This window comes from Macaca mulatta, chromosome 20 (assembly GCF_049350105.2).
Source record: "Macaca mulatta isolate MMU2019108-1 chromosome 20, T2T-MMU8v2.0, whole genome shotgun sequence".
Classification (NCBI taxonomy): domain Eukaryota; kingdom Metazoa; phylum Chordata; class Mammalia; order Primates; family Cercopithecidae; genus Macaca; species Macaca mulatta.
In genome coordinates, this window is record NC_133425.1 from 30347851 (window position 1) to 30484461 (window position 136611).

The 136611-nt window shown below is 41.1% G+C and overlaps 3 protein-coding genes and 3 pseudogenes across 13 annotated transcripts; 5 read left to right on the forward strand and 1 right to left on the reverse strand.

Moving 5' to 3' along the window:
- Positions 1446-2326, forward strand: MACMULV1R-PS1050 (vomeronasal 1 receptor macMulV1R-ps1050 pseudogene; annotated as a pseudogene).
- On the reverse strand, positions 22613-23372 carry LOC714548 (phosphoglycerate mutase 1-like). Its single transcript, XM_015126036.3, has one exon. The coding sequence runs from the start codon at positions 23370-23372 to the stop codon at positions 22701-22703; it is 672 nt and encodes a 223-aa protein (XP_014981522.3). The 3' UTR covers positions 22613-22700.
- Positions 26263-27187, forward strand: MACMULV1R-PS1051 (vomeronasal 1 receptor macMulV1R-ps1051 pseudogene; annotated as a pseudogene).
- On the forward strand, positions 45046-59458 carry LOC715393 (pre-mRNA-splicing factor RBM22-like; annotated as a pseudogene).
- On the forward strand, positions 58077-73283 carry LOC144338016 (uncharacterized). The gene is made up of 5 exons (XM_077986031.1): positions 58077-59570; positions 61999-62210; positions 64825-64929; positions 65365-65472; positions 65637-73283. The coding sequence occupies exons 2-5, from the start codon at positions 62013-62015 to the stop codon at positions 65727-65729; spliced, it is 504 nt and encodes a 167-aa protein (XP_077842157.1). The 5' UTR covers positions 58077-59570; positions 61999-62012; the 3' UTR covers positions 65730-73283.
- LOC714758 (KRAB domain-containing protein 5) lies at positions 70992-121361 on the forward strand. 11 transcript variants are annotated; one of them, XM_077986030.1, is made up of 6 exons: positions 70992-71162; positions 76605-76745; positions 80469-80595; positions 81101-81196; positions 110719-110853; positions 117763-121361. In XM_077986030.1, exons 3-6 carry the CDS (start codon positions 80562-80564, stop codon positions 117780-117782), a joined length of 285 nt encoding a protein of 94 aa, XP_077842156.1. In that variant the 5' UTR covers positions 70992-71162; positions 76605-76745; positions 80469-80561; the 3' UTR covers positions 117783-121361. The 11 variants fall into 11 exon arrangements, with proteins under 11 accessions (XP_077842156.1, XP_077842150.1, XP_077842155.1 ...); XM_077986024.1 differs by lacking the exons at positions 76605-76745; positions 117763-121361 and adding exons at positions 72120-72246; positions 111407-113629; XM_077986029.1 differs by lacking the exon at positions 76605-76745 and having other exon boundaries at positions 117763-121333.
- The last annotated feature ends 15250 nt before the right edge of the window (positions 121362-136611 follow it).

Consider the following 136611-nt stretch of genomic DNA (forward strand, 5'->3'; position numbering starts at 1 on the left):
TTGTACTTTTAGTAGAAATGGGGTTTCACCATGTTGGCCAGGTTAGTCTCGAACTCCTGACCTCAGGTGATCCACCAGCCTCAGCCTCCCAAAGTACTGGGATTACAGGAGTGAGCCACCGCGCCTGGCCTCCAGTATAGTTTTAAATGACCTTGAGAACAATTGAACACTCTTCCGTCTCAGAAAAAGAATAGAGTTAGTGTGTGGAATTGTCATTTTTTAACATTTATGCAGCTGAATTGTTTTAATCTCAGAGTTGAATTAATTTGATAAAATAATGATGCCTGCATCCAGATTAAATAACATAACATAATTTCTAAATCATTCAGTGAAATTTTACAAAAGATTCTGATAGTAGAATCTCTTGATTATGACATGAAGGGAATCATATTTACTGTTGAACAATGATGTATTTTTAAAGCATTGTGAGGGCATTTCTGTATAGAGTGAAGTCTCAAGGAAAGGATTACCAAGTGAGCATTTTGATTAGATCCCATGGAAGTCATAAAGTCAAGAAATGTATTGTTTGTCCTCTTGAAAATTGAAAGCAGTACTTTTGCCATGTCCTCCTGAAATAAAGAGATCTTACATAAGGGGTTTCTAGTAGGAAAAGGAAGCTGGGAGAGAGCCAGGACCATTTTGAGGATATACAGTTACTATAACCATGTACAATCCTAATTCCCACACCCTGTGAGTATCTTAGGTAATACAATAAAGGGGAATTAAGGTGCAGACAGCATTAAGGCCTATGAGCAGCTGACTCTAATGAGAGATTATCCCCCATTATCAGGGTAGGTACCATGCCAGGGTACTTAAACGTGGAAGAGGGAGGAAGGAGAAAAAGTGTAAGAGCTATGTGAAATGAGATCAACTCAATAGAGCATTACTTTTTTTCAAAACTTTCTAGTGATTCTTTCTCCATTAGCATAAAATTTACTTCAGCTCACTTGTACAGACACCCATGATTTATTTCTATATGCAACTCACTAGTTCTGAGTGGTGAAACTTATGGAATGCAAAAGTAATGAAATGCTTTCTGAGGAGTAAGTCCCAGGTATTTAAAAAAAAATTTTTTTTTATTATACTTTATGTTCTAGAGTACATGTGCACAATGTGCAGGTTTGTTACACATGTATACATGTGCCATGTTGGTGTGCTGCACCCATTAACTCGTCATTTACATTAGGTATATCTCCTAATGCTCTCGCTCCCACCTTCCCCGACCCCGCAAGTCCCAGGTATTATAGGAGTATAGATCATGTGCACCCTAGACAGCTGTAATTGTGGATGTGTTGGTATAAATATATCAGTTATATTTAATCAAGATAAATGGATGAAATTAAAATGATGTTGGCGATAATTTTGACTCGAATAAATAACATTGATGATGGAAGTTGAATCACTTTTTTCAGACATGTAAAATGTGTTTCCTCTTTCCCACTCAGATGAGTATGTTCCATTTACGTTACCATTTAAAAAATGCCTTTTTGTTCCCAGCTGAAATAGTAGCCAACACCTTCCTCCTTTTTTTCTGCATCTTCACACTCCTGGATCGCGGACCTAAGCCCACTGACCTGACCACTTGTCACTTGGCCTTCATCCACATGGTGTTGCTTCTCACTGTGGTGTTTTTGGTGTCTCCAGACCTGTTTGAGTCACTGAATTTTCATAATGACTTCAAGAGTAAGGCATTTTTCTACCCGAACAGGGTGATGAGGGGCCTCTCCATCTGCACCACCTGCCTCCTGAGCGTGCTGCAGACCATCACTATCAGCCCCAGCACCTCCTGATTGGCTAGATTCAAATATAAATCCACAGATTACATCATCCATGTTTTTTCCTTCTTATGGTTTCTCAGTTTGTTCTGCAGTAGTACCCTGATCTTCTTCACTGTGGCTTCTTCTAACATGACCCAGACCAATGTGCTAAGTATTAGTAAATACTGCTCGGTTTCCTCTGAAAGGTACATCATCTGGAACCTGTTTATCATGCTGCCACGGCTTACAGATGTCTCCATTGTAGGAATCATGCTGCTGTCAAGTGCATACATGGTGACTCTCCTGTCCAGGCATCAGAGGTGATCCCAGTACCTTCACAGAATGAACCTCTCTCCAAGACCTCCCCAGAGAAAAGGGCCACCCAGACCATCCTGCTGATGGTGAGTTTGTTTGTGGTTATATACCGGGTGGACCTGAGTATCTCATCTTCCTTCTTATGGGCATATGATCCTGTTACCCTGGGTGTCCAGAGGCTTGTGGGCAATGTCTATGCCACTGTAAGCCCTTTGGTGCTAATCAGTTCTGAAAGGATAGCCAATATTCAGTGAAATATGCAACAGAAGTGTGATAGATTTTTAGCAAATTAATAACAAACATAATCCACAGAAAAGTATGTTCTTGTCATCAGTTAAATTATTCAAGCAGCAGATTTTTTGATATTTGATTTAATGAAATTGTACAGAATTCTACTTTTATTAAATCTAAGTTCTTTTGAAACCAATGCTACCGAGAACTTGGTGGTTTCTTCAGTTCAGTATCCACCACTTTAGCCCCATGTGTTCATAAATTTCATATCTTTAATTCTGATTCCCTAAACTCCATATAGGACAACTTTTCTATCTTCTTGAGATTTGTACTTAAGAAGCTTTTATTGGTAATAAAATCTCTTAATTTTAAATTTACTTTTGAAAATAACTTAGTTTATTCTTGTTTATTAATGATATTTTAGCTAAGTATCCAATTATAGGTTGGACAATAATTTCTCTCACCACTTTTTAATGTGTATTTCTCTGTTTTCTGGCTCTACAAAGGCTGCATAGATTGTGCTCTGACCTTTACAGTTTATCTCTCTTTTCTCTCTCATGGCTTGTAAGTTATTTCCTTTTCTTTGGTATTATAAAGTTTGAGCATTATTCCCACTGAATATTTTTCTTTAACTATTTTTTCACAGTGCACCTCTGAATTTAAGGATTTAGATCTCATTTTTAATTTTAGAAATTCATAAATCATTTATTTTACTATTGTGGTTCATTATTTTTATATGTTCTGTTGGATAATTGAAATGTATTTTTTCCTTCTCATATTCTTCATATACCTATAATTATATTTGTATTTTTATACTTTGCTTTACCTTATTTGGTGATATTCATTCTGCTCAATATTTCAGTTTACTAATCTGCTCATCATGTCAGTCTAACTTAATATTTAACCCAAGTGTTGTGTATTAAACATTTATTTTTTCAATTTCTCATTGGCTCGTTTCCAAATATGCTTGTTTAATTTGTAGTTTCTTGGTCTTTTGAAATCATTTTTAAATTTTCCATTATACCCATTGTCTTTACTTAAATATTTTAAGTATATTTAAAATAACTAAAGTTTATATGCTTAATTTTTCTCTCGTCCTTTATGCTGGTAGCTTATTTTCTTATGTGCTTCATAGTTTAAAATTTGCTTCTCACATTTGGGATAACTTCGGTCAGTACTTTTTCTTTGTTTATTTCAAGGGGGCATATTGGGCAATCCACACAGGTTTGAGGCCCTTGCAATCAACCATACCTGAAGGGAGCAGTGGCTTCTCAGTTTGATTATTCCTAGAAATCCTTCTTCTAGTTTATTCCTGACCCTGCAAAAATATTTTTCCTATCAGCTGCATTGGACATGTTAAAGATTTTTGTAACTTTTTAGAACTTTCAATTGTCTGCATTAATAATACCTGGAAATTTATATAATGTTTGTTCTATTTCATATACTCACATTGCACATAGATATTTTCTGGCAGAACAGTATCTCAAAAGAAATCTTAATGTTCTTTAGTTAGAATACCGTAACTTTCATATGCTTCATGGTAACATTACTTGTAGAGTATACATATTTTGTTAACACTTAAAAGTATGTTTGGCTGAGCGCGGTGGCTCACGCATGTAATCCCAGCACTTTGGGAGGCCGAGGCAGGCAGATCACGAGGTCAGGAGATTGAGACCATTCTGGCTAACACGGTGAGACCCCGTCTCTACTAAAAAAAAAAAAAAAAAAAAAAAAACCGGGAATGGTGGCGGGCTCCTGTAGTCCCAGCTACTCAGGAGGCTGAGGCAGGAGAATGGCGTGAACCCGGGAGGCGGAGCTTGCAGTGAGCAAGATCCCGCCGCTGCACTCCAGCCTGGGCAACAGAGCGAGACTTGGTCCCAAAAAAACCAAAACCAAAACCAAAAAAATGTATGTTTATATTTTGCACAAATTTCTTGAGCAATAAGCCTCCTCTTTAATTAAAAACGTCTGCATATAGCCAGAATCACTATCTTTCTGTGATCTTAAGACACTACTGGTAGAATTAATTGATTAATTGTAGGTCCTTTGCCTCCTGCCTTCAAAATGCTTTCTTAGCAATTCTCTGTCTCTATAAAAGTAATCTCAGTTTAGATTTTCTTTTTTTTTTTTTTTTTTTTTTTGAGACGGAGTCTCGCTCTGTCGCCCAGGCTGGAGTGCAGTGGCCTGATCTCAGCTCACTGCAAGCTCCGCCTCCCGGGTTTACGCCATTCTCCTGCCTCAGCCTCCCGAGTAGCTGGGACCACAGGCGCCGCCACCTCGCCCGGCTAATTTTTTGTGTTTTTAGTAGAGACGGGGTTTCGCCGTGTTAGCCAGGATGGTCTCGATCTCCTGACCTTGTGATCCGCCCGTCTCGGCCTCCCAAAGTGCTGAGATTACAGGCTTGAGCCACCGCGCCCGGCCTCAGTTTAGATTTTCTATTTACTACAATAGTTTATTAAAATAATCTTAGAGGAAATTTGCATGTGGCTAGATATTGCTTATTGATTAGACTTTAATTGATAGTTTCTGTCAGGCCTCTGAACCCAAGCCAAGCCATGGTATCCCCTGTGACTTTCATGTATACTCCCAGATGGCCTGAAGTAACTGAAGAATCACAAAAGAAGTGAAAATGCCCTGCGCCTGCCTTAACTGATGACATTCCACCACAAAAGAAGTGAAAATGACCGATCCTTGCCTTAAGTGATGACATCACCTTGTGAAATTCCTTTTCCTGGCTCATCCTGGCTCAAAAAGCTCCCCCACTGAGCACCTTGTGACCCCCACCCCTGCCCACCAGAGAACAATCCCCTTTGACTGTGATTTTCCTTTACCTACCCAAATCCTATAAAACGGCCCCACCCCTATCTCCCTTGCTGACTCTCTTTTCCGACTCAGCCCGCCTGCACCCAGGTGATTAAAAAGCTTTATTGCTCACACAAAGCCTGTTTGGTGGTCTCTTCACAGCGACGCGCATGACAGTTTCTGTTGTCATTTCATAGTACTTAGATAATATTACCTGTAGCATTTCAGGTTTCATCAAGTTAATAATAATTTTCCAAGCTTAAAACTTTGTGTCGTGCTCAAAAATGATGTCCATTGGTATATATGGCCAAACTTTCTCACAAATATAACAGAATAGAAAGGAATCAAAGGAGTCTTCTACAGAATTCCACCAAACCACAATAACAGTCAAAGAAAAATAAAAATACAAAGAATCTATAAAACAACTAGAAAACAAGTAACAACATGTCAGGAAATAAACCCTGCATATTAATATAAATCTTGACTATAAATGGATTAAATGCTTATTTAAAATATATAGACTGGCTGAATAGATTTTAAAATATTATCCAACCATGTGCTTCTTATAAGAAACTCACCTTTCCTGAGATTTTTCCAGGATTTGGAAAACCTGGATTTTCCAAACCCCCATGTTAGGAAGAGGCTGGGCTGGGACTCAGGATCAACCCTGCCTGACCCCAAAACCCATGCCTTACCTTACCTGGAAATACACATAAAGTAAAGGAGTGGAAAAAGGTCATTCATGCAAATGGAAACTAAAAGCAAAAAGGAGATGCTATACTTAGATAAACCAGACTTTGAGTCAAAACAGTTAAACAAAAGGCGAAAGGGTTATTGTATAATGATAAAGGGGCCAATTCAGCAAGAAGCTGTAACAATTATGAATCTATATTTACAAAACACTGGATCACCCAACTTTAGAAAACCAGTATTATTATTCATAAACAGAGAGATAGATAGCAATACAGTAATACCTGGGAAATTCAATACTCCACTCAGAGCATTAGACAGATTATCTATACAGAAAATAAATAAACGTTAGACTTAAACTCTATTTTAGACCAAATGACTTAACAGACATTTACAGAACATTCTACTCAACAACTGCAGAATATACATTCTTCTCAGTGGCATATGAATTATTGTCCAAGATAGGCTATATGGCAGGCAAAACAAGTCTCAGCAAATTTTAAAATATTGAAATCTTACTAAGTATCTTCTCAGACCACAGTGGAGTGAAACTAGAAATCAATACCAAGAGAAATTCTGGAAATTATACAAATACATGAAATTTAAACAACATGTTCCTGAATGACCATGAAGTCAATAAAGAAATTAAAATGGAAATTATTTTAAAAATAATATTAGAAAACCATTGTATGTGGAAAAATTTTTGTTCTAGAATAAGATGGCTGTTTATTTAAGAAAGAAGTGGCTGGGCGCGGTGGCTCACACCTGTAATCCCAGCACTTTGGGAGGCTGAGGTGGGTGGATCACGAGGTCAGCCTGGCCAAGATGGTGAAACCCGTCTCTACTAAAAATACAAAAATTAGCCGGCCGTGGTGGCACATGTCTGTAATTCCAGCTACTTGAAAGGCTGAGGCAGGGAATTGTTTGAACCCAGGAGGCAGAGGTTGAAGTGAGCTGAGATCGTGACACTGCACTCCAGTCTGGGTGACAGAGAGAGACTCCACCTCAAAAAAAGAAAAGAAAAAAGAAAGAAAGAAAGAGGAAGTATAAGACAAAGCAGAAAATTCAAGCATGTTATGTATGGATGGTCTGTATAAGTTGTGAAAAGGTTTGTGAAAGGGAATTTAGGAAAGAAATTTTGTGTATAAGTTGGCTATAATTAAAAGAAAATATTTATAATAGTCTTTCTAAAGATTGAGCATATTAAAACTGACTAATAAAAAACTAAAATTGGTGTTTGGGAATGTGGAAAAGGAATGAGACACTTAGGATTTTCGTGTAAGCACTAGAAGAGTTAGTCTGGGGGAACAGGTTTGTGGATTTGAGACTGCGCTTTCCATACATGCAGAAAATGCAGGGAAAACTAGGCTCTCAGTGTAGGGTGAAAATAACTAAGTAGGAGGCAATTAAATTGAATCAGCTGTAATACTCTAGATTTACACCTAAGAAAACTTAAATAGAACTGAAATGCATTTTTTTTGTAAATTACTAATTTAGAGGAAAAAAGACAGGCTTAACCAACTACAAACTGGCAGTTAACCCCTGATTATGTTCTGTAATCAGAAAATTTCCACCTGAATAGTATAAATAAGGTGACCACAAAACTGTAACCAAACAACAATTTAATGGGGCTTGCTTCCTCATTTACCTTATAAAAAGCCTTTCCTTAAAGCCCCTTCAGTGAGCCCCCAAACCACAAACCATGGCCAGTTGCTCCCTGATATGAATTGCTATCTGCTCAAATAAGGTCTTTAACACTTTAATGGTAACTCAGTCTAATCTTTAATGGTAACTCAGTCTAATCTTTAACATGAGAAAGGAGGGACTGGAAATCCCATGGACCACAGCTTCTTTCACGCAGGAATCCCATAATCTGAGTTGGTATTCTCCCTGATGGCCCCCCTGTCATCACCATGCACTCTGAGAGAGACACAGGGTGCAGGCACAGAGCTGCCCAGAGAGGGCTCCTGGCTGGGGCTGAAGCTGCCTCATAGGAAAAGAACAGAACACCCAGGTTCTCAGCTGCTGTCCAGCACCCCCGCCCTATGCTGGAGGGGCTGAGGCCTGAGCTGAGGCAGTGGAAGCTCTTTTCTGCAGACTGGGGACATCAGGGTCCTGCCGCAGCCAGTTCTAGCCAGGTTCAATCAGCCTCCTTCCCCATCTCAGTACACCTGCTCGGACACACTCACCATTTTCTGGATTCTGGGCTGTCCTGGCAGCCTTCCTATGTATCTCTCAGTATTTGCAGGTCATAGGACAACTATGGCTGCTGCAGAGCCACCGGGGGCACCCTGGAACGTAGGAGACAAAGCAGTGGAGACCAGCCCCCAGGTCAGGCAGATAAGAGAGAGACAAAGACCCACCAGATGGTGGAGGGCTGCCCTCTCCTAACTGGCTGTGTGCCTGTTTTAATAGTTCCCACCCCAGTGCCACTGAATGGATAGGGCTCTAGTGCCTGCCCGACTCAGCCCCTGACTGACAGGAGTTACAATGGGGCATACGGCTGAATGAGGCCAGGATCACAGGTTCTCGGCTGCAGTGCAGCCCTTTTCAGGCTGGGCTTTCTCCCTGCTCTGGGGCCTGGTCCCACCTGTGGGACATTCACATTTAACCTTGTATAGAAAGTTATTTTTATTTATAAATACAAATATAGTATTCAAAAATGGAAAAAATGATGATTATTTTAAAAATTTACATTTTATAAACTTCCTGGCCTCTAGTCATTTGAGGAGGTAGCCTGAGCTTTAAAAAGAGAGGCAATCCTCTAATGCAGCAATGTCCAATAGTTATAAACGGTGAGCCACATGCGTCGTGTTAAAATTTTCTAGTAGCCACATAAAAGAAAAGAAAAAGAAACAGGTGAAATTGACTATAATTTATTTAACCCAGTAGATTCAAAATATTATTGTAATATGTGATCAATATTAAATTATTAATACGGTATCTATTTTGGTACTAAAGCTTTAAAATTCTCTCTGTATTTAAGTGTTTAGTACCTCTCAGTTCAGACCATACACATTCCAGGTGCTCAGTAGGCTCATAGGGCCAGTGGCTGCCACATTGAAGTGAAGGTCCAGGGTCTCTTCTAACCTCAGGGAGGTGAAGGGCCTGAATCCCTTTTCTTTTCCAAACCCCCACGGCTACTAAGAGACTGGGCTAGGACTCAGGATCAACTGTGACTGACCCCAAAGCCTATGTACCTCGGTAGATCACACTACTCATGCAGCTTCCCTAGGCCTTTGAGGTTCTGGAGAGTGACACTTCTGCAATAGAAGCAGTAATTATTTTGACATTTTCATCCATCTAGTACTCTACCACTGGGAATAATCCCCTCCAGAGAATGCTTCTGAAACATCTGGGAAGAACTTGGAATAATTTTGAAGCCATTTCTTACACTGTAAAGTTTAAGCTTTATAAAATTAATCAGGAAAAAGGGTCAGGGTGGGGGTCGGGGGCGGGAAATGAAAATAAGCCAGGCTTGCAGCACACTCAGCATTGATTGTGAGCTCAGCGGCTCCCTGACCTGCTTCCTCAGTTTGCTGCTGATTGCCCAGAATCACATGCACGCCCTGTCACAGGATTATAGTTCCCCTCAATGGCTCCGTACATAACAACTTAAGAATTGTGAAGTGTCAAGTCTTCCATATGAGACATTCTTTCAGGTCCTGCATACAAGTAAAACTACTGATGTCAGCTGGTCTGAAAGATCCCATAAGAAACTGATTTAGAAAAGAATGCAGTTTCCACATCCTCAGGATTTCATGCCACCTATCCCAGCCAATCAATGACTCCAGTTTCTCAGCCCCTCACTCTTCATGATCCCCTTAAAAACTCCGGCCCAGAATTCCTCAGGGAGTTGGATTTGAGGGGTCTTCTCATCTTCTATTTCAGCTGCCTGTGATTATCAAACTCTCTCTGCTGCAAACCCTGCTGCCTCAGTGTATTGGTATGTTACTGTGACATGCTCATACAAATACGTTGGGCCTGTTACAATTTGGGGAAATGGCTGTGGACTGAGTTTAGAAAATCAAGGCCCAACATTTTTTTTTTTTAAATTTCTTATCATAGGAGAAATTTGAAATCGCATGTAATATACTCTACATGTCTGCAAATTCTTTTTGTCCTTTTTTGGTGTTCGTATGCTATCTATGATTTTCAACAAAGACTAAAAGATACTACTGTGAAACAACCTCTAATTCTGAAAGAAAGTGACATAAAGGTAGATCTTCTGAGAAAACATTTCCTCCTATGCAATTTAGCCAAACAGGCTGAGTATATCTTGTAGGTGTTCTTTTATTTTTATTAAGGCAAAGCTGTTTTACAAGACCTGAAACTCAGCAATGGCCATCAGGCAAATCCCCACAGCTCACATGGAAATCACACTCAGCTAATGCATCCCCATTGGTTGTTTTTGTCTGATTTGTTGAAGATCAGATGGGTGTAGATGTATGACATTATTTCTGAGTTCTTTGTTCTGTTCCATTGTTCTATATGTCTGTTTTGGTACCAGTACCATGCTTTTTTAAATTCCATATATTAGTGAACACATGCAGTATTATATTTTGATACCTGGCTTATCTCACTTAACACAATGCCCTTCAGGTTCATTCATGCTGCTGCAAAGGACGAAATATCATCCTTTTAATGACTGGACAGTGTTTCATTGCCTGTATGTGCCACATTTGTAAATTCATTTATCCATTGATAGACACTTAGGTTGATTCCATGTCTTAGCTATTGTAAATAGTGCTAGATATGGAAGTGGCTATGTCTCTTCAATATACTGATTACAGTTTTGGGGATATATAGCCAGCACTGGATTTAGTGAATCATTTGGTAGTTCTACTGATAATTTTTTGGGAAACTTTATACTGTTTTTCCTAATGGCTGTACTAATTTAAATTTCCACAAACAGTGTATAATATCAGTGTATTTGTATGCCATGGTGGTTTGCTGCACCTAGTGACCCATCCTCTAGGTTCTCTCCCATCACCTCCCATTCCCCAACAGGCCCCAAAGTGTGTTGTTCACCTCCCTGTGTCCATGTGTTCTCATTGTTCAACTCCCTTTTGTAAGTGAGAACATGAGGCGTTTGGTTTTCTGTTCCTGTGTTAGTTTGCAGAGGATAATGGCTTCCAGCTTCATCCATGTCCCTGAAAAGGACATGATCTCATTCCTTTATATGGCTACATAGTATACCATGGTGTATACATACCACATTTTCTTTATCCAGTCTATCACTGACGGGCATTTGGGTTGGTTTCATGTCTTTGCTATTGTAAATAGTGCTGCAATAAACATATGTGGACATGTGTCTTTATAGAAGAAAGATTTATAATATTTTGGGTATATACCCAGTAATGGAATTGCTGGGTCAAATGGCATTTCTGGTTCTAGACCCTTGAGGAATCGCCACACTGTCTTCCACAATGGTTGAGCTCATTTACATTTCTACCAACACTGTAAAAGGGTTCCTATTTCTCCACGGCCTCACCAGCATCTATTCTTTCTTCACTTTTTAATAATCACCATTCTGACTGGTGAGAGATGGTATGTCATGGTGGTTTTGATTTGCATTTTTCTAATGATCAACGATGTTGACCTTTTTTTTCTCATATGTTTGTTGGCCATATAAATGGCTTCCTTTGAGAAGTGTCTGGTTATTGTAGCCTTGTAGTATAGTTTGAAGTCAGATAGCATGATGCCTCCAGCTTCATTCTTTTTGCTTAGGATTGTCTTGGCTATGCAGGCTCTTTTTTGGTTCCACATGAAATTTAAAGTAGTTTTTTCTAATTCTGTGAAGAATGTCAATGGTATTTTGATGGGAATAGCATTGAATCTATAAATTACTTTGGACATATGGCAATTTTCACAATGTTGATTCTTCCAATCCATGAGGATGAAATGTTTTTCCGTTTGTTTCTGTCCTCTCTTATTTCCTTGAATAGTGGTTTGTAGATCTCCTTGAAGAGGTTCTTCACATCCCTTGTTAGCTGTATTCCTAGGTATTGTATTCTCTTTGTAGCAATTGTGAATGGGAGTTCATTCATGATTTGGCTACCTGCCAGCCTACCAACCAAAAAAATTCCAGGATCAGATGGATTCACAGCAAAATTCTACCAGAGGTGCAAAGGGGCTGGTACCACTCCTTCTGAAACTATTCCAAATAATTGAAAATGATGCAGGCGCAGTGGCTCATGCCTGTAATCCCAGCACTTTGGGAGGCCGAAGTGGGTGGATCACCTGAGGTCAGGAGTTCAAGACCAGCCTGGCCAAGATAGTGAAACCTTGTCTCTACTAAAAATACAAAAATTAGCTGGGCATAGTGGTATGTGCCTGCAATTCCAGCTACGTGGAGGTTGCAGTGAGATGAGATTGCACCATTGCACTCCAGCCTGGGAGACAGAGCAAGACTCCATATCCAAAAAAAAAAAAAAAAAAACAAAAAAAGGCCAAGGCCAGGCGCGGTGGCTCATGCGTGTAATCCCAGCACTGTGGGAGGCCAAGGCAGGTGGATCACCAGAGGTCAGGAGTTTGAGACCAGCCTGGCCAACATGGTGAAATCCCATCTCTACTAAAAATATTAAAAAATTAGCTGGGCGTGGTAGTGGGCGCCTGTAATCCCAGCTACTCAGGAGGCTGAGGCAGGAGAATTGCCTGAACCCAGGAGATGGAGGTTGCAGTAAGCCAACATGGTCCCACTGCACTCCAGCCTGGGTGACAGTGGGACTCCGTCTCAAAAAAAAAAAAAAAAAAAAAAAAGAAAAGAAAATGATGGACTTCTCCCTAACTCATTTTATGAGGCCAGCATCATCCTGATACCAAAACCTGGCAGAGACACAACAAAAAAGAAAACTTCAGGCCAGTATCCCTGATGAATATCGATGTAAAAATTCTCAATAAAATACTGGCAAACCAAATCCAGCAGCACATCAAAAAGCTTATCCGCCATGATCAAGTTGACTTCATCCCTGGGATGCAAAGCTGGTTCAACATATGCAAATCAATAAACGTAATCCATCACATAAACAGAACTAATGACAAAAGCCACATGATTATCTCAATAGATGCAGAAAAGGTCTTTGATAAAATTCAGCATCCCTTCATTTAAAAAAATCTCAATAAACTAGGTATTGATGGAAGATATCTCAAAATAATACAAGCTATTTATGACAAACCCATAGCCAATATACTGAATGGGCAAAAGCTGGAAGCATTGCCTTTGAAAACTGGCACAAGAGAAGGATGCCCTCTCTCATCACTCCTATTCAACATAGTTTTGGAAGTTCTGGTCAGGGCTATCAGGCAAGAGAAAGAAATAAAGGGTATTCAAATAGGAAGAGAGGGAGTCAAATTGTCTCTGTCTGCAGAAGACATGATTCTATACTTAGAAAACTGCATCATCTCAGTCCAAAAACTCCTTAAGCTGATAAGCGACTTCAGCAAAGTCTCAGGCTACAAAATCAATGGGCAAAAATTACAAGCATTCCTGTAAGGACTCACTTCTGCTATTCATTGTGCTCCTGATTTCAATGCATTTTTCAAGTGCCCTCCTACAAGGTGCCTAGCCTTGGTGAGCATTTTTGTGGAGGAGGCCTTTGCCAGAAAAATTTGTGTAAAAATCAAAACCATGACAATTTCTTACTTGAGACAAAAACTGAAAGACCTAGGGATCACCCAAGGGGTAGGACACGAATAAATATCTTAAAATATTAAAACTCATCTGACAATATGAGTGGACATGTCCCACTTTAAAACGAAAGAAAGTAAAATATTTCTGTCACTCTGAGATACTGAGTTCAGATTTTTGTGTAAATATGTAATTTTTTTTTTTTTTTTTTCTGAGACGGAGTCTCCCTCTGTTGCCCAGGCTGGAGTGCAATGGCATAATCTCGGCTCAGTGCAACCTCTACCTCTCAGGTTCAAGCGTTTCTTCTGCCTCAGCCTCCTAAGTAGCTGGGATTACAGGCACGCGCCACCATTCCTGGCTAATTTTTGTATTTTTAGTAGAGATGGGGTTTCACCATGTTGATCAGAGTGGTCTCGAACTCCTGACCTCATGCTCCACCCTCCTTGGCCTCCCAAAGTGCTGGGATTACAGACATGAGCCACCACACCCAGCCTGCAATATTTAATATTTATTGATGTTATAACATGCATACAGAATTGCGTGCATGCACAAAGCATTTGTGTAAAAGTCCATGTATGATTAGAAAGTAAATACCGGCCAGCCACGGTGGCTCATGCCTGTCATCCCAGCACTTTGGGAGGCCGAGGTGGGTGAATCACCTGACGTCAGGAGTTCGAGACCAACCTGGACAACATGGTGAAACCCTGTCTCTACTAAAAATACAAAATTAGCCAAGTGTGGTGGTGCACACCTGTAGTCCCAGCTACCTGGGAGGCTGAGACAGGAGAATCACGTGAACCCAGGAGGTGGAGGTTGCAGTGACCTGAGATCGCACCACTGCACTCCAGCCTGGGTGATAGAGTGAGACCCCATCTCAAAAAAATAAAAATACAAAATACAAAAAAGAAAAGAAATGAAATGAAAAGGAAGGAAGAATGGAAGGAAGAAAGAGGGAGGGAAGAGACAAATATTCCTGACAGAGAAATTTCAACAATAAAGTTGAAATATAGTTTAGCGTTTGTGTAGAGATTTTGATTCTTGCAATATCCAGTATGTTTCCCAAAGTTACTTGGGTGAGGACTTTTCATCCCCAACCCCAGTAAAATAGTTAGTATGTCATACATTTGGAATATAGTTTAATTCATCTGTCATTGTCTACATTCTATTTAAATTTCTTCAGCAACTTGAACTATTTAAAATTTTTTTTTTTTTTTTTTTTTTTGAGATGGGAGTTTTGCTCTGTAGCCCAGGCTGGAGTGCAATGGCACAATCTCGGCTCACTACAACCTCCACCTCCCGCGTTCAAGCAATTCTCCTGCTTCAGCCTCCCATGTAGCTTACAGGGATTACAGGTGCCTGCCACCGTGCCCAGCTAATTTTTGTATTTTAGAGATGGAGTTTCACCATGTCGTCCGGGCTGGTCTTGAACTCCTGACCTCTGGTGTTCCACCCACCTTGACGTCTCAAAGTGCTGGGATGAGCCACTGCACCCGGCCTGATTTTTTAAAAATTTTATACAGAAAAATTTGTTCTTTGTTGTGTACAGTTCAACAGATTTTAACAATGGTCTTGAGTCATCTTTCACCTCTGGAGTATCACACAGAACTTTTTTTTCACCTACCAAATTTCTCTTATGTTGTCCCTTTCAGTAAACAACTTTCCCCATCCCTTCCTTTGGCTACTACTGCTCATTTTCCATCTCTATAATTTTGCTCTTTCTTACAATGCTATAGAAATAGATTTATATAATTTACAGTTGTCTCTCAGTATGTATGGTGGATTTTTTTCCAAATTTCTGAAAATATGAAAATCTGTAGATGCTCAATCCCTTATATAAAATGGTACACTATTTTTATATAACCTATGCACGTGAACTTTAAGTCATATCTAGGTTACTTATAATACCTAATGCAATGTAAGTGCTATGTCAATAGTTGTTATCCTGATATTGTTTAGGAGATTCTAACAAGAAAAATAATGCCATAGGTTTAGTATGGATACCATCATCATAGGCCTAATTATATTTTTTATCCTTGGTTGGTTAAATCCAAGAATACAAACTTCATGGATACAGAGGGCTGAATATATAGCTTTTTGGATCTGAATTCCTTCACTTTGAAAATTGAAGTGTTCATCAGTGATATTGGCTTAATTTTTCTTTTTCAGTTGTGTCTTTGCCAGGTTTTGGTATCAGGATGTTGCTGGCTTCATAGAATGAGTTAGAGAGGAGTTCCTCCTTTAAAATTCTTTTTTTTAGAATAATTTCGGTAGTAATAGTACCAGCCCTTCTTTATATATCTGGAGAATTCAGCAGTGAATCTGTCTGGTCCTGAACTTTTTCTGGTTGGTAGGCTTTTTATTACTGATTCAATTTCAGAAGCCATTATTGGTCTGTTCAGGGTTTCAAGTTCTCCCTGGTTCAGTCTGAGGAGGTTGTATGCTTCCAGGCATCTATTTGTTTCTTCAAGATATTCTAGTTTGTGTGCACAGAGTTGTTTATGGTAGCCTCTGAGAGTTTTTGTATTTCTGTGGAGTCAGAGATAATGTCCCCTTTGTAATTTCTGATTGTGTTTATTCGGGTCTTCTCTTTTTTTCATTAGTCTAGCTAGTGGGCTATCAATCTTATTTATTCTTTCAAATAACCAACTTCTGGTTTCATTGCTCTTTTGTGCAGTTTTTCATGTCTCAATTTCATTTGGTTCAGCTCTGATTTTGGTTATTTCTTGTCTTGTTAGTTTTGTGTTTGATTTGCTCTTGTTTTTCTAGTTCTTCTAGTTGTGATGTGAAGTTGTTAATTTGAGATATTTCTTACTGTGGGCATTTAGTGCTTTAACCTTTCCTCTTAACCCTGCTTTAGCTGTGTCCCTGAGTTTCTGGTATGTCATATCTTTGTTATCACTGTTTCAAAGAAATTCTTGATTCCTGTCTTAATTTCATTGTTTACCCAGAAGTCTTTCAGGAGCATGCTGTTAATTTCCATGTAATTGTATAATTCTGAGCATCTTCTTAGTGCGGATTTCTATTTTTACTGTGCTGTGGTCCAGGAGTGTGGTTGGTATAATTACATTTTTTGAATTTGCTGAGGATTGTCTTATGGCTGATTGAAAGATTGATTCTAGATTATGTGCCATGTGAAGAATGTATATTCTGTTGTTTTTGGGTGGAGAGTTCTGTGGATGTCTGTTAGGTCCAATTGGTTAAGTGTTGAGTGCAGGTTCCAAACATCTTTGTTACTTTTTTGCCTCTGTGATTTCTCTAATACTGTCAGTGGGGGTGTTGAAGTCTCCCTCTCTCATTGTCTGCTTATCTAAGTCTCTTCATAGGTCTCTAAGAGCTTGTTTTATGAATCTGAGTGCTCCTGTGTTGGATGCAAGAAATTATTATTTTCTGTGAGAGTGTTTGTTCAAAAAGCAACTCCACCCTTATCTGAAGCCAGAAACTCTGTTTTGTCTGCTTTTCGAATTTTTAAATAAATGAAATGAGATAGCATGTATACTTTTGCATCTGGTTTCTTAGCGTAACATTATGTTTGTGATATTTATCCACTGTATTCACTTTTTTAAAGCTACAGGCATACCCCAAAGGATTGCATGTTCAGTTTCAGCCCAGCACAACAAAGTGAATATTGCAATAAAGCAAGTCACATGCATTTTTTGGTTTTCCAGTGCATATAAAGTATGTTTACATGATACTATAGTCTATTAAGTGTATAATAGCATTATGTCCAAAAAAGTACACACCTTAGTTTAAAATACTTTATTGCTAAAAAGTGCTAATGAACATCCGAGCCTTCAGCAAGTCATAATATTTTTCCTGGCTCAGGGTCTCTCCTTGATGTTGATGGCTGCGAATCAGGGTGGTTGTTGCTGAAGGTTGAGTTGACTGTGGCAGTTTCTTAAAATAAGACAGCAATAAAATTTGCCATACCAATTGACTGTTTCTTTTACCCAAGAGTTCTTTGTAACATGCAATGCTGTTTGATAGCCTTTACATAGAGTAGAACTTCTTTCAAAATTGGAGCTAGTCCAGGAGCAGTGGCTCACATCTATAATCCTGGCACTTTGGAAGGCTGAGGCAGGAAGATGGTTTGAGCCCAGGAGTTCAAGACCAGCCTGGGCAGCACTGGGAGACCCTGTCTCTACAAAAAATTTAAAATGACACATGTGTGGTGCCCACACTCACATTGGTTGTGGCAGTAGCAGTGGCAGGGCACCGGTGAGGGCAGGCTTGTTAGTGTTTGTGTGTGTGTTCATGCCTGCAATGGCAGTGGTGTAGTAGGGGTGGATTGCTGGTGTTTGTGAATGCGTTTGTGCCAGCAGCAGCAGAGGCACAGTTGTGGGCATTTGTGTGTGTTTTCATGCCAATGGCGGTGGCAGAGCAGGGTGCCCACCCATCAGCAGGGGAAGGGTGTTGGGGTGCCCTCACAATGGCGGTGGTCAAGTGCTGTGGGGTGTATGTGCTCATGTGCCCCAGTGGGGGAGGCAAGGTCCACCCACATGCAAGCACATCAGCAAAGCAGTCGCGGGGAGAGGATGTTCTTGGGTGAGTTCATACCAGCAAAGCAGTAGGCGGAGGCTGTAGTGGGGGTTATCTGTGAGTGGGCTCGTACATGTTGGCAGTGGTCAGTCTGCTGGAGCTGTCCAACAGTCAGGCGCAGTCTTCCAGTGAAGGAGCTATGATGAGGGCCCCAGGGAAGCACCCTGATTAGGCATCTGAGGCTGTGCTGCAAATGGGTGCAGCCACGCTGGGCCCTCAGGAGAGGACAGCAGACAGGAGGCTGCTCAAGTCAGACTGGTCCATTCCACTGCAAGACTGCCTTGCCCTGTCCAGGTATGACAGTTACTCCAAGACTAAAGTCTCCTAGAAGGGCATGACAAACCTTGGCGGATGGGCATCCTTGATCGTGGCCCACTGCAGCTATTTCCATGCCAACCCCTCTGGGTTCTGCACAGGCTAGAGTCCAGCCCTTGCCTCCTATCTAAGCAGCTCTCTCTGCCAGCTCACGTGTCTGTGGGGGTTGTAGGACCTCCTGCTTCTAGAATTTCAGAGGTTTGCCGTGAGAGTGGGTCACTCCTCACCTGCTCAATCCACCCCTTCTCCAAGAGTCACCGGGGGCCAGGAATGAGTTCCAATGCTCAGCAACCCTGTGCAGGGTTCCCAGCATCCTCCCGCTTCAGCCCAGCATCTGTGTTCTCCCTCCGTCTACTCTCAATGCCTTCCCTCCAAAGATCGGCTCAGAGTGTGCCTATCTTCCTGATGTCTTGGTCTCCCGGTGGAAGATATTCCTTCTTGCACCCACTCAGCATTTTGGCTCCCCAGCGGGTCATTTTCTCTTAAAGAAAATTTTAGTCAATTCGCATTCACTCCCCATTACTGTCCCAACCGTAGACAATCATCAATCTATTTTCTGTTTCTAAAGGTGAGTCTTTTATAAAAATTTCTTATAAGTGAAATAATTAATTAAGTAGTCTTTTGGGTCTGATTTCTTTCACTTGGCTTAACGTTTTAGAGGTTCATTCCTGTTGTAGTATGCATCACTGCTTCATTCCTTTTGATTAGTGAGTAATACTCTGCTGTATGGCTATGGCACATACTAATTTTTCTTCCACTAGTCGATGGATATTTGGATTCTATTCATTTTGGCTATACGAAGAGTGCTGATGTAAGCATTCACATATGAATCTTTGAGTGCTGCAGATTTCCATTCTTTTGGGTATTTACCTGAGGGTGGGATTTCTGAGTCATATGTAAAACCATGTATAACTTTATGAGGAATTGCCTTTTTCTCACGTGTTGGCTGCACTATTTTAATTCTCATCAACAATGTGTGAGGATTTCGTATTCTTCACACTTTAGTCAACACTTGTTACTATCTTTTAGATGTAGTAATCTATTGAGCAATAACTATTATCTCATTGTAGTTTTTGTTTGTTTGTTTAGACAGGGTCTTGCCCTGTCACCCAGGCTGAAGTGCAGCGGTGCCATCTTGGCTCACTGCAGCCTCCACCTCCAGGGCTCAGGTGATCCTCTCACCTCAGCATCCTGAGTAGCTGGGACTACAGGCGCGCGCCACTACACTTGGCTAATTTTTGTATTTTTGGTAGAGATGAGGTTTCTCCATGTTGCCCAGGCTGGTCTCAAACTGCTGACCTCAGATGATCCACCTGTCTTGGCCTCCCAAAGTGCTGGGATTAGAGGCGTGAGCCACCGTACTCGGCAGATTTATTTCTAAATGTTTCTTTCTTTGATGCTGTTATTAAAAGAATTGCTTACTTTCAGATTTTTCATTGGTCTCATATAAAAGTACAATTCAGTCTTACAGGTTGTTTTTGTATCTTGTGACCCTGGTGAGCTTGTTTATCAGTTCTAGTGGGTTTTTGGGGAATACCATGCTAATATAGATGATTATGTAAGTTTGTAATAGAATATGGTTCTACTTATTTTCTAAACTAGAAGATTGTTTGATTTTTAGATTTTTAAGCCAACATCACATTTGCAAAATAATCCCATTTGACAATGGTGTTTAATGAGTTTCACATTTTGCTAGATTCAGATTCAGTTTGCTAGTTTTTTTTGTTTTTGTTTTAGAATCTTAGTGTCTGTATGCATGAAGGATAAAGATAAGTCATTTTTTATCTAGTAAAGTTTCTGTTTGATTTTGGAATCATAGTAATACTGATCTGATAGAATGACTTGGGAAATGTTTTCACTGATTCAATTTTTTGGAAGTATTTGTGAAAAGTTAATAATTATTAATATATAATTTAATATATTAATTTAATAATTAATTTAATTTAATAATTAAATATTAATAGTAATTAATATTAATTTAATAATTTAATAATTTAATATATAATTAATTAATATAATATAATAATAATAATTATTATTATTTGAGACAGAATTTTACTCTTGTTGCCGAGGCTGGAGTGCAATGGTGTGATCTCGGCTCACTGCAACCTCCACCTCCCGGATTCAAGCGATTCTTCTGCCTCAGCTTCCCAAATAGCTGGGATTACAGGCATGCACTACCACACTTGGCTAATTTTATATTTTTAGTAGAGACGGGGTTTCTCCATGTTGTTCAGGCTGGTCTTGAACTCCAGACCTCAGGTGATCCATCCACCTCAGCCTCCCAAAGTGCTGGGATTACAGGTGTGAGCCACCACCCCCGGCCCAGTATTAATTCTTTATTGAATGCTTAATAGAATTTACCGGTTAAGCCATTTGTCCTGGGGCTTTTATTTGTGTAAAGGTTCTAATTAATTTGATCTCTTTCTTTGTTATAGATCTATTAATATGTTACATTTATTTCTATGTAGAGCTATTTCTATATTTTATTTTTTCTTAACTTTTTTGAGAATTTGTGTTTTTCAATGTATTTATTTTTAATTTTTAGTATCTCACATTTCTACTGTTTCTCTGCAGTTAACAAGAAATAATCAGAAAGAATATTGTGTGAGAATAAGCCTTCGGAACAATTAACAAATTACTCAAAATTTCTTGTGTTATAAAAGATTATGACTCTAATTGCTATAGTTAATGCTGATATTTTTAAAAAATTATTTTCAATTTGGAGGTACATGTGAAGGTTTGTTATATAGGTAAACTCATGTCATGAGGGTTTGTTGTACAGATTTTTTCATCACCCAGACATTAAGCCCAGTACTCAATAGTTACCTTTTCTGCTTCTCTCCCTCCTCCCACCTTCCACATTCAAGTATATATCCCAGTGTCTGGGAAACGTCTTTCTTCATGAGTTCATGAGTTCTCGTAATTCATCTCCCACTTTTTTTTTTTTTTTTTTTTTTCAGACGGAGTCTCACTCTGTTACCCAGGCTGGAGTGCAGTGGCGTGATCTCAGCTCACTGCAACCTCTGCCTCCTGGGTTCAAGCGATTCTCCTGCCTCAGCCTCCAGAGTAGCTGGGATTACAGGTGTCCACCACCACACCAGGCTAATTTTGTATTTTTAGTAGAGATGGGATTTCCCCATGTTGGCCAGGCTGGTCTCAAACTCCTGGCCTCAGGTGGTGATCCTCCTGCCTTGGCCTCTCAAAGTGCTGGTATTACAGGGGTGAGTCACAGTGCCCGGCCTACCTCCCACTTTTAAGTGAGACCATGCGGTATTGGGTTTTCTGTTCCTGTGTTAGTTTGCTAAAGATAATGTCCTCCAGCTTCATCCATGTCTTTGCAAATGATGTGATCTCATTCTATTATGCTTAAATAATATTCCATGGTGGGCATGTACCACATTTTTTTTTTTTTTTTTTACTGCACATCCCTCCTTTATTATAGTGATCTGGGAAAAGCATTTAGTACAGTTATGCTCAGATGAACACTGGACCCATGTGGCAGGGCCAAGCAACTAGAACGTGATTTAGAAATCAGTGAAAGACACACTTGGACAGGACCAAGGGGCGTTTCACTGCCACGAAACGGGGCAAGAAGGGATTCTCACACACACAGCAGGAAGCACTCCTGCCCCTCAGAGGTCAAGGAACTGATCCCACACTGGTATGAGGAATGGCTTATTTTCTGATGACCACATGTGGGACTATTTCAACCGCCACAAGAGATCCCCGAAGGGTTATTGTTTTGCATTAATTATATATACTTTTTTTTGTAATAAAAGTAAATGTAACACATAACTAAATTCAGGATTGATCCCAAACTTCTAGAGCCAGCTCCTCTGGTGTCAGTGAGGAAACAGTTGTCATATCACCATGCAGGTTACATTCATCTTCCACTGGAATGACTAGAGTCCCCAGGCAGTGGCCTGACTGCAGAAGAGCAGAGGACTGGCTCCTGGGGACAGACGGGCTCTGTTGCTTCTCCTCATTGGTCATGGCTTAGCATGGTTCCTCCCCACAAGTCCTTAGTAAACAAAGAACTCGCAAAAACCCAAGTCACTACCTTTAAACTCTGTTGGCTAAGGGGAGCTTTTCCAGAGCTTGGACTAAGAACCTATGCTCTAGAAGTGCCATTCTGACTAGATTGTATGAAGGGAGTGGGTGCAGGAGACAAAAAAGGCTAAAATGCAAATGGGAGCCACTTGTCCCCATCTGCAGCTACAACTCAAGATGTCTACAGATGTGGTCAGTGTGACATGTGCAGGTGGGAGGGGCAGAGGGACAAGACGGCAGGAAGGGTGCTCCTGGGGACAGTATCCTCCCCGCTGGCCTTCACTTCTTGGCCTTGCCCTGGGCAGCCACAGCTTCCATGGCTTTGCCCACCGTTTCTTCATCCCCCAGGAACTGCATGGGCTTGATAGGCTTCAAGTTCTTGTCCAATTCATAGACATTGGAATACCAGTCAGCAGGTTCAGCTCCATGATAGCCTCTTTAGAGAGACCCTCCAGATGCTTGACAATGCCCCGGAGGCTGTTGCCATGGGCTGGAATCAGTACACATTTCCTCTCCTTGATCTGGGGAACTATTTCTTTATTCCAGAAGGTCAGAGCTCTGGCAATAGTGTCCTTCAGACTCTCACAGGAGGGTAGCTGATCTTTTGTGAGGTCTGCATACCTGCGATCCTTACTGATGTTGCTGTAGAAAGGGTGGTCGGGCTCCATCGGAGGTGGTGGGACATCATAGGAGCGCCTCCAGATCTTCACCTGGGCCTCACCATGCTTTGCTGCAGTTTCTGCTTTATTGAGAGCTGTTAGACCCCCACATTGCCGCTCATTGAGGCGCCAGGTCCTCACCACTGGCAGCCACATCTGATCAGTGGCATCTAGCACTGTCCAGAGGGTCCGGATCGCTCTCTTCTGCACTGAGGTGAAGCAGATGTCTAACTCATAGCCAGCATCTTTCAGAGCCTGCCCTCCGTGCTTCGCCTCCTTGTGGCCCGCTGGGCTCAGGTCAGTGTGGTACCAGCCGCTGAAGCGGTTGTCCTGGTTCCATGCGCTCTCACCATGCTGGATGAGCACCAGTTTGTAGGCGGCCATGGCCGTGGGCTGGGGATGCGGCCTGTACCACATTTTTAGTATCCAATGTCATTGATGAACATTTAGGTTGATTCCACATCTTTACCATTGTGAGTAGTGCTGCAGTGAACATTCACATGCATGTGTCTTTATGGCAGAATAATGTATATTCCTCTGGGTATATACCCAGTAATGGGATCGCTGTGTCAAATGGTGGTTCTGCTTTTAACTCTTTAAGAAATTGCGATACAGCTTTCCACAATGATTGAACTAATTTACACTTTCACTAACAGTGTATAAGTGTTTCCCTTTTCTCCACTACTTCACCAGCATCAGTTATTTTTTTTTAACCTTTTAATAGTAACTAGCCATTCTGAATGGTGTGAGATGGCGTCTCATTGTGATTTTGATTTGCATTTCTCTAATGATCAGTGATATTGAGCTTTTTATCATATGCTTCTTGGCCGCATGTGTGTCTTTTTTTGTTGTTGTTTTTTGAGACAGAGTCTCGTTCTGTCACCCAGGCTGGAGTGCAGTGGTGCGATCTTGGCTAACTGCAACCTCCGCCTCCCAGGTTCAAGTGATTCTCCTGCTTCAGCTTCCAGAGTAGCTGGGACTACAGGCGCATGCCACCAAGCCCGGCTAATTTTTTGTACTTTTAGTAGAGACGGGGTTTCACTGTGTTAGCCAGGCAGGTCTTGATCTCCTGAACTCGTGATCTGCCTGCCTTGGCCTCCCAAAGTACTGGGATTACAGGCATGAGGTGGCACCCAGCCTGTATGTCTTCATTTCAAAAATGTCTGTTCATATCCTTTACCACTTTTTAATGGAGTTGTTTTTCTCTTGCAAATTCATTTGAGTTCCTTACAGATGCTTGTAGACCTTAGTCAGATGCATATTTTGTCTTTATTGTTGTTCTATAGCTTTCTTAGGCATATAATTTTTGATTGACAGTTTTTTTCTTTGGGGAGTGGGAAAAAAGTTTCAAATGGAGTTGAAAGACTTGCAAGAAGGCAAACAAATCAAGATCCAACAAAGGCAACTGGATTGAGAAATGAAGTCATATTGATTGCAACAAATGATATGTTGGACTGGGTTAGAGAGAGCAGGAAAAAGTAAATTTGTGGACAATAGAAGTCTGTGGGCTGGGTGGCCCTGACTGAGGTCAAATGGAGAAATTTCATCAGAATAGGAAAAGTAGCACATTATGCTGGACCTAAACAGGCTGAGCTGCTGCCCTATGCTAAGATTCATAGATTTATAAGAAGAAATGTCATGATGTTATCATCTAACAATTTAATAGGTATTATTTGTTAAGGAAGAGGATCATATATGTGTAGTCATAATTATGATTAAGTTAATGTTATGTTTAGTTATGATTAAAATTGTGTTTGATGGATATCACAAGGGCCAAAAATAAGTGGCTACTGCTAACGAGTGGGTGCTTGACTGATAAATGTGTGAAATCAAACACTGCTGTGAATAGAAGCAGCAGAGGAGACTGAAGAATGAGGGGTGGAACACAACAGCAGGATAGCTTGATACTTTACATCAAAGTAAGATCTCGGCGGGGCGCAGTGGCTCATGCCTGTAATCCCAACACTTTGGGAGGCCGAGGCGGGCAAATCACAAGGTCAGGAGTTTGAGACCAGCCTGACCAACATGGTGAAACCCCATCTCTACCCAAAATACAAATATTAGCTGTGTTTTTTTAGCCCGGCTAACTTTTTGTATTTTTAGTAGAGACGGGATTTCACCGTGTTAGCCAGGATGGTCTCGATCTCCTGACCTCATGATCCGCCTGCCTCAGCCTCCCAAAGTGCTGGGATTACAGATGTGAGCCACCATGCCTGGCCAAGCTGGGACCATTTTTAAGTGATACATTAAGAAAGGTTCAGAAAAGCAAGATAAAACCTTCCAAAGATGTTCACATACTAATTCCCCAGATACTGGGAATACGTTAAATTCTATGGCAAAGAAAAGATAAGATTGCAGATGTGATCAAGATTGCTAGTCTGCTGTTGAAACATAGTGAAATTTTCACAAATTATCACCATGGGTCCAGTATAATCACAAGGGTCCAGAAATGTGGAAGAGGGATGGAGAACAGAATGTATCAAAGTGATGAGATGTGAGAATGACTCAGCTGAATAGCTTTTCAATTGCTTGCTTTAGTGATTCTTTTCATATTAGAATAAATTTTCATTTAATTTAAATGCATAAATACCTTTGAGTAATTTTATTTGTTTTTGTATTTGTTATGAGATAGGGTCTCATTCCATTGCCCAGGTTGGAATGCAGTAGTGCAATCATGGCTCACTGCAGCCTTGACCTCCTGGGCTCAAGCAATCTTCCCACCTCAGCCTCCTGGGTAGCTTGTACTACAGGTGCATGCCACAATGTCTCACTAACTTTTTAATTTTTTTGTAGAGATGGCACCTCACTATGTTGCCAGGCTGGTCTTGAACTTCTGGCCTCAAGCAATCTTCCCACCTCAGTCTCCAAAAGTACTGGGATTACAAGCATGAGCCACTGTGCCTGGCCCTTTTTCTGAGTCATTTTGTTTGTCCATCACTGTTCTGGGTGCTAAATGTGATAGGAGAGAATGTAGAACAATAAGGATATGATTTCTAAAAAGTGAGGCTCAGGTATAGTGGGAGTACAGGCACTGTGCACTGCATGATTGTAGAAGTCTTATTGTTTTACAAGGATAAATGATTTGGTGTGGAAAAGAATGCAGAAACTGGATTCCCAAGAATTCATATGCAGGCTTGACAAAGAATAAGTGGGGAAAAAGATGATGATGGTAACAATTTTGAACACTGAACAACAAACATTGATAAAATGGGATCTATTGTTTCTTTTATTCCAGATATAGAAAGTATGTTTCCTCTATGCCATTAAGATGAAAATGCTTTCTACTTATGTTATCGTTAAAAACGCCTTTGTTTTTCAAGCTGGCGTTGGATTCTCAGCCAACACCTTTCTCCTTTTCTTCCACATCCCTTACGCTCTTCTGAATTGCAGGCCTAAACCCCATGACTTACTCATGTGTCACCTGGCCCTCATTCACATTCGGATGCCCCTCACTTGATTTTTTGCCTCTAGACATGTTTGAATCACTGCATTTTGGGAATGACTTTAAGTGTAAGGCACCTTTTTACACAAACAGGGCAATGAGGGGCCTCTCCATCTGCACCATCTGCCTTCTGAGCACGCTCCAGGCCGTCAGCCTCAGCCCCAGCACCTCCTGGATGGCAAGGTTTAAACATAAATCTACAAATTACAAATTACATTATGCATGTTTTCTTTTTTGGGGTGTTCTTCAATTTGTCCTTCAGTAGTTGGCTAATATTTTTCTCTGTGCATTCTTCCAACATGACCCGTATCAAGCTACTGAATGTCAGTAAATACTGCTCACTTTCCCCCATGAACTCCACAATCAGGGGAGTGTTTTTCACTGTGACATTGTCCAAGGATGTCCTGTGTAGTACTTATGCTGCTCTCGAGTGCATACATGGTGATTCTCCTGTCCAGGCATTGGAGGCAATCCCAGCACCTCCACAGCACCCACCTCTCCAAGACCCTCCCCAGAGAAAAGGGCCACCCAGACCATCCTGCTGCTGGTGAGTTTCTTTGTGGTCATGCACTGGGTAGACTTTATCTTCTCAATCTTTTTAACCTTGCTATGGACATATGACCCATACCTTGTCCTGAGCATGCAGGGAGCTGTGCTCAATGCCTATGCCACTATTAGTCCTTTGGTGCAAATCAGTTCCGATAAAACAATAATCAACATTATGCAAAATTGCAATAGAAATACCGTCAATTTTTAATAAGTCAGCGATGAAAAATGTTTTCTGAGAAAAGAGTCTTCGGCCATCAGTCAAACTGTTCAAGTACCACTGAAATGTTTAAATTTGATTTAAGTGAAATATAAAGAATTATACTTTTATTATCTCTAAATACTTTTGAAACCTATTCTACCAAGGACTTTTTAGTTTCTTTAGTTCAGTGTCTACCACAGTTGATATCCCCATATTAAGTCTCTTATACTTTTTCATTTTAATTTAATACCAGAAAATGTTTCTTTCTTCTTGAAGTGTACCCTAAAGAAGATTCTATTGGTAATAAAATCTCTCAAAAACTTCACTTTGGAAAATATTTTAATTTACTCTTATTTATCAAAAGTATTTTAGGCCAGGTACAGTGGCTCACACCTGTAATCCCAGCAATTTAGGGGCTGAGCTGGGAGGATTGCTTGAGGGCTAGAGTTTGAGATCAACCTGGGCAACATAGTAAGATAGTAAGATCTCACCTCTACAAAAATAGATTTTTAAAAATCAGCCAAGCATGATGGTGAGTGCCTGTAATGCCAGCTACTCAAGAGGCTGAGGTGGGAGGATTCCTTGAGCCCCAGAGGTTGAGGTTGCAGGGAGCTGTGATTGCACCACTGGCTTCAATCTGGGTGACAGAGCAAGACCTCATCTCTAAAAAGAATTTTAAAATGAACAATGAATAAAAATTAAACATTTTAGCTAAATATTCAATTCTAGCTTTAAATCATGCTTCTTTGAAAAAACCTTTTTTTCTCTGTAAAAATTATGCCAATTTACAAAGACTTCATGACTAAAACACCAAAAGCAATTGCAACAAAAGCCAAAATTGACAAATGCTGCACAGCAAAAGAAACTATCATCAGAGTGAATAGGCAACCTACAGTATGGGAGAAAATTTTTGTAATCTATCCATTTGACAAAAGTCTGATATCCAGAATCTGCAAGGAACTTAAGCAAATTTACAAGAAAAAAACCACAACCCCATCAAAAAGTGGGCAAAAGATATGAACAGACACTTCTCAAAAGAAGACATTTATGTGGCCAACAAACATATGAGAAAAAGCTCATCGTCACTGGTCATTAGAGAAATGCAAATCAAAACCACAATGAGATACCATCTCATGCCAGTTAGAATGGCAATCACTAAAAAGCCAGGAAACAACAGATGCTGGCAAGCATGTGGAGAAATAGGAACACTTTTACACTGTTGGTGGGAGTGTAAATTAGTTCAATCATTGTGGAAGACAGTGTGGTGATTCCTTAAGGATCTAGAACCAGAAACACCATTTGACCCATCAATCCCATTAGATTGTGGTAAGGCTGCAATACTAGGCAGTCATAAAAAGAATGAGTTCATGTCCTTTGCAGGGACACAGATGAAGCTGGAAACCATCATCCTCAGTAAACTAACACAGAAACAGAAAACCAAACACTGCATGATCTCACTCATAGGTAGCAGCTGAACAATGAGAACACAAGGACACAGGGAGGGGAACAGCACACACTGGGGCCTGTTGCGGGGTGGAGGGCAAGGGGAGGGAGAGCATTAGGACAAATACCTAATGCATGCAGGGCTTAAAACCTAGATGATGGGTTGATAGATGCAACAAACCACCATGGCACATGTAACAAACCTGCACGTTGTGCATATGTATCCAGAACTTAAAGTAAAATTTTAAAAAATTATACCATATTAGATTTTAAATTTAATCTAAAAGTTATTTTAAATGGTCTTAAATAAAATTTACATATGACTAGATATTAGTTTGGTTATACAATCTTTTCTCACCTTTTTTGGAGTATGATTGACAAATAGAAACTGTATTTAAAGTGTAAAAACTAAAATATATGTTTTGATATATTTATATATTATGAAATTATTACCACAACAAAGCTAATGAACATATCTGTCATGTCACATAGTTACTATATTTTAGTGTGGTAAGTTCATTTGAGATCCGTTTTTCTTAACAAAGTTCAAGTATACAAGATGTAATTATTAAGCATAGTCATGATGCTGCACATTGGGTCTCTAGTATTTATTTATCTTGTGACAACAGGGTTGTACCCTTTGACCAATATCTTTCATTTTTTCCCAATCCCTCAGCCCCAGGTCACCACCATTCTGCTCTCTGTAACTATGAGTTCTACTCTTTTTCAGATTCCTCATAAAATGAGTTCACACAAAATTTGTATTTTTATGTCTGCCTTATTTCACTTAGCATAATGTCTTCAAAGTTCATCTATGTTGTTGAAAATGGCAGGATTTTCTTTCTTAGGGCTGAATAGTATTTCATTTGATAGACAAATAGATACATTAATAGATATTTCTTATATTCTTTATCCATTTATCTGTTGATAGACATCTAGGTTGTTTTTATATCTTGTCTATTGTGTGTAATGCTGTGATGAGTATAGGAGTGCAGATATCTCTTCAAGATAGCAATTTTATTCCCTTTGGATATTGTTAATGGTTTGAATGTTTGTCCCCTCCAAAACTCATGTTGAAATTTGGTTGTGGCAAATGTGGTTGTGAGGTAATAGGGCCATGAAAGCTCTGTCCTCACAGTTGGGTTTAATGTCACTATCATAGGGTTAGTTTGGTACCTTGTGCCTTTGCTTTCCTGCCACATGATAGTGTAGCAAGAAGGCCCTCACCAGATGCCACCACCTTGATCTTGCACTTCCCAGCCTCCAGAAGTGTGAGAAAGTAAATATCTATTTATTATAAATTACCCAGCCTCAAATGTTCTGTCATAGAAGCACAAAATGAACCAAGGCAGATAAATACCCAGAAGTGGGATTGCTGGATCATGTGGCAGTTCTAGTTTTAATTTTTTGAGAAAACTCCATATTGTTTTCCATTTTGGCTTTATCCATTTACATTCCCACTAACAGTGTGCAAGAGTTCCCCCTTCTCCACATCATCATTAGCACTCATTATCTTTTGACTTCTTAATAAATACTATTCTGACAAGCCTGTGTGAGGTAATAGCTCATTGCAGTTCTGATGTGCATTTCCTGATTATTTGGGATGCTAAGCATCTTTTCAAATGCTTGCTGGCCATTGTACGACTTCTTTGGAAAAATATCTGTTCAGGTCCTGGGTTATTTACTTATTGAGGTTCAGTTTTAAGAATTCCTTACATATAATCTCATTCTCAGATATACTGTTACAGAATTTTTCTCCAATTATACAGACTGACTTTTAATTTTGTTGATTGTTTTCTTTTGCTATGAGAAACATTTTAGTGAACGTGGTCCCACTTGACTGTTTTTTCTTACATTGCATGAGTTTTTGATGTCAAATTCAAAAATTCATTGTTGAGACCAATGTCAAAGCCATCATTCTCAGCAAACTAACACAGGAACAGAAAATCAAACACTGCATGTTCTCACTCATAAGTGAGAGTTCAACAATGAGAACACATGGGCACAGGAAGGGGAACATCACACACCACAGCCTGTTAGGGGGTGGGGGGCAAAGGGAAGGAGAGCATTAGGACAAATACTCAGACTTAAAGCCTAGATGACAGGTTGATAGTTGCAGCAAACCACCATGGCACATGTATATCTATGTAACAAACCTGCACATTCTGCACACGTATCCCAGAACTTAAAGTAAAATTTAAAAAAAAGAAACTTTTCCCCAATGTTTTCTTCTAGAAGTTTTATGATTTCAGATGCTATGTTTAAGTTTTCACCCAATAGATACAATTGTATTTTGCCAATTACAAAAAAGGTGGAAAAAATATTTTCTCAAGAGATATAGAATTTAGAGACAAACTCCTGAAGTTGTTTACATCAATGCTAGGAAATGACAAGTGAAAAAGTTTATCATTTAACCAAATAGTATATTTCATAGCCAGATGTGAGGTTTTCCTTCGGGAACTCTGATTGTACCACCCTGCCAGTGGGACTACTAAAGAGAATGCTGGCTATTAGAAAACAAACTGCAGGCCGGGCACAGTGGCTCATACCTGTAATCCCAGCACTTTGGGAGGCTGAGGCGGGTGGAACCTGAGTTCAGGAGTTCGAGAGCAGCCTGGCCAATGTGGTGAAACTCCATCTCTAATAAAAATGCAAAAATTAGCCAGGCATGGTGGCGGGCACTTGTAATCCTAGCTACTCAGGAGGCTGAAGTAGGAGAATTGCTCGAACTTGGGAGGTTGGAGGCTGCAGTGAGCCGAGATCGTGCCACTGCACTCCAGCCTGGGCAACAGAGTGAGACCCCATTTCAAAAAAAAAAAAAAAAGAAAGAAAAGTAAAAAGAAAACAAGCTGCACAGAGGACAGAAAGTATGTAAGCGTCCACAAAACCCATCTAGGGTCAATCACCAAAATCTAGGATGAGTCTGGGCTTCCTCCTCCTATCACAAGGGATTTAATCTTTCTCTCGTGGCTTATATGATTTTTTGTTGCGTTATTAATTTCTTATTGGGTAACTGGAAAATGATTTCATCATGCATAAATGCCATTCATTTTGTACTACTCTACAAAACATATCATGCTTTAATTTTCAGTTGTCTTGGTTTGGGGTTGCAGACAGACTGTGTGTCATGGCTACATAAACAGTTACAACATACACTGTGTGCACCTCAGCCTGTCTACTCCAAAATGGACAGAAGAACAGGTGGTGATTTTCTTATACAAAACGTGATAGTCAATTCTTTCACTTATTCCTGCCAAAATGTCTATGATCACAGAACTCTTCTGATTCCCACTTCAATACCAATTCATATGTTGTAATATTTGTTTTGAAATTATATATACTGGGCCAAGCATGGAAGCTCATACCTATAATCCCAGCACTTTGGGAGGCCGAGGCAGGCAGATCACTTGAGGTCAGGAGTTCGAGACAAGCCTGGACAACATGGTGAAACTCCGTCTATACTAAAAATACAAAAATTAGCTGGGCATGGTGGTGTGCATCTGTAATCCCAGTTACTCGGGAGGCTGAGGCAGGAGAATTGCTTGAGCCCAGGAGGTGGAGGCTGCAGTAAACCAAGATTTGCGCCACTGCACTCCAGCCTGGGTGACAGAGCAAGACTCCATCTCAACATCTGTTAAATGCATAGTGTTGGCAGAAGAGCTGAGGCAGGGCTCACTTGTCTGACATAATGTAAAAAAGTCTTGGAACATGTCCTGGGTCCAGGGTCTAAAACCCCTTGTGGCCTATGGAACACCAAGCTCTGTGCCGAAGGGTGGAAGGCTGCCCTGCTGCACTACAATCTAAGCACAGGGCAAAACACCCTTTGTGGCTTGGAGAGAACCCAGGGCTCAGGGCATAAAACCCCTTGTAGCCTCTGGAATGTGTCCAGACTCGCTGGCCTCTTGCTCCTTGCTCTCCCAAGATCACAAATTGATTGTATCATGAATTGGAAGAACCTGTTCTCCCTTATCTCAAGTAGCAGAGTATATGCTAAAGCGTCATAGCTACGCTTGATGCACCGCTACCTTTCTACCCCCACATCCTCACGTCCTCACCTGTCTATCCCTACATCTGCACATCCTTACCACCTGCTTCTTTGTTTGATTACCAATGAATAGTGTGTGCTCCCAGAACTTGGGGCCTTCACAGCCTCCATATGCTAGCATTGGACCCCTGGACCCACCCTATGTACTCTTAATTTGTCTTGTTTCATTCCTTTGACTCCGCTGGACTTCATAGCCCCCATGACCTGGTGTTGGGTTTGATCACCCCAACACGTAGTTTGCAAATATTTTTTCCCATTCTGTCGATTGTGTGTTAATGCTGTTTCTTGTGCTGTGCGGAAGCTTGTTAGTTTAATTAGGTCCCACTTGTCAATTTTTGCTTTTGTTGCAATTGCTTTTGGGGTCTCTGCCATGAAAAGTCTATGTCCAGAATGGTATTTCCTAGGCTTTCTTTTAAGGTTTTTATAGTTTTTGGTTTTATGTTTAAGTCTTTAATCTATCCTGAATTGATTTTTGTATATGGTGAAATGAAGGGGTTCCATTTCAGTCTCATGCCTATAGCTAGCCAATTATCCCAGCACCACTTACTGAATAAGTACTTCTTTTCCCATTGCTTCTAATTGTCACCTCTGTTAAAGATCAGATGGTTGTAGGTGTGTGTTTTTATTTTTGGGTTCTCTAACCTGTTCTATTGATCTATGTGTTTGTTTTTGTACCAGTACCGTGCTGTTTTAGTTACTGTAGCCTTGTAGTATAGATTTAAGTCAGGTAATGTGGTGCCTCTGGCTCTGTTCTTTTTACTTAGGATTGCTTTGGGTATTTGGGCTCTTTCTTGTTCCATATGAATTTTAGAATGCTTTTTTCCAATTCTGTAAAAACTGACAACAGTAGTTTGACGGGAATAGCATTGAATCTGTAAATTTCTTTGGGCAGCATGGCCATTTTGACAATATTGTTTCTTCCTATCCATGAGCGTGGAATGTTTTTCCATTTGTTTGTGCCATCTCTGATTTTTTTCCAGCAGTTTTGTAATTCATGTTGTGGAGATATTTCACTTCCCTGTTTCACTGTATTCCTAGGTAATTTTTCTTTTTGTGGCTATTGTGAATAGCAATGCATTCTTGATTGGGCTCTCTGCTTGGATGTTGTTGGTGTATAGAAATTCTAGTAATTTTTGTACATTGATTTTTGTATCCTGAAATTTTTCTGAAGTTGTTTATCAATTCTATGAGCATTTGGGCAGAGAATATGAGGTTTTCTAGGTATAGAATCATGTCATCAGCAGAAAGAGATATTTTGATACTTTGACTTTCTTGTTCCATTTGAATGCCTTTTATTTCCTTCTCATGCCTAATTGCTCTGGCTGGGACTTCAAGTACTTTTGAATAACACTGGTGAATGGGAAGCCTGACTCTGGTTCTCAAGGGGAGTTGGTCAGGCTTTTGTCCCTTCAGTATGATGTTGGCTGTGGGTTTGTCATAGATGACTCATTGTTTTGAAATATGTTCCTTCAATGCCTAGTTTGTTGATGGTATTTAACATGAGGAGATGTTAAATTATATTAAAAGGGTTTTCTGTATCTATTGAGATGATCATGTGGTTTTGTTTTTAGTTCCATTTATGTGATGAATCATATTTATTGATATGCATATGTTGAATCAACCTTGCATCTGAGGAATGAAACTTGCTTGATCATGGATAATTTCCTTTTTGATCTGCTGCTGGATTTCATTTACTAGTATCTTATGAATATTTTACATCTACGTTCATCAGGGATATTGACTTGAAGCTTTTTTGGTAATTTTTGATTATGCCTCCACCAGGTTTTGGTGTCATGGTGTTGCTGGCCTCATAGAATGAGTCAAGGATGAGTCCTTCCTCCTCAAATTTTTGGAATTGTTTTAGTAGGATTGGTACCAGCTCTTCTTTATATGCCTGGTAGAATTTGGCTGTGAATTTGTCTGGTCCAGGACTTTTTCTGGTTGGTAGGTTTTCTATAACTGATTCCCTTTTGGAAGTTGTTATTGGTCTGTTCAGGTATTCAACATTTTCCTAGTTCAGTCTCAGGAGGCTGTATGTTTCCAGGAATTTATCCATTTCTTCTATGTTTTCTAGTTTGTGTGCATTCATATTAGTCTCTGAGGGTTTTTTAAAAATATTTTTGTGAAGTTAATGGTAATGTTACCATTGTTATTTCTGATTGTGTTTATTTGGATCTTTTCTTTTTGTTTATTAGTCTAGCTAGTGGTCCCTCAATATTATTTATTCTTTTAGTGAACCAATTTTTTGTTTCATTGATTTTTTTATATGGATTTTCCCATCTCAATTTCATTCAGTTTATCTCTGGTTTTGGTTATTTCTTTTCTTTTACTAGCTCTGGAGTTGGGTTACTCTTATTTTTTAGTTCTTCCAGAAGTGATGTTAGGTTGTGAATTTGAGAGCTTTCTGACTTTTGATGTAAGCATTTACTGTTATAAACTTTCCTCTTAACACCACTTCAGGTGTGTCCCAGTTTTCATTTGTTTCAAATAATTTCTTGATTTCGGCTTTAATTTCATTATTTACTGAAAAGTCATTCAGGAGCAGGTAATTTTCATGTAATTGTATGGTTTTGAGAGATCTTCTTGGTATTGATTTCTATTTTATTACTCTGTGGTTGGTATGATTTGGGGTTTTTTGAACTCATTGAGAATTGTTTTATGGGCAAGGGTGTGATCAGTCTTTGAGTATGTGCTACGTGCTGATGAGAATAATGTATATTCTGTTGTTGTTGCTGGATGGAGTGTTCTGTAGAGGTCTATTAGGTCCATTTGGTCAAGTTTCAAGTCTAGATCCTGAATATCTTTGTCAGTTTTCTGCCTTGATGATCTTTCTAACACTGTCTGTGGGGTATTGAAGTCTTATAATTATTGTGTGATTATTTAAGTCTCTTCATATATCTCTAAAACTTGTTTTATGAATCTGGGTTTTCCAGTGTTGGATGTGTGTATATTTAGGATAGTTAAGTCTTCTTGTTTAACTTAATGCTTTATCATTATGCAATGTCTCTGTCTTTTTGTTGTTGTTGTTGTTGATTTAAAGTCTGTTTTGTTTGAAATAAGACTAGCAGCCCCTGCTCTCTTTTGTTTTCTGTTTGCTTGACAGATCTCTCTCCATCCCTTTACTTTGAGCCCATGGGTATCACTGCATGTGAGATGGGTCTCTTGAAGACAGCATAGAGTTGAGTCTTGCTTTTTTATTCAACTTGCCACTCTGTGCCTTTTGAGTGAGGCATTTAGTCCATCTCTGTTCAGGCTTGATATTGATATGTGATAATTTGAACCTGTCATCATATTGTTAGATGGTTGTTTTATAGACTTGATTGTATAGTTGCTTTATAGTGTCAGCAGACTATGTACTTAAGTGTGCTTTTGTGCTGGCAGTAAGAGTCTCTAAATTTCATATTTAGCATTCCTTTAAGAATCTGTTTTTAGGCCGGGCGTGGTAGCTCATGCCTGTAATCCCAGCACTTTGGGAGGCCCAGGAGGGCAGATCATGAGGTCAGGAGATCGAGACCATCCTGGCTAACACAGTGAAACCCCATCTCTACTGAAAATACAAAAAAAATTAGCCTGGTGTGGTGGCAGGCACCTGTAGTCCCAGCTACTCGGGAGGCTGAGGCAGGAGAATGGCGTGAACCTGGGATGCAGAGCTTGCCGTGAGCCAAGATCGCACCTCTGCACTCCAGCCTGGGCGACAGAGAGAGACTCCATCTCAAAAAAGAAAAAAAAAAATCTGTTTTCAAAATATTTTTTTCTGTAGCTTTTGGAGTACAAGTGGTTTTTGTTTACATAAATGAACTATACAGTGTGATGAATTCTGAGATTTTAGTGCACCAATCACCCAAGTAGTATACATTATACCCAATGTGTAGGTTTTTATCCCACACTCCTTTGCCACCCTGCCCCTTGTAAGTCTCTAAAGTCTATTATATCACTCTGTATGCCTTTTTTTTTTTTTTTTTTTTTTTTGAGACGGAGTCTCGCTCTGTCGCCCAGGCTGGAGTGCTGTGGCCGGCTCTCAGCTCACTGCAAGCTCCGCCTCCCGGGTTCCCGCCATTCTCCTGCCTCAGCCTCCCGAGTATCTGTATGCCTTTGTGTACACATAGCTTAGCTCCCACTTATAAGTAAACATATTTGGTATTTGGTTTTCTACTCCTGAGTTCCTTCACTTAGAAGGATGGCCTCTAACTCCATCCAAGTTGCTGCAAAAGACATTATTTTGTTCCTTTTCAGTGATGAGTAGTATCCTATGGTGTATATACACAACATTTTCTTGATCCAGTCATGGTCAATGGACACTTACGTTAGTTCCATATCTTTGTTATTGTGAATTATGCAATAAACATGCATGTGCAAGTGTCTTTTTGATATGACTTCACTTCCTATGGGTAGATACCCATCATGGGATTGCTGGATCAAATAGTAGATCTGTATTTAGTTCTTTAAGGAATTCCCATACTGTTTTCCATAGAGGTTGTACTAATTTACATTCTTAGCGGCGTATAAGTGTATAAACATTTCCTTTTCACCACATCCATGCCAACATCTACTTCTTTTTGTTTGTTTTACTTTTTAATAATGGCTATTCTTGTAGGAGTAAAGTGCTATCTTTTTGTGGTTTTAATTTGCATTTCTATGGTGATTAGTGATGTTGAGCATTTTTTCATATGATTTTTGGCCATTTATGTATCTTCTTTTGAGAAATATCTATTCATGTCATTTGCCTACTTTTTGGTGGGATTATTTGGTTTGTTTCCTTGCTGATTTGTTTGAATTCCTTGTAAGTCCTGGATACTAGTCCTTTGTTGGATGCATGGTTTCCAAATATTTTCTGTAATTTTGTGGGTTGTCTGTTTACTCTGGTGATTATATCTTTTGCTGTGCAGAAGCTTTTTAATTTAATCAGGTTCCATTTGTTTATTTTAATTTCTGTTGCATTTGTTTTTGGAGCTGCAGTGGACTGGCAACAACATTGTGATCATGCTGCTGGTGAAAGCACTTTGGCAAGATGGCAGTGAGCATCTGGGTCCCCATGTACATGTGCACCAGTTGCAGTGGGTAGTGGCAGGTCCTACATGCACATGCATGGCAGCAAAACAGCAGGGAGAGGCTGTGGGTGAGTGTGTGTCAGCTAAGCAGTTGGAAGACAAGTGTGTGCCTATCAGGGAGGACTGTGGGTGAGTGTATGCTGTTGGAGACCTGCCTGCAGAAGTTCTGTGACTATTAGGCAGGGTCTGCTGGTGGAAGATTTATGGTGGTGGCTGCTGGCAAGCACCTTGGCTAGGCCACCAAGGCTGCACTACAAGCAGGTGCAGCCAGGCTGGGACCCTGGGATAGGCAGACAAGCTCATGCTCAGATCAGACTGGCCTCATCCTGTGGGCCAGATAGGCTGCCACCAGAGGCTAAAGCCACGTAGAAGAGCATGGTGAGCCTTGGGTGAAGGGCACCCCTGGCGTTGCTCCACTGCAGCCATTCCTGCACCAAATCCTCTGGGTTCCATGCAGGCTGGAGTTCTGTATCTGCCAACTTACTGGGAAGTTCTCTCTACCAATTCAAATGTCCATGGGTTCATGGGATTTCCTGCAGCTAGGATTCTTGAGGTTCATGGTGAGAGTGGGCCACTCCGTGTTTATTTAACTCACTCCTTTTCCAGGAGCTGCTCAGGGCCAGGAATGAGTCCTGGTGCTCGACAACCCCGTGCAGGGTTCCCAGCTTTCTCGCTTTTCAGCCCATGGTCTGCATCCTCCCTTCATCCACATTCAATGCCTTATTTCTAAAGATCTGTTCAGAGTGTGCCAATCTACTTGATGGTCTCATTTCTCTCAGTGGAGAAGCTCTTCCTGGCTGTGTCTAGCTGGCCATCTTGGCTCTCCCTGCAACCTTTTAATCCATTTTAAGTTGAATTTTGTGTATAGTGTAAGAGATGGTTCCAATTTTATGTTTTTTTTTTTTTCTGGTGGATTTTCCATTTTCCCACCATATATTGATGAGTTTATTTCTTTCCCACTGTGAAAATTAGTTGGCTGTATATGCACGCATATATTTCTGGACTCTCTCATGGTTCTCTCATCGAACTATGTGTTTATATGCCATTATCATGCTGTTTTGATGATTATGCTTTGTAATATAGTTTAAAACCAAAAAGTTTGATGCCTCTAGCTTTTTCCTTCTTGCTCAAGACTGTGTTGTCTATTTGGGGTCTTTTGTGGTTCCATACTAAATTTAGATTTTCTTCTATTTCTATGAAACATGCTATTGGTATCTTGATAGATATTGCTTTGAATCTGCAGATCACATTCGGCAGTATGAACATTTTAACAATATTGATTCTTCTGATCCATAAACCTGGGGCATTTTTTCATTTAAAAAATTTCTTCTATAACTGCTTTCATCAATATTTTATAGTTTTCAGTGTACAAATAGTTCACCTCCTTGGTTTGATTAATGTTTTCGTTTTTGATACTATGGTAAATAAAATTGTTTTCTTGATTTCTTTTTCAGAGTTCATTATTAGCATATAGAAGCACAACTGATATTTCAGGTTGATTGTCTATCCTCCAACTTCACTGCATTAGTTTATTAGTTCTAACAATTTGGGGGCATAATAATGAGCACACTTGACTCTGGTTACACATTCATTCATCATTTCTGTTACCATGTCATAGTGCCTAAAAATGTAACCTGTTTTATTTCTGACCTCATAAAGTCAATGAAATTTTATAGGCCTGATATTTTTCCATGTAAAATATTTTTGTCTGTTATTTGATAAAGTGTGTTTTTTGCTCACTGTTCAAAAATGCTACTCATTTATCTCTATGCCTAGTCAAACTTTCTGATAAAGTTATTCAGTATTTTTTATGTTCATTTAGTTGTCTTAAACCAAAACAGTGAATTTTTATGATGGGTTTTATTTCACCTCATACGATAGAAAATGCCAATTTGTCATTGCCAATGAATCTTTGGGTTTCTCATTTTTAACTCTTAAGTAATGTCTATAAATGCATAATTAGTCAGAATCTTGCCTAATGTATTGTATGTGCTAAGTAAGTACTAACCAATCTGATTCATCAAATTATCTTTTCACGTGCTTCTTCAAATACAAGATATTTTATATTTGTTCTTATTAAAAGTAAGAAAATTAATATTTTGGTAGGTACAAATTATAAAAGCAAACATAAGAAATATATAAGAATATAGTAATATATGAATATATATAATATGTGAGTGGTCATATAACAAGTAAAAAATTGGTTAAAATACTTTTACAAAGAAAATTCCAGGGTAAAAAAATGAAAAATTCTATCAGTGTTTAATGAATAATTAATAGCAGTCCTTCACAAAACCTTTCAACAATTGAAGAGGAAGGAACTTTTTTGTGTTTATTTCATGAAGCCAGTATTACCATGATACCAGAGCCAGACAAAAGCCTGACAGGGAAAGAAAACTATGGACCAACATGCCATATAAATATGGGCTCATAAACCCTCAGAAAACACTAGAAAACTAAATCCAACAACATAATAAATGAATATACACCAAGACCAAGGATAATTGTTTGTTTGCAAATGCAATTGTGACTTAATATCCAAAAGTCAAACAGGCTAATGCCCAATATTAGTAAAATAAAGGACAATAAGTGATAGTTTAAATACACAAAATGTCAAAAATCAAACACCCATTTATGACAAAACCTCCAGCAAGCTACTAATAGAAGGGAACTTGTGAGACTTGCTAAAAGACATCTATGAAAAACCTACAGCTAATATCACACTTAATAGTGAAAGGCTGGATGCTTTACCTTTAAGATTGGGAACGAGACAAGAATTCCACTTTTACCACTCTATTCAGCATTATACTAGAGGTATTAGCCAGAGAAATAATACAATAGAAATAAATAACATCTTCCAGATTGGAAAACGAAAAGTATTTATTACAGATGACAGAATCTTCTATATAAAAATGTGTAAGGTATTCACTAAAATACCACTAGAATTAATAAACAAATTGATCCGTGTCACAAGATACAAGAGCCACATACAAAATTCAATTGTACTTTGAATGAATGCAACCAACAATGAAAATATAATAAAATGAAGAATATAATTTCTTTTTAAATAGCATCAAAATAAATAAATATTCAGAAAAAGTTAACAATAGAAGTGCAAAGATTTTACACTCACTTTTTAAAATGCTGAAATAAGTCACAGAAGATCTGAAATAATTAAAAGATATCCAATTTTCAAGGATAAAAATACTTAATACTAAGATAACAATACTTTACAGATTAATCTACAGGTTCAATGTAAGACCTTCCAATTCCCAGCTATGTTTCTTTTTTGTAAAAATTGACAAGTCCCCTCTCCAAAACCAAAATAAAACAAAACAATGTGGATATTCACAGGACACCAAATACACAAAACAGTCTTAAAAAAGAAAAGTGAAATTGAATGACTCACACTTCTCAAGATTAATTCTTACTACCAAGGATGACATTGATTCCCCCATTTTCCCTCATTTTTCCTCTGTTCCAATTGAGAACTACAGAGTAACTTGACCGCTCTGTGAGGTAGCCAGCTGCCTCTTTCCCCCTGATGGTTTAAACCCAAGCCGGGGCCTTGAACATTCTCAGGCACTGATAAAGGTGTTTAGGTTGTTGCTGAAAACTCTCAAAGATACCAGCCCTGGTCCTAAGCCAACTTTCTTAAGCCCTCATACAGACTCCATAACCAGACTCCTCATTGTGGACATACCCAGGAAGAACATCTCCAGCTCATTATCCCTCAGGAGGATACGCCATAGCTCCCCTGTGTGTATGTTCTAATACATACTTTGAACTTATCACCCTGAGATTTAGTGCTTCTTTCTTTGGAACACCAACTGGCCCCATTTCAGGGTGGTTTGGGGCAGTCCCTGTGGGAACTCTGCTACCACTTTGGAGGAAATATGAGCCTTGATGTGGTCAATAGGATTCCAAGAAATCAGCTGGGGAAAACAGAATCCTACCAGAAAGATCTCAGAGTGCCTACAAAGGACTATGTGGGGCTCTGTCACCCACCTTCCTGATGCCTGCGGGCTGCCCTGGGAGGGCCAAGATGCTGCAAAGCTCTACAGGCTTGAGGGAGCCTCATAGAGGGTTTGCGATGGGTCAGCAGTAAGGAAGCCCAGTGGTTGGTGGGGAGGAAAGGAATAGGCTGTACTGTGCCGTGGGCAGTTTAGCTGGTGGCTGAGAGCAAGGTACTGAGTTACAGAAGGAATTGCAACTACAGAGAGACCTGTACTCTTCCACTGTGGGCCACTCTGTTAACTGCCCATGTAGAGGGCAAGGTGCAAAAAGAGGGGCTCTGTGGAGAGGCATGTGGGGAGCCCATGGCGTCCAGTCCTGGCACTGGAAACTTTGGGCAGCAGGGGCTCTGGGTTCCAACATGTGGAAGCAAAGAGACAGAGAGTTAAAAGAGCACTGCAGCCTCAGATGTGACATAAAGTCCAAGGTTCTCCTCAATGTAAGGCCACTGAGGGAGATTAGAGGCCCATGTGAGAAGGACGATTCATTTGTCTGCTTTGGAACTGCTTGGAATTTGGCTCTGGTGAGCCCCAATCCCACAGCACATGTTGGATACTGAAACTCTCCTGGGAGTTGCCCTTGAAGCAGCCTTAGGCAAGTTCTGTCTCCAGGTGAGGATGCTCTGAGGGGAAGCCAAATGGAAGCTGGTGATGCTATCCCACCCAAGAAGGTTGGTGTGTATCAAACAATATTGCCTCCCAGGAGGGCACACGAGATAAGAGCTACTATTCAGAAACGGGAGAGGGTGGGATTTGTGTGTCTGCACAGAGCCCAAAAAATAGCCTGGTGTGGTTGGTGCTGAAACATGAAGGGAACTGGAGAATGAAAGTTGATTATCAGGAACTGAATAGGGTGACTCTGGCCATAGGTGCTGTCATCCCAAATAAGGCTCAAATATTTGAAAAACTGACTACTTGTTCAGGGCCATGTCATACTGTCCTGAATTTAGTAAATGTTCTGCAGCATACCCTTAGACCCAAAGTCGTAGGACCTCTTTTTCTTCACCTGGAAGGGCCAGTACTGTACCTTTTAGAGCTTTCTCCATTTTGTTTTACTGACAACGTCCAGGGATTTTAGTTGTACTTATAGGGAAGAATAGAGACTTGTATGCCTAGTCTTGTCTTCTCCAGAGCAGAAATGCTTGGTTGTGAATGGATTAAATTGAGCTATCTCTAGTTTGTCCATTATTCAAGCAGAAATATCAAATTACTGATATTAGTCCCCATCTGAGACCCTACTCCAGGTGGTGGCATCCTGTCATGGGCACTGGGACCTTGGCTGCGGCAGCAGGGAGAGATGCTGTCACTCAGGTCTTGAGCTCCCCTCTAGCACAGTGATGTCACTGTCTGTGGTGGGGAATATGATTAACAACAAAGTCTCCTGCAAACCCAGGAAATCTCTCTAGAGAGACAGAAGAGAAAGAAAACAGTTTCATGGAAGAATCATTAAACCGCATTGTGATGCACAAAACAGACAATAACTTAGCACATTGCAAGAAAGAAGGAAATCTCACTCTCGTGCTTAGCCAGGCAGTTACAACCAGTGCATGCGTGTTCCTGAGATAAACAGTAACCAGTCCTCAAGGAAGGGACTTGACAGCTCTGTTTTTACATGTCCCTCAAGGGTAGCCACTATGTTCACTAATCGCATTTATGACAAGAAAAGATCAGTGTCTCATAGTTTCTGGCAGGAGTAGGTTAGTAAGTTAGAGCCAGGCACTGGCAGAAGTTGGGCTCCTACCCTCTCATGGGAACTCTGTCCCTTAATGATTCCATTTCAGAGAGATGGCTCCCAGGCCCTTGAGAAAGATAGTCCTGGTTGGAAGCTGGCAAGAGGCTACTTAGCTTTTGAAGAGACTTCCATATATCACAAAGGGACAGAGAAGAAACTCATAAGGACAAGTTTTCTTTTAAAAATCCTCTCAAAGAAAAAGGTAGGGTTCCTTTTCCCTTTTACACTGAGATAAGTTTGTTTAGTTGGTGATTACCCTTGTATCTGCCAATGGTTCAATGACCCCCCCATCTTCTACTTTCCAGTCTCACCTCCAGTTCAACCACTCACTCCTACACTCAGCCCTGTGTCTTGCAGCCACCTTTCTCCTTATATCCTCAATCCTGTTACCTTAACTCAGGGATTTCCATGCTCTGCCTGGATCCTGCCTGCCTGCACTGCCTCCTGGATGCTCTCTGCAGGCTCTGAACTGGGCCAGCCAGGGGGTCCCCTCCCTTGGATTCGGCCTCTAGGCCACTGTGCTGTGCTCCTGTCAGATACTTTCCAGGGTCTGGACACATTTGGGTCACATAGTGGATCTGGCTCTCTATTTGTTTGATGCTGGAGGGAGTCTGGACCTTGTTCCTTCACATACACAAAGCAAAGCTCTAAGTTGATTTTGAAATTATTTGTTATTAATTTTGAACTGAGATAAATTCTCTATTACTTTACCATGACACAAATATTGTAGCTTAGTTTCTGGTGGTTAGAATTTTAGATAATTATTTTCAGTACTGTGATTTCCCATATTTACTCAACTCATAGGCAAGGCATGAGTAGAGATGTCTTATGTTAGAATACCTTTGCTCTCTTCCCCCACCAACCCACAATCTTTCTGTTCTAGCCTCAGTCACTCTTCGTAGCCCTGAGTTTTTATTCTGGGCAACAAAGGCAGCTCCATAGATGATGAGTCTATGGCTCATTATATGTGGGGCTCTTGCCAAGCAACCCCTGGTGACCAGAAGGTGATCCAAGGTCTCTTCTCAGGGCAGATCACTATGCCTGAAACAAAAGAAGAACACTTTCAGGGCGGAAATACGTAGCCTGAAAATCCTTTCATTCATTCACTTTTCAGTTGTCTTTATCCATTATTGAGAATGATAAATATCCAGACAGGTGCTTCCTGACATGTCCATGAGTTTAAGGATTAGATGTTACTTCTCCCAGCGATCCTGGTTCTTGCTCTTCTCATTTAAGGTTTTATCATCTCCCACCAACAGATATGAGAGCATGCTTAGGGCTTGGCAGCATAGAGGGGGTCTTTGAAAACCATTCAACTATACACTGTGAATAGTTTCAAGGGGCATTCACATTTCTCTGTCCCTTCCAGGCCAGTCCTTGGAGAGATCAGGAAATCCAGAGCTTCCTACAAGAATGGGGATTCCTTGGAAGAGAGTTTCACCTTGGGACAAAAAAGAGGAACCATAGTGTCAAAGGCAATTGCCCAGGGTCTCAAGAACAGGGGCATGAAGAAGAACTGGGCTGACGGGAGTGTGGTGGTCCTGGCTACCACCTCGAATGCTACAACTGCCTCTAGACCCTCTAAAATGGTGACATTTCTTGGTTCCAATACCTAAAGTAACCAAAACTAGGAAGATGTAAACTTCTCAATTCTGTGCCAGACATGTCTTGGAGAAAACCCATATATCTGAATGACCAAAGAAAAGTATGAGACAAAATGGAAAATCTATTCCAGGCCATACTGGTACCCTGGAATTTTTTGCTGGTACCCTGGGATCCACATGCATTTCAAGAAGACTGAAGTGTGCCAAGCCTGCAGGACATTGAGCAACATCTGCCAGGCCTGCCTGTTAGTCCTGGACTATGGCCTGTCCATTCAGGTTCATGATACAGAATTGTCTTTAAAAGATGACTTGGCAAAGTCAGACAACAGTGAAGAGTACTACATGCAGAATATAACAGACAGAACACAGCCAGTTGGTCGGCTGGGGAGAGTCACATACACCAGTGATGTGCTGTGCAAACTGGCACAGACCACACCCTACTACCAAAGGAATAAGCACATTTGCTCCTTCTGGGTGAAAGAAGAGTGTGAGGGAGAAGAGGATGGCCCATACAGACATGAGAAGCCTGCAGATCCAGATGACCCCCTTGCTGATAAGAATATTAAAGACTGATATGCAATCAATGACCCTGGAGCAGATAAGCTTCTAAAGCAGGCTTCGCCATGCCTTGTCTGGATCCACCAAAGGACAAGGTTATCACCACACTCTTTGTTGGTGATCTGGGTGATGCCATTACTGAGACAGATCTAAATAATCATTTCTAGTTATTTGAAGATCTGAATGATCACTACTGTGCAGACCAGACAGTAGAGGGCTTTCATCCAGGTTTCCACAGGGCAGGCTGCAGAAGTGGCTGCAGAGAAATCCTTTAGTAAGTTGATTGTCAAGGGCTGCAAACTCAGTGTAAAATGGAGAGGATCCCAAGCAGCCAGAGGAAAAGAAAAAGGACAGAACCACAGGCTGGGATCCAGCTAAGGCCTATTCCAGCACTTTCAGGAACAGAAACTCTTCCTCCTCCTCCTGCAGTAGCAGATATATCTGCCAACCACAGCAACCTACCCCCATGTGCTCCTCCAGCTGTGGTGAGCATTGCCTGGCCACCAGCCCCTGGTGTCTCCTGCTGCTACCCCCAGGATTTCAGCCACCCATGTTCCATCCAATGGGACTATTGTCTTTCAAGAGGACTCCAGGACCAATACACTTTGTTGGATCCTGTGTTGGACTCCAGGATCAATCCATCTCAGGACCCCCAGAGGATAGGAGCTCGTTCTGGAAACCACAGCAGCCCCTGTCACATTTTCACCACCCTGAGGCTCTATGGAAGACACATCAATTTAAAATCCCAATTAATGAACACTGGAGTAAATAATTTTTTTTTCTTTCTTTGTGGTTCCCAGTGCAGCTGAATGTGGTCAGCTATGGGCAGGCAGGAAATGACAGCCATGCTTTTTCATATGGATTCAAAGGATCAATGGAAATCAAATAAGCTGTCATTAAAACATCTGTTTACTACTATAACGTGACTAAAAAACCTACTGCCTGTTCCTGTCACCTCTATGGGGGACGAGTGGCTGAGTGAGTAATAGAATGTCCGATGGAGTTAGCATCCAATCATAATAATCATTTGTCTCTTTTTATGAGTGTGGAAATTGGCTTGAGAGGAAAAAATAAAACCTTTTGAACATGTTTATGTCCATTGGGTATTTTCCATTTTATTATCTTAAAAGAAAGGGATCGCTAATGCTAATTGTTGTAGTGGTGTGTGTGATTTAACTCTTTTGAAGCCACACCCTCAGAAAAACAGGTAGAGACCAGTCCCCATCACAGCCCAGATATTTTCTTTCCTCTCTTTTTCTCATTTATCACCAAGGAAATTTGTACCCACCAAAAAGAAGGCAAAAATAAAATGTTTTTGTATTTCTATCAGTCAGATGAAAGTACAGACTTCATGAAGCTTCGTATCATGGGATCAGAAATCCCAGCACTTTGGGAGGACGAGGCGGGCGGATCACGAGGTCAGGAGATTGAGACCATCCTGGCTAACACGGTGAAACCCTGTCTCTACTAAAAACGCAAAAAAAAAAAAAAAACAAAAAAACACTAGCCGGGCGAGGTGGCGGGCGCCTGTAGTCCCAGCTACTTGGGAGGCTGAGGTAAGAGAATGGCGTGAACCCGGGAGGCGGAGCTTGCAGTGAGCTGAGATCCTGCCGCTGCACTCCAGCCTGGGCGACTGAGCGAGACTCCACCTCAACAAAAACAAAAACAAAAACAAAAAAAGAAATTATTTTCATTTACCCAAAAATCATGGAAACAATTTTCCTTAGGTTTGACGAGTTTCCCTAAGCTCCAAAGCTGAGCACAAGCATTTCCTGACATATCCTCAAGAAGAGAAACAGCCTTAAACAGATTTGAAAAACACATTAGTATAGAACCCACACACCCCTCCAGAGTCTATCTCAAGAAGAGCTCCTTGGTCACACCCTAGTCCTCTGTCCCAGGCCCCAAGATGTCCATAAAGCTCTTCTCATTATCTCAGGGGAAAAAGTTCCCTGGGCATTGGGGCCCTCGGGGGGTCAGCTTCCCAGCCCTGGCAGTGCACGGGGACCCCCTGGGAGCTTCAGGCCTGCGGATGCCGGGGCCCTAAGCTAGATCATCCTATCAGAATCTCTGGGATGAGACCTCACAGGATGGTAAAACCATCTGCAGAGAATTTTAATCTTCACCTGGGTGTGACTCCCAGTTACTTAAGTTTTCACCTCCCTGTGGCACATTAAGATGAGGAAGGACAGGCCGGGTGTGGTGGCTCATGCCTGGAATCCGAGCACTTTGGGAGGCTGAAGCGGGAGGATCACGAGGTCAGGAGTTGGAGACCCGCCTGGCCAACATGATGAAACCCCGTCTCTACCAAAACTACAAAACTTAGCCGGCTGTGGTGGTGTGCGCCTGTAATCCCAGTGACTCGGGAGGCTGAGGCAGGAGAATCACTTGAACCAAGGAGGCAGAGGTTGCAGTGAGCCGAGGTCATGCCACTGCACCCCAGTTTGGGCGACAAAGCGAGACTCTGTCTCAAAAAAAACAAGATGAGGAAGTACAAAGGTCACCCCTCTCCTCAGAACAGCACATGACAAAGAGAACCCTGTTCTTCTAGGGCTGCAGATTTCAACCCAGGCTGCATGTGAGAACTGCCCAGGGAGATTTTCACAAACACGATGGTCTGCTCCAATAGAATGTGTTTCTTAGACCTGTTTCTCCACATTTCTTGGGATAGGTTTATCAAAACCATTCTACTTCTCCTTTGTAGATGCCAGTTTGACACATCTTTCTCTTGAACAACTTTTGTCGTTAATATATACACACCCCCACCTTATTTTTCACTTTTCTAACTCAGAGAGATATAGAAAAAATAAATCAACCAAAGCGTATTTCCTTTTCCTCACTCGACAGTCAATACAGAATACTTCTGTGACCTCTGGTCACCAAAATATATGGAGATTTCTCTGCATCAACAGCCTGGGAGTTGTATAAATCAGTTCTTTTTTCTTTTCTTTCTTTTTTTTTTTAAGATGGAGTCTCCCTCTGTTGCCCAGGCTGGAGTGCAATGGTGCTGTCTTGGCTCACTGCAACCTCTGCCTCACGGGTTCAAGTCATTCTCCTGCCTCAGTCTCCTGAGTAGCTGGGATTATAGGCACCCACCACCACGCTCTGCTAATTTTTGTATTTTTAGTAGAGACGGGGTTTCATCATGTTGGCCAGGCTGGTCTCGAACTGCTAACCTCGTGATCCTCCCACCTCAGCTTCCCACAGTGCTGGGATTACAGGCGTGAGCTACCATGCCTGGCCTGTATAATTCAATTCTATTCTGATACCATCTACCAGGAGCTTTAGGGCCCTCTGTTGGTGTGGGCACCCCGACTTCCAGGAAATGCCATGTATCCAGCTATCCAGAAGTTCTAGGAACACCTTTGTTTTGGGCTTCCCTGCAAGCTTCACTATATAAGCATGATTGACTAAATCATTGGTTATTGGTGATTGACTTAACTTTCAGCCTCTCTCCCTCTTCAGAGGTTGGGGTGGGGCTAAGAAATGGTCTGTTAGAGTGAAATTGTATCTATAGGCAAGAGACTGTATCATCCAGGTGAAGAAGTGGCATTGCTTCTACATGTGGAGAGAGGACGCCTGGTCCCAGGCTGCAACACTGATTCTGTGGTGCAAGAATTCTGCTGGCTTCATTTTCCATTTCTCTTCAGTTCCTCTCTGTCTGTTAAGTTTGTGAAAGGTAAATAAATATTGGGACCCCCAAAATCACTCATCTAAAGGGAAAAGTCAAGGTGGGAACTGCTTAAGACAAACCTGCCTTCCATTCTATTCAAAGTCATCCCTCTGCTCACTGAGAAAAATGCGTATCTGGTTGCCTCTTTTGGAAAAGTTAATTAGAAACAAAAGAATGCAACCTTGGTCGGGCGCAGTGGCTCACGCCTGTAATCTCAGCACTTTGGGAGGCCGAGGTGGGCGGATCACCTGAGGTCAGGCATTCGAGGCCAACATGGTGAAGCCCCATCTCTATTAAAACTACGAAAATTAGCTGGGTGTGGTGGCAAGCATCTGTAATCCCAACTACTTGGGAGGCTGAGGCAGAATGGCTGGAACCCGGGAGGTGGAGGTTGCAATGAGCTGAGATGGTGCCACTGCACTCCAGTCTGGGGGACAAGAGCAAGACTTCGTCTCAAAAAAAAAAAAAAAAAAAAAAGAATGCAATCGTTTGTCATGCCTTTGCTTTGAGTTGTCCTGCCTTTCGGGACTGAACCAATGTTCATCTTACATAGATTGATTGATATCTCATTTCTCCCTGAAAATGTATAAAACCAAGCTCTGCCCTGACCACCTTGAGCACATGTCATCAGGACCTCCTGAAGCTGGAGCACAGACACGCATCTTTAACCTTGGCAAAATTAACTTTCTAAATTGACTGAGACCCATCTCAGGTACTTGGGGTTCACAAGTTTCACCACCAGCTCTACAGGCATCCCAGTCCTTCTCCTTTGTCTGTTCTGGCTAAAGCTTTCTCCCTGCCCTCCCCACTCCAGGTCATCTCACATGGGACTTTATCATTCTGATGAGTAGTCTGAAATTATGCTAATGCCATGAGAAATCATTTTCAGTGGGAGTTTGAGGCCTTTTTTTTTTTTTTTTTTTTGAGACAGAGTCTTGCCCTGTCGCCCAGGTTGGAAGTGCAATGGTGTGATCTTGGCTTACTGCAACCTCCATCTCCCAGGTTCAAGTGATTCTCCTGCCTCAGTCTCCCGAGTAGCTAGGATTACAGGTGAGTGTCACCACGCCCAACTAATTTTGTATTTTTAGTAGAGACTGGGTTTCACCATGTTGGTGAGGCTGGTCTCGAACTCTTGACCTCAGGTGATCTGCCTGCCTCAGTCTCCCAAAGTGCTGGGATTATAGGCGTGAGACCATTTAAAGACATTAAATACAAAATTCTGACCACTTAGTTGAGCAAAAAGGAAAGCAATTTTAATTATATCACCTCAGGCCTGTTAGAATGGCTCTTATAAAAAAGACTAATGATTTCAAGTGTTGGCAAGGATGTACCCTATTGGTGGGAATGTGAAGTAGTACAGCCATTCTGAAAACGTTATGGACGTTCTTCAAAAAACTAGAAATAAAAGTATCCTATGATTTAGCAATTCCACTTTCGGGTATATATCAAAAAGAATTTAAATGAGTATATTGAAGAGATATTTACCCTCATGGTTATTTTCACACTACTGACAATAATCAAGATATGGAAGGAATCCAAGCGTCCATTAATGGATGAAAGGATAAAGAAAATATGGGCTGAGCAACGTGGCTCACACCTGTAATCCCACACTTTGGGAGGCCAAGGCAGGCGGATGGCTTGAAGTCCCGAGTTCAGGACCAGCCTGGCCAACATACCTGTCTCTACTAAAAATACAAAAATTGGCTGGGCATGGTGATGCGGACCTGTAATCCCAGCTACCCAGGAGGCTGAGGCAGAAGAATTGCTTGAACTCAGGAGGAGGAGGTTGCAGTGAGCTGAGATCATGCCATTGCACTCCAGCCTGGGCAACAGAGCAAGACTCTGTCTCAAAAAAAAAAAAAAAAAAAAAAAAAAAAAAAAAAAAAAAAGAAAGAAAGAATAGAAAAGAAAATGTGGTGTATATACATAATGGAGAACTATTTTTCCATAAAAAAGAGGGAAATTATGTCATTTGTGACATCTTGGATTTAACCAGAGGATATTCTGCTATGTGAAGTAAACCAGGCATAGAAAGACAAATACTGTATAATCTCACCTATATGTGGAATCAAAAATGTTGATCTCACAGAAACAGAGAACAGAGACAAGAGAGGTGGCGACCAGAGGCTGGGTCAGGGGGACGGGAGGAATATGCAAAAAGAAGATGTTTATGGAAGGGTACAAACTTTTATTTAGACTGGAGGAATAAGTGTGTTCTATTGCATTGCATGGTGAACACAGTTAATAATGAATTGTACATTTCAAAATCGCAATATTAAATTTTAATATTCTCACAACAACAAAAAAATGCCAAATTGGTGACTGGATGGTTATGTTAATTGACTTGATTGAATCTTTCCGTAATGTATACATACATCAAACATCACATTGTATCTCATAAATATATAATAATTTTTTTCAATTGAAAAGAAAAGACAGCCTGTTCTGTCTAGAGATATTTATCTTTGATCTTCAGCCGCCACCTGGTGATCACCTTCAGAGTGAGGAAGAAAGCAGAGGGGTGAGAAGCTATCACTTTGCCTTTGGAGCCCAAATGAGGACTCAGCTCCTGGCTGTGGGTGGGAATGCGTTCTTTCACAGAATTCTCCCTAAATTAGGGCCTGGCCCTCTAGGAAAACCTTGGCGTCCCCCACCAAGTTCCCCACCAACTGCACTTGGTCTGCTGCATGGCTGCTCTCGAGGGAACTGAGACTGAAAACCTGAGGTTGAAGAGCCACCTACTAGGTGGGAGGATTCTGGGTTCCATAGGGTGGTACTTTTTTAAGAAACTCAGAGCGTTTTCTTTAGTTCAAGCAGGCAGCGTTTCTGGTACTCAGTGGCAAACACACCACAGGACACACACACACACACACATTACGCATACACGAACACCATACACACACGTTACACATACACAAACACCATACACACACATTACACATATACAAACACCATACACACACCCCACACACACGCATGCACACCCCCACACACCCTCCACACAAACCACACACCACACACACTACACACATATGCACACAAACACACCACACATACATGCCCACATACACACACACCACATACACACCACACACACACACCACACATGCATGCACAAACACACGCACACCACACACACCACACACACACACTACACACACATCACACACTCAAAAACACCATGTACCTCACGCCTGTAATCCCAGCACTTTGGGAGGCCAAGGACGGTGGATCATGAGGTCAGGAGTTCAAGACCAGCCTGGCCAACATGGTGAAACCACGTCTCTATTAAAAATACAAAAATTAGCTGGGCATGGTAGTGGATGCCTGTAATCCCAGCGACTCGGGAGGCTGAGGCAGGAGAATCATTTGAACCCGGGAGCCAGAGGTTGCAGTGAGCCAAGATTGTGCCATTGCACTCCAACCTGGGCGACAGGGCAAGACTCTGACTTAAAACACACACAAGCACACACACACCCCCCACATACATACACACCACACACACGTATACCACACACTACATACACATGTTACACATATACTACACACTTACGCTACGCACACATGCACACACACCACACACACGCATGCACAAAACACAAACCACATACACCACAGTACACATGCACACCACACACATTACACACATACACAACAAACACACTACACACACCACACATGCATGCATGCACACCACACTCACACCACGCATGCACACACAGCACACAACCCTACACTACACACACACCACACATGCAGACACACCACAAACATCACACACACCAGAGTACACACATCACATGCACCACACAAACAACACACACTACATACACACTATACACACATGCATGCACACACACACGCACACAGCACACATGCACACCACACACACAGACATGCACACATGCACACACACACACACACACACACACACTGCAAGCAACATTTTAATCTATTTGAGTGTATTTCATCCCAGGAGTGATCAGTCCCATTCCCTGATTCAATCTAGTTAATTTGTTTTTTTCTCATGGTAATTCTTGGAAACTGAGTTTCATATGTCTGGCAAGAGTACACACTATGTATTTTTTAAATTTTATTCATCCATTTCCGCACTGCTACAAAGATACTACCTGAGACTGGGAAATTTATAAATAAAAGAGGTTTAATTGACTCACAGTTCAATTAACTGTTTCCTGGGAAGTCCTCAGGAAACTTACTATCATGGCGGAAGGTGAAGGAGAAGCAAGCACCTTTTTCACAAGGCAGCAGGAGAGAGAGAGACAGGAAGCAATACACTTTAAAACTATCAACTCTGGGGAGAACTCACTCACTATCGTGAGAACAGTATGCGGGAAAATGCCGCCATGATCTAATCACCTCCCACCAGGTCCTTCCCTTGACAAGTGGGGATTATAATTCAAGATGAGATTTGGGTAGAGACACAGAGCCAAACCATATCACTTGTTTTTTCTAGAACCCTGTAGTGCAGAGGTATCTAATCTTTGGTTTCCCTGGGTCACATTGGAAGAAGAAGAATTGTCTTGAGCCACACATAAAATATACTAACACCGATAATAGCTAATGAGCTAAAAATAAAAATTGCAAAAAAAAAATCTCATAATGTTTTAAGGAAGTTTACGGATTTGTATTGGGCTACATTGAAAGCCATCCTGGGTCCCATGTGGTCCATGGGCTGTGGGTTGGACAAGCTTGCTGTAGCCAATTGGGACGATGTACTTATAGCAGGTTTCATCCAATCATTGCATGAAAGCAGAGATATACCATCCACAGCATAATTAGGGTTTGGTTGGAGATTTTTTTCTTCTTAAAACCAGTTTTCAGGTTTCTTTTTTCTTTCTGTTTTCTTCACCGTGAGGAAAGAATGTTCCATGTTTCCACGAGTGGAACTTCCATTTTACTTTACACATTTTGTTTATAGTCTTCCCCTGTCCCACCTCTCCAGCTTGTCATGTGGCACAGTCCTTTTCTGAGCTCATGCACTTCTCAGTTCTCCCAGACAATGGCAGTCATGAACATATGTGCCAACCACTTCTAGCCTGTTCTTGTTTCCTTCGAAGAATAAAGAGGACGTTCCATTTCCTGGCTCTCAGATTTTGTCAGCGGATAGAGCTTTACTGTAGTTTGGGCCGGGCACAGTAGCTCATGCCTGTAATCCCAGCACTTTGGGAGGCCAAGGTTGGTGGATCACCTGAGGTCAGGAGTTCAAGACCAGCCTGGCCAACATGGTGAAATCCTGTCTCTACTAAAAACACAAAAATTAGCTGGACATCATGGTGGGCACCTGTAATCCCAGCTATTTGGGAGGTTGAGGCAGGAAAATCGCTTAAACCTGGGAGGTGGAGGTTGGAGTGAGCTGAGATCACACCACTGCACTCCAGTCTGGGCAGCAGAGGGAGACTCTGACACACACACACACACACACACACACACACACACACACACACACACAGCTTTACTGTAGTTTGCAGTTGCATTAGATGTGTTGCCCTCTACCCAGTGTGCAGTGTGGCTTGGTATCACCCATGGAATGAGTCCCAAGAGCAATTCACCTGTATAACTTTTCTGGAAGGGTGTCAGCCTGGCAGCTTATGGGGACTCTGGGAATACCTTCCAGAGAGTCCTGCGCTAGGGATGTCTGCCTGGGTGTGAGACAGACAACCTCCCACCCTCCATATACCTCCTGGGCCAGGACATGGGAATCTCACAGGCACCCAGCCCCAGGCAGAAGAGGAGGGGGTAGCCTCAGAGGGTGTGGACAGTTCCCTGGTTCCTGGGAGGACTTCAAATGTATTGCAGATGGAAACTCCTTCTACCTCATTTTGAGTCCAACCAACCTACTTGGTGGCTAGAGAAACTTCATGTTTCTATTTATATACATTTTTAAATATAAATATTTTACACAAGATGTATGTTTAAACAACCAGATGCCAGATTTCAAGAGGAACATATCTGGGATTCATTCTGTTCTTGTAAGTGTCACTTAGTCCTGTGTAAGGATAGATTTGCCCTATGTGTAACAGCTACATTTAAAAGTTATGAAATTGTCCTTAGTTTCACAATGGAATATTTCAAAAACAAAATTATCCAATCGAACAATGTATGCAAAGATTATCATGTTTTTTTCTTATCCCTGCAATAAGCGTTAAGGATCATCATGTTTGTTCTGTTGTTGTTAAAGTCCTGGAACATAGAGATAAGAGGTAAGTGAGCATCCCCTGGTGGAGAAAGGGAGTCTTTTTCCAGAATCAGTGTTTTCCCTCGCCTTGTTTCCATTGGAAATCACTCAACACAAACTGCTGGTGATTCAGTACAATCAAACAAGCAAGCAAACAAAATCATCCATATGCTTGTGCAGCTGCACTTGGTAATTTATGTACAGTAAAGGAATGAGGAAGGAGAAAGTGAAGAATAGAGAAACGGATACTGGACCAGTCAGACGTGGTGGAACCATATTGCAGTTTTCCACATGAGAATGTCTGCTTGGTGTGTAGGAACAGAGTTCTGGGGTAAAACAGTGAGTGTGTTCTCAGTAGACACTCCCGTCTGCTTCTGGAACACATCGACTGAATCTTTGTCCTCCATTTCCAGTTCTGCAGATGTGTCTGTTTCACTGATTGGCCCCAAAGTACAATCTGATCTGTGTCATGGACAAACTCTGCCTTTCACCAAAGGCTTCCACTCATTCACTAACCTCTTCACCATCAACTGCACTCTGGGACCATCCTACCTGCCACCTTCAAATTCATAGGATTCTGCTCTCAGCCTTAACTGGGGCTCTTTCTCTGCCATAGCAGAGCCTGAAGGCTCTTCAGCTGTAGCTTCACGAAAGAGGTCCACAGTGTGCACCAAACTAGTGACCCAGCAAAGCCCGATGCCACAGGTGGAGGAGGCAGCAGAGCCTTACTTGGTGTTTTTATCACAATCCCTACAGCAACAGCAGCAGCAGCAACAACAATCACAACCACTATTTCTACTTGTGATAATAATGATCACACTTAGAATAATGATGAATAACAATAATAGTAATTGCTGACATGTTCAGTTTATATGTAGATTTTTTATTTGTAATGTTCTATGCTTTACATTTAGTAATATAGAAGTTAATTGTGTCATAAATGTCAGGACCCCAAAACACCCCACTTAATGGATGACTCTCACCTATGGACCTATGGCTGCCTACCTGCTAGTGCAGGTCCTCTCACCACTCCACCCCTAGAGCTTCGATCTGTCTGGTCCTAGGATGATGAAGTAGCTGAAGCACTCATATGATCTGATTGAAGTCTTGGCAAACAGCTTGACTTGTTAGAAATCGAAGGCTGACTTTAATACGTATTCAGCTGTTTGGCTAAATTAAGGCAGGAGAAAATGTCTTCTTGGCAGATCTACCTTTGTGTCTCTTGCTTTCAGAGTAAAAGGTTGTTTCAGGAACAGTAGTTTGATTTAGTCTGTGCTAAAAATCATAAACAGCCTACAAATACTGAATGGGATAAAAATAATTTGCACACATGTTCCTGCATTATATGTGTTTTCAGATCTCTCTTATGATAAGAAATTAAAAAGTTATGCCTTGATTTTTTAAACTCAGCAATCAGCCATTTTCCTAAATTAATTTAAATGAAAAAGTTATGCCTTGATTTTTTTTTGTTGTTGTTTTTTTTTGTTTTGAGACGGAGTCTCGCTGTGTCTCCCAGGCTGGAGTGCAGTGGCGTGATCTCGGCTCACTGCAAGCTCCGCCTCCCGGGTTCACGCCATTCTCCCGCCTCAGCCTCCCAAGTAGCTGAGACTACAGGCGCCCGCCACCACGCCCGGCTAGTTTTTTGTATTTTTAGGAGAGACGGGGTTTCATCATGTTAGCCAGGATAGTCTCGATCTCCTGACCTCGTGATCCACCCGCCTCGGCCTCCCAAAGTGCTGGGATTACAGGCTTGAGCCACCGCGCCCGGCCATGCCTTGATTTTTTAAACTCAGCCATCAGCCATTTTCCCAAGTTAATCTAAATGTTTCCAAGACATTTCAGAAGCATTCTCTGGTGGGGATTACTCCTAATTGTGAAGAATCCTACTAGGAGGATGAGCATCTCAAAAGAACCTTTATTCTATTGCAGAAGAGTCAGTCTTCAGGATCTCAAAGGCCTAGGGAAGCTGCTTGAGTTGTAAGGTCTATGGAAGTACATGGGCTTTGGAGTCAGGCAAAGTTGATCCTGAGTCCCAGTCCAGCCACTTAATAGCTGTAGCGCTTTAGATAATTCCTTGACTTGGAACAGTTATGTAAACCTTGTTGTAAGAAGAGGCAGAATGATACTGATTGCCAAAATTGCAGCAATTCTGCATCCCCTCTCGTTTCCATGCCCTTTGGAATATGCTTTTTACAGCTGCTCCAACAGACAGGCAGAATCTGTTTCCTGATGCTTGGATCTGGGCTGGCCTTATTTACTCTGGGCAATAGAAAGCTATGAATATGGCAGTGTGAAAGTTTGGGGTCTAGGGACAAAAGCCCTTGAATGCTTCTACTTTTTCTTTTATAACCCTGCCATCTCCATGACAACAAGCACACGTTAGCCTGCTAGAGGATGAGATCCCATTGGGGAGGAAAACCAAGGTGCCCCAGCTGACAGCCAGCCCACACCCAGAAGCAGAGCCACTTAGTCAACCAGCAGCTGACCACACATGCCTGAAGGAGCCCAGCTGAGACCAGAAAAATGGCCCAGTTGAGTCCAGCCTAAATGATTGACCATCCCAATTATGAGCTAATAAGGTTTAGGGTGGTTTATTATGCAGCATTAGCTAACTGATACATACACCCATGCAGTCAGGATGCCAGGATTCAAACGACAGGTTGGTTACTACTTGTTGTTACCTGGCAAACAGAAGGCACTGTATAAGGTATTGATTTGCTTTTCCCTTTATTTAAAGGGGGGCCTCTTGTTGGATAGGGATAAATTACATAGAAATGCATGTTGACATGCTTGGTGCTTAAACTCACACAGTCCCCACGCTCATAGCCGGCCATAGCCTAATCATCAGGGCCAAGGGCAAATTGCAAAATAAAAAGTTTGCCTTTATTCCCTCCACATCCAGACCTCCAGCCTTTGGAGGTCAAGAGGCTGTTGACAGATCTGAAGTCCGGGGTTTCCTCCTGAAGCCTGACGCTCTTGGTTCACTGTCTGACCTTTGGAAGGGTGAGGGAGCCCTGCCCAGAAGCAGGTGGGCAGCAGTGGTCCACCTGTGGACACCTCTTGCCTGCAGCCCTGGCTCTGTCACTGGGTACTGCCTCTCCCACCCTTGGGCGTGAGGAAAGAGATGGGCAGGATGAGGGTGTTCGCTCTCATCTGGCAGGAAAGGGGGTCCAGAACCTCGACTTCCCAGAGGTTAGACGCGCAAGTGCCCTCAGAGCTGCTCTTCAGTGCTGAAGCCACTGCCTACGTGGGCCTGCTGAGCTCTTTGCATGGGGCTGGTTGGAACTGAGATGTGCTAGAAGTTTAAATACAGAGTGACTTTACAAGATTTAGTACCCCAAATTTAAGAAGCATTTTCTGATGGTCTTCATTAATAATTTCATATTGCTCACATATATAAGTGATAATATTTTGGATACATCAGGTTAAGGTATTACCATCAATTTCACCTGTTTTCCTTTCATGATGCCACTAGACTACTGTAAATGACACACGTGGCTCAATTTTATTCCTATTGGACATTTCCGACTTAGAGGACTCCCTCCATTTTCAAATCTCATGCTGCCTCCTCAAGGGACCAGAGGCCATAAAGGTTATGAAATCTGAAATTTTAAAAGAATCGTTATTATATAATCTTCAATTTTACATATTACATATATTACTCATAAACTGATATAACCTTATGAGCAAAGTTAAATGCCAACGTCCAGGGCAGCCCCAGGTCCCAGCACAGGGAGTCAGCCCTGCCTGAAAAGGGCTGCAGACAATCATTCATTCAGGCTTCATTCAGCCTCACCTATGGTCGCATCTCCTGTCACTCAGGGGGCAAGGGGGCGGGACCTGGAGCCCTATCCAATCAGCGGCGCCATTGTCGAGCCTGTCCAATCAGGGGCGCAGCCGAAAAAGGGGGCGCACTTCTTGAGTTCTGCGCTGGCTTTTTCCTCTCCCAGTTGCGCTTCCCTGCTTGATCTGTGTTTCTGCTCTTTCTCCTTCATTCCGCAGCCTCCTTTGCCCTGTGACCTGCCAGGTACTGGAAGGTCTCTAGAGAGGATACCGGGACGCTCCTGAAGCCGCGAGATGGTGAGTCTGCCTAGCTTCCCGAGACGCGGCAGGGGTCGGCTGGAACCCGGGCCTCCCCTTGGCGGCTCCGGAGTCGGGGGGCCCGGAGTCTCCTCGGTCGCACGGTGCAGCTTGGCCGGCAGCTGGAACCCGGAGCGTCTCGTCTCGTCCCGTCCCTGCGCGGCGACCTTGGCCTTGCCCTGAGCCCTCTCTAGGCAGTTTCGCGCCGGCAGCCGCGTGTCTCCCGGCGTTGTGCGGTGATGACGGGAGGGGCCTTACGGGAGAACCCCGGCTCAGGGTTCGGGCGTGGGAGGAGCTGTGGTCCGTGGGGTCCGTAGTCCTTTCTTTTGTTAAAAATTAAACTGAGGTTTGGTTAAAACGTTAAATATTTTATTTGAGCAAATAACGACTCGTGAATCAGGAAGCCACAACCATGGATTGTGGTTTGGGGCCCACCGGAGGGGCTTGAACGAAAGGGTTTTATAAGGTGCATGAGGAGGCAAAGCCAATTCAGTAATTGATTGGCTACAGTTATGTAGTCCCCTTATTTGAACTGTCCAGGCGGAAATTCCCTGATTATGTAATCAAAGGTTAATCGGTGGTTTGTGGTTGGTTAAGATTGTTTTGTTTTCCTTTAAATTATTTCTAAGAAATGCATGAGTTACGTTTTGGTTTTCTTAGGTAGAAACCCAGGGCCCTACAGCCACTTCAGTCAATTGCCTCCCATTTAATTATTTTAACACTCCACAGGGGAACTGATTTTCCCTGCATTTTCCACATGTATGGCAAGCAGGGTCTCAAATCCACCACCCTGTTCTCCCAACCTAATTCTTCTAAGGGTTGCAGTAAAATTCTAAATTTTCACTTCCTTCCCCTGATTCTCAGCTGCCAGCTTCCCCTCTGCAATTCACAACGTTATCAACCATTTGCTCTTTATTGTAGATTTCAAGCAGATGCAGCCTGACCATTAGGGTCAAGGCCAAATTGCAAAAAAAGAAGTTTGCCTTTATTCTACTCCATCCACATCTAAACTTTGGAGGTCAAGGCTATGGACAGATCAGAAGATGTAGTTTCCTCCTCCTGGGGCTCCATATCCTTCATTCACTGATCTCTGGGAAGGAGGATGGTCAGCAGGTGGGCAGCAATAGTCTACCTGTAGACACTTTCACTTAGGCCTTGAAGGATGAGTCAGCATTTGCCGGACAGACTGAGATGTCAGGGGCAGCACGGAAAAGCACAGAGGTGGGTAGGGCAGGCTTCAGGTATTCTCAGGCTTCTGTAGTTTGGGGAATGTAGACCTCAGTGGAGGAGCTGGCAGGAGCTGCGGTTGCCATTAGGCTGGTGCCTGAGAGAACTGGCTTAAGAAGCTTGATTTTAGCTGGGCGTGGTGCCTCACGCCTGTGATCCCAGCACTTTGGTAGGCCTAGGCAGGCGGATCACCTGAGCTCAGGACCAGCCTGGCCAACATGACCCTGTCTCTACTAAAAATACAAAAATTAGCTAGGCGTGGTGGCACGCACCTATCCCAGCTACTTGGGAGGCTGAGACAGGAGAATCTCTTGAACCCAGGAGGCGGAGCTTTCAGTGAGCCGAGATTGCACCACTACACTCCAGCCTAGGCGACAGAGCAAGACTCCGTTTAAAAACAAAACAAACAAACAAAAAAAAGCAGCTTGGTTTTGTGAGCAGTGTGCTTCTTAGAAGGGTTCCAGGTGGCATTCTTGAAATAGGAGAAGGGAGATTGAGGTTGGGTGACTAGATAAGTGGTGGGGTCCTTCACAGAGCAGAGATCAGTTTGTGGAGGAAGATGAATTTCATCCCTGCAGGATGGGCCTTCCATGATACTGAAGGGAGAGCCACATGTTAATGCCCGGGAGACAGCTGTCTCCTTGGTCTGAAAGGCCTGATCGAGGCCAGGATTGGCTATGAGAGCTGGGAAATGGGAGCTCCTTTGAAGTCATGGGAGAGGGTGAAGTGAGAATGAGGAGAGGCTCGGGGGTCCAACACTCCCAGCTCAGGACTGGAGGAAGAGGATGGAGCTGGAGAGGGAGGGACGAGGGTATGGCATTGGTCAGGGAGGAGGAGAGGAAATGAGAAGTGGTCTGGGTGCTGCTGAGTGGATCGATGCACCTGGGCTGGAGAAGCCCCTGGGGCTTGGCCCTGAGGGTGGCCTTGGTGATGTGGGGCAAGTGGTTTGGACAGTGAGCTCAGGTGGAAGCCACACTGTGGTGGGCGGAGGAGCAGTCGAGGAGGGAGGCACGGGATGTGAAAGGGAGAAGGCAGCAGCCTGCAGGTGCGCTGAGGGTGAGCTGGGACTGTGGAGCCAAGGCTCGGGAGGGCACGTGGACACAGTTCCATACGACTTGTGCCCACCCAGGTGGGGTGAGGCAGACAGTCCTCCCTCACCAGCAATGCCCATCCGACTCGGTGCGTTTCTTGTCACCCCCAGAGCCACCATCACTCATGTTCTTGAATGGGAACTGCCTGGAAAGCCTGAAGAAGGAGGAGCCTGGAGGAGGAAGGAGGAGGCTGAGCCATCCCGGGAACATGGGCTGGATGAGGCCAAGCCAGGAGATGACACCACTGAATAGAAGTCACTATTCAGGATTTGGGCTTTTCTGTGGAGATCCCGGCCCCGAGATCGGACCCTTCTCCCTGCAGGTACCATGGAGGAGGAGAGCTGGGGGCCAGGGCTTGAGCCTGCTGGGGGAGGATGAGGCTGGAAAACCCAGCCTTGCCCTGGCTCTTCCTGGCCCTGTGCTGTAGGCAGGAAATGGAGGGCCCTGGGCCCTGCCTGGGGTCACTCTGCTAACATAGTGGACTTGGGAATGGAGTACGGGTTCAGTTATTGCCTTATTGCTAGAGGACAGCTACCAGCTGGGCCTACCAGCCCTGTTTAGGGAGAGGAGTGGGAGCGGGTGGGTAGTGTCAGGTCCAGGGTGCCCCAGCCTCTTGCTCTGTGCCCTCAGGCAAGTCACCTCTCTCTGGGCCATGACTTTACCATCTGTCACCGGGGCCTGGGGGGTGTGGTATTGGGTGTTCTCCAAGGACAGAGCAAACCTGGAGGACTTGCAGGCTGGTAACTTGGTGGGGAGCCGGGCAAAGCCCTCTCATGTCCTCTCTGCTCACAGGCTTGGGCCCTGGAGCACCCCTTCAGAAAGGAAAAGGCCATTTGCCCTGGGGCACTCAGCCCTTGGCACTAGGCAAGGGCAAGAGCAAGCCTGTCATTCTTCCCTTTCTTCCAACTCCCACGCCTCTGCTCAGGGGTTGCTCTTAGGCTGCAGGAAGAGTCAGTGGGGCCAGGCTCTGTCCTGCACTTGGGCACACAGGTGCCAATGGGCAGGCCTGGAATGTAAAAGCCCAAAAGTGGGAAACTGAGTATTTCAGACATATATTCTCAGGACCCAGGTGTTTGGGGCTGGGGAAAGGGGTATGTCCCTGCTCCCTACCATGTGGCCTCTCACCAGGGTGGTCCAGGCCTTCTCCCTGGCGGTGTCCCTGCAGGAGATGGTGCTGGAGATCCACCGGGTGTTCATGGACCATGAATACCCATGTCCCCGCCTCACTTCTCACTGCACCCGGGTGGCAGCACGCTGGACCACCTCTCAGAGCTGCGCAGCATGGCGGGGCCGCAGGCGGGCTTGGTGCTCCACGTGGTGGAAGGTTGGCCTAGAAGCTGGGCTGCCTGCCCAGGGAGGGCCCCTGTGAACACGGCCAGGCAACACTTCACTGCCCCAGCTGGGGCCTGTGTGTCACAGATGAGCATGTGGAGGTGGGACTGGAGCACAGGTCTGCTCTTCAGGGCATCATACCTGCATCTCTAACTTCATGGCCTGGGGTGAAAAAACAGTTGAAATTCTGAAAAGAAAGCCAAGCAGTATGAAGCTAGGGCTTGGAATCGGCCCGATTAAATTCTGAAAAGATGAGCACTTAGTCTCCTAAAGAAACTAAAAAGTTTTACAGTCCTTGAGTGGGGAAGTCGGCTCCAAGCAGCACCATCGGCTGGTGTGGTGAGCCTGGCTTGGTTGCCAAATAAAAGCTTCCATAGACTCAAGTTCCCTGGGGAAGCACTCAGGTTCCCAGGGCCTGATTATTAAGAGCAACTGTGGAAAAGGTTTGTACCTCAAGGGGGCCCACAGTTCATTACAACCTCTCCCCTCCCCCAAAACAATGACCATTAAAATCCCATGAAACTCAGTGGGGGCGTTGAATTTGGCAGCCCTAGAAAGTTCTCAGGCCACCCCTTCGTGAAGGCTGCCCCAGGAGAGCTGGGCGAGGCTGCAGAAGCCCCACAGTGCCAAAAGCCCTGCCCACCCGACACACTAGCACACAAAAAGCAGGAGGCTTTGTGGGCTCTCCAAGGCCTGTGTGTGCTTCAGAAGCACTGGCAGGAGGTGCTTTGCAAGCAAGGATTCTTGCCCTCAGCCAGCCAGGGTGTGTGTGTGTGTTTGTGTGTGTGTGTAGGTACGCGTGCGAACACATGTGTGTATTGAAACCAAAATATAGCTTATGTGTCCATAGCGGAATTTGAAAATGGAAGCCTAAAGTTGAAAATTAAAATCATCCGTGAAGCTTCCTTGCCAACTATTTTCTGAGCTGGGTGGGTTGTTCTAGGATGCAGGGCCCTGGGAGCACCTGCCCCTCTCCTGTTCCTGACAGAGCCCTGCACAGTGCACGAGGCCCGAGGTGACGAGTGCCACATCTGAGACTGCTCAGGAGCCTGGATCCAGCTGATGCAGCTCCTTGTCCTTCCTGAGCGTCTTCACTGACAGTGGCCTGGGAGATGCGGAGGCATTGGGGCCAGAGATTGGGCAGGGGGCAGAGGGGCAGGGAGCAAGGAGGTCAGAGGCTGACGAAGGGGGCTCAAGGCCAGGCCTTTCCACCTGGAGGAGCCTGGGCCTGAGGAACCCAAACCAGGGCCACAGTTAGAGGCAGCTGGCCCTGGGTGCTCGTGTGCCGACCACCAGCCTCGGGTCCCACAGACAGCAGGAGCAGATAGGCTTGGAGATGGACCCCACCGACTGCACACCACACAAGCGCATCCTGCTCGGAAACCTGGAACGGCCACTGTGTGCCCTGTAGCCCCAGAACAGTGACTAAAAGGTGGGACTCCCGGGAGGAGCAAGGAAGAGGGTCCCTGAGTGGGTGGAGGGCCACACACCAGGAGGCCTGGCCCATTCATGCTTGGCCATTCCTGCAGCCCCTGAAAGTGCTCGCCTTGAGCGGCTGGCCCCTGTCCCCTGGGAACTGCTAGAGACTCCAGGTCTCCCTCTAGGGAGCCGTGAGCCAGCTCTGGCGAGAGCAGCCCTGGGAGCGGCGCCCATGTGCTTGTGACTCGCCTTTCGGGGCAGCATCTCAGGGCCAGGAAAACTCGGAGCAGGTGAGGACCTTGATGAAGGAGGAGCCTGTGGCAGGGTCCTGAGACTGGTGGGCGGCCCCATCTGCCTTTCCCCTGCCTGCCATGGGGTCCAGTATGCCCGTTCGAGAGGGGCCACCTCATTCCAGGTGTGCAGCTGGATGGCCCCTGTGACGGAGCACACTGTGGACTGCACGTGTGGAGAGGCGCCTGCACCTCGAGGCTGGGCTGTGAGGGGCACATTCCTGCACAGGGGCCTGTGACCCGGCCCGGTCCTCACTGGGAACCCCCTTCCTTCCTGGGTGCCAGGTGGGGTTCTCTGCACTTCCCTGAGGCTCTCCGCGGGTCTGTTCATTGGGAAGTCTGGGGCTGTCTCTGGGGAGAGAGGAGAAGGGACTTCCCAGGGCAGGTTGCAGTGCACAGGCTGAGCCCATGTCTCCCTCCCTGGTCCCTCTGCAGCCCCAGTACTGGAACGTGGAGCTGCAGATGATGAGGGACCTGCCCTACAGGAACCAACCTGAGCAGCTGCTTCAAGAAAAAGCCATGTTTAAGGTTCCGAAGCCCCTGGTGAGTGAGTGACAGCCTCACAGCCTCAGGCCCACCTGTCTCCTGCTGGAATGTTTCTTGTGTACAGCAGGGACGTGAGGGAAACTGGCCTCCCCCATCTTGGTGAGCTGGGCCAGGTGGATGTAGCCTGAGGCTTTTGTGGGCGTGGCTTCTCGCCCTCCCAGCCTCGGTCCCTCCCAGGTACACAGCAACTTCGGAGTGGCAGCCACATGGGGCGTCGGTCAGGGAGGCATCGTCATGGCCATCAGCCCCAGTGAGGAGACCAAGCTGCAGATGTTCATGTGGAGCCGCGTCATCTTCAGCCTGGGCTTTGTTGTTAGTGGCCACTACAAGGACTTTGCTGGGGACGTGGCAGCCTCCATAGCGTTCACCAATGACCTGAACGGTTAGCACTGGCACAATGCAGTGGACATGGAGGGTCTGTACACGCTGGACACGGCAGAGGTGGATGACCGCGGCTACTGGGTCAGGTTCCAGTCCTCATCCCTGGCATCCTGGAGTGGGACCAGGAGCAGAGTGTCATCTGTGGCTCCACTGACTTTGCAAGACAATGGTGTGGCCCCCGTGTTGCCTGGATCTGCTGGAGCATGAGTTGACTGCTCAAGACCCTGCGCCACTGCACGCTCAACCACTGCGACGCGGAGGCGGAGCTCTTCTCGGTTGAGGGCAAGGGCATCACCGGCAACGACAGGTGCCACTATAGTCTCTACCTGCTGAGCCCACTGCCCCGACCTCAGCTCCCTGCCTGTGCCCCACAAGGAGCTGCCAGAGGAGTGCTCCCATGCCAGCTTCCCCTGCACTCATAGGCATAGGTTCTGTCGCCTGTGCCAGGAGCTGGTGGACGCCTTCGTGGAGCATAGTTGAGGAGCAGCCCTTTGAGGCTGGGGCTACAGCCAGCTGCACCCTGCTACAGGCAATCGGCAGCCCGGGTTGTTCTAGGGTTGGGTCGTTGAAGAGAGAAGCTCTGGACAGTGAAGAAGAGCTTGTTCTGGCCACACTCACTAGAGCCCCTTTCCCATCCCCCACCCACCTGCTATCAGGCTCCCAGATGCAGAATCTGGAGCTTTGTGTTGGTTGTAAGTTAGTGAGCCGTGAAACCAGCGACCCAGCTGAGCTGTGCTGTTCTCCTAAGGAGGGTTTGGAAGTTGCTGGGTGGGTTGTGAAGGTCACAGTCCCTGAGTGTTAGTGCTGCTGGTTTTTAGTGCTTAGGAGTTGACCATGTTAAATTTCCCACACCACAAGTAACTCTTTTCCAGAAGCCAGTGGCATTCCTGTCTCTGTTGAGAGTCCTGGTCTGAATGTGGACCCCTTCTCCTCCACCTCCATACTCTGGCTGTCTTCTTCCTGTCTGGGGAGATCTGGCAGCCACCACCTTGTTGCTTGGGTCTGTGAGAGCAAAGCTGAGTTCTGGTCGGGCTTGCAGCAGGAGAAGGAATCTGATGCCATCTATAAGGCCCAGGTGGGCTGTGGCCGGGCCGGCGGGTTGAGATGCGCCTGTAGGTTGTGGGCAGCTAGTCCTTTCTTGCCTCTGCTCTCTCTCCTGTTTTTGAGTAAGAGCCACGAGAAGCAAAGCTCTGAGAACCCCAAGTGCCCGGCCCAGCAGGCTGTGGCCCAGCAGCGCACCGTGAATGGGAGATACCGTTGGGCTGCAGTGCCAGCATCCTGCCCCTCCAGGTATATTCCTGGGTGGAGCTGGGCCCCCACCCAGCCTGGGTAAGATGAGCCTCACTCACAGCTCATCCCCCCACGGCCCGTCAGTTCACAGCCCCCAGCATGGCCAGCGTCTTGGAGCAGCTCCAGGTCATCAGTGACATCCTCTTCATTCTTCTCAGCTGAGGCCCCTCCATGGCTCCCTACTTATAAGTTGGCCTGTAGTTTTTTAAGATATGTAATAGGCTGACATGGCTCAAAATTGAAAAGTGTAGCCAGTGATGAGAAGTTCTTTGTGAATCCTTCCAGAAATACTCCATGTGATCTTTTTCCCCCTCTTTTTTTTTCTTTGGAATTGTGGCATGCCATGGATGAAGGTTATTATTGTTTACTTCATTTAACAATGTATCTTGGTGATCTTGCATTTCAGTTCCTAAGGAGTGGCTTTATTCCTTCCCCGGCTGCCTCTGGTTCCAGTGCAAAGTGTGCCTTAGGAGCAGGCCCTAAGGACTCCCGCGGTGCTGTCACAAGCAGTGCTGCCTTTGGGAGCCCCTAACCTCCTGCCTTTTCTCCCCTCAGTGTGGGAAAGGGGTTTGGTCAGCCAGGGGTGTCAGCAACCCTGTCCCATGCCCACTGTCTACACCTAATCTGGTGGCAGGGAGGCCACAGAGTACAGCGACTGGAACTGGGTGTGAGGGTGAGAGGCAGCCGGGCCCCAGGCCAAGTCAAGTGCATGGAATCCTGACTGTCAGCAATCAGGGATCTTTCTGCTTTTGGGAGGGAAGTACTTGTTCCACGCGTCTCACTGAATATGGCACGGAGCTTGATCTGTCCCAAGTGGGAGTTTAACCAGCCTAGAGGGGAGCCCAGGGCCCTGGCCCAGTCTGACACCTACCTCCTCTCCCACCTTGTACTGCCCCAGAAGACTAGGAGAATCTGAAAGCAGAGGTGGTGCAGCACCACTAGTTCCAGGAGTCCAGAAAAACAGGGAAAGGGCATTCTGGGAGGTCGAGGTAGGTGGATCACTTGAGCTCAAGAGTTGGAGACCGGCCTAGGAAACATGACGAAACCCCATTTACAAAAAGCAAAAATTGGCCTGCTGTGGTGGCGCGACCTGTAGTCCCAGCTACTCAGTAGGCTGAGGTGGGGGGATCGCTTGGGCCTGAGAGGTCCAGGCTGCAGTGAGCCATGATTGTGCCACTGCACTCCAGCCTGGGTGATAGAATGAGATCCTGCCTCAAAAAAAAAAACAAAAAAAAAACAGAGCTAGGGCTGGGGACCCTATGGCCACTGAGTCTGAGCCAGCGGGGCCAGAGGAACTGAGCTCCCAGCCCTGTGGCTGCCAAGGATCCTTTTTCCTCGAGCTTGCAGGGATCGAGAGAGAGAGATAGTCAGGGACCCTGATGTTACAGATGCAGACTCCAGGAGAAGGGGGCATGCTCGCAGATTAGAGGAAGTGAGCCCCTCTTCCGTGTTCCACCCCCACCATCCTCCTGGGACCCCAGCCTGCATGCCCCCCTAAAAGATTCTTTTGCACTGATTCAGTGAATATACGATGCAAAGGCCTAATTGAAGACCTGTGAATGGCATGTACGGTCCTCAGTTCCCAGCTGTGGGGCCCCTCAGGCTCCCCATATTCCCCTCAGCCTCCCCATCTTACATCAGGGGTGTGGAGTGTGTCCATGGCCACGAGTATTGATCTCTCCCTCCCAGCCTGTACATCGCCCTGAGGCAGTTGAGTGGATGACATGCAGATGAGATTGCTCAGCTCATTTGCATCGTTGATGTTATGGCTGCTGCTTTTACTGCCACAACTCCCAGGCCCAACCTGGCTTAATGTCTAAGTTTTAAGCCAAAAAGGATGGGGAGCCAGAGCTTTGTGGCAGGGCTGGGGGTTGGGGTGCACTTTAGTTTTGTGGCAGGATGAAGGCTGCAGTGGTTTTATTAGTCATGATTGGCCTGGCCATAGCTCCAGGCTGAGAGGGACAGGTTTGTCAGTGGTGGTCCCCCAGATGTCCCTGTGCCCAGCCCTGGCCTGTCTGCCGTCAGGCCCAGCAGGCGGTGCTGCCACAGGCTCTGACTGGCCTCCCTACTCCCTGTACCCCAGATGGACAGAACCTTGGGATCTACAGTGGGAATGTATCATTCTCCTCATTTTAACCCGAGCTGTCTGACACAGGGAGGGTGGGGTTGGTAAGGAGCGTGGGGAACCAGGGTTGACATGGATCCTGGGGAAAGGTTACAGACACAGGAGGGCTTGTCACCTCTCTGTGGAGCCCCACTGCTTACCACACAGCACCTGCTGCAGAGACTAGCTCTGAGGGTGGCAGGGGACCCCACGGGCCATGGCTGCTGCCTCTCTGCCCCTGTCTGTGCCTGCTGTGGGAGCCTGGACTGGGGGAGGACATGGCTGCCCTGTGAGCCTGAGGGAGTCTGTCTGGCTGTGACCGCTATGTAGGGCTTTGCAGAGAGCTGCTTATGGATATGGTGTCACCAGACACCTTGTTTCAGAGGGAGTGGGCATGAGCTGGCAAGTGAAGCACTCCCACAGCTTCTCAGGAACTTTTTCTCATTTTTAAACCATCATGTCTTCATTTCACATCGGAATGAAGTGAGGTTTTGAAACCTGCTTCCCCAGCCTCTGGATTGTGAGGGCTGTTGTCCCGCAGGTTACCAGGAGAGGCATATGTATAAATTAGCTCATATTCAAGGTTATGCTTATAATGCCATCTGAGTGGGAGGTAAGAGGGTGGAGTCACAGGCACTCAGCTGGGATTTGCCTGGCCCACTCACTAGACTCATGGGATTGTGGCACAGGTGAACATCCCCTGTCATTGGAGGAAAAAGTCTGGAGTGCAGGGCGGGTGGGGGATGGGTGCTAGGCTGTGGGGTCAGGCCCTGGGCACGGTGGACCTGTTAGGTCACTGAGCATCTGGGCACCTGCTCCTGTCCCTTCAGTTGAAGTGAGGTTGGCAGCACTCCCCAGAAGGCGTGCAGTGCTGGGAGAGTGGAGGAGGGTCTGACGTTTGCCATCCTGTGGTAGGTTTTAGAGCTCACTAGACGCTTGTGGAGAGCTAATGACATGGGAAGAAGGCAGCCCGCCTTGATGGACCGTAGGGATAGAGCCTGCGATGTGAGAAACGGGTGTGTGGAGGCGGCCTGTCTACAAGAGGGAAGTTTAAGGCTCATTGCAGTGGCACCATCTCAGCTCACTACAGCTGGTGGCTGATGCCAGGCCATCCCTCTCCAGAGCAGGGAGGCCCTCGGCCTCATGTATAATTGAATGCCTTTTGGGACGCTTGGATCGTCCTTTATTTCTTGCAAATTCAGAGAAGAAAAAAAAAATTACAATCCTCATGTCCATTAGTTTCCCTGACCCCGAGATTTTAAGTGACAGCCAAGGGAAGCCTCCATTACCTTGGCCATTGAAGCCTCCTGCGTGCTCCCCCAAACCCCAGCAGTTCCCTCTGCAGTCCCACAGTTATGTCCTGAGCAGTGGGGTACCGTGCGATGAGAGGGGCTAAGGGATGGGATGAAGGTCTTTCTTGTGTTATTAGAACGGTTAAAAAGTTGTTTTAAAGGTGTCCAAATGCCCTCCTTCTTAAACCTAATTAGATAATAAGATGCCTTATACAAGCAAAACCAGGTACGGGAAAGCAAGTGCATTTCAAGTCCCAGCTCACCCCTTAAATTAGCTGTAATACTCTCAGCAGGCGGCCCCACCTCAATGCCTGTCTCCCATTCAAAAACAGAACTAATGAGGGGGCGAGGCCTGGAGCTTTACCCAATCAGTGGCGTTGGAGTGGAAATCGTCCAATCGGGAGCAGCCGGAGACCAGGGGCTGCTTCTGGGATTTGGCGGGGGCCTTTGTTGACTGCAGTGAGAGCTGGGTCACTTCACCAGGGTTCCGAGTCCTTCCACCTGGGAGGCCCAGGCAGCTTCGCGTTCTGAGAACAGACGGAACCTCTGTTGCTCTGTGACCTGCAGGCACTGGGAGCTCCGTAGCTAAGACGCCAGGACATCCCGGAAGCTGGGAAATGGTGAATGTGCCAGGTCGGGGGTCCCCAGAGGAGTGAGAGGGGCGGTCGGAAGCGGCGGGAACCCGCTTTGGGGGCACCCGGGCCTCCCCAAGGTCAGCTCCGTGGTGTGGGCCCCGGGTCCCCGCGGGCGCAACTCGGCCCTTGGTTTCCTCCGCCGCAAGATGGCGGCCGGGTCGGCAGCCGGGACCCCGTGCGTCCTGTCCGGTCCCGACGCCGCAGAGCGACCTGGCCCTGGCAGGAGCCGTCTTTGGGCAGCTCTGTGCTGCAGCCCCGCGTCTCCTCAGATTGTGCGGTGAAAACGTGAGGGTCTCAGGGGAAACCCCGGGTCGGTGTGTGATTCGTGTGTGGGAAGATACTGTGCCCCATGGTGTCCCAGTCTCCTTTTTCCTCTTACAAATTAAAGGGACTTACCCTTAAAGCGTGGAAGGGTTTATTTGGGCAAACAGCGATTGGTGAAATGGGAAGCCTGCCGCCGTGGTTTGTGGTTTAGGGTCCTCTGAAGCGGCGATTTCAAAATCCCAGGGCTTAGCTTGGAAATGCTGCTGGGGAAAAGAAACGGGCAATCTCTCTTCCACTATGGCTGTAGAAAACGAATACATTTCCACAGAAAGTGTGCTGGATTAATTGGTCAATTACAAACATTCATTAAAACGTCAGGGCCTCTCTTTTGCAGTGGAGGATTTGTGACAGTGGATATCTCTGTTCCATATTCTACTGCTAACTGGATGTCCGAGTTTAATGCCAGATTTTATGAGACAGAACTTGGCACCTCCTAGAAGTGTTCACAGATACTAAATTTTCTGCTGTTATGGAAATAATTAAATGACATGTTTCGTGCCCGAAAGAGGTATTGTGGCCTTACCTGTTGAAGTATAAAGTGTAAGTGCCTTACCGTTTCCTTCCTTTCTATAAAAACGGTGTTTGAGTGATTTATGCTGTTTTCCTGAAACCTGTTAGGTCACTGAACATCTAACTGGCTGGGCACCTGCCCCTGTCCCTTCACTTGAAGTAGGATTGGCAGCACTCCCCAGAAGGCGTGCAGTGCCAGGAGAGTGGAAGAAGGCCTGACGTTTGTTATCCTGGGGTAGGTTTTAGAGCTCGCTGGATGCTTGTGGAGAGCTGATGAGATGGGAAGAAGGCACCCCACCTTGATGGACCTGAGAGACAGAGCCTGCGAAGTGAGAAGCGGGCCTGTGGAATAACCCTGATAAGGCATAGAAGACCTCAGTCTTACTTGAGCCTGCAAAAGGAGGTCATTGAAGGCCCAGTTAGTCCTTCTTGGGGAGCGCCCCCTTCAGGTGTCCCTGAGGTTTACAGCAGCCGTGGAGGGAGCCCTTTGTACTGGGAGAAGCTGCAGAGTTCTGGAAAGCAGGGGATTCACAGGCTGATGTGGTGGAGGTTGGGCTGGAAGGGAGACTGGGAAGCTCTTTCTGAGGGTGGAATTGTTAGTGTCCTGGAGCTGTTTCTTGACTTTGTCAAATAAAACATCTGGATATAGGTAAGAAGTTCCTTAATTCTAAAGGAGTATGGCAAGAGGAGGAAAGCACCAACTGTAAGGTATTTGTGGATCTCACAGTTGAAGCAGAAAAGGCCTTTCTTTCATAGGGAGGAGCAAACATGATTAAAGGTGGGAGGGGAAGGGCACGACTCTGGGGCAAAATCAGATCCCTGATCAGAGAATGTTTCACCCTGAAGTCGGCCTGTTCTTGGGAGGGGCATAAAGAGGGGTTGAATGTTGGCTCAGGCTGTGGGTGGGACAAAGCTCAGGGACCTGGAGAAGGGGAGAAACTTCAGCAAGCTTGGTTAACACGTATTTTGTTTTGATCACGGAAGACAAAACTATTTAATTGCTTATGAGGGGGGAAAAAATGAAACAGGAGAGTCTGTGGCTTTGTGATACCTAAAACAGGGAACATCTACTAAGTCATAACGGGAAGAGGATTCTTTGCAGTAAGCTGCTCTTGCAGAACACAAAGAAAGGGGGATTTCTTTCATCACAGCTGCTTCCCAGGGTTAACTACCAACCCCATCTTTTCCCCACTCCTTTCTCTTGCCCTACACATCTCTTCCATTAGGCTGAGTTGTATGTTTTATAATAAACTGGCCAGTGCAATTACAGTCTTTGCTGAGTTCTGTGAGTCCTTGTATAAAATTAATGAACTTGAGTAGCGTATTATGGGAGGCCCTAACTTTCAGGCAGTAGCTCAGAAGTATAGATGGACCCTGGGGAATTGTGACTGACGTCTGTAGAGGGGGCAGTGTTGTGGCACTGAAGTCTGAACTTGTGGGGTCTGTGCTGCCTCTGGGTGGTGTCAGAACTGAGTTGTTGGACAACCAGTTGGTGTTGGAGAATTGGCTGGTGTTCAGCAAACTCCACACATTTATTGTCGGAAAAAAGATAGCACAGGGACCTGGGCTGGAGAGAGACTCTGGGTGTCTCCCGGAAGGGAGGCTCTATTCTCCTGCACACAGGGTGTCACCCTACACATTGTCCTGTTATTGCACATCTCCTCCCAGGGAGAGAGGCGACTGAGGATAGAAAGGGTAGAAGTTCTGAGAACAGACCCCGCCCCCACTGTGCTGCTACCATATAATTCCCACCCACTCTGAACACACCCACTAGGCACTGACGTGGCCACGCCCCTTTCAGGACAAGACTTGGCCCTCAGGAATTGTGCCCGTAGCACCTTTGCTCCCAGAGTTTCCTGCCAAAATTCCCATACAAGTGCCTAAAGGACTCCTGGCTCATCCTTGTCCCCAGACCCTGAAACTGCAGCAGCAACCTAGTCCCTCCATCAACCTAGGCTTGTGGACCACCCAATCATAGTCTCATCTGCCTGCATGCACACAGGAATAAGTCAGAGCCCCGTCTAGGCCAGTATCTGTAGCACAAACCAGTCCTTCCACCAATTCTGCACTGCCCCCTACTCGAGAGTTCTTAGTAGCACCTTCCTTTCTGCCTTTTAACTTCCCCACAGACCCTGACAGGGTCTCACTCTGTCGCCCAGGCTGGAGTGCAGTGGCATGATCATGCAACCTTGACTTCCCTGGGTTCAGGTGATCCTCCCACCTCAGACTCCCAAATCGCTGGGACTAGAGGCGTGTGCCTCCTGACACCTGGCTAATTTTTGTAATTTTTGTAGAGACAGGGAGAGTCTCACTATGTTGCCCAGGCTCGTCACAAACTCCTGGGCTCAAGTGATCCACCCGCCTCCCAAAGTGCTGGGATTACAGGTGTGAGCCACCATGCCTGATCCACAAACCCTTTTTTACGTGCACGCGGCGTGTCCAAGCCCAATCCTCAGGTGCCTGAATCCAGCGCCTGCTGGAATTCAGATGTCCATGAATTCAAGATTGTGGCCCTAGATCTTGCAGTTGTGAGAACAAGTACAAATTAAAAATATATGACTTAACCCTTCTTGAAAATAAGGGAAGACATGTTTCTCTCCTTCCTTTTCTTGAATCATTTACTTTAGAGAGTTTTATATGTAAATTTTTTTCTGCCTTTTGGAAGTATATCTAAATCATTGTAACAGCTAAACAGATCTTTTGTCTCTTGTCAGTCTTTGTTGTTGTTGTTGTTTTTGGAGTCTTGCTGTGTCGACCAGGCTGGAGTGCAGTGGTGCCTCTTGGATTCAAGTGATTCTCCCGCCTAGCCTCCCAAGTAGCTGGGATTATAGGTGCCTGCCACCACGCAGGGCTAGTTTTTGTGTTTTTAGTAGAGATGGCGTTTCACCATGTTGTCCAGGCTGGTCTCAAACTCCTGACTTCAGGTGATCTGCCTGCCTCAGCCTCCCAAAGTGCTGGGATTACAGGCGTGAGCCACTGTGCCTGGCCGTCAGTCTTTTTGATTCGGGACATTCTTTCTCTAGGAACTGGGAATCATTGATTTGAAATATAGGTAGCAAAGAAGATCGAGCCATATCTCACAGTTTCTCTAGGAGAACAGGCATCTGCCTTCAGGCCCCTGGCTCCAAGTTGCAAATCTACCTGTCACGAAGACATGAAGTTTATTTGTCCTTATTTAAGGAAAAATAAGGCCAATTAAAAAACACAGATGGCCTCCCAGTTCCCAGGTGAATTTAGGATGCACTCTATCTGACAAATGGTGCTGTCAGGTCTTCTATTGAGGACTAATGGTGAGTCATGAGTGACTGTTTTTCCAGTCCCTTAGCAGATTGCATGTAATGTCCTTCACATTTGGTCTGATTGTGTCATAAAACAGTTTTCTTTCTTTTCTACCATTGTGCATTGTTTTTCTGATGATTCTGTTTTTAATTGTATTTCCCAAACACTGAGACGTGTAAGGTGCCGCAGGCCTCACTCTAGAGGCGACGTTCCCTCGAAGACTTCCCGTCACAACCCACAGTTGTGCAGCAAAGTGCCCATTGCCCCAAAAATCTGCAGGCAGAATGGTCTCTCTGCTTATTTGGAATCTTTAATCCCTTCTAGAACAGTTGGCCAGATTTCTACAGAAGTAAGTTCACAGGGCATCAGTTAGCCATTCCGGCTCTGTCATGCCCCTGGCATCTTCAGACCTGAAACTGATATAGAGACCATGGGGACTGGAAACCAACCAGGCACATACACATACATGGAGTAGGCCTGAGAATCTCAACATTCCCTTCATCCTCTTGCCCAAATGCCCATGAATGTGCGGAGGGTGCATGCCACTTCCCTGCCCCTCCAACACCTAAATCTGCAGCCCCAAAAGTTGAACCCAGGTCCTGGGGTTCTCTAGGATGTGTGACAGCAGCCTTCCTGAGGGGCTGTCTCCTCTAGTTTTCCTCTCTTCACAGCAACACCCAAGAATGCAGAGCCAGGTTGATTCCGTCTGGGGTCTGCACATAAAGGCTGGTCTCCACCTGGGATCCACAAGACAGGGCCAGACTTTGCACTGAGGATGTATAGAAAATCCAGGGGACAGTTTCTGCATTACGAGAGATTGACGTAGACCTTGTAAAGCCCTACTTTTTGTGTGGGGTCCTTCAAGTTTTCCAGATCTTGTCCAGTGAGCTGCTGCAGTTCTGTGAGGGCCTTCTGGTCTAAGCAGAATATGGTGGCAGAATCTGTTAGTGTAAAGCAGCATCTTAGCGAAGGGAGGGCAGGGCCACCACTGTCCAGAGCCATGAATAAAACTACAGCTACCTGTGAGCTGCGTTACTGGAGTAGGGTAATCTTGCCCTTTCTTGTACCCAAGAGTTAGCTGATCAGGTATAGGTAATATTATGCCTGGCTCCAGAATCTGTGGCTCCACTGGGGCAGTTCCACTTTGTATCCTGGCCCCACAGAGTTGGCCTGAGTCTGTCCTGCCCAAATCACTATTGGGGCCTGAGCACAAGATCACCAGGGACTCCCTCACCAGCACCTTGAGACATTTGGTGATGTCCTGTGCAGACTGAGGTCAGGCTGACAACAGGGTCTAATTTCTTTCCATCTCAGAGGGAAAGGAATGTATTATCCAGGATTTGTTCCTCCACTCTCAGAAGGAATCTGTTTATTTGGTATCCAAATGGGAGTTGCTCCAGTGTTCTACTATGTGGACGAAGAACAAAGAGGAGTTCTGGAGACTCATACTGATAGGTAAACCAATTGCTTCCATTTCATATGGCCATTAGATCAACACTTGTAGCAGCCATAGTCCCTACCATCCAGGAACTTTCAGTCTAGAGCAGGTGGATAATGGCCAAATTCAGCATCATGTGGTCCTGTGCAAGCACGGAGGTATATGGGGAACTTGGGCTTGATTTGGGACACTGCCCTTATGTTGACATTGTGAGTTCTGATGTCACCACCCAAAGTGCCATCCATGGACAGAAGAGTTGTTATTATTTCTATCGATTTTCTCTTGATTTGGTTTTTAACATAATTTCCCAGAAGGCCCTACATGTTTTGACTAAATTGCTTGTTAATGGATTTACAAAATAGTTAAGGATGAAACAAACAGTTAAAATCAGAAAAACTCTGGGAGTCAGGCTTAGGAAAGACAGGACTTACATCAGCAAGATAGAGATGGGAAGCCTAGGGCCTGCCCCGTGCCCCTTGCCTTGGTCTGCCCTAACCCTGCCCAAATCCACCCTCTTCTGAGCTTGGTTCAGGTCTGGCTCCACCTGGGAGCCTACCTTCACAGAACTGTTTGTTGGAGATCAGACTCCTGAGTGGTTGCTCTTGCTGGTTCTCCAGAGCCAGTGCTCACAATTTCCCCAAACCCAAAAGCAGTTAAATGGGAGCAAAGGACAATATGGGGGCCTGAATTTTTTTCTTCATTGAAACAGTGCTTCTAGAGACATCCCACCTGGCAACCTTTTTTCCATTCCTGCAGGTCCAGTAGTTGCTCCGCAAGTAGTAACAAAGTCAATGTAAAGACTACAGTGAGAAATCCTTATGAACTAAACTTCAGCCTTCTTTTCCGTATCCATCCCATCTGTCTATAGTTAGCTTTTGTAGTGACAGGGAAACAGAAGAAGAGAGAGAAAGGCTGGGCCATCATCTAAATCTTGCAGGGAATTATGGGATACTCAGGACTCACATCCCAGGGGTTTATGTGGCTTAACTCACACCATGTGATGTTGCTAGCACAGTGCATACTGTGAGCACATAGTACAAGCTCAGTAAACACTGCTTTCATGCATGTATCCATGCTGTTTTCCAAATGCTGACTTAGATGTTACTGTACTCTCCAGCCTCTGTAGACTTTAAATGGCTGGCAAAGGATGTGATTTTTCAGGACAGTGGTTGGTGGTCCTCGCTGTGAATGAAAAGTATTTGCGTTGTGATTCGAGTATTGGGTGTAAAGGACTCTGTGCTGTGCCCGCTTCCTCTAGCTGTGTGCTAATGATAATGGGTCTTAAGCCGATTCATGGAACTTTTCCAAACCTGCAGAATCGCAGTACTTAGCACAGGCCCCAGAATACCAAATGATGTGTATGCATATTGAAGCTTGAGAGGAATGCTTAGCTGAGTGGTTCTCAGCCCAGGCTTCTAAGTAGGGTCACATGGCCAGTTTGAAGAAATATGGCCACCTGTATGTTCCTCCACAGATTTTATTATTATACTCGGATCATGATTTACTTTTTTCCCCCACTGATATCACAATAATGATTATGGGTCCATCTGTGCGTCAGCACTGATACCGGTTCATCTCATTACAGCTGATGCTAACTTCATTCCTCTGGTTCGGGTGCTCTCTGCCGGATTCCTTCACTAGTTATTTTTCTCTTTGTTGTTAATGAGTATCTAGGAGGGAGGATTTACTGAGTGATGCGTATAAACCATCTCGTTTAATCCAGAGACTCCCATTGCTTTTTAGTTTCCCTTTGCTTGTGGGTTGCTTTGGAGAGTGAAGGCTCTCACGTTTGTTGACTGTAAATACTGGTTTTTGAAACTGGAAGTTCTGAAACAAGCGTCACTTCTGTAGGTTTCCTTTTTAATTTACTAATTTCACAAGCATACACTCCTTTATTCTCTGTATTTTCAGAGAAAGATAACAACAATTAACATATAATTAATATATCTACTGTCTTAATACTCTAAAATATAACACAGCACTTAGAATAAATAAAACAAAAACTTGGGGGAAAAAAACTAGACTCAGAAACAGAAGCTCTTTATTTTAGTTTATATCATTGTATATATTAGTCTTCATAGTTTGTTAAAAAACAGAAAAAGGCATCATCCATAAAGAGTTTTATAGTTTTAACACAACTTAAAATATTTCTTAATTAAAAAATGTTCTGTCACTTTTCATGTATGTATAGTTACCATTTCTATGTGTGTGTGTGTGTATGACATAAACATCATTTGATTAGTTTTGTGTTGCTGCCTTCCTGTTTTCATCATCTTCTCAGTTGTGACACCTGCTCTGAACATTCTTTTATATTTATCTCTGCATATTGGCCTGTTATGTCCCTTTGAAATGAATTCTAAGTTAGATACTGGGGTAAAATAATAAATAAATATAAATAAATAAAAAATAAAGTAAGCTCTATTATATACTAGATATTTGGCAAAAATATTTTTTTCAGGCTTGAGACAGGGGAAGCATTAGCAAAACATTTTTATTAAAGAGGAAGAATAGTATTATTTCTCACATAGATTATTTTTATGGTTTTATCAATACATGAAAAACTGCTAGGATGACATCTAGGAAATAGTAAATGTTCAAAAAGGATTCTACTATTCTTGCTATTATGTTATAACCTGTAAATTTCATAAAACTCTCAATTCCACATCATCCCTGCATTCTTCCCTCAGTGTTTACCTCTCTGCTGTTCAGAAGTGTGGCCTCTGGACCTGAGGCATTGGCATCACTGATGAGCTTGTTAAAAATGCAGAACACACCGGGGCCTATCATGGGGAGGGGGGAGGGGGGAGGAATTGCATTGGGAGTTATACCTGATGTAAATGACGAGTTGATGGGTGCAGCACAGCAACATGGCACAAGTATACATATGTAACAAACCTGCACGTTATGCACATGTACCCTACAACTTAAAGTATAATAATAATAAATAAATTAAAAAAAAAAAAAAAAAAATGCAGAAACGCAGCCCCAGCCCCAGCCCCAAATCTCCTGAATCAGAATCTGCATTTGAACCAGTTCTGCAGTTTATTGTTGAATACAATACAATTTGAGAAGTATGCCTCTAAGTCACCATGACTTTTCCACCTGAGAATTATACACAACTGATTGTGGATGATGTAAATATAGACTCAAAAGTGTATATTCCTATGTTGATGCCTTAGTTTTTTGTTTGTTTTTGTTTTTTGAGACGGAATTTTGCTCTTGTTGCTCAGGCTGGAGTTCAGTGGCGCAATCTTGGCTCACTGCAACCTCCGCCTCCTGGTTCAAGCGATTCTCCTGCCTCGGGTTCCTGAGTAGCTGGGATTACAGGCTTGTGCCACCACGCCCAGCTAATGTTTTGTATTTTTAGTAGAGATAGGGTTTCATCATGTTGACCAGGCTAGTCTCGAACTTCAGGTGATCCACCCACCTCAGCATCCCAAAGTGTTGAGATTACAGGTATGAGCCACCGCACCTGGCCTTGATGCCTTAGTTTTATACTCTATATTCTATATAGGCATAATATCTACACTGGTTTTGTGGATCTTATATCATTCTCTTTCCACAGAGTTAGAGAATACATTAGAAAATATTATTATGTTTGAAAGTGTCTTATTGAATATTTCAGGTCACTCATATAAATCAGAGTCAGTTTTCTTAGCTCTCTTATTTCATCTTGGTTTGTCAAATGATGAACTCTGCCCATGGCCACATGGTCAATGTGCTGTTTATTTTTATTTCAGGGACTGTTGACATTCAGGGATGTTGCCATAGAATTCTCTCAGGAGGAGTGGGAACACCTGGACTCAGATCAGAAGCTTTTATATGGGGATGTGATGTTAGAGAACTACAGAAACCTGGTCTCTCTGGGTGAGGATAACTTGCCTTTGGAATATCTAACATCTAATAACTAAGGATTTTATTTCTGTCCTTTGTAGAATGTCACTTGGGAGCTTATGCTTTATATGAATGAATTCAGGTTCCTGCTTCCAGGAAAAAAAAAATTGTGGGTTTGTTATAGAAAAGACTTCCTAATGTTTGATCTTGACATTTGCCTTCTTTCTTAAGATGATGTCGAAGCTTCACTGTAGTTTAGTGGTGATTCTAGAAATGGAGTGACATAAACTATGATTGCCCACACTTTAAAATCCAATTCCTTCTCCTTATTTTTGATTTAGTCATACTTGGAAGTGAAGCTCAGGATTCCTTTGTTTAAAATGCTTCCTAAATATTGTAAAGAAGCTGACAGGAAACAGTGTTTGGGGAAGTAATTTTCTAGGATCCTCTATAATGTTCCCTCTTTACTGAGTATCCTACTGAGCTGGCAATTAAAGAACTCCCAGCAAGAGTCATGTGACTTTTTCTAATAAAACAGGTCTCGCTGTCTCTAAGCCGGACCTGATCACCTTTTTGGAGCAAAGGAAAGAGGCCTGGAATGTGAAGAGTGAGGAGACAGTAGCCATCCAGCCAGGTAGGTGGGAGCAGATGAAGTAGATGACATGAGTGAGAGGTCCAGCGGTCAAGAAAGAACCAGACCTTGGAGTGTGGATTGGGAAGTTCTCCAATGGAAATGATTTTTGAGACACCTGGGTTTATTTCTTTCTCTTGCTGTCACAGAGGGACATCTTCTGTCTCATGTTCTTAAATTATCTGATGATTCTCCTTCCCCTTCTGTGATCCACCATCATATTCACAGTGACAGCCAAAGTGCTCCCCTTGGCCTATGAGGGCCTGTGTGATCTGACTGCCCTTGCATTGATTTGGGGGCTCTGGGAAAGTCTGGGCATGTTTCTACCTCTATGTGGAACCCCTTTTAAAGTTCTGGTTTTGCGTCATGTCAGAAATGTGTGAGATGAGTGATGGACAGTAGGATTTTTTTCAAAAGTCCCAGGAATTCTGTGGATAGATGCCACATATTTTCTGGTATATTAATTTCTAATCCTATGGTGGTTTCCAAGATGATCCTACAAAAATTGAGACTCAGTAATTCATCACAGTGCAAAACATCTTCCTAAATATAAAAAAAAATCTGATCCTGTATTTCACTTCAACTTTTCATCTTTCCTAGTCTAAACTAAGATTAGAAATATAATATCTGTATGCACAAATTCCACAGATTTAAAATCATTTAATATAATACTATGTAGAATTCTTAAGTAAATAAATGTCTATGGGGAGCTGAGAACATTGTTCAGTATATAGTAAACTTTCAACTCTTACCTTATATATTCATAACATTTTATAATTTTGTCTGGTTAAGCGGGAAGCTTAATGAGAATGTGTTCTTTATGTTTGTTTTCTTTCTTTTCCTTTTCTTTTTTCTTTTCCTTCCTTCTTTCATGTGGATTTTTTCCCCACACTTGTAAATTATATATATTTGAGAGGTCCATCCTGATCATTTGATTTTATCTATGTATACAGTGTGTATTGATTAATACAATGAAATTAATTAACATATTAATCATCTCACAGTTGCCAGGTTTTTTGTGGAGAGAACATTAAAGATCTACTGTGTTAGCAAATCTTAAATATATATGAGTATTGTAAACTATATTCACAATGCTGTACATTAGATCCCCAGAATTTATCTTTTAAATGAAAGTTTGTACTCTTTGACCAGTATCTCCCCAGTTTTACCACCTGTCAGCTGTTGGGACCCATTCTATACTTTACTTCTATGAGCTCAACTTTTTTTAGATTCCACAAATAACTGATATTATACAGTATTTGTATTTCTCTTACTCAGTTACCATAGTGTCTACCTGGTTCATTCATCCATGTTGTCAGAAATGGCAGGATTACCTTCTTCATTATGCTGAATAATATTCCACTATATATTGTGAATAATCAGCTATGAACATAGGGGTGCACATATCTCTTTAACTGATTTTATTTTATTTATTTATTTATTTATTTATTTATTTATTTTTGAGATGGAGTCTCACTTTGTTGCCCAGGCTGGAGTGCAGTGGTGCCATCTTGGCTCACTACAACCTCCACTTCCCAGGTTGAAGCGATTTTGCTGCCTCAGCCTCCCGAGTAGCTGGGATTACCTGCTTGTGCCACCCCGCCTGGCTAATTTTTTTGTATTTTTAGTAGAGACGAGGTTTCGCCACGTTGGCCAGTTTGGTCTTGAATTCCTGGCCTCAAGTGATCTGCCTGCCTCGGCCTCCCAAAGTGCTGTGATTACAGGTGTGAGCCACTGCTCCTGCCAGATTGTATTTCTTTTAGGTATATACTTAGAAGTAGGATTAGAGGTTCATATGGTACTTCTATTTTTAATTTTTTGAGGAGCCTCCATGCTTTTTCCCATAATGGCTGGATCAATTTACATTTCCACCAACGGTGTACAACGTTTTCTTTTCTCTACACTGTCACCATTTGTGGTCTCTTTTCTCTTTGATAATAGGTATTCTAACAGTATGAGGTGATATTTCATGATTTGATATCTCATTGTGGTATCTCTGTAAATGTGAGGTGATGGCTCATTGAGGTTTGATGTGCATTTCCCTGATGATTAATTATGTTGAGCACCTTTTCTTAAACCTGTTTACTACTTTTATGTCATCCCTGGAAAAATTTCTAGTCAGGTCCTTTTAAGTCAGATTTACTTTTACTGGCAATTGAGTTGTGTGAGATTCTTACATATTTTGGATATGAAACTCTTATCAGATATATTTTCTCCTAGTCCTTAGGTCAGTCCTTAGGTTGCCTTTTCCTGTTGTTCTTTGTTTCCTTTGCTGTGCAGACACTTTTTAGTTTGATGTAGTCCCACTTGTTTTTGTTTTTTGATTTTGTTGGTTGTGCTTTTTTGGTGTGAAATCTAAAAATTCAGTACCAAGGCTGATGTCGAAAAGTTTGTTCCCTGTGTTTCTTCTAAAAGTTACACAATTTCTGGTTTTACATTTAAGTGTTAATTCTTTTTGAGTTCATTTTTGTATATGGTATAAATGTTCAATTTCGTCCTTTTGCTCATAAATATCCACCTTTTCCAGTATAATTTATTGAAAAGACCATACTTTTCCCTTTGTGTATCTTGGTGCCCTTGTCAAAGATTGCTAACTGTATACACATGGGGTTATTTTTAGTTTCCTTGTTCTGTTCCATTGGTCTATGTGTCTTTTTAGGTCAATATAATACTCACTCTTGGTATAGCTTTGTAATAGCTTGGAATGAAGACGTGTGATGCCTTTACCTTCATTCTTATTTCTTATGATTGTGTTGGCTATTTGGGGTCATTTGTGGTTTTGTAGAAATTTGAAGGCCAGATGTGGTGGCTCACACCTGTAATCCCAGCACTTCGGGAGACCGAAGCAGGTGGATCACTTGAGGCCAGGAGTTTAAGACCAGCCTGGCCAACATGGTGAAACCCTGTCTCTACTAAAATTACAAAAATTAGCCAGGTGTGGTGGCGGATACCTGTAGTCTCAGCTGTTGAGGAGGCTGAGGCAAGAGAATTGCTTGAACCCAGGAGGTGGAGGTTGCAGTGAGCCAAGAGCACGCCACTGCACTCCAGCCTGAGCAACAGCGAGACTCTGTCTCAAAAAATATATATAAAATAAAATAAATTTTAGAATTTATTTTTATTTCTGTGAAAACTGACATTGGAATTTTAATAGGGATTACTTTGTATCTGTATATCACTTTGTGTAGTGTGGACATTTTATCAGTATTAATTTTTCCAGTCCATGAACAAGGGCTGTCTTTCCATTTATTTGTGTCTTTTTCAATTACATTCATCAGTGTCTTACGGATTTTAATAAGCAGATCTTTTACCTCCTTTATTAAATGGAGTCATAATAATTTTATACTTTTTGATGCTATTATAAATTGGATTGTTTGCTTAACTTTTTTTCTCAGATCGTTTATTGTTAGTATATAGAAATGCTACTAATTTTTGTATGTTAATTTTGTGACCTCAGCTTTACTGAATGAGTTTATTAGCTCTAACTCTTTTTGTATACCCTTCAGGATTTTCTGTATATAAAATCACCTAATCTGCAAGCAGAGAGAATTATAATTCTTTGTTGCTGATGTGAGTGCCTTTTATTTCTTTTTCTTACGTAATTGCTCTTGTTGCAGGGCAGGTGAGCCCCCAGATTGGGGCTTATCCTGGGAAGGTTCATAGCTTCATTTAGGAAGAATTCAAATGCAAGGTAGTGGTAGAAGAAAACAGCTTTATTGAGCTGGCAGTGTTGCAGCTCTATGACTGTTCCTGTGGAGTGAGGCTTCCCTGTAGGCAGTGTGCTGAGAGGAGCAGTTCTGCAGTCATGTACTTATATACCCACTTTTCATTACATGCAAACTAAGGGGCAGTGTTTTTTCCCTTCAATTTTTTGGAAGAATTTGAGAAGGATGGACATTAATTCATCTTTAAATGTGTGATGCCGTGCACCCATGAAGTCATTTGGTCATAGGCTTTTTCTCACTGGATTTTTTATAACTGCTTCAATCTCCTTTCTTATTATTGGTCTGTTCAGTATTTCTGTTTCTTTGTGATTTAATCTTGGTGAGTCATTCATTACTAAGAATCTATTTCTTCTGAGTTATCCAATTTGTTGTCATATGATTGTTCATAGTAGTCTCTTATTATTCTTTGTATTTGTGTGTTGTCAATTGTCATGACTCATTATGTATTTATTTATTTATTTGAGACAGGGTCACACTTGGATGCCCAGGCCAAAGTGCAGTGGCATGATCATGACTCACTGCAGCCTCATCCTCCCAGGCTCAGGTGATTCTCCCATCTCCCAAGTAGCTGGGACTATCGGTGCATACCACCATGCTCAGCTAATTTTTGTACTTTTTGGAGAGAGGGGTTTCGCCATGTTGCCAAGGCTGGTCTCCAACTCCTGGGCTCCCAAAGCGCTGGGATTACAAGCATGAGCAAGTGCACACAGCCCATTTGTAATTTTTTGAGTCCTCTCTCTTTTTGTTCCTTTGTTTAATCTGGCCAAAAGTTTCTCAATTTTGTTTTCTTTGAAAAACTCAACTCAGTTTCTTTGATGTTTTCTATTGTCTTTCTAGTCTTTATTTAGTCTCTTTTTGTTCTAATTCTTATTATTTCCATAATTTTGCTAACATTGGGATTGGGATTATTTTGTTCTTGTTCAAGTTTCTTGAGGAATTGAGTTAGATTGCTTATTCAACATCTTTTTTGTTCTTTTTTTCTTTTTTTTCTTTTTTAAGACGGAGTCTCACTCTGTCACCCAGGCTGGAGTGCAGTGGTGCGATCTTGGCTCACTGCAAGCTCTGCCTCCCAGGTTCACGCCATTCTCCTGCCTTAGCCTCCCGAGTAGCTGGGACTACAGGTGCTCACTACCACGCCCGGCTAATTTTTTTGTATTTTTAGTAGAGATGGGGTTTCACCGTGTTAGCCAGGATGGTCTCGATCTCCTGACCTTGTGATCCACCCGCCTCGGCCTCCCAAAATGTTGGGATTACAGGCGTGAGCCACGGTGCCCGGCCTTTTTTTTTTTTCTTAATGTAGAACTTTATTTTTATAAACTTCTGTATTAGAACTGTTTTGATTGCATCACACAAGTTTTGGTTTCTTGTGTTTCCAATTTCATTTGTCTCAGGATATGTTTAGATTTTTCTTTTGATTTCTTCTTTAACCCATTGATTTTTCCGGAGTGTGTTGTTTAATATTTACATATCTGTGAGTTTCCAATTTTCTTTCTGCTATTGATTTTTAGTTTTATATCAGTACAATCAGAAAAAAATCTTGATATAATTTTAATCTTTATAAATTTGAAAAGACTTACTGTTTTTTACTTTTGGTTTAACATGTGATCTCTCCTGGAGAATATTTCATGTATTCTTAGAAGAATGTGTATTCTCATATTGTTGGGTGGGATATATATGTATATTTAGTCTGTAGTGTTATAGTGCACTGTTTTCTTAATTTTGTGCTTGAGTGATCTATCCATTTTAAGTAGGATACTAACATTTTCTTTTATTGTATTTCTGTATATTTCTCTTTCCAGTTCTCTTAATGTTTGCTTTATATATTTAGGTATTCCAGTGTTGGGTGCATATATCTATCTATCTATCTATTTATTTATTTATTATTATACTTTTAAGTTCTAGGATACATGTGCATAACGTGCAGGTTTGTTACATATGTATACTTGTGCCATGTTGGTGTGCTGCACCCATCAACTCGTCAGCACCCATCAACTCATCATTTACATCAGGTATAACTCCCAATGCAATCCCTCCCCCCTCCCCCCTCCCCATGATAGGCCCTGGTGTGTGATATTCCCCTTCCCGAGTCCAAGTGATCTCATTGTTCAGTTCCCACCTATGAGTGAGAACATGCGGTGTTTGGTTTTCTGTGCATATATCTATTTAATTGTTCTATCCTCTGGACAAATTAACCTCTCTATTATTATATAGTTAACTCCTTTGTCTCTTGTGACAGATTTTGTCAGTCTGTTTTATCTAATGTAAATATACCCCTGCCTGCACTCTTTTGTTTATCATTTGTATGGAATATCCTTTCCAGTTCTTTCACTTTTAGCCTATGTTTGTCCTTAAATCAAAAGTGAGTCTCTTGTAAGCATCTTGTCACTGGATTTTTAAAAATCCATTCAGCCACTCTCTTGTCTGTTTTAAATTTGTTTTGTGACTGCTATATCAGAATATCACAGGGTATTTTATAAGGAAATGGGTGATTTATAAAGAATACAAGTTAATTTAGCTTATGATTCTGAAGGCAGGGAAGGCAGAGAACATGACACTGGCATCTAGTGAAGACCTTTATGCTGCATAATAACATAGCCAAAGGCATGACGGGGAGAGAGCATATAACAAATGCGCACTTGTGATGACTAACCCACTGCTGTGATAAGGACATTAATACATTCATTACAGGCAGAGCTCTCATGGCCTAATCACTTCTTAAAAGTCCCACTTCTTAATTCTGTCATAGTGGCTATTAAATTTTAAACTAAATTTTGCAAGTGACATTCAGTCTATATCAGTGTCTGTTTATTGGATAATTTAATCTCTTTATATGTAATTATTGATAGGTAACTATTGTAATTTTGTTTTCTATTTTATACTTCATTTGTTTCTTTTCTCCTCTTATGCTGTCTTCCCTTTGGTTTTGTTAATTTTTTGTCTTATTTTTGTTGTTTTTATATACTTTGATTACTTTCTCTTTTTATTGTATGTATCTACTACAGTTTTTTTCCCCAGTGGTTATAAGACTTACATAAACATCATATAACAGTCTAATTTAAGGTGATAATAATTCAACTTTTATACATAGAAAACTCTACAGTTTTCCTCTCCTTCACACATTTTAAAACTTCTTATATTGTGTATTCATTAAATTATCAAAGCTATACTTCTTAAAAATACTTTTGTTTTATAGTTCTTATACTAGAATTAAAAGTGATAAATGTACCCACCATTACAATATTTGAATATTCTGAATTTCATTATTTACCATTTCCAGTGATATTAGTAGTTTTAATGCTTTCATATTTAGTTAGCATTTCATCATTTCAACTTGAGTAATTCCCTTTAGTCCTTTAGCATTTCTAGACAGGTCTAGTGGTGATAAATTCCCTTAACATTTTTTTTGGGGGAGGGGTCTTGAAATGTCTTCATCTCTCTCATTTCTAAAAGATGCTTTGTTGTATATAGCCTTCTTAGTTGTCTTTTTTTTTTTTTTCCTTCTTTCAGCACTTTGAATATATGGTATAACTCCTATTTGGCCTGTAAGGTTTCTGCTGAAAAATCTACTGATAACATCATAAAGTTTCCCTTGTATGTGAATAATATCTTATCTCATGCTGCTTTCATTATTCTTGCTTTGTCTTTGAATTTTGCCTTTGTCTTTGAATTTAATTATAATATGTCCCAAAGGAATCTTCATTAGGTTCTTCTTCCCGCAGTTATTTTGAGCCTTATGAAACTGGTTGTTCATATCCTTTTCCAGATTTGGGGAATTTTAAGACATTATATATTTAAATAATCTTTTTTTCCTCTTTCTTTCTTCTGAAAATCCTAAAATGTGTATATTTGTTCACTTTATGGTATACAGCCTATATGTTCCTTCTCACTTTCATTTTTTTTCTAATTGATTACTTTCAAATGACCTGTCTTTGAGTTTGCTGATTTTTTTTTTTCATGATTGAGTCTCTTGTTAAAACTGTTACATTTTTTCAGTTCTTCCATGTTCACTTTAGTGCCAAGATTTCTGTTTGGTTCTTTTTAATGGTTTCTATTTCTCTATTAAAAGTCTCATTTTGTTCAAATATTGTATTATAAAACTTTTTAGTTATCTATCTGTGTTCTTTTGCATCTCACTGAAATTCTTTAAGATGATTATTTTGAATTCTTCGTTACCCAACTTTCAGATCTCCATTTCTTTGGAGATGATTACTACGGCTTTTTAGTTTCCTTTGGTGGTGGTGGTGGTGGTTTGCCTGATTCTTCATAATCTGTGTAGCCTTATGTTTATTTCCCTGAATGTGAAGGAGCAAACATCTCTTCCAGTCATTATAGACTAGTTTTGGGAAATAAATGTTTTCTTCTTTCGGACCCTGAGCTGATGAGATTTTGACTAAGATTGCAGTTGAGTGTGTTGGAGCCATGTCACATGACTGCTACTGGGTCTGCAGTGGATTATATGGTTGACAGACCTATTAGCAGGACATAGATAGTCATGGATCCTGTCTGTTCTCTAAGAAGACAACCTTCTTCAGGATCTTGAGCATTGTGGCTGGTTCTTAGATAAGGAGTTGCGGTTGTTTCTACAGAGTCAGGGTGCTGATAGAATAGATGTGGACAGGTGTGGCTCCTGCTGAGTCTCTGGGAGTGCTTTCGTCCAGTCATTGAACAAGTCACTGATAGACATGACTGACCCCTGATCACAGCTGAATGGGTCTGGAACTGATTCACAGGGCTGCTACAGGATATGGGCCCTGGGCCCACGGCTTGTCTCCTTCTAGGTTTCTCATTGAGCAGAACTGCTCCCAGACCCTGGCTGACAGAAAGTAGAGCCAAACTTACAGGGCTGCTTTAAGATTCACAGTGAGACTAATGTCAGCAAGTCTAGCTCCAGGGGCACAGATGTGTGCTTTCAGGCAGGTCCCAGGTTGAGCAAATTTCCTGACCTGTGGCTGCATGAAACTGGAGCAAAGTTTCAGTGCCACTTCAGGATTCCCATTCCAGTCAGTGTTGGCAGTTCTACATCCAGAGGCACAGATGGATGTTTTTTCCTGAGGGTCCCTGTGTGGACAGAACTTTTTCCAGACCATGACTGAGAGGTGATGGAGATGGATTTTGCCTTATTCAGGGGCCACAGACAGGACCGGGATCTTCAGGCCTGTCACCTGAATCTCAGGTGGGAATGAATCCTCCTGGATTCTTGGAAGATTTTTTGAGTGGCAGGACCAAGGCCAAATGAGCTATAGCTAAATCTACAGTGGGATATGGCAATTTTTTTGTTGTGTGTCCAGAACCATAATCAAAAAGCCTACCCTTCAGTGAAGGACTTGTCCTCAAATTGTCCTCCTTGATCTTGGGCTCCAGCTGGGCATGAGAAATTCTCACCTGGATCACAAAGCTCCCATAAAGGCAGTTGTGTTTGGCACGGCTGCCACATTATGTTGTGAGAAATATGCATGGGGGCCTCCTAGTCTGTCATCTTGCTTATTTTTCTAATCCTATATGTTTCACTCTTGAAAATGTATCAAATTTGTGATTTTTGGATTCAAAAATTCTGAAACAAAATACTCGAATGTACACATTGTGTAAGATGTAAATTAGATTACTAGTGGGCACCACATATTTTTTAATATGTTTGATTGTAAGTTTAAGTTTACTGCAAGCAAAAAAGAATTATTAAGGTTTATATCCATTTTATATTTAACTGATGTATAATTTAATTAGAAATACTGACATTATATTTTAGCAATTCTCACCGTATTTTGCAACATTTATGTTGTTCCTTGATTTGGAAATATAAAGCTTTTCTTAGCTTCTAAAGACTTTATCATAGCCATTATATTTTGTGTAAGAATAGCACCAATATATTGATAACATGATAAAGAAATTTTCCTAGTGTCTTTTAAATATTTACTCATTAAAATTTTCTCATTAGAGCTAATTATTGGTGATTATAATGCATTTTCTGTGACATTTTACTGCCATTCATTGAATGGCAATGATTCAAAATGCCTTTTCTTCATGGGTGCACACAGTTGATAATTGCAAATATCTAAAGGATTATTATTAATAGACTATGTTGTATTCATTATTTTATGCACTAAAATTTCTCTTGTTCTTGTTATTCTGTATGATTGTGTTTTTTTCATATATGTTTCCTTAGATCAGTTAATTGTATTTTTGTTTGTAACTTTGATATTATGAGTTGGATGATAATTTTCAACTCTGTAAGACTTTAAGACAATATGATGTTTAATTTATATATGAATTAGCTGTATGTCTGTTGCTTATTTAAAAATCTATGTGTTTTTCACCTGTATAAATATTGCCTCTACTTTGTTCATGACTTATCTTGTGTATATTTTTTTTCTCAGCTGTTAATGATTGCTTTATTCTGTCTAGATGAGTAGTTAAGGAAATAACCTTTTTTTTTTTTTTTTTGAGACAGAGTCTAGCTCTGTCGCCCAGGCTGGAGTGCAGTGGCGCAATCTCAGCTCACTGCAAGCTCCGCCTCGCAGATTCACGCCATTCTCCTGCCACGGCCTCCCAAGTAGCTGGGACTACAGGCACCCGCCACCACGCCGGGCTAATTTTTTGTAGTTTTAGTAGAGACGAGGTTTCCCAGAATGGTCTCCATCTCCTGACCTCGTGATCCTCCCGACCTCATGATCCTCCCACCATGGCCTCCCAAAGTACTGGGATTACAGGCGTGAGCCACTGCGCCCGGCCGGAAATAATCTTAAATTCACAATCCATTGTTTGGATCTATATAATTATGTGAGAGGAACACTTTTGTTCTTTGAAACTGATTTTTGAAACATTTGATGACTATCTCTTTTAGGTAGTCAAATTTTTTATGGTGAAAACATAACAATTGTCATCTCAAACATTTTTAAGTGTACAGTTTATTAGTGTTAAGTATAGTCATATTGTTTTACAAGAGGTTTGTAGATCATTTTTATCTTACAGAAGTCAAAGTGAATACCCATTAAACTACAAATTGTCCTTTCCACACTTCTCTCCAGCTCCTGAAGAGCACCATTCTGCTTAATGTTTCTATGAGTTTGGCTACTGTAGATACTTTATATAGGTGTAATCAAACAGCATCTCTTTCTTTTGAACTATCTTATTTCACCTGACGTAATGTCCTCAAAGTTTGTCCGTATTATAATACTTGTCGAAATGTCTCTGATTTTTAAGGCTCAATAATGTTCTGTTGTGTACGTGTGCCACATTTGTTTAATCGGCTCATCCAATAAGGGACATTTTGATTGCTTCCGGGTATTGTCTTTTGGGAGTAATGCTGCAGGGTACATGGGTGTGCAAACGTCTATTCCATGTTCTGTTTTGAATATGTTTGGAATATTTTGGATAAACGGATATAGTACCATGTGTATGTTCTTGCGTTTTGTTGCCTCACCCTTTGATATTATATCCAAAAAATCATTGCCAAGACCAATTTTCATGCCCAAGCTTTCCCCTTTTGTGTTCTTCTAGGAGTTTTATATTTATAGGTTTTATGTTTAAGTTTTAGTTCACTTTTTCAATTGATACAATGTTAATTGTACATATTTATGGGGTACAATTTTATATATATATGTGTGTGTTATATAATGATCATATCAGAGTGTTTAGTGCATAACCTCATGTATTTGATAATTCTTTGTGGTGAGAACATTCAAGTTTCTCTTCTAGCTGTTTTTTTTTTTTGTTTAAATTTTAATGTTTGTAGAGACAGGATCTCACTCTGTCACCCAGACTGAAGTACAGTGGCACAATTGTAGTTCACGATAACTTCAAACTCTTGGGTTCAAGTGATCCTCCTGCCTCAGCTCCCCAAGTAGCTAGGACTACAGGCATGTGCCAACGTGGCTGGCTAATTTTTAAAAATTTTTGCAGAGATAGGGTCTCACTACATTGTCTAGGCTGGCCTTGAACTCCTGACCTTAAGTGGTCCTCCTGCTTCAGCCTTCCAAAGTGCAGAGATTGTAGAAATGCAACACTGTGACTGGCCTTTTCTAGCTATTTTGTAATATGCAATACCCTTCTATTAACCATTGTTATCATACTGTGTAATAGAACACCAGAACTTATTTCTCCTATGTAATTGTAACTTTATACCTGTTAACCTCTTTCTATTCCTCCCCCTTCGGTCTCTGGTAACCACTGTTATACTCTCTGCTTATATCAACTTTTTTTCCATTTAGACAGAGTCTAGCTCTGTCACCCAGGATGGAGTGCAGTGGCGTGATCTCAGCTGACTGCAACCTCTGCCTCCTGGGTTCAAGCTATTCTCCTGCCTCAGCCTCCCGAGCAGCTGGGATTACAGGCACGTGCCACCATGCCCAGCTAAGTTTTTGTATTTTTAGTAGAGATGGGGTTTCACCATATTGGCCAGGCTGGTCTTGAACTCTTGAACTAAAATGATCCCCGACTTGGCCTCCCGAAGTGCTGGGATTAGAGGTGTGAGCCACTGTGCCCTGCCCACCCACCCTTTCTCTTCTCTTCTCTTTCTTTGTCTCTCTCTCTCTCTCTTTCTCTCTTTCTTTCTTTCTTTTTCTTGTTACTCATTTGAGTAAGACCATGAAGGGTTTATCTTTCTGTATATAGCCTGTTCACTTAACATAATATCTCATGGTTCATCCATGTTATTGCAAAGGACAAGATTTTATTCTTTTTTTAATGGCTGAATAATATTTCATTGTGCATTTACACCACATTTTCTTTATCCATTTATCTCTTCCTGTACATTTGGATTGATTTCATATCTTGGCTATTAGAAAGAGTGCTGCAGTAAACATGGGAAAGCAGCTGTGTTTTTGACACATTGATTTCCTTTCTTTTGGGTATATTACCCAATAGTAGAATTGCTAAATCATGTGACAGCTCTGTTTTTAATTTTTCAGGAACCTCCATACTCTTCTATAGTGGCCATACTACTTTACAGTCCCATCAACAGTATATATGTGTTCCTTTTTCTTCACATCCTCTCCAATACTTGTTTAAGTTATATTTTTTGTCTTTTTGATTATAGTCATTTTAGCTAGAGTGTGGTGGTATCTCATTGTGGTTTATATTTGCATTCCCTTGATAATTAGTGATGTTGAGCATCTTTTTATGTACCTTTTGGGCATTTGTATGTCTTCTTTTCACTAATGTCTATGAAGGTCTGTGGCACGGTTTTAAATTGAATTGTATGTTTGTTTCATTTTCAGAGTTCAAATTTCTTATATACTTGATATTAACCTCTTGTCATTATGTATCATTTGCGAATATTTTCTTCTGTTGTCTACATTGTCTCTTCACTATGTTATGTCATTTCATATGCAAAAGTCTTTTAGGTTGATGTAATCTCATTTGCCTATTTTTGCTTAGGTTGCCTTGGCTTTGAAGTCTTTCTGAGTCCAATGTTGTAGAGTATTTGCCCTGCTTTCATCTAATAGTTTCATAGTTTAGGGCATTACGTTTAAGTCTATAATCCATTTTGAGTTGGTTTTTGTATGTGATGAGAGTTAGGGGTCTAGTCTTACTCTTCTGCATATGGATACTCAATATTTCCTATACCATTTATTAAAGAGATTATCTTTTCCGCAAAGTGTGTTCTTGACATCTTTGTTGAAAATCAGTCAGCTTTAGGTGCATGAATTTATTTACGGACTCATTGGGCATATTGGTCTATGTGTTTGTTTTCATGCCAGTATAATGCTGTTTGGGGTACTGTAGCTTTGTAGTACATTTTGAAGTCAGGTAGTGTGATGCCTTGAGCCTTGTTCCTTTTGCTCAGCATTGCTTTGGCTATTCAGGGTATTTTGTGGTTCCATGTACATTTAGTTTTTTTTTTTTCCCTATTTTTTTGAAGAATGTCATTGGTATTCTGATAGAAATTGCATTAAATCTATAGGTCACTTTGGGTAGCATGCCCCTTTTAATAATATTCTTTTTTTTTTTAAGACCAAGTCTTGCTCTTGTCATCCAGGTTGGAGCGCAATGGCACGATTTTGGCTCACTGCAACCTCCGCCTCCTGGATTCAAATGATTCTCCTGCCTCAGCCTCCCAAGTAGCTGGGATTACAGGCACCCACCACCACATCCAGCTAATTTTTATAGTTTTTTGGTAGAGACGGGGTTTCACCATATTGGCCAGGCTGGTCTTGAACTTCTGACCTCAGGTGATCCACCCGTCTCAGCTTCCCAAAGTGCTGGGATTACAGGCGTGAGCCACTGTGCCCGGCCCATTTTAATAATATTCTTCCAATATATAAACACAGTATATTTTCATCTATTCACGTGTATTGCATTTTTTCATCCATGTTTTATGATTTTCAGTATAGAGATTTTTCACTTTTTAATTTAAGTTTATTGCTGGGTATTTAATTTTTTGTAGTTATTTGTATGCACAAAAAAGTATTTAACAAACTTTAACTTTCTTTATAGTGAAAACGCTATGCAAATTATGTATAGAAGGTATGTATCTCAACACAATAAATATGACAAACCAGTGTTAATATACCAAACAGGGAAAAGATGAAAGCTTTTTCTCTGAGATCTGTAACATGATAAGGATACCCATTTTCACCACTCCTATTCAAGATAGTACTAGAAGTCCTAGCCAGAGTAATTGGTCAAGAGAAAGAAATAAAAGGCATCCAAATTGGAATGGAAAAATGAAATCGTCCTTGTTTACAGACAGTATGACCTTGTATATAATAAAAACATAAACATGACACCAAACAGCTGTTAGAACTAATAAACAAGTTCTGTAAAATCGCAGGATACAAAATCAACATAGAAATATCAGTGGCATCTCTGTGTGCTGATGGAAAACCATCTGAAAAAGAAAATAGAAAATGCGAGTTACAGTAGCTATGAAAAATAAGTCCATCCATTTTGAGTTCATGTTTGTAAATGTGCAAGGTAAGGTCCAACTTTATTTTTTCCCCTGTGGATTTCCAGTATTCCCAATCCTATTTGCTGAAGAGACTGTCCCTTTTCTCATTGTGAATTCTTGGAACCTTTGTTGAATATAAGTTTACTATATACACGAGCATTTATTTCTGGATTCTTCAATCTGTTTCATCTTTTATTTTTCTTTATGTCAGTAGCACACTGTTTTGAGTACAATAGCTTTGTAGTACATTTTGAAATCCGAAAGTATGATGCCTCTTTGTTTTTCTTTCCCAAGATTGTTTATCCATCTGTGGAAGATTGTTTATCCATCTGTGGTCTCTTGAGATTCCATAGACATTTCAGATTATTTTAATACTGTGCAAAAAGTTCCATTAATATTTTGATGGAGAGTACGTTGAATCTGTAGATCACTTTAGGTAGTATTGACATCTTAACAGTGTTGTCTTCAAAATTTTGAACAAGAGTATGTTTGAGAGTTTAGTTTCCACATATTCTTGGACATGCCATTTTTCTTTCTGTTCTTCTAGTTTTATTCTGTTGTAGTAAGAAGTGATGCTTTGTGTTATTGTCATCTGCTTAAATTTGGTAAGACTTTTTTTGCAGCTTAACAGGTTGTCTATCAGTGATAATGTGCCATGTATGATTACGGATATTGTGTATTCTGCTGTTGAATGGTTAGTTCTGTATATGACTGTTAGGTCTAATGGTCTATAGTGTTGTTCAAGTCCTCTATTTCCTTACTGATCTTTCGTCTCTTTTATTCTTTCCGTTACTGAAAGTGGAGTATGAAAGTCTCCTACTGCTATTGTACTGCTGGCTATTTATTGCTTCAATTCTGTAAAAGTTTGCTAGTTGCTGTATATATTTGAGTGGTGTAATGTTAGGTGCGTATATGTTAATATTTATTATAGCTTCCTGGACAATGAACCCTTTTATAATTACATAATGCTCTTTCTTGTCTCTTGTAACATGTTTTGATGTAACATGTATTTTAACTAATATGACAGTATTTTACTTTTGGCATTTTTTTTTTTCCATTCTTTCATGTTCAGCTTATGTACATTCTTAGATCTAAAGTTGGCCTTCAGTAGAAAGCATTGAGTTGGATCATTTTTCTTGAATTTATTCAGCCAAATTATGTCTTTTGAATTTATTCATTTATATGGAAAGTAATTACTGAAAGGGAATGACTCACTATTGCATTTTGTTCACTTTTTTGTTTTAGGTCTTGTATCTATTTTAGTCCTGTTTTCCTCTCTTGCTATCTTCCTTAGTGTTTTGTTGATTTTTGTAGTGACATGTTTTAATTCCTTTCCCACTTCTCTCTGTGTATCTATTATAGGTATTTGCTTTATGGTTACCATAGATACTATGTGAAACATCTATAAGTTTTAACAGTTTACCTCAAGCTGCTAACCTTAATTGTGTATAAAAATCCTGCCTCTTTATGAACTCTCCATTGTATTTTATTGATATCACAAATTATATCACTTTATATTGTGAATCCATTAGAACAGATTTATGGTTATTTTAAAGTGTTTGACTTTTCAAATAGATAGCAGAATTAAAAGTATTCTATGCACCATCATTATAATACAGAATATTTTATTTGTGTATATAATTACTGTTATCAGAATACTTTATATTTTTATATAATTTTGTGTTACTACTCACTGTCGTTTTATTTTTCAGTGTGAAAAACTGCCTCTACTTAGCAGTTCTTTTAGAAAAGATCTAGTAGATATGAATTCATTCAGCTTTTGTTGATTTTGAATATTCCTTATTTCAAAATTTTTAAAGGATAGTTTTGGCAGAAAACATTTTCTTGATTGGTAGTTGTCATTTTTCAGCACTTTGACTATATCATTCTTCAACTTTCTGACCTGTGAGATTGTTTGCTGAGACATTTGCTGGTCATCCTAGGAATGGGCCTTGCATATGCCAAGTCACAGTTTTTTTTTTTTTTTTTTCTGGCTTCTAAATTCTCTTTGTTTGTAACTTTTGAATCTCTGATTATAATGTGTCTTGTTGTGGGTCTCTTTGTGTTGCTACTAGTTAAGAGTTGGTAGAGTTTCATTAAATTTTAGGCCATTTTCTCCCTCAAATTTGGAAAATTCTCAGCCATCGTTTCTTCAAATAAAGTTTCTACTCTTTTCTCTCTCTTTGTGTTTTAGAATTCCCATTATGAGTAAATTGGCCTTTTGGGAACAGGCCTCCAAATCTGGCTATAAACTGGCTCCAAAACTGACCATAAACAAAATCTCTGCAGCACTGTGACATGTTTGTGATGGCCATGATGTCCACGCTGAAGGTTGTGGGTTTACCGGAATCGGGGCAAGGAACACCTGGCCCACCCAGGGCAGAAAACTGCTTTAAAGACGTTCTTAAACCACAAACAATAGCATGAGCGATCTGTGCCTTAAGGACACACTCCTGCTGCAGATAACTAGCCATAGCCCATCCCTTTATTTCAGCCCATCCGTTTGTTTCCTGTAAGGAATACTTTTAGTTAGTCTATAATCTATAGAAACAATGCTTATCACTGGCTTGCTGTCAGTAAATATGTGGGTAAATCTCTGTTCGGGGCTCTCAGCTCTGAAGGCTGTGAGACCCTTGATTTCCCCCTCCACATGCTATATTTTTGTGTGTGTATCTTTAATTCCTCTAGCATTGCTGGGTTAGAGTCGCCACGACCGAGCTGGTCTCAGCATTGGTCTACTTAATAGTATCTCATTAGTCTCTTAGACACTCTGTTTTTTTCTTTTTGCTGTCCTGACCATATACTTTCAAATGACCTAAATCAAGCTTGTTGGGTTATTTTTCTGTTAGATCAAGTCTGTGGTTAAACCCTCTAGTGAATCCTTAAATTTAGTTATTTTTCAGCTCCATACTTTGTCTTTTTATAGTTTTAATCTTTGTTCATAAGCTCATTTTCTTCATGCATTTTTGTCTTCTTTTGTTTGTGTTCTTCTTACCTCGTTGAGCATCTTTAAAATAGATATTTTGCTAGGCACAGTGGCATGTGCATTTAATCCCAGCTACTTTGGAGGCTAAGGCAGGTGGATTGCTTGAAGCCAGCCTGGGCAGTATTGCAAGACTCTGTGTCTAAGATTTTTTTTTTTTTTAAATTAGTTGTTGTGGCATGTGTCTGTAGTCTCAGTGACTCAGGAGGCTGTGTCAGGAGGATTGCTTTACCCCAGGAATTTGAGGCTAGGCTACATTGAGCTATGATTGTACCAGTGTACTCCAGTCTGAGTGACAGAGTAAGACCCCATTTTTTTCTGTTTCTTTTTTTTTTTTAATATATTTTTGACTTTTATTTTAGATTCAAGGTATACATGTGTTTGTTCATTACGTGGATATATTGCAAGACGCTGGTTGATGTCTGAATGATCCCATCACCCAGATCATGAGCATAGTGCCCAATAGATAGTTTTCCAGCCCTTGCTTCCTCCGTTTACTGCCCCCTATGAGTCCCCATTGTGTCTTTTCCCCATCTTTATGTCCATACGTACCCAATGTTTAGTTCCCACTTATAAGAACATGGTCTTTGGTTTCCTATTCTTGTGTTAATTTACTTAGGATAATAGCTGCATCCATGTTGCTGCAAAGGACATGATTTTTTGTTTTTTTTATGACTGCATAGTATTCCATGGTGTATACATACCACATTTTCTTTAACCAGTCCATCATTGATGGACACCTAGGCTGATTTCACGTTTTTACTATTGTGAATAGTGCTGCGATGAACATAGGAGTGCATTGACTTTTTGGTAGAACAATTCATTTTCCATTGGGTGGATACTGAGTAATAGAATTGTTGGGTCAAATGGTAATTCTGAGTTCTTTCAGAAATCTCCAAACTATTTTTCACAGTGACTGAGCTAATTTACTTACATTCCCATCAGCAGTGTATAAGTATTATCTTTACTGCTGGCACTTGCCAGCATCTGTTTTTTGACTTTTCAATAATCACTATTCTGAGTGGTGTAGATGGTATCTCAGTGTGGTTTTGATTTGCATTTTTCTTATGGGTAGTGATGTGTAACATTTTTTCATATGCTTATTGGCTGCTTGTATGTCTTCTTTTGAGAAGTGTCTGCTCTTGCCCTTTACCCACTTTTTAATGGTTTTTTTTTCTTGTTAATTTAAATTTCATATGGATTCTGGAATTAGGCCTTTGTCAGGTACATAGTTTGTGAATGTCTTCTCCCATTCTGTAGGTTGTCGATTCTGTTCACAGTTTCTTTTGCTGTGCAGAAACTCTTTAATTAGGTCCCATTTGTCAATTTTTGTTTTTGTTACAATTGCTTTTGAAGACTTAGCCGTAAATTCTTTGCCAAAGTCAATGTCTAGAATGGTATTTGCCAGATTTTCTTCTAGTATTTTTAGATTTTTTAGGTTCTGAATTTAAATCTTTAATCATCTCGAGTTAATTTTTATATATGGTGAAATGTAGGAGTCTATGTTCATTTGTCTGCATGTGGTTAGTCAGTCATCCCAGAACCATTTATTAAATAGGGAGTCCTTTCACTATTGCTTGTTTTTGTTGACTTTGTGGAACATCAGATGATTGTAAGTGTGTGCCTCTATTTATTTCTGGGTACTCTATTCTGTTCCATTGGTCTATGTGTCCTTTTTTTAAAAAAATTTGTTTTTCTTTATTTCCTCAAAAAAAAAAATGGGGGATACATTTGCAGAACATGCAGGTTTGTTACATAGGTATATGTGTGCCATGGTGGTTTGCTGCACCTATTGACCCATCCTCTATGTTCCCTCCCCTCAAACCCCAACCCCCACCAGGCCCTGGTGTGTGTTGCTCTCCTCCCTGTGTCCATGTGTTCTCATTGTTCAGCTCCCACTTATAAGCAAGAGCATGCAGTGTTTTGGTTTTCTGTCCCTGTGTTAGTTTGCTAAGGATGATGGCTTCCAGCTTCATCCATGTCCCTGCAAAGGACATGATCTCATTCCTTTTTATGGCTGCATAGTATTCCATGGTGTTTATGTACCACATTTTCTTTATCCAGTCTATCATTCATGGGTATTTGGGTTGGTTCCATGTCTTTGCTATTATAAATAGTGCTGCAACAAACATACATGTGCATGTGTCTTTATAGTAGAATGATTTATATTCCTTTGGGTATATACCCAGTAATGGGATTGCTGGTTCAAATAGTACTTCTGATTCTTGATCCTTGAAGAATCACCACACTGTCTTCCACAGTGGTTGAACTAATTTACATTCCAACTAACAGTGTAAAAGCATTTCCATTTCTCCACAGCCTGGCCAGCATCTGTTGTTTTTGACTTTTTAACGATTGTCATTCTGATTGGCATGAGGTGGTGTCTCATTATGGTTTTGATTTGCATTTATCTGATGATCAGTGATGTTGAGATGTTTTTCACATGTTTGTTGGCTGCGTAAATGTCTTTTTTTAAGAAGTGTCTGCTCATATTCTTTGCCCACTTTTTAATGGGGTCGTTTGTTTTTTTCTTGTAAATTTGTTTAAGTCTCTTGTAAATTCTGGATATTAGACCTTTGTCAGGTAGATGGATTGCAAACATTTTCTCCCATTCTGTAGGTAACCAGCTTTTTAGTTTAATTAGATCCCATTTGTCAATTTTGTTTTTGTTGCCATTGCTTTTGGTGTTTTAGTCATGAAGTCTTTGCCCATGTCTGTCCTCAATAGTATTGACAAGATCTTCTAGGGTTTTTATGGTTTTGGGTTTTACATTTAAGTCTTTAGTCCATCTTGAGTTAGTTTTTGTATAAGGTGTAAGAAAAGGGTTCAGTTTCTGTTTTCTGCATATGGCTAGTCAGTTTTCCCAGCACAATTTATTAAATAGGGAATCCTTTCCCCATTGCTTGTTTTTGTCAGGTTTGTTGAAAATCAGATGGTTGTAGATGTGTAGTGTTATTTCTGAGGTCTCTATTCTGTTTCATTGGTCTATATGTCTGTTTTGGTACCAGTACCATGCTGTTTTGGTTACTGTGGCCTTTTAGTATAATTTGAAGTCAGGTAGCGTGATGCCTCCAGCTTTGTTCTTTTTGCTTAGGATTGTCTTGGCTATATGGGGTCTTCTTTGATTCCATATGAAATTTAAAGTAGTTTTTTTTTCTAATTCTGTGAAGAATGTCAATGGTAGTTTGATGGGAATAGTATTTAATCTGTAAATTACTTTGGGCAGTATGACCATTTTCACAATGTTGATTCTTCCTATCCATGAGGATGGAATATTTTTCCATTTGCTTGTGTCCTCTCTTATTTTCTTGAGCAGTGGTTTGTAGTTCTTCTTGAAGAGTTCCTTCACATCCCTTGTTAGCTGTATTCCTAGATATTTTATTCTCTTTGTAGCAGTTGTGAATGGGAGTTTATTCATGATTTGACTGTCTGCTTGTCTATTGTTGTTGTAAAGGAATGCTTGGATTTTTGCAAATTGATTTTGTATCCTGAGACTTTTCTGAAGTTTCTTATCAGTTTAAGGAATTTTTTGGCTGAGATGACTGGGTTTTCTAAATATAAAATTATGTCATCTGCAAACAGAGACAAATTGACTTCCTCTCTTCCTATTTGAATATGCTTTATTTCTTTCTCTTTCCTGATTGCGCTGGCGAGAACTTTCAATACTATGTTGAATAGTAGTGGTGAGAAACGGCATCCCTGTCTGGTACTGCTTTTCAAAGGGAATACTTCCAGCTTTTGCTCATTCAATATGATATTGGCTATGGGTTTGTCATAAATAGCTCTTACTATTTTCAGATATGTTCCATCAATACCTAGTTTATTGAGAGTTTTTAACATGAAGGAATGTTAAATTTTATCAAAGGCCTTTTCTGTATCTATTGAGATAATCATGTGGTTTTTGTCTTTGGTTCTGTTTATATGATGGATTACGTTTATTGATTTGCTTATGTTGAACCAACCTTCCATCCCAGGGAAGAAGCCAACTTGATCATGGTGGATAAGTTTTTTGATGTGCTGCTGGATTCAGTTGGCTAGTATTTTATTGAGGGTTTTCACATGAGTGTTCATCAGGGATATTAGCCTGAAGTTTTCTTTTTTTGTTGTCTCTCTTCCCAGTTTTGGTACCAGGATGATGCTGGCTTCATAAACTGAGTTATTGAGGAGTCCCTCCTTTTCAATTGTTTGAAATAGTTTCAGAAGGAATGGTACCAGCTCCTCATTGTACTTCTGGTAGAATTAGGCTGTGAATCCATCTGGTCCTGGGCAATTTTTGGTTGGTAGGCTATTATTACCTCAATTTCAGAACTTGTTATTGGTCTATTCAGGGATTTGACTTCTTCCTGGTTTAGTCTTAGAGGGTGTATGTGTCCAGGAATTTATCCATTTCTTCTGGGTTTTCTAGTTTATTCGTGTAGAGGTATTTATGGTATTCTCTGGTGGTAGTTTTTATTTCTGTGAGGTCAGTGGTGATATCCCCTTTATCATTTTTTATTGTTTCTATTTGATTCTTTTCTCTTTTCTAATTTGTTAGTCTAGCTAGCAGTCAATCTATTTTGTTAACTTTTTCAAAAAACTAGCTCCTGGGTTCATTTATTTTTTGGAGGGTTTTTCATGTCTCTATCTCCTTCAAGTCTGCTCCGATCTTGATTATTTCTTGTCTTCTGCTAACTTTTGGATTAGTTTGCTCTTGCCTCTCTAGCTCTTTTAATTGTAATGTTAGGGTGTTGATTTGAGATTTTTCTAGCTTTCTGTTGTGAGCATTTAGTGCTATAAATTTCCCTCTTAACACTGCTTTACCTGCATCCTAGAGATTCTGGTACATTGTCTCTTTGTTCTCATTGGTATCAGATAACTTCTTGATTTCTGCCTTAATTTCATTATTTTCCCAGGAGTCATGCAGGAGCAGGTTCTTCAATTTTCATGTAATTTTGTGGTTTTGAGTGAGTTTCTTAATCGTGAGTTCTAATTTGGTTGCAATGTGGTCTGCGAGACTGTTACGGTTCAAGTTATTTTGTATTTGCTGAAGAGTGTTATACTTCCAATTATGTGGTCAATTTTAGAATAAGTGTCATCTGGCACCGAGAATAATGTATATTCTGTTGATCTGGAGTGGAGAGTTCTGTAGATGTCTATTAGGTCCACTTGATCCAGGGCTGAGTTTAAGTCTTGAATATCCTTGCTAATTTTCTGTCTCGTTGATCTGTCTAATATTGACAGTGGAGTGTTAAAGTCTCCCACTGTTATTGTGTGGGAGTCTGCATCTCTTTGTAAGTCTCTAAGAACTTGTTTTATGAATATGGGTGCTCCTGTACTGGGTGCATATATATTTAGAATAGTTAGCTCTTCTTTTTGAGTTGTTCCCTTTACCATTATGTAATGTTCTTCTTTGCCTTTTTTGACATTTGTTGGTTTAAAGTCTATTTTATCAGAGACTAGAATTGTAACCCCTGCTTTTTTTTTTTTCTTTCCATTTGCTTGGTAAATTTTCCTTTATCCTTTTATTTTGAGCCTATATGTGTCTTTGCACATGAGATGTGTGTCCTGACAGCATACCAATTGGTCTTGACTCTTTATCCAATTTGTAAGTCTGTGTCTTTTAATGAGATGTTTAGCCCATATATAAGATTAGTATCGTTATGTGTGAATTTGATCCCGTCATCATGATGCTATTTGGCTGTTTTGCACACTAGTTGATGCAGTTTCTTCATAGTGTCATTAGTCTTTATGCTTTTGTGTTTTTCCAGTGGCTTTTACCAGTTTTTCCTTTCCATATTTAGTACTTCTTTCAGTAGCTCTTGCAAGGCAGGCATGGTGGTAATGGAATGCCTCAGCATTTGCTTGTCTGGAAAGGATTTTATTTCTCTTTCGTTTATGAAGCTTAGTTTGGCCGGATATGAAATCTGGGTTGAAAATTCTTTTCTTTAAGGATGTTGAATATTGGCCCCCAATCTCTTCTGGCTTATAGAGTTTCTGCTGAGAAGCCTACTGTTAGTCTGATAGACTTCCCTTTTTAGGTGACCTGGCCTTTCTTTCTGGCTGCCCTTAACATTGTTTCCTTCATTTCGACCTTGGAGAATCTGATGAGTATGTGTCTTGGGGTTGATGTTCTCATGGTGTATCTTAGTAGTGGTCTCTGTATTTCCTGAATTTGCATGTTGGCATGCCTTCTAGGTTAGGGAAGTTTACCTGGATAATATCCTGAAGTATGTTTTCCAGCTTGTTTCCATTCTCCTCATCTTTTTCAGGTACTCCAATCAATCATAGGTTCAGTCTTTTTGTGAAGTCACATATTTCTTGGAGGCTTTGTTCATTCCTTTTTATTATTTTTTTTCTCTAGTCTTGTCTACATGCCTTATTTCAGCAAGGTAGTCTTCAAATGATGTCCTTTCTTCTGCCTGGTTGGTTTGGCTTTTGATACTTGCGTGTGCTTCATGAAGTTCTCATGCTGTGTTTCTCAGCTCCATCAGGTCATTTATGTTCCTCTCTAAACTGTTTAGTTAGCAGCTCCTCTAACCTTTTATCAAGGTTTTTAGCTTCTTTGCATTGGGTTAGAACATGCTCCTTTAGCACAGTGTAGTTTTTTATTACCCATCTTGTGAGGTCTACTTCTGTCAAGTCTTCTGTCTCATCCTCTGTCCAGTTCTATGCCCTTGATGGAGAGATGTTGCAATCATTTGGAGAAGAGACACTCTGACTTTTTGGGTTTTCAGCATTTTTTTGTTGATTCTTTCTCCTCTCTGTTTGTCTAGTTTTGATCTTTAAGGCTGCTAACCCTTGGATGGGGTTTTTGTGGGGGCTTTTTGTTGTTGTTGATGCTGTTGTGTTGCTTTCTGTTGGTTTTTCTTTCAATGGTCAGGTCCCACTTCTATAGGGCTACTGCCATTTTCTGGGGGTTCACTTTGGCCCTGTTCATCTGGTTCACTCCTGTGCCTGGAGATGTCACTCAGGGAGGCTGGAGAACAGCAAAGATGGGTGCTTGCTCCTTCTGGGATCTCTGAACTTGGGGGGCACCAACCTGATGCCAGTAAGATTGCTTACTGGCAATCTTATATATAGGGTGTCTGACAACCCCTGTTGGAGGGTCTCACCTAGTTGGGTGGCACATGGAATAGGACCTGTTTAACGAAGCACTTTGTCCCTTGGTGGAGGGGGTGTGCTTTGCTGGGGAAAAACCCACTTGTCTGGGCTGCCTGGATTCCTCAAAACTACCAGGAGGAAAGACTAAGTCTGTTGATCTGCAGAGACTGCCGTCACCCCTCCCACTAGGGGCTCGCGCCCAGTGAGATCTGGGTTTTTTCCCTGAGCCTCTGGCTGGAGTTATTGGAGTTCCTGCAGGGAAGCCTTGCCCAGTGAGGAAGGATGGGACAGGGTCAGGCCTGAAGAGGCACTCTGGCTGCGGTCTGCCCCAGCCAGTGTGTTGGGCTGTCGGAGACACATCTTGGGACCAAGCCATGCAGCCTCCCTGACTCCAGGAGGGGAAAAGCACAGCCTGGAGCTATAGAGGTGAATGTTGCCTTTCCCTCACCCTGGGAGCTTAGCGTGTTATGCAGTTGTGAGTCCCAGTGCTGGCTGCTGCCCCTCTGCCAAGGAGCTCAAATGGCTTAGACAGCAGGCAGATGCAGCTGTGGTGCTTGTCGCCCCTCCCTGCAGGTGCTCTGTAGGCTTAAGCAGGTTCCAGCTGAGAGACTGGTGAGAATCTGTGCAGCTGCAGGGTTGGGATGGTAAGCCCCAGTGGCATGAGTTCATGAGTGGGATCTTCCGATCTGTGGGTTGTACAGTTCCCTGGAAAAAGCATGATTTTTCTGGTTGGGTAGCACACTCACTCACTGACTCCTTTGGCTGGCAGGACAGGGCTCTCCTCCCCTGTGTGGCTCTCAGGTGGGCTGCTGCACCACACTGTTGTTATTTTCTCTGTGGATCATGCCAGCCTCCTAGTCAGTTCTGATGGGAGAACCTGGATACCTTGGTTGCTGGTGAAGGATTCACACACTTACTATGGTTCTTTTCAATGGGAGCCTCTGAATGCTACTGCTTCTAGTCAGCCATATTGGCCCTACCCCGTGTGTGTATTTTTGTGCCAGTACCATGCTGTTTTGGTGACTGTAGGCTTATAGTATAGTTTGAAGTTGGATAATATGAAGCCTTTGGTTTTTTCTTTTGTTTAGGATTGCTTTGGCTATTTGGACTCTTACTTAGTTCCATATGAATTTTAGAATAGTTTTTTTCTAATTCTGTGAAAAGTGACATTGGTAGTTTGATAGGAATAGTATGGAATCTCTAGATTGCTTTGGGCAGTATGGCCATTTTAAAGATGTTGATTCTTCTTTGAGCATGGAATGTTTTCCAATTGTTTGTGTTGTCTATAATTTTTTCAACAGTGTTTTATAGTTCCCCTTGTAGAGATCTTTAACCTTGTTGGTTAGATCTATTCCCAGGTATTTGGTTTTTTCTTTGTGTGTGTGGTGATTGTAAATGGAATTATGTTCTTGATTTGGCTCTCAGCTTGCATGTTATTGGTGTATAGAAATGCTACTGATTTTGTACTTTGATTTTGTATCTTGAAACTTTACTGTTCTTTATCAGTTTTTGGCACAGTCTTTCCAGGTGTAGAATCTTATCAGCAGAGATGATGTTACTTTCTTCATTTCCTCTTTGGATGCCTTTTATTTCATTCTCTTGACTGATTTTTCAGGCTAGTACTTCCATTACCACGTTGAATAGAAGTGGTGAGAGTGGGCGTTCTTCTCTCATTCTTGTTTTTAAGGGGAATGCCTCCAGCTTTTGTCTGGTTAGTATGTTGGCTGTGGGTTTCTCATAGATGGTTCTCATTGTTTTGAGGTATGTTTCTTTAATGCTTAGTTTGTTGAGGGTTTTTTTTTTTTTAAATCATTAAGGGATGTTAAATTTTATCAAAAGCTTACCTCATATATATTGAAATGGTGATTTTTTTTTTTTTTTTTTTTTTTTTTTTTTTTTTTGGAGACAGAGTCCCACTCTATCCCCCAGGCTGGAGAGCTCACTGCAACCTCCGCCTCCTGGGTTCAAATGATTCTCATGCCTCTGTCACCAGAGTACCTGTGACTGCAGGAATGTGCCACCACACCCAGCTAATTTTTATATTTCTAGTAGAGACAGGGTTTCACCATGTTGGCCAGGCTGGTCTCGAAACCCTGGCCTCAGGTGATCCACTGGCCTTGGCCTTCCAGAGTGCTGGGATTACAGGTGCTGCGCCTAGCTTTTGAATTTTAATTCTATGTGGTGAATCACATTTTTAAATTTCCATATGTTAGACTAACCTTGCATTCTAGGAATAAAGCCTAGTTAACTGAGATAAATTAACTTTGAGCTGCTGGATTTGGCTTGCTACTATTTTGTTGAAGATTTTTCTGTCTGTGTTCATTAGAGATATTGTACTGTAGTTTTCTTTGTTCATTGTGTCTTTACCAGATTTTGGTAACAGAGTGATGTTGGCCCCATAGAATGAGAGGGGAGGAGTCCCTCCTTATTTTTTGGAATAGTTTCAGTAGAATTGATACTAGCTCTTCCTTGTACTTCTGGTATAATTTAGCTGTGAATCCATCTTGTCCAGGGGTTTTTTGGTTGGTAAATTTTTTATTACTGATTCAGTATCAGAACTTGATACTAGTTTGTTCAGGGTTTCAGTTTCTTCCATATTCGATCTTTGGAGATTGTATGTTTCTAGGAATTTATCCATTTCCTCTAGATGTTCCACTTTATGTGCATAGAAGTCTTCATAAGTCTCTGAGAATCTTTTGTATACCTGTGGGGTTGATTGTAATGTCCCCTTTGTTGTTTCTGATTGTGCTTATCTGGATCTAATGTTTTTCTTTGTTGACCTAGCTAGTGGTCTATCAATCTTGTTTACCCTTTCAAAGAACCAACTTTTGGTTTTGCTGATGCTTTGTAAGGAATTTGTGGTCTCAATTAATTCAGTTATCTGGTTTTAGTTATTTCTATTCTTCTACATTTGTGCTCAGCTTATTTTTCTTTTTCTAGTTTCTTTACAAGTGATGTTATATCATTAATTTGAGATCTGACTTCTTGAAGTAGGCATTTCGTGTTATAAGCTTCTTTTATTGCGGCTTTAGTTGTGTCCCAAAGATTTTGGTATGTGTTTTCTCTGTTTTCACTAACTTCAGATAACTTTTTAATTTCTGCCTTGATTTCATTGTTTACTCAAAAGGTCTTGAGGAGCCAATCGTTTAATTTTTATGCGTTTCTGTGGTTTTGAGAGATCTTCTTGTTGTTTTCTGTTTTTATTCTATTTTAGTCCAAGAGTATGGTTGGTATGATTTTTTTCTTTTTAATTTATTGAGACTTGCTTTCTGGCTGAGCATATAGGGTCAATCTTCAAGTATGTCCTGTGTGCATATGAAGGATGTGTGTGTTCTGTGGTTGTTGGGTGGAATATTGCCTATTAGGTCCAGTTGGTCTATTCTGTAGATGCCTGTTAGGTCCAGTTGATCGTTTGGAATTGATGTCCAAAATTTCTTTGTTAATTTTCTGCCTCAGTGATCTAATGATGTCCATGGGATGTTGAAATACCTCACTGTTATTATGTGGCTAATTCTTTTCTCAGTACTAGAATCACTTGTTTTATCTCAGTCCAAAGTTTGGTGCTTAGGTGTTTAGCATATGTAAGTATTCTTGTTGAATTGAACCCTTTATCATTATGTAATACATCCTTGTCCTTTTGTATGGTTGTTGGATTAATATTCTCATTTCTTAAAGAAAACATAGAATGCCAGGTTCAGTTGCTGGATTCATCCCAGCACTTTGAGAGTGTGAGGCTATAGGATTTCTTGAGGCCAGGAATTTTTGACTAGCCTGAATGACCTAGCAAGACCCTGTTTGTACAAAGAATTAAAAAAGTTATTCAGATGTGATGGTGCGTTCCTGTAGTCATAGCCACTTGGGAAAGTGAGGTAGGGTGACTGCTTTAGGCCAGGAATTCGAGGTTTCAGTGAGCTATGATTGCACTGTGGCCTGGTGACAGTGCAAGACCTTGTCTATAAGACAAAGATAGATATTTTAAATTATTTTAAAATTAGTTAATAGATTTCTACTTCTCTAGCTTCACTTGGATGTTAATATGTTAATAGATTTCTACTTCTTTAGATTCACTTTCATTTTGGTCCTTTTATTGAGCCATGTGTTTTGGTTACTTTGATGTTTTGTGATTTTGTTGATATTTTGATCAAGTAAGAAACAGCTTCCTATTCTGTCTATTATGGAATGAATTTGTATAGGTGAAAACTGATACCCATCAGGCACTCTAGTCATTCTGGGAGATTCTTCATACTGTTGTCAGGATGTTTCTTCTCTAGACTACTGTGTGTATTTTCCTATTAAAAAGGTTTGTTTTTTTCTTTTTCTCTTAGGAGCCTTTAATCTCCCCCTTTGGTAAGTGTCATAGGCACTACTATCTCTCTGTTGTTGTAACAAGCATTCATCTTTGTTCTCAGTTGACCTGTCATTTCAACTATGTCACCATTTTCTCCTGCACCACATGTTAAAGGAAGCAATGGCCAGACTTTAGATCACCCCAGAATAATCCAGAACTTTGGACGTATGTTTTACTCCTTTTGTTTTTCTTTCCTGAGAGTGAAACAGAATACGAAAAGTTTTTGTGTAACTGCACTGTGCTGTGGTGCACAAATACAACGAAGTTTCTTCCTTCTAAATGCGACCATTCTTGGCTTTGTGTTCACCTAGGTGCTGCAAACTCAACTGACTTTAGTCATCCTATTATATTTAAGTTCATATATCAATTGAGAAAACAAAGGGGCCTCAAGTTTTTGATTCAACTATCATGGTGTTCTCTATGCGGTATAATCTGTGTGTTAGATTTATAAAGTATTTTCACCTGAATTTAGTAATTGGAATTTTTTAAACTTTTGGTATCTTTCAGATATGTTTTCTCATGATACTCAAGGCCTCTTAAGAAAGAAGCTCATAGAAGCATCATTCCAAAAAGTGATATTGGATGGATATGGGAGCTGTGGCCCTCAGAATCTAAACTTAAGGAAAGAGTGGGAAAGTGAGGGTAAGTGTGAAGGTCACAACAGATATTATGATGGACATACAAAAAAAAAATGTAAGACAACTACCTGTAACAAAAACATCATTGTTACAGGAGGTCAAAAACATGAAAAAACTCAATCTGTGTCAGTTGGTTTTTCTAAACCATGTGTTTCTGTAAGTAAATGCCGACATCAATTTTTGAAACATACCTTTTCTTTAAAAGAAAATTTGGATAATCCAAATAGTGACTTAGTCCATGTTTCAAATAATCATTTAAACCAATTAAAATGTAGAACTGGAGTAAATGTTGGGGCAAATATTTCTGAAAAGGAGAGATTTAAAAATGAGGAGGTGATTTCTAAATATGATCAATTTGATGGGTCCTTTGTTGTTTCACCAACAAATAACACCTTGTTCTGCCTGTGATCAATATAGAAAGGTCTTCATTCATTCATCGTTGCTTAATCAATGTCAGGGAATAGATAATTTGGGAAAACATCACACATGTAATAAAACTTTGACAGCCTTTAAGCAGGACTCTACCCTAAATAATTACCAGTATATTTGTATTACAGAGAAAAATCAGTACAATAAATCTGATACAACATTAAGCCAAGGAATAAGCCCCAGAAGACATCAGAAAACTCATTTGCTACAGAACCATTGCAAATGTAAAAAATGTGAGAAAGCCTTTCATGAATGCACCAACCATGTCCGTCAGAGTATCTTTATTCAAGAAAAGTCTGCCAAATGTAATAAATGTGTGGAAACTTTTATGCAGTCATCAAAACATACTCAGCCTCAGAGAATCCATATTGGAGAAAAGTCACACAGATGTAATAATGGTGAGAAAATCCTTAGTAAATTGTCAAGTCTAAGAATACATGAGATAATCCATAATGAAGAGAAACCGTACAAATGTAAAGAATGTGACAAAGCCTTTAACCATCGTTCACACCTTACTCAACATCAAATAATTCATACTGGAGAGAAACCATACAAATGTAAAGAATGTGGCAAAGCCTTCAATTCTAGTTCGTATTTTACTCGACATCAGAGAATTCACACTGGAGAAAAACTTTACAAATGTAAAGCATGTAGCAAATGTTTTACTCATTCTTCAAATCTTCTTGTGCATCGGAGAATTCATACTGGAGAGAAACCTTACAAATGTAAAGAATGTGGTAAATCATTTAAAGTGTCTTCAGCCCTTACTCAGCACGAGAGAATCCATACTGGAGAGAAACCCTACAAATGTAAGGAATGCAGCAAAGCCTTTAACTGTAGGTCGTACCTAACTAAACATCAGAGAATTCATACCGGAGAAAAACTTTACAAATGTAAATCATGTAGTAAATCTTTCTCTCGTTCCTCAAGTCTTATTGTCCACCAGAGAATTCATACTGGAGAAAAACCCTATAAATGCAAAGAATGTGGCAAAGCCTTTAATTGTAGTTCACGCCTAACTCAACATCAAAGAATTCATACTGGAGAGAAACCCTACATATGTAAAGAATGTGGCAAAGCCTTTAACTGTAGTTCATCCCTTACTAAACATCAGAGAATTCACACTGGAGTAAAACTTTACAAATGTAAAGCATGTAGCAAATCTTTCTCTCATTCCTCATGTCTTTCTGTGCATCAGATAACTCATACTGGAATGAAACCATATATATGTAAGGATTGTGGCATCTCCTTTAACCGGTCTTCAAACCTTAGACGACATCAGATGATTCATACTGGAGAGAAACCCTACAAATGTAAAGAATGTGGCAAATTATTTAATCGATGCTCAACCCTTACTCGACATAAGAGAATTCATACTAGAGAATTTCTATAGTTGTAGTAAATGTGAAAAGAGTTTTATCCAAAATTTAGAACTTAAAAATCACCGTAGAGTTTATAGGGAAACAACTTACAGATTGAATAAATGGGAGGAAGTATTTAATCAGAACTCAAATCTGAATGTGTCAGGACTTACACAAAAAAGGACTAAAGCACACATCCCCAGACTTTAAAATTAAATAACAGTATTTGTTATGGAGGATTACTTGAAAGCCAAAGCAGTTATTTTGTTATGTGTTTCAAATGAGCAAAAGCATTGATGTTTGGACAAGTAATTATTCAGTGAGCACATTATTTGTATTGAAAACATTTGAAATTTGTATAAAGCAAATTATAATTCAATTCTCAAGTTAGTTTTTATACCTTAATGCTTAGTGTTTACATAAAAACATATAGTCTATTTTTTCTACATCAGAGCTATGAGAGGTTGTTCTATAGTAGATGAACGTCATTAATATCAATTTATTTTCATGGAAGTTTAATGGCAAATGTAAAATACATGAAGAAAATCTTAAAGAGGCTCTTTGTGTTTGAATCATAAAACAGTAATGTGTGTAAGCATATAGTACATATTTAGGGCATTATTATTCTATACTAAAGTAAAAGAGGAATACTCTGAATTTATTTATTACATCAATTGTTCCTTAAGTAGAAAAATACTGGTCAGTTATTTAAAATACTGGCAAACCTTTATAGTACAATGAAGTAGTAATCTTGAATATTACTTGATGTGTTAAAAATAAAAACATCTTCACAGATATCAGAGGAAAGTGAAAACTCGTATCTGAAAGATTGTAAATGTGCTTTATATCAATTTTCCAGAGGACTTAAACTTCTAATAATATTGATAATATTCTCATGGTTACTATTTTGTATTATTTCCTGCTTTTTGTAGCTACTGGTGTACTATGACAATTGTAATAAAGATTATATGGGGGTATACTTAAAAGTCATACTTTTAAAATCCTGAATCATTGTTTATAAAATGTTATTCAGTATTTTTCTTTGCACATGCCCTTTTTCAGTCCAGTTGAATACTTAGAGATTCTTCTTTGCTTTCACTTGCATTGAATGGAATATATAGATGTATTAACATAGAAAGAAAAAGGTGTAAGAGAACTGTACAGGCAGAAATGCATGTATGTGTACCTGTCTTCAAATGGAAAAGAAAATGATGGATCACAACAGGAAATTTGAGAATTATTTATTTATTACCAAACTAGAAACCTCACAAATTCTCAAAGCTAAATTAGTTTCTCATTGCACACTGAATTTTTCTCTCATAAATCTAATGTCTTCTGGGTTCAGACTGTATCCCATACAAATCCTTTTTTCTTGCCTATGATTCATGTAAGAAGAATTATATGATTTTCTTATTTCAAAGCTTATAAAATATTGCTTATAAGTTCCCATGGATTTTAAGAATGTTTTTATAAAATTTAATGGTACTGTCTGGGTGTGGTGACTCACGCTGGTAATCCCAGCATTTTGGGAGGCTGAGGCAGGTGGATCACCTGGGGTTAGGAGTTTGAGACAAGCCTAGCCAACATGGTGAAACCCTGTCTACACTAAAAATACAAATATTAGCTGGGCGACATGTCCCATGTCTGTAATCCCAGCTACTTGGGTGACTGAGGCAGGATAATCACTTGAATGTGGGAGGCAGAAGTTGCAGTAAGCCAAGATCACACCACTGCACTTCCAGCCTGAGTGACAGAGTGAGACTCCATCTCAAAAAAATAAATAAATAAATAAAAAAGATTTAATGGTGCTTAGAAATTAATCTGAATACATGTGTAACTCTACAGTGATCTATTTAGTTACAATACAAAATTCTGACCAGTTAGTTGAAGAAGTACCAAAGATAAATAAAAAATCTTGAAAACAGCCAAGACAAAGTAACAAATTATGTAAATGGAATAAATAATATAAGTGCAGTATAATATGTCATGAAAAGTAATCATTGCAAATGACAATGGAATTACATTTTTTAATTTCAGATAGGAAAATCTATTATCAACACGAGATTCTGTATTCAGCAGATTTCTTTAAAAAATGAAACCAAGCCACAGTGAGATATCACACACCCATGAGAATGGTAAAAAAAAATTTTAATGTGAGTACCAAGTGCTGGTTAGGATTTGGAGCTACTCAAGTTAGGAATGCAAAATGACATAGTAACTTTGGAAAATAGTTTGACCATTTTAAATAAAGTTAGTCATATACTTATTATTTGAACTAGATGTCCCACCCCTAACCAACCATTTATTATACAAAACCGAAAACTAGTGATTAAAACCTGTTTGTGGATATTTGTTGCCACTATATTCATATTTGCAAAAAGCTAGAAATAAATCTTATGTCCCTCAGTAGGTGAGTGGATAATAAACTGTGATATGTCTATACAAAAGAAATGTGTTGTTAACAAAAAGGAAAAAACTATTGATCTCCACTACTACATGTATGAATCTTAAATATTTTTCTCTAAATTAAGGCTGTCAGATCAACAAGGCTGTGGTATTACGTGATTCTATTTTATCACATTGCATGAATGATTAGAGGGATGGAAAATGATTAGTGATTGCCAAAGAATGGGAGGAGGACAGGCATTGATTACAAAGGGGCAACAAGAAAAGTTTGGAAACAGTTTAGTGTGGTACCATGGAAATAGGTATATGACTACACAGTTGTCAAAACCCAATGAACTGTACACCACAAACAGTAATTTTACTCAATGCAAATTTTAAAAATTAACCAGGATGTTGGGGAAATTCAGATATAATGCAGACAGTGACAAATGAATCTCATTGTATTACAAATTATTTGTCATCTGGCTGGGTGCAGTGGCTTACACCTGTAATCCAAGCATTTTGGGGGGCTAAGGTGGGAGGATCATTTAAGGTCAGAAGTTTGAGACCAGCCTGGCCAACATGGTGATACCTTGTCTCTACTGAAAATACAAAAATTAGCTGGGTGTGGTGGCACACACCTGTAATCGCAGCTACTCAGGAGGCAAAGGCAGGAGAATCACTTGAACTGAGGAGATGAAGGTTACGGTGAGTCAAGTTTGTGCCACTGCACTCCAGCCTGGGTAACAGAGTGAGACTCTTGTCTATAAACAAACGAATTATCTGTCATCTACCTATAAACATAACCCTACTGAAGAGGATGTGGATAAAATGTATGCATCTAAGTCACTTTGAAAAACAGTATTTTGGTTGAATGCTCTAAGACTACACAAGTGCTGTATTCTACTGAGTAATATTTTATTTTCCTACAAGAATATGAGTTAGCAATTCTGAAACACTTTTACGTGTTATTATATAATATATGGAGGCTGTTTCTCAGTGTTGTTCACAAAAGTTAAATGGTGAATGCTAGCATGAATCTTGTGGTCCTAGCCCAAAGTTGGAAATGTCAGGATGAACCCATCACTAATATATCTGGATGGATGGATGGATGGGTGGATGGATGGATTAATATAAAGACAGATAGATAGATAGATAGATAGATAGATAGATAGATAGGTAGATAGATAGATAGATAGATAGATAGATAGATAGATAGATAGATAGATAGATAGATAGATGGATGAAGCATGTCTAAGATATCTGGAAGGATGGATGAATGGAAGGATGGATAGATGGATGGATGGATAGATAGATAGATAGATAGATAGATAGATAGATAGATAGATAGATGATTCAGAGATCGATAATGTTCCAAACTCTTGAGGGCCAAGAAGCAGAGACATCTAGTATCAATGAACACACCAAGGTCTACAGTCTTAGTTTCTAAACAACATTCATTAAAAGGACCCAAAGGTTGAAGTTAGAAAATATAAGTTGAGCTAGAGGATCTTGTAAAGCCACAAAGGAAAAAATGCTTAATAAAAATGATGGGGACTTTTCAAAGGGAGCCAACCTGAAAGACCTCCCAATAGTCCAAGCTCCAACAATATGAGCAATAAGTTATGATAGCTTTGGATTATGGCCCAGAGAATAAAATAATATTCACTTATCTCTACTGTGTGAATAAAAGAGATTAAATAAATATGGAAAGAAGGAAGGAAATCTTACAATATTCAAAATACAAATCAATGTAGTTGGATAATGCAAAATAAATCAACACTAGAACATCACAGTAATAATTACTGTAGGGAACATTCCCTGAGGAATTCAAAAATTTCAGGAAAAACTTAAACACTAAAGAGTGTATTTGGGTCAGTCTCGGTGGCACATGCCTGTAATCCTAGCACTTTGGGAGGCCTAGGCGGGTGGATCACCTGAGGTCAGGAGTTCGAGACCAGCCTAGCCAACATGGTGAAACCCCGTCTCTACTAAAAATACAAAAATTAGCCAAGCATGGTGGTGGGCGCCTATAATCCCAGCTACTTGAGAGGCTGAATCAGGAGAGTCACTTGAACCTGGGAGGCAGAAGTTGCCGTGAGCCGAGATCATGCCGTTGCACTCAAGCCTGGGTGACAAGAGTGGAACTCCATCTCAGAAAAGAAAAGCGTATTTGCATATTTTAAGTATCTACCATCTAATATTAATACAGTTTTTTTCTTAATTTCTTAGACTTGTGACTATTTGAAACATTGCAACACTGTATTGTAGGATTTATAATTTATAGTTGTTAAAATTTATAACACATGGAATAAGAAGATAAATGGAACGGTTCTGTAGCAAACTTTTCACTTTTTTTTTTTTTTTAAATTTAAGACAGTATAGTATTAACTCTAGAAGTAGATTTGGTTGATATGTTAAAGATTCTTATTGTATTCCCTGCAGCAACCACTAAAAAATGCAAAGAAGTGTAATGTAAATGCTAAAAAAGGAGTTAAATATAAAATATTTGTTTGCACAATATTTATGTATCTTTTAGTCATAATAGCCCCAAACAGGAAACAACCAAATGTCTATCAATAAGAAAATGAACTAATTGTATAGCTTTTAGAACAAAATACAGCTCAAGAATACAAAAAAGCAAGCACACATCCTGGATAAAATTCATAAACCTGCTCAATGAGAGAAAAGTTCCAGACACAGAATTGTACTTTATGTATTTGTGTATTTAATTTCAGGCAAAATAATCCTATGGTGAAAAAAGTCAACACAGAGATAATCTCTGCTTGAGAAAAAGGACCAAAGACAAGGGAATTTTCTGAGGGTGATGAAAATATTGCTTTGAAAAGGGGTGAAGTTTATATGGGTCTATTTATTTGTCTAACATGTACAGTTAAGGTTTATGCCTTGCAGTGTATGTACATCTTCACAAAAAAAAAAATCTTAAAAAAATTAAGTGGGTGGAGGTAGGAAAAGGGTTGAAGTATAGATGAAGCTGAAGTGGTACATGATTAGTGGTTGAAGCTTGGTGACAGGTCTATATATTTTATTTTTATGTCTTTAATAGTATTTGTATAAATGTACAATATTCATTTACAGTGTTAGCTCAGGATCTTGTTTACCTTTGGACAGGGAGGGAGGGATAAATTTATTATCTGGGTAGGAGTAAAGCTGGTTCTATTCCTCAGTTATGTGAATTATCTGTCATGATCCAAAAAGCTTTATATGAATATTTCTGTATATAATGTTGTGTATCAATAAAAAAATTATATATTATGTATTTGCACCAAAATCCTAACTCACTGTCTCAGAATATTGGCAGTGTTTCCTTTTGTCGTAAGGTGGAACACAATTTCATGTCATTAGCAGATGGGTTTGAATATTCTGAAGTATCAATGTCCTAATCTTATGGACACCTCTTGGGTCTTTCCATTTTTGGCTTCAATTGGTAAGTGGCATGGTTTTGATGTTTTGAGACGAAACTTTTTCCCAGCAAAGTCTTTTTCCCATAGTGATGCTCTGAAAGCCAGGACACCTAGCACAGGACCCTGGGCATAGTATGCACTCAGTACATGTGGAGCATGTTGATCAGGAACAAAAGGAGTAGCAAAGGTCAGTTCCTGCAAAAGTTGAGTAGATAATACAGGTATGACTGAAAGGCTGCAACTCAGGAGTAAACATTTTACATTCATTCAAGAGACAATTTGCAACTAGTACATCAAAAAATTTTGACTTAAAGGAGTACTTTGGGGGCTTTGGCTCTGTAATCACCTGGAGAACTTTAAATAATACTGATGTCTGGGCCATGCTCCAGGGATTTTGATTTTATTGGTCTGTTGCAATTTGGGTTTTGGGAATTGTAGGGTCTTTGCATGTGACTGATGTGGAGCCAGGGGTGAGACCCCCTGTTTCAGGGTGAGGGATGCATTAGTTGTGTGTGATTTCCATGTGTGCTGCAGGTATTTGTCCTATGACCATTCCTGCATTTGGAGTCTTGGAAATTGTGGCAGGAGGAAATGTCTCTCTACAGATCATTTTTTTATGTCACTTGCTTTTAGAATAAGAGGTTATTTCAGGCACAGTAATTTGATTTAATCTGTTTTCAAAGCATAAATAACCTGAAAATACTAAAATGAAAAGAATTCGCAAACGTGAGAATTTGCAAACATGTGGAGTGTGTTCTTACGTGCTTTCCAATTTCTCTGATGATAAGAAATGAATAATGTTTGGCCTTTTGATTTCCTTAGCTCAGACACTTTCTCAAATTATTTGAAGACCTTCCAAGTTGCTTCAGAAGCATTGTCCAAAGGAGATTATTCCCAATAATGAAGAGTAATAGATGGATGAGAATGTGTAAGGAATCCTATTTCTGTCACAGAAGTGGCACTCTGCAGAACCTCAAGGGCCCATGGAGTTCATGGGCTTTGGAGTCAGGCAGAGTTGACCCTGAGTCCCATCCCAGTCTCTTAATAGACTAGTTACTTGGAACAGTTATGCAAGACAAGGCATAATGATACTGATTGCAGTAATGGGAACAATTCATTCTTCTCTGTGTCCATGCCCTTTGCAATGTGTTTTTAGCTACTGTCATGCAAGGAAAGATTCTGTTTACCCAATCCTTGGGTCTGACTGGCCTTATTTGCTGTGGCCAATTCATACTGATTGTTCTAGTGAAACAATTAGGCATGTTTTGCTCCTCATTCTAGTCTTTAAAATGATATTTTATGAAATTGTATTTCTACTGTATTGGGCTATATTCTTTCTTCTCAATATTCTAATTCACTGGTCCTCTTATCTCTGTTTAGTTTAGTGGTGAACCTATACATTGTCTCGTAACTTAATTTTGTATTATTCATATTCTATTGGGCTGTTGTTCAAATGTGGCTTTTAAACTTGAGTTACTTGTTCTTTCCACAAAAATGAACATTGAATTTCTACTTTTCTTGTATTCATTTAAACATTTTAAATATAATTCCAATGTGCAAAGCCATTGCATATTTTTTCTTCCGATATTTCTTATTATGTCACTCAGTTTTTCCTTTGGTTCTCACTTTTGGGAGATACTATATTTGGGGTGTCTATAGTCATATTATTTCCAGTGTTTCTTTCATTTTCCCTGGGAACAAGATGAAAAACACACATAGATTTGACATCCTTATGATGAGTCAGTATCTGAAGGGAGCATTTTTTTCTTAGGTTGACTACTCTGGATCATTATCTTGATTTAATTTTGCTCCTTTGAAGTTCTTATACTTTCCTTTAACTCCATTCAGCAACTTAAAGGTTACTGTAACTTGAGGATTTTTTTACTTGTCTGTATTAAAATATTTAATAATATACAGCATTTTTGCTAAAAGCACAAATATCCACAGTGTACATGAATAAAGTATTTCAATAGACATTGTGCAGCATATAGCAGAATCTTATGAGATATCCCATTTCTTCATTCAGAACATTCCTCTCAAATATACCATGTGATAATAGTAATTTGTAAACAGTAGTTTTTTGATACTTAAAATTTTGTTTTTTGAACATTTCTGAAAATATATACTTCATGCCAATGAACAGAACTGATCGAGATACAGCCAGAATTACTGTTTCTCTATAATATTAAAATAATATTGATAAAATTATTTATCTGAATTCAGGTCTTTTGGCTTTAATCACTCTGCTTCCTTTTTAGCATGTTCCTGAATTTACAAAAGAATCTGTTTGGATTTCTACTTATTCTATAAACAAATTAAAAGAGACAAGGGAAATTTGTGTGTGGCTAGATAGTAGTTATTGGTTACAATTTATAATTTCTAGTGTCCTTTTAGTTGCTTTGAAAATAGTAACCTCTTGAATTTCTGCTATCATAAAATTCGTGTCATTGTTAGGCCTGCACTTTGCCATTCAGTTTTTTTCACCTCTGGTACTAGAATATAATGTGTATCTTCTTTTTACCGGTGAAAAATGCTATGCATTTGTCTCTACCTAATTAGTGAAACTATATTTAGCATGTTTATGTTCATTTAGTTACTGTATACCAAAACATTTTATTTCTGTGATGGTCTTAATTTTACCTAACAGGATTGTAAATGGCTTAGTTTGTCAGTTTTCATGAATTTCTGTGTTCCACATTTCAGGTATTAAGTCCGTGTGTAATTGGCTTAGAATAATCCCTAACACACTGTAGGGGTTACTATGTACTAACTGCTCTGCTTCCTCACATTTCTATTTGTTCATACCATTCTTCATTTACTAAATTATTTTGTGTATGTTATTCATATTTATTTTTCTGTCCTCTCTAAATATTTATTAAAAAGAGGAGGTAGGCTAATGTGTCATGTTGATAAAATTCAAAGTCAAATGGTATGCTTCACTGTTTTCCTTTAGATATAATAGCTTTTTTGACTCAATGAAGTTTTAGTCATATTCTCAATCCTAAAACACAGGAAGCTTTTCTATAGCTGATTGAAATTTATCATTTAAATTTTTAAAAATATGGGTAAAGAAGGCTTATGCTAGTAGTGTTGCAGAGTCTTTACTCATATTCCCCCTTTTTTTGTTTGCTGAGCGTATTTTTAAGAGTGGAATGGACACATTCTACTATGGCCTGCCCTTGGGGGTTATATGAGATGCCTGTGGAATGTTGGATGTTCCGTGTGTGAGAAAATTGTTGAAATTGTAAGCTGGCATAAGCCAGACCATTATCAGTTTTAATTTTTGTGAGCCGCCCCATAAATGCAAAAGCTAAGAGAAGATGTTTAATAACATATCGGGTGGAGTCTCCAGGAAGAGCATGTGCACCAATTAGCTGAGAATTGGTATCAATGGATACATGTACATATCTTAGTTTTCCAAATTCAGGGATGTGTGTAACATCTGTTTGCCATAACTGATTAGGTTCTAGTTTTCTAGGGTTAACACCTGTTGAAGGAGAGGACATGTCTGTGAGCTGGCAATTATCCTGTGATCAGGGTAAAATCTTTAGCTAGTCTTTGAGTACGTTGAAATTGTTTAGTTAACTTCCTCCAACTTTGTTGGAAAAATTGATGCGATTTAGTGGCTTGGTCAAGCAGTGATGTCGTGACTTGCAGGTCTGCTTGATTATTGCCATAAGCCAGTGGGCCAGGCAGTGAGCCATGGGCTCGAATATGTGTGATAAAAATAGGATGTGTACATTTATCCAGCAATTGCTGAAGTTGAAGAAAAGGTGCACACAGGATGGGCTCGAGACTAGACTTAATGAGGGCTGTTTCAAGGTTCTGCAATAAATAGAGTAAGCAGAGTAGTAACAATATTCATGGGCTGAGCAGAAAAGGTCTCCAGGGCCAGTTTTATGGCTCCAACCTCAGCTCTCTGAGTGCTAGTAAATCCAGAATGAGTGAAGAAATTATGCGGTCTCCACCAAATAGCTGTTTTTCCATTTTTACCAGAGCCATCAGTAAAAAGCATTAAAGTGTTAGTTATGGGGGAGTTAACTACTTTTGTAGGCACAACTACTGGAGTATGAGATAAGAACTGAAGTAGTTTGTCAGCAGGAAGGGCATGCTGTATATGACCTGCATAATCAGAGAGTGCTATCTGAAGATCTAGAGATAGGGGCAATACTGCTTCAAATTGTTTGTTACTCAAAGGAATTCTTATGATATCAGGGTAATAACCTAGCAACTGATTGCATCATCTGTGGCATGTATAGATGACTTTACTAACTAGCTGAATATAGGGAGATAGTGTTTTAGTCCCACTATGTGAGCAAAAATTTCATTCTAGGAAGCATAGCCCTGGGGCCATCCTGTTGGGGAATGTTTAGTAGGAAAAACAATTTAACTGAATGTTGTGGGTCTATGCAATTTAGTTGCCTCTGAGAAATAGCTTGCTCTATTTCCTCAATTTCCCTTTTTGCTGCAGGAGTTAAATACCTGGGAGAGTCTAGGGCTGTATTATCCTTTAGGATAGAAAACAGGCTTTGTAACTTATCAGTAGTTATGCCCAAGGTGGGATGAAGCCAATTAACATCACCCAGTAATTTTTGATAATCATTTAAGCTGTGTAAGTTGCTAAGTTGCTAGTATTTAATTTAATCTTTTGAGGTCTGAAGTTAGTATGTATCCAAGATGTTTCCAAGGAGAAGACAATTGTGCCTTTTCAGGGATTAAACCTCTTAACTCTGTATTCTTTACGATAGAGGCATATAAACTTAAAAGAACTGGCTCCGTTGGGGCTGCTAGTAAAATATCATCCATAAAATGAATAACCCTTGCAATCAGGAAATTTATTTCTACTGGAGAATAAAACCCGATTTACATGATATTGACACAGGGTAGGACTGTTCAGCATTCCTTGAGGAAGTAGTTTCCAATGAAATTGGTAAGCTGGCCTTTCATTATTGATAGCTGCTATTGTAAACACATATTTTTCCCTTTCCTGTTCTACCAGGGGAATACTACAAAAGCAGTTATTTTAAGTCAATAATGAGTATAGGTCAATATTGAGGAATTGCCATGGGGAAAGGGAGGCCTTGTTGAAGGGGCCCCATAGGTTACAAATTAGCACTGATAGCCCGTAAGCCATGTAAAAGTCTTCATTTGCCAGAACTTTTGGGAATGACAAAAATGGGTGAATTCCAAGAGCTCTTTGATGGTTCTATATGGCCGGCTTTTAATTGCTCCTCAACTAATTCATGGGTTCATAATTTCTCTCCCTTTAGAGGCCACTGTTCTATCCCATTGGATCTTGAGAGAGCCACATCAGGGGTAGGGGAGGGATAATAACAGTGGCCATTATTAGAAAGGGGTCTGCAGAGTGACCCACCCCCCATTGGGCTAATAGGTCCCATCTCCAAAGATTAACAGGGATGGGTGTGATTAGAGGCTGTATAACTGCCTTTCTTCCCTCTGAATCGCAACATGTTAGGGGCCATGTGCTCTGCTTGGCTGTGTCCACTTCCCTGTGCTGACAATTTTTTATTTCTGAGTGACCCACGATCAAGTTTCTGGCCAGTTTTGATCACTAATGATTGAAATATCCACCCCTGTGTTCAATAAGCCAGTAAAATTTTTATTTCTAATTTTTAAAGTAATCATGGTCTCTGATCAGCGATTAATTGGTTCTGATATACTCCTGTGGCTCCCATGCTTCCAAAACTTCCCTTTCTCCTTTCCTTTCCCTGGGCGTTGGGGACCCAGTATGGTAAGAGTAGTAACTGAGCTGTCTTTGATCCAGGGGGAAGAATATGCAGACCTTTACATTCCATCATAACTAATACCTCACCTTGATAATCACTATCAGTTACCCTGGTGAGCACATTAATTCCTTTACTGGATAGGCTTGATCGCCCTAGGACTACTCCCACTGTTCCCAGAGGCAGTGGACCCAAGATCTTGGTTGCAACCCTTTTAGGGTCTTCTCCTTTTAGCACTAATTCGTTGGGGCAGAGTAAGTCCAGTCCTGTGCTCCCAGTGGTGGCTGCTCTGAGAAAGAGGACTGTGGACTTTCCATCGACCAAGGAAAGCTGCTGGCATTCAAATTTGGATCTGCATTGATTTATCCAATGTTTCCCCTTTTTACATCAGGGACATATAAAAGGGGATTCTTTTCCTGAGTTACCTTGGTCTATACTATTGGGGCATTCTCTTTTAATATGACTTGGCTCTCTGCGTAGAAAACAATTTGGGTTTTTCTCCCTTTTCACTTTAGGAGGCCTTAATGCCTGTGGCTGCCTTTCCTCTAATTGCCTGCACTGCTTGCTGGCAGTCAATGTTACCATTTTCATAAGCCAATTGCAACAATAAGATATCAGCAGCCTAGGCATGACTAATTTATCTCTTAATTGCCTGGGTTAACTGATTGATAAATTCAACAAATGGCCCCCGAGGCCCTTGTGGAACAATTATGAAAGATCCCTGTTGAACACCGCTTTCGGGAATTTGGTCCCAAGCCCTGAGAGCACACAAAGACATTTGTGCATAGGCTTGGGGATCAAAATGTAGTTGTACATTGGCATGGGGACCCCTACCCTGGATCATAGCAGTTGTTTTATCTTGCCTGGCCAATTGATTCTGGTTGGCTTGTTGTTCACATAACTCATCATATTCTGCCTTCCAGAGGAGATATTGGCTGGGCTCTAACTTTTTTTAGCTAGCACTGACCAGTCCCATGGACTCATACAGAAGTTGTCTGCTATGGCTTCAATTATTCCTTTTGTAAATGGGCTAGCAGCTTTATTTTCTTTAGTGCTGTTTCTTATCTCTTTATTAGCGTCAAAAGAAATGGGTTCAGATACTTGATTGCCTGTCGATATTGCATTACTGGGCAGGCTAAGAGCTCCCCTTCTAATGCTGCTTGCCCAATACAGGGTCCCATAGCTGTAGCATATCCATTGTCTTTTTCCAATTTATTTGAGGAGGGGGCTCAGGCAAAACCTCTGTTTCCTCTTTGGTATTTTTGCCTCAGCGGGGCTGAGGGAGGAGGAGGCAGTAAGGTAGGTGATGGTTCCCCCTCCCTTACCTTTTAGGCTCTTCTGTGTAGAGCAGGACCAAAGCAGCCCTAATTAAAGCACATAATGTTAGAGATGTTACTGGGACCCTTTGCCCTTATTCATGATGTTGTTTAAAACTTTTCCCCACTTGTTCCCAGAGCTCTATGTCTAGCACACCTTCTTCCAGGAACCATGGGTTATGGGAAACAAATTTGCATTAGGTCCCTTAATTGAACCTGTGAAACTGAGGTTCTGTTAGCTTTAAGCAGCTGTTTCAATACTTTTATATACTGTTGCTGTTGAGCTGATAACTGTTGTCCCATGATGAAACCCTAGCCTAAACAATTCCCTCGAACTTGGAGATCCCAAGGGGGCACCAATGACTTACTGACTGTGCAGTCTCTTCACCTTCATTTTTGAGGGTTCCATCATGATCCATTGCAGCATTCCTCACACAGGGCACCACCTGCTGAGTTTGTCCTGCAGACTCTGACTGAGCGAGGATGAAAGAAGTATGCTGCCACAGCTATTTTGCCTGACAGCACGGCTAAGGGGAGTATACCCCTTAGAACCACTGACGAGAGTGCAGCTCAGCCAAGACTGCTTATCAACCTATGAGCCGTCGATGCTCACATTTATTTAGCACAGATTTAATGACAAAGGCTTGGAGCAAACACAATTTGTGGGTAATAAAAATTGTCAAACCCCCGAGTAGAGAGCAATCCTGTGCATGAATTATCAAAGGTTGGTTTCTGGAGACAGGAGTAAACACATTTATCTAGATAAGTTCTTTACATTCCCTTTTTATCTACCCTTTGCTCTTAGGCTCCAGAGAAAGGAACTTGGCTGCCTTCAGCCAAATTTTATTTAGAAGCTTTTGCAAAACCTCCCAGCCTTCCAAGAAGATTTGTATCTTTCCTTATAATTTTTCCTGCCACCCTGACTAATCTTCTACACCACAGGGGATTGGGGAAGGAAGGAAGGAATTAAGGGCACCAGAGAGAGAAAGTAAAAGGTAAATGACAATACTTTAGTAAGGAAGTGACATTCCATAGCTTCAGTTGTATTCTTTTGCCAAGAGGTGAGTCGCTAACCACTTACTGGTTACACAAGGATGTGTATACTGGGAAGTGGGGATCTTCATAAACCATCATGGATGCTGCTCACCACAGAGGCCAAGGTGAGACAAATGGACCTGATTCTAAATAGCATGAGAAGACATTGGAAGGTCTATTGCCTCAGGATGACATTATCGAAATTTTATTTAACTTCAATTCCCTTATGGTGGATCTGGTAAATGAGACCAGGAGGGGAAGTGACTTTCCCAACATGCAGCTGATAAAACCCAGGCATGTTTGAGTTGTCCTACCCCATGTAATTCTTCCATCTCTGTCTTTTTGTATTGGCTACATGTGATACTGACTCATGACCATTGTATTATTTCACATGCTCCTGATGAGTCCCTTAGAATTAGGTAACTCCTGATGAGTTCTTGTAGAACTGGGTAACTAGCATGATCTCTGTTGTGCAGGTTGGGAGACTGGAGCCCCTGAGAAGCACAATGACGTATCTAGGATGACATAACTCATAAATTTATTAAAAGGAGGTTCTGACCTAGCTCTCCTCAACCTGTGGTCCTGGCTTCACTGAGTCTTCTCAGAGTCTGGGGGAAAGGGGTCTGTGTTTGCATAATTGTGTGCAGGTAATAAAACAACATGGGGAAAGAAGATGAGCAGTCAGCATCCTAGAGAAGCCTATGGGTAGGTCTTAGTAAAAGAATGATGAAACCTTGAAGAAGTGACTTCCCTTCCTTGGTGAAAGACCCCAACAGAACTTAGAACTTTGGTAACCAGGCAATCACATTTCTGAAGACAGTCTCCTATCAAGTTTAGTTAGCCAGAGACTGTCAAGAGAGCAAGATGTTCTGCTATATTCAAACCTCTTGCTTCAGTGAGAGCCTTTTCTAAAGATGCAGAATTTGGCTCAGCTCTCAATCCCCAACCTCCATGCTTCAGGCCATTTGGCAAGAGGTACCCCAAAGTAACCACAGGGTAGCCCTTTCCAGGCCAATCCTCACTTGAGATGCCATCTGGACAACCTCATACCCTCTCCTCATCACCATATATGTGTGTAGGGTGGGGAGCAGAAGGTGAGGTGAAGCTCTTCCTGGGAAGGAGCAGGTTTTTAGATGCTGGAACTCTACTGCGTTCATACCCCAGGTCATGGCTGGCAGGATGGGAAGGTGAGTGTTGGGGATTAAGTTTGTTTACTCAGATTTAATTTTGAGACCTTAAGCTGTCATGTGGCTTTTGCCCTGGTTGGCAGTTCACGGAGATGCTCCTCTGTGCCTGATCTAGGATGCAGAACTTTAATCAGAGTATCTCCTTGTGGGAACAGCCAAGCAGGCCACTAACACCTCTCAATTAATTTGCTGGGTACTCTGTTTGCAGAATTCCATGCAGGAGATCAGTGAAAAGCTGTTTGACAGGTCCAACTGTATCTCCTTGGACAAAAGACAGTTGCACCACATCACCAACCATGGTCACTGCTGGGCAAGCATGAGAGTGAGCATGGAAGGGCCATCACAGACAAGGACCTGAGATGGCCAGGGTGGGCCCAGGGCCTAAACCTGAGTATAGAAACTCCCCTGGGCTGTGTCCTATATTTTTGCCAATTTAGTGGCTGATATTCGCATTCTCAAAGGAACCTGGCCTCCATTAGTCCTCAGTGGCAACTTGGCTAGGTGCAAAGTCTCTGTTCACATACTTCTAGGAATATCAGAGAAAACACTTTTGTATTGTTTTTACTTTACAATAGGCCAGGAGTATCTTTGCATGTTGTTGCTGTTTTTATTGTTTTAACAACTTGCCCCAAGTATTCCATGTAGCAGTCAGCTCCACTACTCTTCCAGACCTCCATTCTTAACCATCACTCTAAATTGGGTGGTTTATATAGGAAAGGGAGGGGTTTAGGCTATTCTAACATTTGTCTATAGCTTTTAATCCTATAAAACATATCATCATAACCCTGCCAGGTCAGAACCTGTGCCCTCACCTGTCTTCATAATATTCCATAAGGGAGGCTGTTTCCCACAGTAGTGCAACCTTTCCGTGCTGGTGAAGATTGACGTGATTCAATTCTGTGGTTATCTCAGCCATACTGTAGGGGACATCCTGTGTTTGTTCGAATAGACTATCAGTTTCCTGGTGCTCCCATACGGTATTACCAGATTACCATGTGCTGGGTGGCCTTAGAAACAAAAATGTACTCAATTTTGGAGACTAAAAATCCCATATTGAAGTGTCAGCGAGGGTGATTTCTCTCATTTAGTGACTTCCATTTTTATGTTTTCATGGTGTTTGAAGAATAAAACATTTTAAATTTGGTGAAGTATAGTTTTCCCTTTTTGATTGTCCTTTGGTGTGAAACCTAAAATATCATTGCCTAATGCAAGGTTGCAAAACTTTAATATTCCTCCTAAGAATTTTTTAGTTTCAGCACTTATATTTAAGTGTATGATCTTTTTAACTTTTGTTTGTTGGTTGGTTGGCTTGTTTTTTGTTTTTTGATGTGTGATTTGAGTTAGGAGTTCAGTGTCATTATTTTGCAGGCCAATATCCAATTTTCCAGTATATTTTGTTGAAAAGACTTTTTTCTCCTCAGAAATTTCTTGGCCCCTTTGTTAAAATCACTTTACCATAAATGCATGTTTATTAATGAAACTTCCTATCTATTTCATCGTTCTATATGGATCTATCCCTGTGCTACCACCACGGGCTTAATTATTGTTACTTTGTAGTGAATAAAAATTTGTTTTATCGAGTTTAAGTTATAGAATTTTGTTATTTTATTTTATTTTTTTTGAGATGGAGTTTTGCTCTTCTTGCCCAGGCTGGAGTGCAATGGCATGATCTCGGCTCACTGCAACCTCCACCTCCCAGGTTTAAGCAATTCTCTTGCCTCAGCCTCCCAAGTAGCTGGGATTACAGGCATGCGTGACCACATCTGGCTAATTTTATGTTTATAATAGAGATGGGGTTTCTTCACGTTGGTCAGGCTGGTCTTGAACTCCTGAGCTCAGGTGATCTGCCCGCCTTGGCCTCCCAAAGTGCTGGGATTACAGGTGTGATCCACTACACCCAGGTAAATTTTGTTATTCCTTTTAAGGATTGTGTTTATGTTTTTGGTTTACTTTGCATATGTATGTGGATTTTGAGAAGGCTTGCTCTGAGGAATTCGGGCAGTCCAGATGAGTGAGATTCCTCTCAGTGCATCACACTGACTCTGCCAAGGGGCAGTCAGAATGGTTCATTAAGTGTGTCTCAGATCCCATGCCTCCTGACTGGGTGAGACACCCCCAAACAGAAATTGCCAGACAACTTATACAGGAGAGTTCCTTCTGGCATCAGGTCAGTGTCCCTCTGGGACAGAGATCCCAGAGGAAGGAGCAGGCAGCTGTCTTTGCTGTTCTGCAGCCTCCACTGGTGACACCTCCAGGTGTGGGAGGAATCCAGGCAAATAGTGTCTGGAGTGGACCCCCAGCAAACCACAGCAGCCCTATAGAAGAGGGCCCTGACTGTTAAAAACAAACAGAAAGCAACCACAACAATAGCATCAACAAAAAAGGCACCACAAAAACCCCATCCAAAGGTCAGCACCTTCAAAGATTGAAGGCAGATAAATTCATGAAGATGAGAAGGAATCAATGAAAAAGCTCTAAAAACTCAAAAAGCCAGAGGACCTCTTCTCCTCCAAATGATCATGACACCTCTCCAGCAAGAGGGAGAACGCTGAGATGGATGAATTGACAGAAGTAGGCTTCAGAAGGCGGGTGATAGTGAACTTTGCTGAGATAAAGGAGCATGTTCTAGCCCAATGCGAACAAGCTAAGAACGATGATAAAACATAAGGAACTGTTAACCAGAGCAACCAGTTTAGAGAGGAACATAAAAGACCTGATGGACAACACGAGAATGTCAAAATGCAACCACAAGGATCACTAACCACATAGACCAGGCAGAGGGAAGAATTTCAGAACTTGAAAACTCTTGCTGAAAATAAGGTTAGAGAAAAAAGAATGAGAAGGAATGAACAAAACCTCCAAGAACTATGGATTATGTAAAAAAGAACAAACCTATGACTAATTGGGGCACCTGAAAGAGACGGGGAGAATGGAACCAAGTTGCAAAACATAAGTCAGGATATCATCCAGGAGAACTTCCCCAACTCAACATGACAGGCCAACATTTAAATTCAGGAAATCCAGAGAACCTCAGTAAGATCGTTTATGAGATCAATCCCAAGATACGTACTCATCAGATTTTCCAAGATCAAAATGTAGGAAAAAATGTTAAGGGCAGCCAGAGAAAAAGGCCAGGTCACCTACAAAGGGAAGGCCATTGAACTAATGCAAACATCTCAGCAGAAACACCACAAGCCATAAGAGATTGGGGGCCAATATTCAACATTCTTAACGAAAAGAATTTTCAACTGAGAATTTCATATCCAGCCAAACTAAGCTTCATATTCAAAGGAGAAATAAAATCTTATTTAGACAAGCAAATGCTGAGGGAATTTGTCACCAGTAGGCCTGCCTTGCAAGAGCTCCTGAAGGAAGCACTAAATAAGGAAAGGAAAAACTGTTACTAGCCACTACAAAAACACATGAAAATACAAAGACCAATGGCACTAAGAAGCAACTATATCAACAAGTCTGCAAAGTACCCAGCTAACATCATTTGACAGGATCAAATTCACACATAACAGTATTAACCTTAAGTGTAAATGGGCTGAATGGCAAGCTGGATACAGTCAATCAAGATCCATTGGTGTGCTGTATTCAAGCGACCCATCTCATCTGTGAAGACACATATAGACTCAAAATAAAGGGATGGAGGAAAATTTACCAAGCAAATGGAAAGCAGAAAAAAGCAGGGGTTGCAATCCTAGTTTCTGACAAAACAGACCTTAAACCAACAAAGAGCAAAGAAGACAAAGAAGGACATCACATAATAGTAAAGGAATCAATTGAGTAAGAAGAGCTAACAATCCAAAATATATATGCACCCAATACAGGAGCACCCAGAGTTATAAAATAAGCTCTTAGAGACCTAAAAAGGGATATAAACTCCCACACTATAATAGTTGGAGACTTTAACACCCCTATGTCAATATTAGACAGATCAAGACAGAAAATTGATGAGAATATTCAGGACTTGAACTCAGCTTTGGACCAAGTGGACCTGATAGATATCTACAGAACTTTCCACCCAAAAACAATAGAATGTACATTCTTCTCAGTGCCACATGGTACCTACTCTAAAATCAGTTACATAATTGGAAGTAAAACACTCCTCATCAAATGCAAAATAACTGAAATCACAACAAAGAGTCTCTCAGACCACAGCAAAACCAAATTAGAACTCAAGATTAAGAACCTCACTCAAAATCACACAATTACATGGAAATTGAACAACCTGCTCCTGAATGATTCCTGGGTAAATAATGAAGTTAAAGCAGAAATCAACAAGTTCTTTGAAACTAATGGGAAAAAAGAGACAAGGTACCAGAATCTCTGGGATGCAGCTAAAACAGTGTTAAAAGAAAATTTTATAGCACTAAATGCCCACATCAAAAAGCTAGAAAGATCTCAAATCAACACCTTAACATCGCGACAAAAAGATCTAGAGATACAAGAGCAAACAAACCCAAAGCTAGCAGAAGACAAGAAATAACCAAGATCAGAGTGGATCTGAAGGAAATAGAGACATGAAAAACTCTAAAAAAGCAATGAATCCAGGAGCTGTTTTTCTTTTTTAAAAAAATAAATAAATAAAATAGACAAACTACTAACTAGACAAATAAAGAAGAGAGAAACATCAAATAGACAGAATAAAAAATGATAAAGAGGATATTACCACTGACCCCACAGAAATACAACCATCAGAGAATGCTATAAACACTTCTATGCAAATAAACTAGAAAATTTAGAAGAAATAGATAAATAAATTCCTGAACAAATACAGCTTCCCAAGACTGAACCTAGTAGAAGTTGAATTCCTGAATAGATGAATAATAAGTTCTGAAATTGAGGCAGTAATAAATAACCTACCAATCAAAAAAAGCCCAGAACCAGATGGATTTACAGCTGAATTCTGTCAGAGTTAAAAAAAAAAAAAAAAAAAAAAAAGGAGCTCATACCATTTATTCTGAAACTATTCCAAAAACTTGAAAAGGATAGATATTTTCCTAACTCATTTTATGAGGCCAGCATCATCTGGTGACCAAAACCTGGCAGAGATACAATGAAAGAAAAAGAAACTTCAGGCCAATATCCCTGATGAATATTGATGTAAAAATCCTTAATAAAATATGGCAAACCAAATTCAGCCCCACAAATTAAAAAGCGTATTCACCATGATCAAGTCGGCTTCATCCCTAGGATGCAAGGCTGGTTCAACATATGCAAATCAATAAATGTAATTCATCACATAAACAGAACTAAAGACAAAAACCACATGATTATCTCAATAGATGCAGAAAAGGCCTTCGATAACATTCAACATCTTTTCATGTCAAAAACTCTCAGTAAAGTAGGTATTGATGAAGCATACCTCAAAATAATAAGAGCCATTTATGACAAAACCACAGCTAAGATAATATTGAATGGGCAAAAGCTGGAAGCATTCCCCTTGAAAACCCGCACAAGACAAGGATGCCCTCTCTGACCACTCCTATTCAACATAGTATTGGAAGTTCTGGCCAGGGCAATCAGGCAAGATAAGGAAATAAAGTGCATTTGAATAAAAAGAGAGGAAGTCAATCCATCTCTCTTTGCTGATGGCATGATCCTATATCTAGAAAACCCCATCATCTCAGCCCAAAAACTTCTTAAGCTGATAAGCAACTTCAGCAAAGTCTCAGGATACAAAATCAATGTGCAAAAATCACAAGCATTCCTATACACCAACAATAGACAAGCAGAGAGCCAAATCATTAATTAACTCCTGTTCACAATTGCTACAAAGAGAATAAAATACTTAGGAATACAGCTAACAAAGGAAATGAAGGACCTCTTCAAGGAGAACTACAAACCACTACTCAAAGAAATCAGAGAGGACACAAGGAAATGGAAAAACATTCCATGCGCATGGATAGAAAGAATCAATATAGTGGAAAAAGCCATTCTACCCAAAGTAATTTATAGATTCAAAGCTATTTCCATTAAACTACCATTGACATTCTTCACAGAATTAGAAAAAAAACTGCTTTAAAATTCACATGGAACCAAAAAAGAGCCTGTATAGCCAAGACAATCCTAAGCAAAAAAACAAAGCTGTAGTCATCATGTTACCAGATTTAAAACTATACAACAAGGTTACAGAAACCAAAACAGCATGGTACTGATACAAAAACAGACATATAGACCAGTGGAACAGAATAGAGACCTCAGAAATTGACCCCACACCTACGACCATCTGATCTTTGACAAACCTGACAAAAACAAGCAATGGGTATAGGATTCCCTATTTAATAAATAGTGCTGGGAAAACTGGCTAGCCATATGCAGAAAATTGAAACTGGACCCCTTACACCTTTACAAAATTAACTCAAGGTGGATTAAAGACTTAAATATGAACCCCAAATTATAAAAACCCTAGAAGAAAATCTAGGCAATACCATTCAGGACATAGGCACAGGCAAAGATTTTATGATGAAAATGTCAAAAGCAATTGCAACAAAAGCAAAACTTGACAAATGGGATCTCATTAAACTAAAGAGTTTATGCACAACAAAAGAAACTATCATCAGAGTGAACAGACAACCTACAGAATGGGAGAAAATTTTTGCAATCTATCCATCTGACAAGGTCTAGTAGCCAGGATCTACAAGGAAGTTAAACAAATTTACAAGAAAGCAATCCCATTAAAAAGTGGGCAAAACCAAGAAAAGATACTTCTCAAAAGATGACTTTTTCAGCCAACAAACATTTTAAAAAGCTCCAACATCACTCATCATTAGAGAACTGCAAATTAAAACCACAGTGAGATACCATGTCATGCCAGTGAGAATGGCAATTATTAAAAAAGTCAAGAAACAACAGATGCTGACAAGGCTGTGGAAAAATAGGAACCGTTTTACACTGTTGGTGGGAATATAAATTAGTTCAACCGTTATGGAAGAGAGTGTGGCAATTTCTCAAAGACCTAGAACCAGAGATACCATTTCACCTAGCAATCCCATTACTCGGTATATACCCAAAGAAATATAAATCATTCTATTATAAAGATACATCCATGTATATGTTCTTTGCAGCACTATTCCCAATAGCAAAAACATAGAGTCAACCAAATGGCCATCAATGATAGACTGTATAAAGAAAAGGCGGTACATATACACCATGTAATACTATGTAGCCATAAAAAGGAATGAGATTATATCATTGGCAGGGACGTGGATGGAGCTGGAAGCCATTTTCCATGTCTAGCAAACTAAAACAGGAACAGAAAACCAGACACCACTTGTTGTCACTTATAAGCAGAGCTGACCACTGAGAACACATGCACACAGGGAGGTTAACATCACACACTGGGGCCTGTTGGGGGGTGTGGAGAGAGAGCGAGCGTCAGGATAAATAGCATATGGGGCTTAATATCTAGGTGATGGGTTGAGAGGTGTAGCAAACCACCATGGCACACATTTACCTATGCAACAAACCTGCACATCCTGCACATGTGTCCTGGAACTTAAATTTTTAAAAATTATCCATAAATATTTCTTTCTTTTTGATCTATTATAAATGGAATTGTTTCCTTAATTCAATTTTCAGATTGTTATTTGCTAGTATTTAAAAATCCAATTCAATTTACATGTTGATCTTGTATCTTGTGACATGGATGAATTTCTTAGTTCTAGTGAGTTTTTAGTAAATTTCTGACATTTTTATGTAGAAGATTATGTTGTGTGCAATGAAACCCAGTTCTACTTTTTTTATTCAATCTGGACAATTTTATTTTACTTTCCAGTATAATTTCCCTAGCTGGAGTACAATGTTGGAAAGAGTGTTAAAAGTGGAAATTACAGTCGTGTTCCCAAAGTTATCAGTAAAGTACTCAGTCTTTCACCATCAAGTGTAATGCTAGTTGTAGGTTTTTATAGATGGCTTTTAGCAGAACTCACTTTTTTTTCTATTAGTAGCATTCTGTTTTTGTTGTTGTTGTTGTTATCACAATGTATGTTGGATTTTTGTCAAATGTTTTTCTGTGTCTATTGAAATGTTCTTTTTGTCATGTATTCAAGTAATATTGTGTATTATCTTAATTGACTTTTAGATGTTAAGCTAATATTGCATTTATGAAAATAAAATCTCATTTGGCTATGGTATATAATCATGTTTATTATGTTCCTGGAATAAGTTTCCTAGTATTTAATAAGGATTTCTGTGTCTGTAGTAATTAGGGATTTTTCTCTATATTCTTCTTGCATTGGTTTTTTCCAGCTTTGGTGTCATGGCACTTCTGGCCTCATAGAGTAAATTGGGAAGTGTTGCTTCTATTTTCAGAAGTTACTTTGAAGAATTAGCATGAATATTTTATTAGATGTTGATAAGATTTATCATTTAAAGCTTTTGATTGAGAGATTTTCAATGTGGAAAGATTTAATATTTTGTCTTCTTGTATGACTTTATATACAGTCATATGTTATTTATCAATGGGGATATGTTCTGAGATATGTGTTGTAGGCATTTCATCATTTTGCAAATAGCATAGAGTGTACTCACACAAACCTAGATGGTAAACCTTATTGCATACCTAGGGTACATGGTATAGCTTGTTGCTCCTATGCTACAAGTCTGTGCAGCATGTTACTCTACTGAATGTGGTAGGCAGTTGAAACACAATGGTAAATATTTATGTATCTGAAGATACCTAAACATATAGAAGGTACAGCAAAAAAATACAATATAAAAGATGAAAATTGGTACACATATATAGGGCACTTACCATGAATGGAGCTTATAGGGCTGGAAGTTGTATAGTAAATACATAAATTAATAACATAGTCATTTATTATCATCATCAAGTATTATATACTGTACATAATTGTATTTGATATATATTTA

Bases quoted from the DNA above. Each gene is read 5' to 3' on its own strand.
- LOC714548 (XM_015126036.3), bottom strand. From the start codon at position 23,372: ATGGCCGCCTACAAACTGGTGCTCATCCAGCATGGTGAGAGCGCATGG.
- LOC144338016 (XM_077986031.1), top strand. From the start codon at position 62,013: ATGTTCTTGAATGGGAACTGCCTGGAAAGCCTGAAGAAGGAGGAGCCT. The intron at 64,930-65,364 runs GTGAGGACCTTG...GTCCCTCTGCAG, and splicing joins GCCAGGAAAACTCGGAGCAG to CCCCAGTACTGGAACGTGGA. The intron at 65,473-65,636 runs GTGAGTGAGTGA...TCGCCCTCCCAG, and splicing joins TTAAGGTTCCGAAGCCCCTG to CCTCGGTCCCTCCCAGGTAC.
- LOC714758 (XM_077986021.1), top strand. The intron at 80,596-81,100 runs GTGAGGATAACT...CTAATAAAACAG, and splicing joins CAGAAACCTGGTCTCTCTGG to GTCTCGCTGTCTCTAAGCCG. The intron at 81,197-110,718 runs GTAGGTGGGAGC...GGTATCTTTCAG, and splicing joins GACAGTAGCCATCCAGCCAG to ATATGTTTTCTCATGATACT.